The 111978-nt window shown below is 36.7% G+C and overlaps 9 protein-coding genes, 3 long non-coding RNA genes and 4 pseudogenes across 12 annotated transcripts in view; 11 read left to right on the top strand and 5 right to left on the bottom strand.

Annotated features, from left to right (window-relative positions):
• The window catches only part of LOC133862510 (heat shock cognate 70 kDa protein-like), a 4687-nt gene extending 2306 nt beyond the window's left edge, over window positions 1–2381 (top strand). The window contains exon 2 of the mRNA XM_062298344.1: window positions 489–2381. Coding sequence (XP_062154328.1) covers window positions 489–2131 — 1643 coding nt within the window. The 3' untranslated portion in view covers window positions 2132–2381. The remainder of the gene's footprint in view (window positions 1–488) is intronic.
• Window positions 2382–4162: 1781 nt separating this feature from the next.
• LOC133862515 (heat shock 70 kDa protein-like) lies at window positions 4163–4764 on the top strand (annotated as a pseudogene).
• A 1788-nt stretch (window positions 4765–6552) lies between these two features.
• On the top strand, window positions 6553–12501 carry LOC133862511 (heat shock cognate 70 kDa protein-like). Its single transcript, XM_062298346.1, has 2 exons — window positions 6553–6953; window positions 10614–12501. The coding sequence occupies exons 1-2, from the start codon at window positions 6740–6742 to the stop codon at window positions 12254–12256; spliced, it is 1857 nt and encodes a 618-aa protein (XP_062154330.1). The 5' UTR covers window positions 6553–6739; the 3' UTR covers window positions 12257–12501.
• A 5839-nt stretch (window positions 12502–18340) lies between these two features.
• LOC133863406 (heat shock cognate 70 kDa protein-like) lies at window positions 18341–19633 on the top strand (annotated as a pseudogene).
• A 2016-nt stretch (window positions 19634–21649) lies between these two features.
• On the top strand, window positions 21650–25390 carry LOC133862508 (heat shock cognate 70 kDa protein-like). The gene is made up of 2 exons (XM_062298342.1): window positions 21650–21992; window positions 23580–25390. Exons 1-2 carry the CDS (start codon window positions 21779–21781, stop codon window positions 25232–25234), a joined length of 1869 nt encoding a protein of 622 aa, XP_062154326.1. The 5' UTR covers window positions 21650–21778; the 3' UTR covers window positions 25235–25390.
• A 5465-nt stretch (window positions 25391–30855) lies between these two features.
• On the top strand, window positions 30856–37580 carry LOC133862504 (heat shock cognate 70 kDa protein 2-like; annotated as a pseudogene).
• Window positions 37581–55448: 17868 nt separating this feature from the next.
• Window positions 55449–58834, top strand: LOC133862506 (heat shock 70 kDa protein 1-like). Its single transcript, XM_062298341.1, has 2 exons — window positions 55449–55802; window positions 57042–58834. Exons 1-2 carry the CDS (start codon window positions 55589–55591, stop codon window positions 58697–58699), a joined length of 1872 nt encoding a protein of 623 aa, XP_062154325.1. The 5' UTR covers window positions 55449–55588; the 3' UTR covers window positions 58700–58834.
• A 3618-nt stretch (window positions 58835–62452) lies between these two features.
• LOC133862726 (uncharacterized) lies at window positions 62453–63230 on the bottom strand. Its single transcript, XR_009899281.1, has 2 exons — window positions 62932–63230; window positions 62453–62623 (listed from the first exon to the last, which is right to left on the bottom strand). It is a non-coding gene; the product is annotated as an uncharacterized LOC133862726 (long non-coding RNA).
• Window positions 63231–63527: 297 nt separating this feature from the next.
• LOC133862509 (heat shock cognate 70 kDa protein-like) lies at window positions 63528–67284 on the top strand. Its single transcript, XM_062298343.1, has 2 exons — window positions 63528–63823; window positions 65369–67284. The coding sequence occupies exons 1-2, from the start codon at window positions 63610–63612 to the stop codon at window positions 67009–67011; spliced, it is 1857 nt and encodes a 618-aa protein (XP_062154327.1). The 5' UTR covers window positions 63528–63609; the 3' UTR covers window positions 67012–67284.
• A 448-nt stretch (window positions 67285–67732) lies between these two features.
• On the top strand, window positions 67733–72131 carry LOC133863405 (heat shock cognate 70 kDa protein-like; annotated as a pseudogene).
• Window positions 72132–75239: 3108 nt separating this feature from the next.
• On the bottom strand, window positions 75240–76145 carry LOC133862518 (uncharacterized). Its single transcript, XR_009899234.1, has 2 exons — window positions 75789–76145; window positions 75240–75466 (listed from the first exon to the last, which is right to left on the bottom strand). It is a non-coding gene; the product is annotated as an uncharacterized LOC133862518 (long non-coding RNA).
• A 193-nt stretch (window positions 76146–76338) lies between these two features.
• Window positions 76339–79782, top strand: LOC133862513 (heat shock 70 kDa protein 1-like). The gene is made up of 2 exons (XM_062298348.1): window positions 76339–76715; window positions 78039–79782. The coding sequence occupies exons 1-2, from the start codon at window positions 76502–76504 to the stop codon at window positions 79613–79615; spliced, it is 1791 nt and encodes a 596-aa protein (XP_062154332.1). The 5' UTR covers window positions 76339–76501; the 3' UTR covers window positions 79616–79782.
• A 1540-nt stretch (window positions 79783–81322) lies between these two features.
• Window positions 81323–82544, bottom strand: LOC133862519 (uncharacterized). The gene is made up of 2 exons (XR_009899235.1): window positions 82198–82544; window positions 81323–81960 (listed from the first exon to the last, which is right to left on the bottom strand). It is a non-coding gene; the product is annotated as an uncharacterized LOC133862519 (long non-coding RNA).
• An 877-nt stretch (window positions 82545–83421) lies between these two features.
• Window positions 83422–86909, top strand: LOC133862512 (heat shock cognate 70 kDa protein-like). The gene is made up of 2 exons (XM_062298347.1): window positions 83422–83813; window positions 84981–86909. The coding sequence occupies exons 1-2, from the start codon at window positions 83600–83602 to the stop codon at window positions 86621–86623; spliced, it is 1857 nt and encodes a 618-aa protein (XP_062154331.1). The 5' UTR covers window positions 83422–83599; the 3' UTR covers window positions 86624–86909.
• A 2908-nt stretch (window positions 86910–89817) lies between these two features.
• On the bottom strand, window positions 89818–91089 carry LOC133862516 (CASP-like protein 4D1). Its single transcript, XM_062298350.1, has 3 exons — window positions 90873–91089; window positions 90606–90741; window positions 89818–90318 (listed from the first exon to the last, which is right to left on the bottom strand). Exons 1-3 carry the CDS (start codon window positions 91031–91033, stop codon window positions 90115–90117), a joined length of 501 nt encoding a protein of 166 aa, XP_062154334.1. The 5' UTR covers window positions 91034–91089; the 3' UTR covers window positions 89818–90114.
• A 17225-nt stretch (window positions 91090–108314) lies between these two features.
• On the bottom strand, window positions 108315–111505 carry LOC133862733 (CASP-like protein 4D1). The gene is made up of 3 exons (XM_062298582.1): window positions 111105–111505; window positions 110863–110992; window positions 108315–109248 (listed from the first exon to the last, which is right to left on the bottom strand). Exons 1-3 carry the CDS (start codon window positions 111263–111265, stop codon window positions 109030–109032), a joined length of 510 nt encoding a protein of 169 aa, XP_062154566.1. The 5' UTR covers window positions 111266–111505; the 3' UTR covers window positions 108315–109029.
• Between the last annotated feature and the right edge of the window lie 473 nt (window positions 111506–111978).

The raw sequence follows: 111978 nt of genomic DNA, 5'->3' as shown, positions 1-111978 counted from the left end.
GCGATTCGCCGGCCAGTGTGTTGGACTTTTATTTCTGTCTTGTTTTTTTTTATTTTTTGTACTTTTTAGGTTACCTTTGCAGCCTGCCCTGTTAGTATATAGATCAAAACTAGAGTGTAATGGCTATATCTAGCTCAAAATTTGCCCTCTCCTAGGTCTTTATATGTACTCCTGTATAGTGAGAGGCAAATTTTCTATTGTCCATGTTATCATTAGGCAGCTGTGGTCCAAATCAAATCAGACTTTGTATGGTTGGAAGAAACTCCATCTTCTGCCTCTGACTTGGTGTTGTTAGGGAGTCTTTGTACTCCTACTCATCAGACCTTCTGGTCTTTTTATATATAAGAAGAAATCTTTGTTCGAAAAAAAAATAAAAAATCCTCTTTGCTCGATTTATTACTACTAAATTGCATTTTACATCATTGAATAATTATAAAACTTTAGCCTGGTTGAATCATTTTATCCTTTTCCTCTTATTTATTTTGTAGATGCAAAACGGTTGATTGGTAGGAGATTTAGTGATTCCTTAATTCAGAACGATATCAAGCTCTGGCCATTCAAGGTCATTGAAGGTCCTACCGACAAGCCTATGATTGTTGTCACTCATAAGGGCGAAGAGAAGCATTTTGCTGCCGAGGAAATCTCATCAATGGTTCTAAAAAAGATGCGTGAGATTGCTGAGGCCTACTTATGCACAACTGTGAAGAATGCTGTAATCACTGTCCCGGCCTACTTCAATGACTTACAGCGTAAGGCTACAAAGGATGCTGGAAACATTGCAGGACTCAATGTCATGCGAATAATCAATGAACCAACAGCCGCATCCATTGGTTATGGTCTTGACAAAGTAGGCATTGGTAAGAGAAATGTTTTGATTTTTGATTTGGGTGGTGGTACTACAGATATCTCACTACTTACCATCGACGATGGTACTTTTGAAGTGAAGGCCGTTGCTGGAGATACTCACCTTGGAGGTGAGGACTTTGACAACAAAATGGTAAAGCACTTCGTTGAAATATTTAAAAGGCATAAGAAGGAGGACATTAGTGGAAATGCCAGAGCTCTTAGGAGGTTGAGAACTGCTTGTGAGAGAGCAAAGAGGATTCTTTCTTCTGCAATTGAGACTACAATTGAAGTTGATTCTTTATATAATGGTATTGATTTCTCCTCAAGCATTACCCGTGCCAAATTTGCGGAACTCAATATGGAATTGTTCAGGAAGTCTGTTGAGCTTGTGGAGAAGTGTTTGACTGATGCTAAGATGGATAAGGGGGGAGTCCATGATGTCGTTCTTACCGGTGGTTCTTCCAGAATTCCCAAGGTGCAGCAACTTTTGCAAGACTTCTTTGATGGAAAGCAACTTAATAAGAGCATCAACCCAGATGAAGCTGTAGCTTATGGAGCTGCTGTTCAAGCTGCAAACTTGGCTGGTATGGGCAATGAGAAAGTTCAACACATTGTGCTCTTGGATGTCACCCCTCTATCTCTTGGAGTGAGGGTACTTGGAGGTGAGATGTCCGTTGTGATTCCGAGGAATACCACCATTCCCACCAAGATGGAGCATAACTACACTACCGTTTGTGACAACCAAACTTCTATTTTGTTCTCTGTTTATGAGGGTGAGAGAGTAAGAGTTGTAGATAACAACTGGCTAGGAGAATTTGAGCTTTCCCCCATTCCTTCAGCACCCGAGGGTGTCCCTCAGGTTAAAGTATGCTTTGAGATTGATGCTAATGGTATCCTGAATGTTTCTGCTGTAGAGCAGACTACTGGTGTAAGTTGTAAGATCACAATTACAAATTATAAGGCTTCGCTATCCACCGAAGAGATTCATAGGATGGTCTTGGACGCAAAGAAATACGAAGTTGAAGATGATGAGCACAGGAAGAAGGCTAAGGCTAAGGAAGCTTTGGAGAACTATACGTACAAAATGAGGAGCATTGTCAGTGATAAGGAGATTGGTGACAAGTTTGACGCTACTGGTAAGGAGAAGATTGAAGCTGCGATTAAGCACGTGATTCTCTGGTTAGATGGTATCCAGCATGCAAAGGCAGATGAGTTTGAGGACAAGTTGATTGGACTCGAGTTAATCTGCAATCCCATCATTGCAAAGACATCTAGACGACAATAAGCAATTGAGCGGCTCCTCCTATAAAAAAGATGACAATTATTTTGATGACGACAACTAGGACACTAGAGTCCGATATAGCACCTTATCAGTGCAATGGATGAAATTACGAACTATATATTGAGTATCCCAAGTTTATTTGTCGAGACTTAATTTTGTGTGTTTTTGTTTGCCAGTGTGTGTTTTGATGTGGCTTTGTTCGATAGTAGTTGGAAAATTTGAAATATGATGTGTAATTTATGGTTTTGTCATTGTTGATGGGAATGTTAATGTTTCATTGCGTTTTAGAACAACTTTGAGTATATGTCCGCTACGATGATAAGGCTCAATGATGATGCGAAACGTTGATGTTTGTGGTGGAATCGAAATAAAGCCTGACCTGGATTTTGGGATTCTAGATAAATTGGATTGAGGCATGTTCTAAACGTCAACCTAAGCGAGATGTTTTGAAATATTGTGCCCGGCCTAAACCCCAGCCAACAATGATGAAACGTTATTTCATATTGGGGCTATTCCACATAGGTTGTGGAAGGGCTGCGTGGTTAGTTTATAAACGTGAGAAAAAACCTCACCTAATGAACTAGGTTTTGAGGTTGAGAGAGGCTCAATACTACCTAACACTTTATTAATGAATTAAACACAAATAATGAGAGAGCTGAATGTACCTAATCTAATTAACCATGGTCTATGCAATCCTTGCCTGCTATATGAGAAAACATGTCCATCGAGTCAATTACACTATTAATTGCGACTTGTCTCGAAGATCAAACTAATTTTCTTCTAGAAAAAAAACGTAAAATTAGTCTATGCAATTATGATGATTTACGATGAGCTTTATATAATAATGTTTTAAGAGTTTCTTGTGGTATGCTAAAATAACAAATAAGCTCCTACTATATATTAACTTTCGTCCAAAATTTTGACAGATTTTGTTAATGTACCATGTTAAATCAAATTATGTAACGCCACGTGTCGCTCATTATATTTATATATAATTTTTAGAGTTGGAAAAGGTGTGATTTGGCCTCATCCTTTGACCAAATAGGAGGTTGCCAAATACTACATGAGAAATTGAACAAAATGACTAAGAAAACAGTTTAACTTTCCAGGAACTCAGATGTTCCAAGGAAACTTTCTTTATCGAGGCAGAGAGAGCTAGAACATTTGGAGAGAACCTTCATACAACCTTGTTTCTATGAAACCAGAGGAGATTATGCCTCTGGTTTTGGAATACCAAAAACTAATGGCCAGAATGCATGATTACCTCCAAATAATTCTAGCAAAACTACAACGGAAGAAAAGATGATTAAGGGAATCAATATCTGAATTACAGAGAGGACACAACAACTCAGAGGGAGGGATATGGATAACCTCGCTAATCCTGGGATTTGGTTATTAGTTCACTCTAAAAAGTGCTAATTCTATAGTAAAAAAAGACAAAAGAATAAAGATCGAGGCCATTCATTTCTTTAAAGTATCAATTCACATCTTCTTCTTCCCTTAAAAGAATATCAAGTGATCGAATGGGATGCCTTGTCGGCTTGTCTTTTATCCTTGGAGAATTCCGAAAACGATTGCATGCTCTTATCCTGTGCTCTAGATTCGGATGAGTGCTATAGTGATTTCATAGTTACATGTAGTTATTAAAAGGATCTAGAAAGTAGAAATTATATCTTTATCTTACAATTATCTCATGATATTAACATGTCAGTTTCAATTAATTATTGAATTTTGTTTTCAACAATGACTGATCCAAGAGTAATGCTAGAAGGAAGAGTACCTATCTCTTCCTTGTGTCCTCCCAAAATTGATGTAACTTTTAAAATCACCATTGGATTTGTCATTTGTGATAAACCACTATCATTTTATCATTTCTAATCGATTCTTGTTGAATCATTTTATCATTTTTCTCTAATTTATTTTGCAGATGCAAAGCGGTTGATTGGTAGGAGATTTAGTGATTCTTTAGTTCAAAACGACATCAAGCTCTAGCCATTCAAGGTCATTGAAGGTCTTGCCGAAAAGTCTATGATTGTGGCCACTTATAAGGGTGAAGATAAGCATTTTATTGTAGAGAAAATCTCATCTATGGTCCTTAAAAAGATTCATGAGATTGCAAAGGCTTGCCTTGAAACAACTGTGAAAAATGCTGTAGTCACTGTCCCCACCAACTTCAATGACTCATAGCGTAAGGCCACAAAGAATGCTAAAGGCTTTGCAAAACTCAATGTCATGCAAATAATTAATGAGCTAACGGGTGCAACCATTTCTTATGGTCTTGACAAGGTGGTCATTGATAAGAGAAATGTGTTGATATTTGATTTTGGTGGTGGAACTGCAAATGTCTCACTACTTACCATTGATGAGTGTACTTTTAAAGTGAAGGCCGTTGCTAGAGACACTCACCTCATAGGTGAGGACTTTGACAACATATTGTTAAAGGACTTCATTGAAATGTTTAAGAGGCAGCACGAGGAGGAGATTAGTGGAAATGCTAGAGCTCTGAGGAGGTTGAGAACTACTTGTGAGAGAGCAAAGATGATTCTTTCTTATGCATTTGAGACTACTATTGAAATTGATTCTTTAGATAATGGTATTGATTTCTCCTCAAGTATTACTTACCCATGCTAGATTTGCAGAACTCAATATAGACTTGTTTAGCCAAGGAAGATGGGGCTACTCTTTTTGGAGTGTTAACGCATATGTGACTGACACTTTCTCTTTGTCTTTTCTTTTCTTTGTTTCTTATTCTCCAAGTTGTTTGAAATATTAATTAATTGCATTTTTTTTTTAAGTCATAACATCATCTCAAAATTTGAGTTGAGGTAAAGGTTTTTTTTTTTTTTTTTTTTTTTTTTTTTTTTTTTTTTTTTTTTTTTTCTCTTTTCTTGATTTTGATTTAAGTAGGAAACTTTTAGCTAATAGAATGGTATTTAGAGATATGCTACCTAGCATGTTTTGGTCCATTTGCGGTTTATCTCTTTCACAAATCAATTATTGGATTTATTCCATATGTGAGTCACACAAATTTAATGGTTGATTTGTAAAAGAAATTGTATGGAGATAGGCAGCAAATGGACCAAAGATGTTAAAAAAAACATTTCTCAAGTATTTAATTCTCTTTTCCTTCAACTCATTCTCTAAAAGTAAAGGAATTCTCTTAAAGTGATATGTGTCACTTAACATGTAAGAAATACATATTTTTTTTAGAGTAGTGATTCACTACCACCTAAATATACAACTTTTCACCACCTTGTCTATGTGGCAAGGTGGTCCCCCACTTTAATTTATTTTTAAAAAATAAAAAAACTCAAAAAGTAGTGGGGGACCACCTTGCCACATAGGTAAGGTGGTGAAAAGTTGTACATTTAGGTGGCATTGAATCATTATTCTTTTTTTTAAGAGTAATATATGATATTTAGTAGACTTAAATACAACTGACATAAATAAATGGCGTGACGGTAAAAATTAGCCTTTGGGTTAGCACCTGTAAAAAAAAAAAAAAACAAAGTATTAATCTAATGATTGATTTTTACTGCCATGTCATCTAATTGTATCGCAGTTGTACATAAGTCTACAAAATATAATTACTCATTTTTTAATAACATGTGCTTCTCAAATACTATTTTAATAACATTAATAAAAAAAAAAAAACATGTAATTCTTTCTAGCATGTTCAAAAGACAAATGTTACTTTCGGAGACGGCTGAATTGAAAGAATTCCTACAGTCAAATTTAAAAGAAATTTATAGTTTGTTCTTTCTGTCTACTCTTACTTAAGATTTTGTTACATAACAATAGATATGGTAGAATTTTCGAGGAATCTTAGATCTCCTATGAGCAATTAGAGGTGCTCTGAACTCACAAACACAAGGTTTAATAATTTGCTTGATTGATACTTTTATTCAATAATAAAGCAGTATTTAAAAGAACAGAATACAATAAAAAATAAAGTTCCACATGAACTAGAACTTCCATTTGACTCTTAACTCAACAACCTAACCTGCTGTCAATAAGTCTCTTAAAAGATAAAGATAAAAGAGATAAACATAATCCTACCCTAATAACAACATAAAAAGATAAACTTTAAGACATACTTCTACCCATACAACAATAATAAATTAATGAATTGAACAAGTGGTAAAGGAATAAAACACTATTAAACTTAAATAACCAAACATAAAATGCTTCCTAACAGACTCAAAAACTAACAAGAACTACACGCGTAACAGATTTGAGCTCTCACGATTTAAATAAAGCACACCCAGCGTCAAAAAGGAAAACGGATAAAGAAACCTCCGTATTTGCTTTAGAAATTAATGGAAGTCATTTTATGAAAAAGAGGCAACTTTTTCAAATTCTCCAGCCAATATAATTTAGTACGATAAATCTGGAAAGTGTTCTTGACTCTATCTTTAGCTCGGGTAGTCCCCGTTTCTGGTGCTTTAGTCTCCTTGCAAAGGCCCACTCCGGCCGGGAAAAGAACAGGCAAAAGAGCTTTTACAAACAGTGTCTACTTCTTGAGCAAGGAAACAAAATCCTATAAAATGACCATCTTCGACCTGTCATCTACTTCAGTTTCGTGAATCGTGATCGTTCCGGGAGTCGAGAATGGCTGGCGAAGGAGAGGGCCCAGCGATAGGAATCGATTTGGGGACGACGTACTCGTGCGTGGCAGTGTGGCAGCATGATCGAGTAGAGGTCATAGTGAACGATCAGGGCAACAGGACAACGCCGTCTTATGTTGCCTTCACTGAAAAAGAGCGTTTGGTTGGTGAGGCAGCCAAAAACCAGGTGGCCAGGAATCCCACAAACTCCATCTTTGGTAATTTTTAGTCTATAAATAGCCATCTTTATATAGCTCTTTTACGTCCAAATTTATGAATCTCTTATCTGGTAGTATTTAAGTAGTAATAAAAAAGAACCTGGCTGTCTCTACCCACATCTGATTGCATTCTTCTAGTTTCATCCAAAAATGCCGGAAATTGAAGCTTTAAATTTTGATAGGAATCGAATTAACCGAATGTTTTCCTTTTTTATTTTTTATTTTTATTTTAAATGCATTCTTGGTCGGAGGACTTGGAGGTTGTGACAAATAGCTCTACGAGGTTTTAAAAAAAAACACAAATAAATCTTAAGTGTTAAAAAATTGAGGCATGTTTGGTGTTATTTTTTTTTTTACAAATGTACAAGAAAATAAAACTAAAAATTTTTCTAAAATTTTTAACAGAATCCGTTATGTGTTAGGTCAACACTAACTATATTGTGACATAAATAAAAGTGGCGTTCAGTGCCACAAAGGGGGCAACCAGGCATTGGAGAATTTGGAAATAAGTTCCAAGCAACCTCTTATCTTTCCAGATTCTAAGAGCATTCACAATAAATTAGGTAAAACCCATTGTAAATTTACAATACATTAAAAAAAAAAAAAACCCACAAAAAAAGTCCCTTTATCAGCTTCTCTATTCAACGCTAGTTTAGATTGGTTGAATATTTGTACATTTCACAGATATAACGATTTGTATATTCGTTATTTCTCTCCCTCGATTCCTTCCCAATGCCAGGCCTATTTCCCTCCACCATTTATCTACTCTCCTGCCTCCCTCTCTCACTCGCTCATGGAGTTTGCTTGCCTCCAACCAAGGAAGTCGATCGTCTATGCTGTATCCAAATCTTCACTCTAAAGTCAGCGTCACCCAAGAAATCAATGCTTCCAAGAAATCAATTTCTCTGGCATATTAATTACTCTCACATATGCCTCTCCCTTTTCAAATTCTGTCATTGTAGCCTTTCTATTTTCTCTGGGATTTCTTTTCTGGGTTTGTTCTTTGGTTTGGTCAGTGTTAGAGAGTTTTGGGTTCTCATTTGGAAACCCAGTTGGCAGTTGATTTTTAATTGTGGTTCTGGTTAAGGGATTTGAGGTGAAAATTTGCGTTTTTTCTTTTTGGGTTTTTGTGGGATTTTGAAGCACCGTTGGAATTTAGAAGGATGGGTTTTTGTTTTTGTTTTTGTTTTGTTTTGTTTTGTTTTGTTTTTTTTTTGTTTTTTTTTTTTTTGTTTTGTTTTGTTTTTTTTTTTTTTTTTTGTTTTTAATCAAGTTTTTATGGATGAGGTGTGTGGAGCTTGAGGGTTTCAATGGTTATAAGAATTTTGGGGCTCTGATCCGGGACCAATTGGGTTGTTGACTTGTGCGAGCTGGTCCTGGTTGGAAGCTTGAGGATTTGTAATCAGAAGTATGTGCTTTGGCATTTGGTTCAGGATCAACAACTTGGCATTGTTGCGGAGAGAACCCAGTTTTAGTTACCCATTTAATTGATTTTCATTTTTGGTTCATCATCTTTCTTTGACATTGGGTTGATGACGAATTACCGTGGGTTGATTTTGATTTTGATTTTCGGTGGGTTGATTATGGTGTGGTTAATTATGGTGTCTATGTGATACTTCTGCAATTTCTCTGTGTTTGATGTTTTCGGGTTTTGAAGCTTGAGCTGGTGAAGGTCGACTGGGTTGAAAGTGGTTGAAAACTTGAAAGTGCAGGTCGTTGTTTGATGAAATGCCTGTGAGACATGATTTTAGGTTAGCAGAGAAGAATGGATATGGGGTTTTAGCAAAAATAATAAAAAAATTATTAAAAATGATTATTTTAATAAAATAGATAGAAATTTAGATAATAAGTTGGAGGGTAGTTTTAAAAGTGGTTAGTTAAACTAGCAAAAAATAGGTTTTAATTATGTTGTATTTAAACATTCTAGCTCAGTCTCTCAATTACAAACCATGCACCCTAAGACTTCGAGAAACCATTCTTTTCCCAGCTCATCTGATGAATCTTTGATTCTTTCTCCTTTAGCCCTACCATAATTTAAGCATTATCAAATTAACTTTCCTACAAAGTTTTTTTGGTAGTTGAAAGACACTCATCCTGTAAGTTGGAATTGCTTGAACCATTGCTTTAAGAGGACTTTCTTTCCTGCTTGAGAAAGGAATTTGACCTTAATTCCAAGTAATTCTATCGTACTATTCTAAATTTGGTCCTCGATACTTAATTTGAAGGCCTTGATTTGGATTTTTCAATCAATGCTAGTAATCCTAAATAATTCTCATAGCTACACGTTGATTGTATTCCAACAATTGCCAAATTTTGTTCCTTAACATCCTCTTGCCCGATTTATTAGTACTAAATTGCATTTTACATCATTGAATAATTATAAAACTTACTAAACTTATAACCACTCACCTTCGTGACATTGCTAAGTGTTTTATATTTCACATCACCGTTGAATTTCAATCCCAAAAAATGGATGATCTTGACCAACAAAGAAATCAAAAAAAAAATTATTATCTAAAGTGTTTTAATTTTTTTTCAAAAACTACATTTAACCCTCCAAACTAACGCACCTTTTATAAAGATACCTTCAAACTTTTAATAAGGAGTTATTTAGGCTTCCCAAACTACTATTCATTTACAAGTTACACCCTTCATTAGCTTCTGGCGTGAAAATGAAAGGAAAATTGATCACGTTATATGTGTACGTGCTAATTTTTACTTAAAATATTTAAATTACTCCTAAAAAGTTGTATAAAAAATGTAATTTAAAAAAAGAAAAGAAAAGAAAAGGAAGGCTAAGGTCTGATTGATCAACCCTCAGCCTTGAGGGGTGGCTGGGATGCATGGTTCAACCACCCGTGCGACTTCCTCTTTTTTTTTTTTTTTTTTTTAAAATTGTATCTTTAGTTTTCCTTTCTTTTATATATATATATTTTGTGGGTAATTTGGATATTTTAGGGAAAAATTAATACAGTACCACATCTAGTTGGTGGGTCATGCGTACAACGTTCTCCTCGTTATAAAAACAAAAATGTTAAGTTTTCTTTTTTAATCCTTTGTATTTAATTATTAGAGGTTTGGACCTAAAAACTATAAATCTAGATCGATGTCCGTTTTCAATTCAAAACTCAATCAAGAGCTGAAAAAGATTCTTGGGAATCATTTGAAGCGATATCTTAAGAAATGTTCAAATGCACTTTCTTTATGATTGTTTTGTTATAAAAACAATAACAAATAAAATAAACTAACATCCAATCATATGCTGGTATTGGAAACTGTTACATATATTTCACAATTCACATAACCATCGAATTTGATCTTGGCCCAAAAAATAGATGATCTTGACAAAAATAAATCACTTCTTAAGAAAATTGGTCAGATAAATTCTTTTACTTTTACTTACGAGGTTACATTGTGTCTGTCTCTCATTCCAATTCTTAAAAAAAAAAAAAAAGAAAAAAAGAAAAAGGTATATTGAATCTATTAACAACAAAAACTCCTTTTCAAACCCTAAATATTGTCCTATGCCACTATAACAATTTGCTAGTAAAAATAAAAAGGAGTGCCAATTATAAAAACTCGTCAATATTGAGATTCGCTGCTTCTTCTACTTTAGTCTTGTTGAATCATTTGATCATTTTTCTCTTATTTATTTTACAGATGCAAAACGGTTGATTGGTAGGAGATTTAGTGATTCCTTAGTTCAGAACGATATCAAGCTCTGGCCTTTCAAGGTCATTGAAGGTCCTTCCGACAAGCCAATGATTGTGGTCAATTATAAGGGTGAAGAGAAGCATTTTGCTGCAGAGGAAATATCATCCATGGTCTTAAAAAAGATGCGTGAGATTGCAGAGGCCTACCTTAGCACAACTGTAAAAAATGTTGTAGTCACTGTCCCGGCTTACTTCAATGACTTACAGCGTAAGGCCACAAAGGATTCTGGAGGCATTGCAGGACTTAATGTTATGCGAATAATCAATGAACCAACGGCTGCAGCCATTGCTTATGGTCTTGACAAGGTGGCCATTGATAAGAAAAATGTATTGATCTTTGATTTGGGTGGTGGTACTGCAGATGTCTCTTTACTTACCATTGACGATGGTACTTTTGAAGTGAAAGCCGTTGCTGGAGACACTCACCTCGGAGGTGAGGACTTTGACAACAGAATGTTAAAGCACTTCGTTGAAATATTTAAGAGGCAGCATAAGAAGGACATTAGTGGAAATGCCAGAGCTCTAAGGAGGTTGAGAACTGCTTGTGAGAGAGCAAAAAGGATTCTTTCTTCTGCAGCTGAGACTACCATTGAAGTTGATTCTTTAGATAATGGTATTGATTTCTCCTCAAGTATTACTCGTGCCAGATTTGCGGAACTCAATATGGACTTGTTCAAGAAGTCTATTGAGCTTGTGGAGAAGTGTTTGATTGATGCTAAGATGGATAAGGGAGGAGTCCATGATGTCGTTCTTACTGGTGGTTCTTCCAGGATTCCCAAGGTGCAGCAGCTTTTGCAAGACTTCTTTGATGGAAAGCAGCTTAATAAGAGCATCAACCCAGATGAAGCTGTGGCTTATGGAGCTGCTGTTCAAGCTGCAAACTTGGCTGGAATGGGCAATGAGAAAGTCCAAAACATTGTGTTATTGGATGTCACCCCGTTGTCCCTTGGGATTAACGCTAATGGAGGGTGCATGTCTGTTGTAATTCCAAGGAATACTGCCATTCCCACCAAGATTGAACATGACTACACCACCGCCTTTGATAACCAAACTTCTGCTTTGTACCAAGTTTATGAGGGTGAGAGAGCAAGAGTTGTGGATAACAACTGGCTGGGGGAATTTACGCTTTCCCCCATTCCTGCAGCACCCCAGGGAATCGCTCAGATGAAAGTATGCTTTGAGATTGATGCCAATGGTATTTTGAAAGTTTCTGCCATGGAGAAGACCACTGGCGTTAGTTATAGTATCACAATTACAAATTACAAGGCTTCGCTATCCACTGAAGAGATTCATAGGATGGTCCTGGACGCAAAGAAATATGAAGTTGAAGATGATAAGCACAGGAAGAAGGCTAAGGCTAAGGAAGCTTTGGAGAACTATGCGTACAAAATGAAGAGCATTGTCAATGATAAGGAGATTGGTGACGAGCTTGACGCTGCTGGTAAGGAGAAGATTGAAGCTGCTATTAAGCACGTGATTGCCTGGTTAGATGGTATCCAGCATGTGGAGGCAGATGAGTTTGAGGACAAGCTAATTGGACTCGAGTTAATCTGCAATCCCATCATTGCAAAGAAATCTAGACGACAATAAGCAATTGAGCAGCTCCTCTCATAAAAAAGATGACAATTATTTTGATGAGGACAATTAGGACACTAGAGTCTGTAATAGAACTTTTCATTTTGATGAGGACAATAATTGAGTATCCCCGACTTTATTTGTCCAGACTTAATTTTGTGTATTTTTGTTGCCAGAGTGTGTTTAATTTGATGTGGCTTTGTTGGGTAGCAGTTACAAAATTTGAAATAGAATTTGTAATTTATGGTTTTGTCATTGTTGATGCGAATGTTAATATTTCATTGCGATTTAGAACAACAACTTTGAGTTTATTCGAGGTTTTCATCTGGGTAAGTATATATGTCCGCTATAATCAAGTGATGTTTTTGGTGGAATTGAAGTAAAGCCTGACCTGGATTTTGGGATTTCAGGGATTAATTCTAAATAAATTGAATTGATACATGTTCTAAATCTAAATGTCAACCTAAACTTGATGTTTCGAAATATTGTTCCCTAAAACCCCAACCAACAATGATGAAACGTTACTTCAGTAGTGAATTAAACACGAATAATGAGAGAGCTGAATGTGCCTAATCTAACCATATATGGTCTATGCAATCCTTGCCTTCTATATGGGAAAACATGTCCATCGAGTCAATTACTATTAATTGCAACTTGTCTTGAAGATCAAACTAATTATTTCCTTTTGGAAAAAATGTAATATTAGTCTATACGGTTACGCTGATTTGCGTCAAGCTTTAAGTGGTATAATAATGTTTGAAGAGTTTTTTGTGGTATGCTAAAATAATAAATAAGTTCTTATTATTAACTTTCGTCCAAAATCTTGATAGATTTCATTAATGTATCATATTAGATCAAATTATGTAATGACACATGTCGTCCATAATAAAATATATATATATTTTATTTTTAAAGCTAAAAGATGTGTGACTTGGCCTCATCTATTGACCAAATAAAAGGTGACCGAAGCCTTAAGGTGGTTCGGCCACCCATTTCTTGTGGAAACCTCGTCCAAGACTTTTCAATGGGATCGAAGTCCCTTGGCCTAAGCTCCCAGAGAGTATTTGCAAGCGAAAATCAAGTAAATAACCACAAAAATTATTCTAAAGAACCGAAAAAAGACAACAAAACTGGAGGCAACCAAGCTAGGTAGGGTCTATGCCTATAATCCAATAAAACCAAGGGAATAAGGGATAAATGTTAAACTTACTGTGCAAGCTACCCACGTGGCAATCAGCTCTCAATAGGGCAGCATCAACGGCATATGAAGCCACATTGGCAGCTGCTTGTGTAGCTTCATATGCAGTTGAGTTGATGCTTGTAAAAGTTTATGAACTTTACTCATTTTTAAAAGATGCATTGAGAGAGGAGGAGTGTCCATAACTTATAAAGTGTCCAAGTTACATATCTCTTGGAGATGTGAGACACTTTAACACGCCCCTTCACCTGTTATAACTTTTGGTCAAACACGTATTCAATTGAGAGGAAAAAACCTATTATTATCCAAGAAACTTGCTTTGATACTATGTAAAAGTTCATGAGTTTTACTCTCTTTCAAAAGACGCTTCGAGAGAGAGGAAAAGTGTCCATGACTTATAAAGTGCCAAAATTATATATCTCTTGACGATGTACGACACTTTAACAAAAAAAGGTGTAAATGAAACAAGCATGGTGTGCAAATTTTAATACTCGCAAGCGCACGAATCGTTTGCAATATAATGTATGTGCAAGTGCGAGATCGTATCCACAGGGAATTGCGTTGCAAAAATTAATTTCTATTTAAACTAATTCTATTTTAACCTAGTTCCGAATTTGGTGAATAATAGAAAAATAAAATAAAGGGAAAAGAAAAGAGAAATGTACTAAGGTTTTAGAATCCACACCCACCAAATCACAGCAACACATTCTCATGTTCGTTAATACACATCCGAAGTTCTCACCGTAAAAATCTTATGAATGTTCTACTATGCTTCAAAAATTAATTAAATCATTCAATGAATCCGTTCTTTGCACAAATCACAAAAGATATCCGGTTTTTAACCAAATCATCAAATGTATCCGTAGAACGAAACACAATGAATATCCAATATTTTGATAAACGAAAAATCCAAGCAATCAATTAAATGAGACTATTCTCAAATAATCACTTGTATCCGGAAATCACAAGAGATACCCAAGTATTCATCTCAACAATTGAAAAGAAGTAGAATATTGGAAATATTAAATCTAATTAAATCGGATGGTATACACTCACATAAAAATATAATTGCTCTTCAAAGGTGAGGTTTCATCCTCAACCTTAGTTGAGAAATTAGCTACTCATGGATAAAAATAACTACAACTTAAAACATTAAATTAAAAGCATAAAAATCAAAGAGTTACAAAAGGAAAGAAATAAGCTATAAGAAGGAGAGAAGCAAGAAGGAGAGAAGCAGGAAGTTATGTACAGAGAGGTTCACGCCTCTACTATCTCTCTCTTTTACAAGAGAAACAACAAATATATATAGTGCAAGCTCTAGGGCATCAGCCCTCTCTCGATCACGTGTGTTTTGCTGCCGGGTATGGGAAGAAATTGGCGCTCTCTTTGCTGTCAAGTGTGCAAGCTGTCCGGTTGGTTGAGTGGAAAGAGAGATGCTGTCCATTGAGTGGAGTGCTGGTGTTTTTGTGCTTGGAGGTGAACGTGTGCTGCATCTCAATTGGGACAGAAATTCTGGTACTGCGTGATTCCCCTGCAGAGGAGTGCTGTCCATGCTGCCTTCACGTGATGCCCTTGGCGCCTGCTGCAGGTGCTGTGCTGAGTGGTCAGGTGCAGCCCATGCTGCTGGTGTTTGGGAATTCCTGGACGTGCTATCCTTGGCGTGGAGGTGCTGCCTGGCATGGAGGAAGCTGCCCATGATGCTTTGCTGTCCTTAGTGCTGCTGCCCTGACGTGGACTGCTGTCCTAGGAGCTTGGTGCTGCTGCAGGCTTTGGGAAGAGCTGCTGTCCTTGGCGTGCTGCTGAGAATGTGGAGGAAAGAATAGAAGAGTGTGCTGCATTGTTTTGGCCGAGTAAGTGGAAGTGAGGAGAGATGATTATTTTATGTGGTTGAATGGAAGGAAGGAGAGATGAGATGAGTGGTAATGTATTGGCCAAAAGGTGCATGGAAAGAATGTGGGGCGTGATTCTCTGCTGCTGGTTTTTGAGGGAATAAAAATATGAATGTTTGATGGGAGACAAGAGTGGAGAGATTATTGTGTTAATGGATGCGGCCAGCAGGTCTTGGAAGTGGGAGAGAAGTTGTTGCCCATCACTAAGTGCTGCTACAGGTGGCTGCCCATGCTGCTGTTCAAATCACAATTCTCGCCAATTCTGGACAGTTTAACATGCTGAATATCTACTCTCTTATGGGAAGAAACAAAGTGTAGGTGCTGCCAGCTTTAATTGGTTTTTCAATTTGATTGCAATTCCACGTAAAAATCATCATTTTCTCTCGATCACCTGCAAAACACTTAAACACAAAAACTAAACAAAAATATCAGAAAATAACAAAGCTAAAGGTTTAACTAATGTAAATTAAGGGGTCCAAATATACACTTTTTGGCACTCATCAAAGCACTTGATGCCCAGTTGGACATTAAGCATCAAATCCATAGACGGAGGAGTGGGGGGGGCTGGCAGGGGCCATACCCCGCCCCAATTTTTTGAAAAAAAAAATTTAGAAGGATTAACCCATTGGCCCTTCTCAAAAAATTATTGGCTCCTTCTAAAAAATTATGTTAGCCCTTACCCAATTTCTTTTTTTTTTTTTTCCTCAAAGCCGATCTACGATCCATATTTTACAATTCATATTTGCTATAGATATCAAAAGCCATTAAACCTAAAAAAGGCCCTCTGACCAAACTACATTCCACGCGTCCACAAGCAAAAAAAATAAATAAAAAATAAAAATTACCTTACCCAATTAAACCTAGAAAAAAGTGTCTTAAATCTTGCTGTCTCTGATCTTACATGGCCATTGCTTCAACCTTCAGTGCTTCCCTTTCATTTTAACTTTGTAAGTTTTCAAAACACTAATATTTTGTTTTTTTTTTTTTGGTCATATGGTGAAAAACTGAAGAGATAGCTGAAAATGTGACTTACAGCCTTATGGCGAAATTAAACTGAAAACATGAATTGAAGTCTAAAGAAGAAGTGAAGAGAAATAAGGGATTATTGGCTTTTAGAAGAAGCTAGACATAGGTGAAGAAGAGTCTAGAGAAGAGTCTTGAAAACAGGAGAAAAGTCGAGAAGATGAGTACAAAAGAAAAATAGGAAAAACTGAGCAAGTCTACAGAAGAGTCTAGTCGATCAGAAGTGTCCAGTCGTGAGAGTAAAATATACTTAAAAAAATTTTAAAAAAATTTACACTGACCCAACATTGACTAATAAGAAGAAAAAGACAAATTTTGTACAAATTGAACAATGAGAAGTGACGTATGAAGAATAAGTAAAAGTCAAATTTTGTACATTTTTTTTTTAATTTGTGTGACTAATTTGTGTGTCGTAAAAATTATTTGATTTGTTCAATAATTATTGAATGCATTGTTGATAATTTTTTATTATTATTATTTTTTGATTTTTACTTTACAGTATTATAAAATTTTGATTTTGAAAATTGTTGATTTAATCTGATTTTAATGACACAGAACAACAATTAATTCGCACCACAAAAGTGGTGTAAAATCACTAACGCAAGTCACATTTTTTGGGGTTAGTTTTCTAAGCTCAGTTCCTAATATAAGTGGTATTGTAATTTGGATATTATGGTTATTAAATATTGAGAATATTGGTTATTATAGTTTATAAGTCTAAACAATTAATTGAAAAATTTGACATGTGAAAGCTATTATATTCTATTGTTCATTATGTGAGTTCATTTGTTGCTAATTTAGAATTTTTTTTAAAACTTTTTTAAAGACTCCAACATAACCATGTAAATTTATTTTATAGATAATTTTTGGGATTAAAAAAAATGATGGGTTTCATTTTGATAGGTGTTTTGGCTAAATTTGATATATTATGAAACCCTTATTTTGTTTTATTTTTGTTGTCAAAACTAAATTTATGCTAATTTCATTTTTATATATTTATTTTAACTTTAATCTTAATATTTTTTTTTTATTTATGCTTTGCCATCTATTTTTATTTTAATATATTTGTAATTCATGCCTCGACTACTTCACTCCTGTCCAAAATACATTCTCACTCCGTCCTGATCAAATCGTACCTAGTTCTTATGCCCCATGGATATCATCTGCCTCGGCACTCCTTGTCAAGAGTCCAAGTCTACGCCTCAACCCTTGTAGTTTTTTATTTATTTATTTTATTTTATTTTTATTTTTATTTTTTTAAGATCAAACCTTGTAGTAGTTAAAAGCACGGGCAACAAGAGTAATGCACGATCTTAAGTACGATTTTATAAAATTTAGTACATTAATTTGAGTACTTTCTTGTATTTGTAAAACTTCTTTTAAGACTTTTGGTTCTGATAATAAATCTAAACACCAAATAAACATCATATTTGATCAAAACATTAAAAATTAGGACTTTTTTTTTTTTTTTTGACAAATTATCATCGTCTAATTATTTTAATATCTTGAAACTAAATAATTTTCCATCTTTAATTTCTTCCTCTAAAATCTTAATATATATCTTGCACATTAAATTCTTTCTTTTTATTTATTTTTATCATAATTGGGGCCTTCATTAAAAATATCGACTAATCTTTCTTCTTATTTATTTATTTATTTGTTTGTTTTTTTATAATTAATTGAGGGCCGGCCTTAAAAATTGTTGTAAGTATTTATGGGCTTTATTCCATTCCATTAGTGGCCACTGGCCTTAAGCGACCTCCTTTTAATATGTGGTTAATTTGTTGATCTTAACTGGATGGGAGAATTTATCCGGCTTATCTTCAATATCAATATCAATATCCCTCCAAATTTGAATAAAATATAAAATAGGATGGAAAAACAGTGAAAAGAAAATACAAGAGGCCGGTTTGAGGTGGTTCGGTACGTCCACCATTCCAATTTGTGGTAATGGTTACAGTTGAGCATTGCTCTCACGATGGAAAAGTAGGCGAATTTGTTCACTACACTTTACACACGAATTGGGATCCAACCCCTCGCCTTCGGGTGGAGATGTTCGATCCGAAGCTTTTCCCAGCTAAAACTGTCCGACTTGTATTTCACGCCGATCCATTGTATTTAGTCCATTTTGAAGCTTTTTCGCTGCCGTTCACTCAGAGACTTCCTTCATCTTCCAGACATCGAGAATGGCCGGCGAAGGAGAGCGGCCAGCGACAGGGATTGATCTGGGGACCACGTATATAACGAAGACAATGTAAGAGAAGATTTTATTAATTGTCTTGTTTGAGCTTGTCTGCTCAGTTCTATATTTATACATAGGAGTCTAGGAGAGAGACTGTAAAGGAGACACTAGACAAGTGGAGCCTAAATATCAGGAAAAGTGGAGCCTAAATATCAGGAAAAGTTTGGGCTCCATGTTTCCTGTTGGCTGTTTCCTGCTTCATGTTTCCTGCTCCATGTTTCCTGCTGGTTGCTTGAGATTCAATAACGTACTCCTGCGTGGGTGTGTGGCAGCATGATCGAGCGGAGATAATAGTGAATGATCAGGGAAACAGGATGACGCCGTCTTATGTTGCCTTCACTGACAAAGAGCTTTTGGTCGGTGAGGCACCCAACGACTAGGTCGCCAGGATCTCCGCTAACTGTGTTTTTGGTAATCTCGATCTCGCTTAAAAGTGAATAGAAATAAATAAATTTAATCATTTAATTAATATTTTATTATTTACCCTCATATGTTAGGTTAAATTTTATTAAAAAAATTAATAAGTGAGGCCAAACATGTAAAATATTTAATTGAAATGAGAGGTAAATTAAGGAGACATAATTCAAACTTAGGACCTCTGTTCTGATATCATGTTAAATCACAATTTTTCTAAAAGCTTAAATTAATAATACAAAAAGAAGATAATTTTAATTATTTAATCAATAATTTAACACTTATTAACTACAAAAACTCCTTTTTTAAATTCTAAATATTGTCATATGCCACCTTGGCACATTATTAGTTAAAAAAAGAAGCAGAAAAAAACATGCCAATATAAAAAGCTCATAAGTATTGAGATTTTCTGCTTCTAATTTAGTTTTGTTGAATCATCTTATCATTCTTCTTTTATTTATTTTGCAGATGCAAAGCGATTGATTGGCAGGAAATTTAGTGATTCCTTAGTTCAAAATGATATCAAGTCCTGGCCATTTAAGGTCATTGAAGGTCCTGCTGACAAGCCTATGATTGTGGTCACTTATAAAGGGGAAGAGAAACATTTTGCTGTAGAAGAAATCTAATCTATGGTCTTAAAAAGAGATGTGTGAAATTATAAAGGCCTACCTTGGCATATCTGTAAAAAAAATTGGTTTTAAAGAAAAAGTTATCTCTTATTTCAATCTCAATTTTCAAACTGTTTTTCAGTTGTTGAAATAAAATAACATGTCTACTCCTCCATCTCCCATCAATCTCCTATCTATCTCTTTTTCAAATTGGTTTTGAAAAAAAAAAAATATAAATGAAAATGAATTGGAGATGAAAAAATAAAAATTTCTCTTATTTTAATCTCATAAAACTATTCGGTAACTAGCTAGTATTAGAAAAGTCATGAATTGTCTACAAACCCTGGGAAATTGAGAATATCTATTTGAATTTGAATTTGACTTTTATTTTTTCTTATTAGAAAAGTCATCAATTGTTCATGAAAATGTTTTCTTTAAATGACACGTACGTTTTGAGCTGCAACAGCTACTCACATGCACAAAGAGATTGCAAAAGTTGGGGTTCAAATGTTCAATGAATCCACAGCTCAGTGACCCCTCGATTAGGCTTCCTCCCATTCTTGAGAATTGAAAGGGGGGCTCGAAAATACGAAAGGAACTTTTGGCGTCCCTCTTCTTCCGATCCTCTTTTTTCACCCAAAAATCCAACCGTTGGTCTCCCTCTTCTTCCTCATTTTCAGCAATCCTGTGAGCAAATGGACCTGACCCCATCAGGGAGAGTTGCTTTGAATGAAGAGATTAATTTTTTTTTTATTATTAATAAAAAAAAAATAGAGATTAATTTTTTCTCGGTCTTCGAAATCGGAAGAAACGCATTCGTAAATATTAGGGATAAGAATCCTCCTTGTATTTAATCCATTTCGAGCCTTACTGTGCCGTTCACTCAGTCTTCCTTCATCTACTTCATTTTTGCTCAAGGCGAAAAGAAAGAGAGATTTTTTCATGTACCCAAAAGAGAAGAAAAAATAATTGTTTTACGAACATAATTCAAATTTAATTGGCCTCAAAGATTAGAAATAGCTGGTTGATCAGAGGATAGGATGGAACCACAGGTTTGAGTCAAAGTACCCTGCAGTCAAAACTAGCAACCCCGTATCAAAAAACAAAACAAAATGAGGAATAGCTCCTCGATCTCCCCCTGCCATGTCACATGTGCTTTACTTCATTGTACCTTTGCGGTTAAACTGTCACAATTTTATGCAATGTAATACCTTTAATTTACCTTTCAATCTGAGATAATAGTTGAAAGTTTGAGGTAACAGAGTATGAGTTACTCTCCCATCACAATTCTATACAAGTGTTCAAAAATCAACGATCTGAAACAACATATAAGAAATTCAAAAATCAATGGGTTGTTGGAGATCATGGTTGAGTTATCTGCTTCTGTTTGATTTTGAACTTCAGATGAGTCTCCCACGGTTTCCACATTATTATTAATATTATTGTTTTTTTGTTTTTTTATTCCCGTATTTCTCTTGTATGAAATAGTAATTAATTGCAAAAAATACTAAGTCACACCAGCATCTCAAAATTTGAGTTGAGGTCAAATTTCCTTCTTCTTTTTTTTTTTCTGATTTATTGTTTTAAGTGAAATGAAAACCAATCATTCTATGATGCAAATTAAATTTGAAAACATTTACCACATTATTTAAAAAATTTCAATAGAGTTTATGGTTGGTCAATGGTTATGGTGTTTTGTTTATGTTTCCAGCTTTAGCCTTCTGGCTTTAGCTTGTAAGTTTCTGGCTTTAGTCTTTCGGCTATAGCTTGTCTTTTGTTTTGCTAGTACCTATAAAAAAAAAATAATAATAAATTGACAACATAATAAACAAATATACTATTAGAGATTATAAATCTTCTATAAATTATAAAATAATTGCTCTCCATTTATTTAAGATTTAAATAAAGCCACGAGATTGCAAAAATTAGACACGTACACACTGTCAAAAAGAAAAAGAGGTACCTTTTTCAAACCGTTCAACCAATATAAATTTAGTACCATAAAACTTTAATAAGATTCTCTCTGTCTAACTTCGTGAGCAAGGAAACAAATTCTATAAAATGACCATCTTCAACATGTCTTCTACTTTAGTTTCGTGATCGTTGACTCAGCGTCTTCCTTCATCTACTTCATTTCCGTACGTGATCTTCCAGACGTCGAGAATGGCCGGCAAAGGAGAGTGGCCAGCGATAGGGATTGATCTAGGGACGACGTACTCGTGCGTGGCAGTGTGGCAGAATGATCGAGTTGAAATAATAGTGAACGATCAGGGCAACAGGACGACGCCGTCTTATGTTGCCTTCACTGACAAAGAGCGTTTGGTCGGTGATGCAGCCAAAAACCAGGTGGCCAGGAATCCCATTAACTCTGTCTTTGGTAATCTCTCACTCTTTTTTCTTTTCTTTCCTTCTCTTTCCTCTTTCTATGTGACACACAGTAAAACCAAAAAAGAAAAGAAAAAGAAAAACTAGGCTTTATTGTCAATGGCGAGTGCTTGTCAAGGGTGTGCCAATTTATGCTCAGTGGCGTCTACATGTGTTCAAATTGGACGAAAGGAACATATTTAATCTATATATATGAAGGTTTAGGATTTTAATTCATGAAATCAGAAGTCTCAGGGTTTAAGTAAAACAGCGAAAGGCTATATATATATATAAACAGTAATTTTATTTGTTTCCTTTTTTCTTCTTGGCAGTGTTGAGTTGTTGTATTCATGGTGTCTCTGTGCCAGATTTTGATGTTTGTTTGCTCTGTGACTCGGACTGAATTTGTTGTTGATGTGTGGCCTTTTGGCCTTGTTGTTTTACTGCTCCTTTTTATGTTTTGAGGATGCAGTCTGATTGTTGGTTTAGGCCTGTATTTCTGGCCTCTGGTTTTGTTGATTCTGTTTGAGTTTGTGTTTCAGACTGATTTTCTTTCTGGAGTGTACTTTGGGAGTTGATCAACGAAAGCTTTTATTCATCGAAAAAAATAAAATAAAATAAACAGTAATTTAGACTAGATTACAAAGGGTTTTTCAAAACTCAATTAAGATACAGGGTTTTTTTGGGAAAAAAAAAAGGAAAAAGATGAAGAGTTGTTATAAATTGTTATGAAAATAGAATTTTACACGGAGTAGATATTAATATTAGAATATATAATATGGTAGGATATTTTTCTTATGTTAGAATATATGTTATGATTTGATACTTATCTTATATGATAATTATTTTTTAGAGGATTGATTCTAATTGATGGTAATCAAATTTGATTTGATTACCATATTTATTTTATTTTCACCTTTAGAGTTGTAATATTTTCTATTTAAGTATGATGAAATAATGAGAAGAGATGCAGAAAATTAATCTCAAACCTTGTGTTTGAAAATGTTTAGTTTCCTCTAACGAATCTGAAGGGTCTAGGTTCCCTCAAAATATGTTTGTGAAATCATTCACGTAACATAAATCTAGATCTCCATTTTTAATTCAAACTCAATCAACAGGTGAAAAACATTTAAAGCGATCTATTAGGAAATATTGAAATGACTTTCTGATCTTAATTATATGATTGTTTTGTTATAGGTTTAATAAAAAATAAAATAAACTTACAACAAATTGTCTGCTAGACGATCTTGACCCAAAAAGTAGACGATCTTGATAAAAATAAATTACTTCTTGACAAAATTGGCCACATAAATTGTTTTATTTTTTCCAATGAGGTTACATTGATCTTGTGCCACATAACTAGTCTTTCATTCCAATTCTTAATATGCCAATTGTTTTATATATATAGTTTTTAGAGGTATATGGAACCTAATAAATGCACAAATTCATTTTCAAATCCTAAATATGATCCTATGCCACCATAACAATTTATTAGTAAAAAAAAGAAGGTAATGCCTATTTAAATCTCATCAATATTGAGATTTGATACTCCTACTTTAGTCTTCATGAATCATTTTATCATTTCTTTCTTATTTTACAGATGCAAAGCGGTTGATTGGTAGGAGATTTAGTGATTCTATAGTTCAAAATGATATCAAGCTCTGGCCATTCAAGGTCATTGAAGGCCTTGCCGACAAGCCTATGATTGTAGTCACTTATAAGGGTGAAGAGAAGCATTTTGCTGCAGAAGAAATCTCATCTATGGTCATAAAACATATGCGTGAGATTGCGGAGGCCTACCTTGGCACAACTGTGAGGAATGCTGTAGTCACTGTCCCGGCCTACTTTAATGATTCACAGCGTAAGGCCACAAAGGATGCTGGAGGCATTGCAGGTCTCAATGTCATGAGGATAATCAATGAACCTACGGCCGCAGCCATTGGTTACGGTCTTGACAAGGTGGGCATTGGTAAGAGAAATGTGTTGATCTTTGATTTGGGTGGTGGCACTGCAGATGTCTCATTACTTACCATTGACGAGGGTACTTTTGAAGTGAAAGCCGTTGCTGGAGACACTCATCTTGGAGGTGAGGACTTTGATAACAGAATGTTAAAGTATTTCGTTGAAATATTTAAGAGGCATCACAAGGAGGATATAAGTGGAAATGCCAAAGCTCTAAGAAGGTTGAGAACTGCTTGTGAGAGAGCAAAGAGAATTCTTTCTTCTGCAGCTGAGACTACCATTGAAGTTGATTCTTTATATAATGGTATTGATTTCTCTTCAAGTATTACTCGTGCTAGATTTTCGGAACTCAATATAGACTTGTTCAGGAAGTCTATTGAGCTTGTGGAGAAGTGTTTGACTGATGCTAAGATGGAAAAGAGCGGAGTCCACGATGTCGTTCTTACTGGTGGTTCTTCTAGAATTCCCAGGGTGCAAGAACTATTGCAAGACTTGTTTGATGGAAAGCAGCTTAACAAGAGCATCAACCCAGATGAAGCTGTGGCTTACGGAGCTGCTGTTCAAGCTGCAAAGATGGCTGGTGTGGGTAATGAGAAAGTTCAACACATTGTGCTATTGGATGTAACCCCTCTGTCCCTTGGGGTGGAGACTTGTATTATCCGTAAAGGTGACATGTCCGTTGTGATTCCGAGGAATACCGTCATTCCCACTAAGATGGAGAAGAACTACACCACCCTCGAAGACTACCAAAGTTCTGTTTTGTTCCCAGTTTACGAGGGTGAGAGAGCCAGAGTTGTGGATAACAACTGGTTGGGACAATTTGAGCTTTCCCCCATTCCTGTAGCACGCAAGGGTGTAGTTCAGATAAAAGTTTTTTTTGAGATTGATGTCAATGGTATCTTGAATGTTTCTGCTGTGGAGCAGACTACTGGTGTAAGTTGCAAAATCACAATTACAAATTACAAGGCTTCGCTATCCACGCAAGAGATTCATAGGATGGTACAGGACGCTGAGAAATACGAAGTTGAAGATGATGAGCACAAGAAGAAGGTTAGGGCCAAAGAAGCTTTGGAGAACTATGCGTTCAAAATGAGGAACATTGTCAATAATAAAGATATTGGTGAAAAGCTTGATGCTGATGGTAAGGAGAAGATTGAAGCTGCTGTTAAGCAGGTGATTCATTGGTTAGATGGTGTCCAGCATGCGGAGGGAGATGAGTTTAAGGACAAACTGATTGAACTTGAGTTAATATGCAATCCCATCATCGCAAATATTAAAAATGAAGACAATTAGAACACTAGAGGATCCGTTATAGCACCTTATCAGTGCAAATGTATCCAGCCTTGTTTTGGGCATTTTTGTTGCCAGTGTGTTTTGATGACAGTTAATTTTCTTAGTTATCAAATGTGAACGGAATATTAAAAGAAATTTGGTTAGTTACTTATTAAACTCGAACGGAATATTAACCTAGTGAAGAGAACGGGGCATGCAACAAGTTTTTAGTGGTAAGAATATTAATTAAATGATTGATTTTTTTTAATGTTTTTAAGATAACTGGCTAGTAATTTAAAATGGTATCTGAACAAAAGTTTTGAGTACAAACATTATTTCCGTAATTCACCTCTCATTTGAATTGAACATTTTACGTATTAAGTACTTATCCATATCAGTTACTAAAACTCACACATGAGAAAGAGTATCTTTCATTTAAATTGAACATTTCAAGTATTGAGTTTCACTTATTGACTAAGAATTTGTGCCGACACTTGAGGGAGAATATTTGGAATACGAATTAAATGATGGAATATTTTACAATCTCTGATCAACTTAAGCTTTTGAGATAAATAGAGAAAAAAAAAATTATATCTTAGCATGCAAAATAAATATTATGCTAAAACATGTAGTAAAAAAAGATTTAGAATACCTTCATCCATATTTGCTCAAACAAATTAAAGAACCAGCAACAGAAACCTAAAAAATAATTTTGTAGAGAGGTATTTCCAACCTATGCCTAATTGTACCTTAATCTCGTATTGATAGATTATGCATACTCTTTATTTATATGCTCAATTTGAGACCGTCAATTAAATTTTTTTAACTAATTTATTTCTGCCATCAAATAATAAGAAATCAAAATAAAAATAAAAAAATTTGATATTGACTCACCCAATAATTATTTATTTAAAATAAATTACTGAATCGTTGCACGACGTTTGCCTTGGAATGTGTCTCCCAAATCTCATGTCGCGCCTGTGGGATCCGACTTCTGCTGTAGTTTTACACTACAGCATCTATAAATTAATAAACGGTTAAGATTGTTCCAAAATTGTCTTATCTCGAAGTTATCTGAAGTAAAGGTTTCTTTTGTACGTGGTTTCCTACTTGATGTTGTTTAAGGGCAGTGGAAACATGTTTCTCTTCGTCTTGCTTCTCAACATTTGTGCAAGTCAGTTCTCGACACAAACCGGCCAGTAACAGAGGCGAAGATTCTTCTTCTTGCCATATTAGTCTTAAGGTTGGGTTGAGACTTGGTGGGGTCAAGTGAAAGTCAAAATCATTCTCGTTGTTAATTAGTCACGCTTTCTTCCCCACCTGGCATTTCTCCCTCTTCTTAGTTCTCGTCAAAGTACTATGCAAGAAGCTTGGTGTGAGAAAGTTTCGTTTCTAAGGGGAGAACGTTCAGGTTTCTTTCTCTCTCTCTCTTTTCAGCAAATGAAGAGGAAGAAAAATGGGTCTCTCTCTTCCTCTGTTTCCTATGCATTTGTTGAAAAAGAATGAAAAGAAATGGGTTTCTGATTTTGTATTTGATGAATAAAGAGTAACAAAATGGGTTTCTCTCTAGCTCTTCGACCAACACAGGAGGGTGAGTTTTTTTTTTTCTTTGAACAGGAGAGGCCTTATTGTTAATACAGGGGTTAATAAAAGGAAAAGACAAAAATTCACTCCTCCGCAAGCTGCATGAACCATCGGAGGAGATTACTGGAACACCGAGACGGGACTACTGGATTGAAGCAAGATAAATGGAGAGAACTGGATCTTCCGTACACCAGGAATCTGAGCAGTGGGTTTCCAGGCGTGGGTCTTTTAAGCATGGGTATTCCGAACACCAAGTCTTCAAAGCACAGGTCTTCTAAGCGCGAGTCTTTTGCTCGACACCTGAGGCGTCACCTCTATTGTTGGGCTTGCTCCAAAACCAAGTTTGCAGAGATGTGGAGAAGTAAGACACACTACCCTTAAACAGCGTCAAACAGGAAAATCATGAGAACACAACTTCAAAGTTTAAAACGTCGACGTTTGATATATATAAAAGCAGTACAAAGTTATCCGCCACAACAATGGGTCGTCGCTAATAACTCAATATCCGCGATGAAGTTTAAGTCCTTACGCTATTAGCGACAACATCGAAGTCATCGCTGATAATCTTTCTCGATCGATGGAGCTAGCAATTGCGATGACCTACTATCGACGACTTTTGAATTTTTAGCGACAGCGTTTTGTGGTCGCTAAATACCAAAATTCTGGTAGCGAGAGCATATGGATCTTTTATTTGCTTGAATGTTTATAAATGACACTGAAGTAAATTACAAAAACAGATTTGGTAATTACTTTTCCAAGTGTTTCTAGCCGTTCTTTCCAGTTGGATTACTTGCAAATGCAGTTCCCACAAATTAAAATTCTGATAAATTGGATTAGAGGCATTTCTAAATATCAACCTAAACTAGCAAAAATGTATTTCAAACAAACCCAGAAGCAAAAATGTTCAAATGCTGAAACTGGATTTGGCTTCAAAGCTAGGCCACATATCTCATATATTGATCAGTCTGACCTGAATAAAATTTCGGTTCGAACATATTTCGTTCTTTCTCAGGTTGTTTCAGCTTAGTCCCAACAATACTCTCCGCTGGAGGCAACGTCTGCACACAGTAGTAGTAGAAAAAAGACATGTCAAGATCTAACTACGAACATACCCGTAGTGCAGATAACATTTATCATAAACGATTACGGCATTGTCATAACAGGACAGTAGACACATATAGTCTTTCGGACATTTTATCAAACACGTCATGACCACTGACTTCCAATATATCAACTTTTGTATCAGAAATGATGTATTTCAATATATAAACTAACGTCATGAGAGAGAGAGACACAGAGAGAGAGAGAGAGAGAGAGAGAGAGAGAGAGAGAGAGAGAGAGAGAGAGAGAGAGAGAGAGGGTTATATGTGCACAACGGATGCGCCAGCGAGGAGCGAGACGACGACAACCACGCACGACTGCGCCAACGATGGAGTCCCCGTGGGTTGTCTACCCCCTCCAAATTTCTGATTCATAATTCTAATCACCACCCGCGCACAACAAAGGTTGTTTCTGCCCACGCGTCTAGTTTGAATCACAGGTGACTCGCGCGAAAGAATACGAATACAAATAGTTCCTGAATACTATCGAATACGAATTTTACAAATGGCCACGATCAAAACAAAAAAGTAGTATTCAAAACATAAACATGACGAAATTATCACATAATTTTACTTTTCTTGCGTAATCAAAACAATATTCAATAAAAAAAAGAAAACCAACAATGATGAATTCTAAATAAATTGGATTGAGACATGTTCTAAATCTAAATGTCAACCAAAACTAGAAGTTTAGAAATATTGTTCCCTAAACCCGAACCAACAATGATGAAACGTTACTTCATTAGTGAATTAAACACGAATAATGAGAGAGCTAGCTGAATGTGCCTAATCTAACCATATATGCATGGTCTGTGCAATCCTTGCCTTCTATATGAGAAAACATGTCCATCGAGTCAATTACAATTCATTGCGACTTGTCTTGAAGATCAAACTAATTATTTCCTTTTGGAAAAAATGTAAAATTAGTCTATACAGTTACGCTGATTCGTCAAGCTTGAAGTGGTACAATAATGTTTTAAGAGTTTTTTGTGGTATGTTAAAATAATAAATAAGTTCCTGCCGTTAACTTTCGTCCAAAATCTTAAAGAATTCTGTTAATGTATCATGTTAGATCAAATTATGTAATGACACATGTTGTCCATAATAAAAAAAAAAAAAATATATATATATATATATATATATATATATATATATATATATATATATATATATATATATATATATATATATATATATATATATATTTAATGCTAAAAGAGGTGTGACTTGGCCTCATCTTTTGACCAAATAGAAGGTAACCAAGGCCTTGAAGTGGGTCGGCCAACCATTTTCAGTGGAAACCTCGTCCAAAACTTTTCAATGGGATCGAAGTCCCCTGGCCTAAGCTCCCACAGAGTATCTGCAAGCGAAAATCAAGCAAATAACTACAAAAATTATTCAAAAGAACCGAAAAAAGACAACAGAGCTGGATGCAACCAAGCTAGCTAGGTAGGGACTATGCCTATAATCCAATAAAACCAAAGGGAATAAGGGATAAATGTTAAACCTACCGTGGAAGCTGCCCATATGTCAGCACAGTCAGCTCTCAATACGGCAGCATCAACTGCATATGAACTATGAAGCCACATTGACAGTTGGTTGTGTGGCTTCATATGCAGTTGATGCTTGTAAAAATTTATGGACTTTATTCACTTTCAAAAGATGTTTTGAGAGAGGAGGAGTGTCTATGACTTATAAAGTGTCTAAATTATGTATCTCTTGGCAATATGAACACTTTAATACGCCCCCCTCACGTGTGGTAACTTTTGGCCAAACACGTGTTCAACCGAAGGGTAAATGCCCATCATCGTCCAATGAATCTACTCTGAAACTATGTAAAAGTTCATGTACCTTACTCACTCTCAAAAGATACCTTGAGAGAAAATGAATATCTATAACTTATAAAGTGCTTAAATTATATATCTCTTCACAATATAAGGCACTTTATCAATAAAAATGTATAGAGGAAAGAAGCATCTGATGCCCAGTTGGACAATAAGCATCAAATCGTACGTAGTTCTTACGCCCCTTGGATATCACCTGCCCCGGCACTCCTTGTCAAGAGTCCTAGTCTACTTGTCAAACATCCCTTGTCAGCTAGACTCAAAAAGCTTCAAACCTTGTAGATGTTGTTTTTTTTTTTTTTTTTTTTTAAAGATCAAACCTTATAGTAGTTAAAAGCACGGGCAACAAGTGTAATGCACGATCTTAAGTACGATTTTATCAATTTTATTTTAAAAAAACTTCTTTAAAATTATGTTAGTGGTAGGTAGATACATTTGAAAAAGAATCTAGTCTGTTTATAAAATTTAGTACATTAATTTGAGTACTTTCTTATATTTGTAAAACTTCTTTTAAGACTTTTGGTTCTAATAATAAATCCAAACCACCAAATAAACATCATATTTGATCAAAACTTTAAAGATTAGGACCTTTTTTTTTGTGTGGAAATTATCATCGTCTAATTATTTTAATATCTTGAAACTAAATAATTTTCCATCTGTAATTTCTTCCTCTAAAATCTTGATATCTTGTGCATTATATTGAATTCTTTCCATATTTCAATTGATAATGTTTTTTTTTATTATTTTATTTTTATCATAATTGGGGCCTTCATTAAAAATATTGACTAATCGTTTTTTTTTTAATTAATTGAGGGCCGGCCTTTAAAATTGTTGTAAGTATTTATGGGCCTTATTCCATTCCATTAGTGGCCTTAAGCAATCTCCTTTAATATGTGGTTAATTAATTTGTTGATCTTAATTAACTGGATGGGAGAATTTATCCGGCTTATCTTCAATATCAATATACCTCCAAATTTGAATAAAATATAAAATAGAAAGGAAAAACAGTGAAAAGAAAATACAAGAGGCCGGTTTGAGGTAGTTCGGCACGTCCGCCATTCCAATTTGTGGTAATGGTCACAGTTGAGCATCGCACTCAGGATGGAAAAGTAGGCGAATTTGTTCGTTACACTTTACAGACGAATTGGGATCCAACCCCTCGCCTTCGGGTGGAGATGTTCGATCCGAAGCTTTTCCCACCTAAAACTGTCCGACTTGAATTTCACGCCGATCCATTGTATTTAGTCCATTTTGAAGCTTTCACTGCCGTTCACTCAGAGACTTCCTTGATTTCCGTTATCTTCCAGACGTCGAGAATGGCTGGCGAAGGAGAGGGCCCAGCGATAGGAATCGATCTGGGGACGACGTACTCCTGCGTGGGTGTGTGGCAGCATGATCGAGTGGAGATAATAGTGAACGATCAGGGCAACAGGACGACGCCGTCTTGTGTTGCCTTCACTGACAAAGAGCGTTTGGTCGGTGAGGCAGCCAAGAACCAAGTGGCCAGGAATCCCATAAACTCCATCTTTGGTAATTTTTAGTCTATAATTAGCCATATTTATTTAGCTCTTTTACGTCCAAATTTATGAATCTCTTATCCGGTAGCTAGTATTTAAGTAGTAATAAAAAAGAACCTGGCTGTCTCTACCCACATCTGATTGCATTCTTCTAGTTTCATCCAAAAAATGGCGGAAATTGAAGCTTTAAATTTTGATAGGAATCGAATTAACGGAATGTTTGCCTTTTTTCTTTTTATTTTAAATGCATTCTTGGTCGGAGGATTTGGAGGTTGTGAGAAATAGCTCTACGAGGTTTTTTTTTTTAAAAAACAAATAAATCTTTAGTGTTAAAAAATTGAGGAGTGTTTGGTGTTATTGTTTTTATACAAGAGGTGTACAAGAAAATAAAACTAATAATTTTTCTAAAATTTTTAATAGAATCCATTATATGTTATGTCAACACTAATTATATTGTGCCATATGTGACTTATAATAATAATAATAATAAAAAAACAAATTAGTAAAAAAGATGGGGATAATTGTATCATTGGTTATTGGAGTTGGCCTAAATTACAAATCACTCCCTGAACCAATTTTTTGTTTACCAAATTAACAGATTCCATTAGTTTGCAACGTCATACCCAATAAAAAATCGACACGTGTCCATTACAATAAAAAAATATAAATAAATAAAACTTTAAATATATATATTTTTTTATAAAAAAAAAAAAAAATAGAAAATAGCAAAGGGATGGCTACCGGGGGTGGCTTGGCCATGTATGGGGGTGGCGCACGACCTCCCCTAGGCCTGGGGTGGCCACGTGTCGATTTCTTATTATGTATGATGTGGCAAACTAATAGAATATGTTAAGTTGGTAGACAAAAAACGGGTTCAGGAATGATTCGTAATTATGATTTACCACAGGGATCCTTATCAACTTTTTGTATCATAGACTGTGATTTGTAATTTAGGCCAACCCAAAGATGGTGGTGCAATTATCTCAAAAAGATAAAAAAAAAAAATAAAAAAATAAAAAAATAAAAAATAAAAAATAGTGGTGCAATTATCCCAAAAAGATAAAGGAAAACAACTAATTTTTTTCTTTTTTCTTTTTTCTTTTTTTTTTTTTAAAAAAAAAAAAAAAAAACCGTAATAGAGGGGTTCGAACATAGCAGTGGCGTTCAGTGCCGCAAAGGGGGCAACCAGGCGTTGGAGAATTTGGAAACAAGTTCCAGGCAGCCTCTTATCTTTCCTGGTTCTAAGACCATGCACAGTGGGTCGTGTAAAACCCACTGTAAATCTACAATACATAAAAAAAAAAAAAAAAAAAAAAAAAAAAAAAAAAAAAAAAAAAAAAAAAAAAAAAAACCCCACAAAAAGGCTCCTCCATCAGCTTCTCTATCCCAAAGCTAGTCTAGATTTGTTGAAGATTTGTTTATTTGTTATTTCTCTCCTTCGATTCCTTCCCAATGCAACACCTATTTCCCTCCACCATTTATCTACTCTCCCGCCTCCCTCTCTCACTCGCTCATGGAGTTTGCTTGCCTCCAACCAAGGAAGTCGATCGTCTATGCTGTATCCAAATCTTTACTCTAAAGTCGGCGTCACCCAAGAAATCAATTTCTCTGACATATTAATTACTCTCACATGCCTCTCCCTTTTCAAATTCTGTAATTGTAGACGTTCTGTTTTCTCTGGGATTTCTTTTCTGGGTTTGTTCTTTGTTTTGGCTGGTGTTGAGAGTATTGGGTTCTCATTTGGAAACCCATTTGGCAGTTGATTTTTTATTGTGGTTCTGGTTGGGGGATTTTAGGTGGAAATTTGTGTTTTTTCTTTATGGGTTTTTGTGGGATTTTGAACCACCATTGGAATTTGGAAGGATGGGTTTTTTTTTTTTTAATCAAGTTTTTATGGATGAGGTGTGTGGAGCTTGAGGGTTTCAATCGTTATGGGAATTTTGGGGCTCTGATCCGGAACCTATTGGGTTGTTGACTTGTGCAAGCTGGTCCTGGTTGGAAGCTTGAGGATGTGTAATCAGAAGTACGTGCTTTGGCATTTGGTTCAGGATCAACAGCTTGGCATTGTTGCGGAGAGAACCCAGTTTTAGTCACCCATTTAATTGATTTTCATTTCTGGTTCACCATCTTTCTTTGATACTGGGTTGATGACGAATTCACTGTGGGTTGATTTTGATTTTGATTTTCTGGTGAGTTGATTATGGTGTGGTGAATTATGGTGTCTATGTGATAATTCTGCATTTTCTCTGTGTTTGATGTTTTCGGGTTTTGAAGCTTGAGCCGGTGAAGGTCGACTGGGTTGAGAGACATGTTGTTGTTTGATGAAATGCCTGTGAGAGATGATTTTGGGTTTGTGAAGAGGAATGGATATGAGGTTTTAACAAAAATAATAAAAAATAAAAATAAAAATAATTATTTTAATAAAATAGATAGAAATTTAGATAATTGGTTGGAGGGTAGTTTTAAAAGTGGTCAGTTAAACCAGCAAAAAGTGGATTTTAAGTATCTAGAATAGATGGAAATTTAAATCATCCATTTGTGAATGCTCTAACCAATGTCCCATCTTTGATTCTCCATATAATTAAGTCCGGCCACTCGGCCAGCTAGCTTTGAGAAAGATTAATTACAAGGAGATTAAATAGTACTTACCCCAAGCAAAAGCGGGTCTTCTACCCAAGCTTGCTTCCATAATAGTTCCATCTAGATAGTACTTTGCTTTTATAATCATAGCGGCCAAGGTTTCTGTATTAGTAAGGAAGTTTAGCTAGCAAGTAATGTTGTATTTAAACATTCTAGCTCAGTCTCTCAATTACAAACCACCCGAAGACTTCGAAAAACCATTCTTTTCCCCGCCCATCCGATGAATCTTTGATTCTTTCTCCTTTAGCCCCACCAGAATTTAAGCATTATCAAACTAACTTTCCTACAAAGTTTCTTTGGTAGTTGAAAGACATTCATGTTGTAAGTTGGAATTGCTTGAATCACTGCTTTTAAGAGGACTTTATTTCTTGCTTAAGAAAGGTATGTGACCTTAATTCCAAGTAATTCTATCAAACTATTCTAAATTTGGTCCTCGATACTTAATTTGAAGGCCTTGATTTTGGATTTTTCAATCAATGCTAGTAATCCCAAATAATTCTCATAGCTATACGTTGATTGTATCCCAACAATTGCCAAATTTTGTACCTTAACATCCTCTTTGCCCGATTTATTTGTGCTAAATTGCATTTTACATCATTGAATAATTATAAAACTTACTAAACTTATAACCATTCACCTTCGTGACATTGCTAAGTGTTTTATATTTCACATCACCGTTGAATTTCAATCCCAAAAATGGATGATCTTGACTAACAAAGAAATCAAGAAAAGTTGATTATATAAAGTGTTCTAATTTTTTTTTTCGAAAACTACATTTAACCTTCCAAACTAACACACATTTTGTAAAGATACCTTCAAACTTTTAATAAGGTGTTATTTAGGCTTCTCAGACTACCATTCATTTACAAGTTATACCCTTCATTAGCTTCTGGCGTGAAAATGGAAGGAAAATCGATCACGTTACATGTGTACGTGTTAATTTTTACTTAAAATATCCAAATTACTCCTAAAAAATTGTATAAAAAAAATGTAATTTAAAAAAAAAAGGGAAGGCTAAGGGTCTGATTGATCAACCCTCAGCCTTGAGGGGTGGCTGGGATGCATGGTTCAACCACCCGTGCGACTTCCTCTTCTTTTCTTTTTTAAATTGTATCTTTAGTTTTCCTTTCTTTATATATATATATATATATATATATATATATATATATATATTAATTTTAGAGGTAATTTGGATATTTTAGGGAAAAATTATCACAGTACTAGTTGGTGGGTCATGCGTATAACGTTCTCCTCGTTATAAAAAAAAATGTTGAGTTTTCTTTTTTAATCCTTTGTATTTATTAGAGGTTTGGACCTAAAAACTATAAATCTAGATGTCCAATTTCAATTCAAAACTCAATCAAGAGCTGAAAAATGCACTTTCTTTATGATTGTTTTGTTATAAAAATAATAACAAATAAAATAAACTAACAACCAATCATATGCTAGTATTGGAAACTGTTACATATATTTCACAATTCACATCATCATCGAATTTGATCTTGGCCCAAAAAATAGATGATCTTGACAAAAATAAATCACTTCTTAAGAAAATTGGTCATATAAATTGTTTTACTTTTACTTACGAGGCTACATTGATCTTGTGTCTGTCTTTCATTCCAATTCTTAATATGCCGGTTGGTTTTTTTTTTTTTTTTTTAAGGTATATTGAATGTACTAACAACAAAAACTCCTTTTCAAACCCTAAATATTGTCCAATGCCATGATAACAATTTGCTAGTAAAAATAAAAAGGCATGCCAATTATAAAAACTCGTCAATATTGAGATTCGCTGCTTCTTCTACTTTAGTCTTGTTGAATCATTTTATCCTTTTTCTCTTATTTATTTTACAGATGCAAAACGGTTGATTGGTAGAAGATTTAGTGATTCCTTAGTTCAAACGATATCAAGCTTTGGCCTTTCAAGGTCATTGAAGGTCCTACTGACAAGCCAATGATTGTGGTCAATTATAAGGGTGAAGAGAAGCATTTTGCTGCAGAGGAAATATCATCCATGGTCTTAAAAAAGATGCGTGATATTGCAGAGGCCTACCTTGGCACAACTGTAAAAAATGTTGTAGTCACTGTCCCGGCTTACTTCAATGACTTACAGCGTAAGGCCACAAAGGATTCTGGAAGCATTGCCGGACTTAATGTTATGCGAATAATCAATGAACCAACGGCCGTAGCCATTGCTTACGGTCTTGACAAGGTGGCCATTAATAAGAAAAATGTATCGATCTTTGATTTGGGTGGTGGTACTGCAGATGTCTCTTTACTTACCATTGACGATGGTACTTTTGAAGTGAAAGCCGTTGCTGGAGACACTCACCTCGGAGGTGAGGACTTTGACAACAGAATGTTAAAGCACTTCGTTGAAATATTTAAAAGGCAACATAAGAAGGACATTAGTGGAAATGCCAAAGCTCTAAGGAAGTTGAGAACTGCTTGTGAGAGAGCAAAGAGGATTCTTTCTTCTGCATCTGAGACTACCATTGAAGTTGAATCTTTAGATAATGGTATTGATTTCTCCTCAAGTATTACTCGTGCCAGATTTGCGGAACTTAATATGGACTTGTTCAAGAAGTCTGTTGAGCTTGTGAAAAAGTGTTTGACTGATGCTAAGATGGATAAGGGAGGAGTCCATGATGTCGTTCTTACCGGTGGTTCTTCCAGGATTCCCAAGGTGCAGCAGCTTTTGCAAGACTTCTTTGATGGAAAGCAGCTTAATAAGAGCATCAATCCAGATGAAGCTGTGGCTTGTGGAGCCGCTATTCAAGCTGCAAACTTGGCTGGTATGGGTAATGAGAAAGTTAAACACATTGTGCTCTTGGATGTTACCCCTCTGTCCCTTGGAACGCAGATCCTTGAAGGTGAGATGTCTGTTGTGATTCCGCGGAATACCGCCATTCCCACCAAGATGGGGAGGTACTACACTACCGTTAATGACAACCAAACTTCTGTTTTGTTTGATGTTTATGAGGGTGAGAGAGTAAGAGTTGTGGATAACAACTGGCTGGGAGAATTTGAGCTTTCCCCCATTCCTGCAGCACCCAAGGGTGTCGCTAGTATGAAAACATGCTTTGAGATTGATGCCAATGGTATCTTGAATGTTTCTGCCGTGGAGAAGACTAGTGGCGTAAGTTATAATATTACAATTACAAATTACAAGGCTTCGCTATCCACCGAAGAGATTCATAGGATGGTCCTGGACGCAAAGAAATTCGAAGTTGAAGATGATAAGCACAGGAAGAAGGTTAACGCTAAGGAAGCTTTGGAGAACTATGCATACAAAATGAGGAGCATTATATTGTCAATGATAAGGAGATTGGTGACAAGGTTGACGCTGCTGGTAAGGAGAAGATTGAAGCTGCTATTAAGCATGTGATTCGCTGGTTAGGTGGTAGCCAGCATGCGGAGGCAGATGAGTTTGAGGACAAGCTGATTGGACTCGAGTTAATCTGCAATCCCATCATTGCAAAGATATCTAGACGACAATAAGTAATTGACCAGCTCCTCTCATAAAAAAGATGACAATTATTTTGATGATGACAGCTAGGACACTAGAGTCCGTTATAGCACCTTATTAGTGCAATGGATACAAGGAACTTTATATTGAGTATCCCGACTTTATTTGTCGAGACTTAATTTTGTGTATTTTTGTTGCCAGTGTGTGTTTTGATGTGGCTTTGTTCGGTAGCAGTTGGAAAATTTGAAATATGATGTGTAATTTATGGCTTTGCCATTGTTGATGCGAATGTTAATGTTTCATTGCGTTTTAGAACAACAACTTTGAGTATATGTCCGCTCCGATGATAAGGTTCAATGATGATGCGAAACGTTGATGTTTGTGGTGGAATCGAAGTAAATCCTGACCTGGATTTTGGGATTCTAAATAAATTGGATTGAGGCATGTTTTAAACGTCAACCTAAGCGAGATGTTTCGAAATATTGTGCCCGGCCTAAACCCCAGCCAACAATGATGAAACGTTACTTCATTAATGAATTAAACACGAATAATGAGAGAGCTGAATGTGCCTAATTAATCTAACCATGGTCTATGCAATCCTTAATTGCCTGCTATATGAGAAAACATGTCCATCGATGAATTGCTACTTGTCTTGAAGATCAAACTAATTTTCTTTTAGAAATAATGTAAAATTAGTCTATGCAATTATAGTGATTTATGAGGAGCTTTATGTGGTATAATATTGAGTTCCTTGTGGTATGCTAACATAACAAATAAGTTCCTACTATTAACTTAATTTCGTTTAACATCTTGACGAATTTCGTTAATGTTTCATGTTAGATCAAATTATGTAATTAATTCCCTGGCCTAAGCTCGCACAGAGTATTTGCAAGCAAAAATCAAGCAAATAACCACAAAAATTATTCAAAAGAACCGAAAAAAGACAACAAAACTTGGAGGCAACCAAGCTAGCTAGGGTTATCCAATAAAACCAAAGGGAATAAGGGATAAAAAAGTGTAAAGGAAAGAAGCAGCTGATGCCCAGTTGGACATTAAGCATCAAATCGTACGTAGTTCTTATGCCCCTTGGATATCATCTGCTCTGGAACTCTTGTCAAGACTCAAGAGTTCCAGTCAAACATTCCATGTCAGCTAGACTAGCCTAGACTCAAAAAGCTTCAAACCTTGTTTTTGTTTTTTATTTTTTAAGATCAAACCTTGTAGTAGTTAAAAGCACGGGCAAGTGGGCAACAAGAGTAAATGCACGATCTTAAATACGATTTTATCAATTTTATTCTTAAAAAACTTCTTCACACAGAAGCAGTTGTTTATGTAAGTGGTAGGTAGATACATTTGAAAAAGAATCTAGTCTGTTTATAAAATTTAGTACATTAATTTGAGTACTTTCTTATATTTGTAAAACTTCTTTTAAGACTTTCGGTTCTAATAATAAATCCAAACCACCAAATAAACATCATATTTGATAAAACTTTAAAGACTAGGACTTTTTTTTTTTGGCTAATAATAAAAAAAAAAGGACATTTTATTTTTTTTGCAAATTATTCGTCTACTGATTTTAATTTCTTGAAACTAAATAATTTTCCATATTTATTTTCTTTCTCTAAAATCTTAATATCTTGCGCATTGAATTCTTTCCATATTTCAGTTGGCCGGTACTAATTTTAATTTTTATTTTATCATAATTGGGGCTTCAGTAAAAATATTGACTAATCTTTTTTCATAATTGAGGCCTTCAAAATATTTATTTTATATAAGAGGTCTTAATTGTACTGCTAAGTATTTATGGGCCTTATTCCATTCCATTAGTACCTTAAGCAACCTCCTTTAACATGTGGTTAATTTGTTCTTAACTGGATGGGAGAATTTATCCGGCTTATCTTCAATATCAATGTCAACCATCTCCTAGTATCCTACTCATTTCTAATCAAGTTTTAAATTCATCATCGGATTTGTAAGAGATAATGTGGGTCTCACAAATCCAATAATGAGATTGGTAGGAGATGACTTTATATCATTTTTCTATACTTAAAAATTTATCTTTTCATAACAGTCATATTTTCAAAAAATTTTCTTTTCTCAATGGTCATATTTTAAAAAACTCTTTTTTCTTTTTCTTCTTTTATTTTTATTTTATTATTTTATTTTATTATTTTTTTTTTTTCTAATGGCCACATTTTTCAAAATTTGTCTTTTTCTACCTATCATATTTTTAAAAAAAAAAAAATATTTTTTTTAACGTCTATATTTTTCAAAATTTGTATTTTTTTAACAGTTATATTTTTAAAAATTCGTGTGGAGAGAATGTACTTAAGAGGAGAAAAATGAAGAGAGTAGAGAAAATAATAGAATAAAAAATGTTTATATTTTTATTTTCTTAACGTTTGGTGAATGTGCAATGTTCACTAAATTTGGTAATCATTATAACAACTCAACAATTTTTTTTTTTGCTAAAATAACTAGTTGAATATTGGTAATTTTTTACTCAAACCAATCTAACTAGTTGGTAACATAAATTAGCTATAACTAGTTGTAGTTGATCCATACAAACTAATCTAATAAAGTGATATATGTCTTTTAACATGTAAGAATCACATATTTTTTAATAGCATATGATTCTTATAATTTTTTTAATAGAATTAATAAAAAAAAATAAAATGGGAAAGTACTCATATCCCCCCAAACTACCAATTGTGTCAATGTTCCCCTCAAAAAAAAAAAAAAAAAAAAATTGTCAATGTCCCCCTAAGACCAACAAAAAGAGAAAAATGACCCAAATTTTTTTTTTAATAAGACAAAAATATCCTTATAAATTAAAAAAAAAACGAAAAAAAAAATTAAAATTAAAAAAACGAAAAAAAGAAAGATTTTCAAAAAAAAAAAAAAAAAAAAACTGAAAATAATAAAAACAATTTTTTTTTAAAAAAAAAAAAACAAGTTTTTTATTTTTTATTTTTTGTATAAATTTTTGTAATTATATATATATATATATATATATATATATATATATATATATATATATATATTTTAATAATTTTTTAGTTTTTAATTTATTTTAATAATTTTATGAAGAATATTTTTGTCACTAGAATAACATTGAACATTTTTTGATAATTTATGACAGGACATTTATACAATTAATAGTTTAAAAGATATTAACAATAAAATGATAATTTGAGTGTCACATGTACTTTATATATATATATATATATATATATATATATATATATATATATATATATATATATATATATATATATATATATTTCATAGTAAGAATTTAAAATTAATGAATTTAACGATATACATAATGCCAAAAAGATAGAAATAGACTTAGGTATCCGAATTTACTCAACAACCTAAAAAGTAAAAATTGATAGTGTTATTATATATATAGAAAGAAAAAATGAAAAAATAAAAAATAAAATTGATTGATCTGATACAAAATAGAAAGAAGTTTTAAATTTTTTTATAAAAATTATTAAATTTATCTTATAGTGTATAAAAATGAAGTTGACTTTTTAAAGAAAAAATAGAAAAATAATTTGCCAGCCTATACCGGTTAAGCTAACATGATGCTTGGCGTAAGAGTCATAAACTAATCCCTTATTTCAGGCAATCCAAACTTTATATTCGGAGTTATAACCGGCCGCTAATCGGTAATCGGGTAACCGGTTTGGTACCCAATTGGAAATAACCGGTAACCAGCTCTACCGGAGGGGTTACTAGTTTTAGCATTTTTGTATACCGGTTTTAACCGGTGACTTGGTGTATATATATATTCAAAAAAATTTTAAAAAAAAAAAATTAAATTTAAAAAACTAAAATAATAAAATTACTAAATTAGCCTTGGCCCTTAGATTTTACTTTGATTCTCATTCTTTTCCTTTCCACCGAATCCGCCTCACTCAATTCTCACGCATTCTATATCTGTGCCTCAGCCCTCAGCCGTCAAGTGTCAAGACCATAGTCCATTTGAGGTTTGGCTCTGAGGCTCTCTCTTTGACTTACTCATTGCATTCTTCACTTCTTTTTGGTATTTATAACTTTTTCGTCTGAAAACTTTTGTTATTTGTATAATTGTAGTGCATCTGTTTTACCCTCTCCTTGTGTAGATTTGAGTCATTTGAGTGCTCGAAGAGATATAACTGATGCAGGGAGAGAATATGAGGCTTACCAATCTATTGCAAACTCTCAGTGTTTTTGCCTTGGTGTCAAATAGACATTCCGAAACTCTCATATGTTATTTCTATTCTTTAAATTTCCTTATTTTGCAGAATAATTTCTAAGATTTGTGAGCCAAATCATATATTGGAAATGGCAGATGAGGAGTTTGACTAAACCGCTTATTGATATACTGATAATTTGTGCTGACAACAAATCATTTTCTATTTTTCTGATGCCATTTTCTATTTTGTATGTGTATTCTTATGCTTATTAAATTCATTGTTTTAAAATTTCAGTACCTGGTCTTAATAACCGGGTATTAACTAGTAACTGTCAGTTATTATAAACTCGGTTAACTACTCAGTTACCAATTTTAGCAAATAACCGAAATCCAACTTCGAGTTTTTACCCCTACCGTCTATCTAGGTTTCCTTGGTCAACGTTCAGTTCACACCTAAATGTCTATTAAAAAAAGAGTGGAGAGCATTACAGAGGGCCAGACCGGAAAAGTTCACTGTTATATATAGTGGGCCACAATCCTCTCTGATATTGAAGCCCAACTAAAACCCGGGAAATGAATTCCTGTACTATGTCCGCATTCCAATACCAAGCGAAACATTCAAAGAAGAAACTACGAGAGATCATACAAATTCCAAACCAATACACGGAAAGTACACGGAAAGGTGCACAGGCACGGACCAAAATCGGCTTTCTACAGTAGTCTGCAAGTTCCGATTGTATGTTGTATTCTTTTGTCATTCAACAATTACAACATAACAGAGCATTAAACGTCTGCCTTCTAGAGAGATCTGAGAGTCCAGAAAAAAGAGAGAGAGAGAGTCTTCAGTGAATTTTCTGTCTGGCCGGAGGAGGGATGCCTCCATCCTCCCGGTTGTGCTTTTTACTTCTCTCTTAGCCTTTTGAGCTGTAAAGATTTTGTTCCTTCCGGTTTGAACCGGTGGTGACTGATTTTCCTTTAGCTCTTTTGGGCTATGGTGGCTTGTGTTTATTTTTGGTTTTGTTGTTTCTTTCTTCTGGTGTTTTGGTAGTGAGATCCAACTCAAGAAGTCCGGTTTAGGGAGTGGCTGGCTTCCGGTGTCGTCGACAAAGTGTTTTGGCGGGTTTTAAGTTTGTTTTCTCTCGGTTTTCGAAGCCAGATTTACGCACATCAGTCGACTTTTGCTAGACACGCGCCACCCAGCTGTGTTCCCCGTCATCTTTTGCCCCTACTGCCGGGAGCTTCAGCCGCGTGGTCCACCGGAGATCGGTGCATGGTTCTCACGCGCCAGAGAGTTTTTACGCTCTGACTGCGCGTGAAGGCCACGCTCCGTCGTTTTAAGCCGTGCTTGTCGGCGCCTGGAGTCTATGGCGTCGGATTTGCTGCTGGGTGCTTCCGGTGTCGGCGCGTGTTTTACACGCGCCGCTGCTCCGGCAGAGTGTTGGCCATTTCTCCACTGCCGGCTTCCTGCTTTGGGTGTTTCTGCTGTTGTGTTGTGCATTCTTTTGTTTCTCTAGTACAATCTGTCTTTGTATTGCTTAAATTTTACTGAAATTTTTAGTGGCTAAATGCTAGATAGGCCCTCTTTTATTTTGAGAGTGTGCGTTAATATAAAGAGAGGCTTCAATGTAATTCTTGTAAGGTTTGGGTTTCTGCTAAGGCAGCTGTTTTTTAAGTCAGATCCTTCTGACTTAGAGTTGTAGGGGTCTTGTACCTCCTTCTCATGATGTAAGCCTTTGGGCTTTTTCAGCAACATATTGGGTAACACATGCTACTTTGTTCAAAAAAAAAAAAAAAAAGATATTATACAATTAACTTATTTATTACATATATAAAGTAAATATCTATACTAATTATTATTAAAATTTTATTATTTAAGCTAATTAGATAAATTAACTCAAATCATACACACACACACATTACATTACATTATAGATATAGATATATATATATATATATATATATATATATATATATATATATATATACAAAGATAATTCTTTTTTATCTTTTTAAATAATTAAAATGTTATCATTACAAAGTTACGAACTTATACGAGTCAAACTGAGTTTATATGAGTTCGGCTTGAGAGTGGCCTGAGGTGCATTAAAGAAAATTGAAGAGTGTTGAGTAGATCAAGTGCCAGTCTTTTTATTTAGTCTTAAATTCTAATTTAAGATGCTCTATTTTAGGGTTTAAAATCTAGAGTGCTACAGAGGACATTAACAGTAAGGTGATAGTTTGAGGGGGTTATGTTTATTTTTTCCTTTATTTTACCATTTTGACAACATGGTAGTATGGTAGAGTCTTGGGAAGGATGGAGGTTTTTTTTTTTTATTTTATATATATATATATAAATACAGCATTCATTTATTAAGGAGCAGGGTTACAATGAAGATCAAGAGGGGCAAGCTTTCCAACAATAAACCCAATATGAAAATAACAGCACAAGAACATGAAACACCAGTCAAGAAATGGAGAGGCGCGTTTGAGGGTGAAGCTTTCTGAAGTTGACAGATCTTGTTTTGAAAAACAAAAGATCTAAAAACTTCAAGAGGAGGATTGCTAGTTTGGAGAAGGTGGAAAACAAATGGTCAAAGGTGGAGAAGAAGCCGACAGTTTTGATGGAGAGAGTCTCCAACGAGACGGGTAGGACCTCCAATGAGGTTGATTTAGCCTCAAAAGAGGTGGGAAAAGGAAGGAGAAAGTGGAAAAGGGGAGTAGAGGGGAAGGAGGAGGATGACTTCCACCTCCTCGACAGCCAAGAGCTGAAGAGGGGTTGTCTTCAAAACTAGGGACTCTTTCGGGATCCTACTTCAATGCCTAAATTATATTCTTTAAGAAAATAATGCTTTGTACTTAAAATACTGAGTCGTTTCTGTTTATATTTGGGGTATGTGCCTATTTATAGATAAAGAAGTAGAGTGAAACCTGAATTAGGATTCCTGCTCCTTATTGATCTAGAACTGCTGTCAAAGTTTTAATTGGACTTTGATCCTTTATTATAGACTTTTGATCTGATTCTTTATTAGACTTCTGATCTGATCTCTTATTTGATTTCTGATCTGATTGGACCCTGAGTCTTATACCGATTCTACCGGGAATAGGACTACTGATAAAACTATACTTGAACTAAGAGTCCTATGCCAATTCTATCGGGTTAGGACTGCTAATCGGATTATGATTCTTACTTCAATTTAACTTAGAGTAGAGTCCTAATCTAAATTTATTGGGATAACTAATACCTGGTTTCTCAGAAATAGCTGTTAAGTGTCTATCTCCCGAGATTTGACTTCCCAGAAGTCTTGATGTCTCGTCCTTGGACCGAGTTGAGTGGAATTTATTCCCAACAATGTATATTTTCAAAACTAACGGCTTTTCTTTTAACAAGCCAAGGAGAAAACAAACAAGTGATATGTTTGTGGTGGAGTTGAAGAAAAACCTGATCGCTGGACTTTGGGAGTGTATGTTTCCCCATCTACGATACCGCGCGATCGAGTAACCTCTCCTGAAACTCCATTTATAAGAAAATTATTTATTAATTTCATCAACACAATTATTTTTGGATGTTAATATAGCTTCGGATTTCCAATAACATGTACGTGTTCCAAGTTATGTGCAATATACATGCTCGAATGACTTTCTGTAAAATTTTCTATATATTCAATTATTCAAAATCTGTGTAATTATTTAAGTGGAAAAAGTTCACGTACTCCATAAGACTACCAAAAAATTGTTAATATTTTCAATGCCACCAAAAAAAAAAAAAAAAAAAAAATGACTCAACAAACTTTTCAGCAACATGGTAAAAAAATAAAATAAAAAGAAGGATATTTTATTTGCTTGAATGTTTTAGCATGACACTCCCAAGTAAATTACAGAAACAGATTTGGTAATTACTTTTCCAAAATGTTTCTAGCCGTTCGTTCTTTCCAGTTGGGTTTCTTGCAAATGCAGTTTAATCTTCACAAACAGTTTTCATACAAATTGAAATTCTAAGTAAATTGGATTGATGCATGTTACAAATGTCAACCTAAACTACATGTTTCGAAATGGGAGAGCTTAATGTGCCAAATCTAACAATGGTCTATGCAATCCTTGCCTGCTATATGCGAAAACATGTCCACCGAGTCAATTACTATTAATTGCGACTTGTCTTGAAGATAAAACTAATTTTCTTTTGGAACAAATGTAAATTTAGTCTCTACAATTAACTACGCTGATTTGCAATAAGTTTCATATGGTATATGCTATAAAAGTGTTATGATAACTATTTGTGTTATGCTAAAATAGCAAATAAGTTTTTACTATCAACTTCTGTCTAAAATTTTGACGGATTCCGTTAATATGCCACATGTTAAGTCAAATTATGCAATGACACGCATCACCTATATATATATATATATATATATATATATATATATATATATATATATATATATATATATATATAAAACTAAAAATTAAAAATTATTCTTTTTTCTATAAAAAAAAAAAAAAAACAAAAAACAAAAAAAAATAGGGTAGACGAGCCACCCATTGCCAATGAAAGTGGCTTAGCTTTCCTGTTGGCCAAATAGAAGGTGGCCGAGTCCTTGGTTTCTACGCGATAGAACCTCCACAGCTACACTCCTTGTAGGCCATATAGAACATAAGGCCTCCACATTATCCACTATATCACAAGTAATATCCTCAGTCTCAGCTCCTTCCAACTCCCAAATACAAATCTACTGAAAATTCACGTTCCTAGCAACATCAAAATCCACATTTTTCATGTCCGACCTCTACTTAGCAGCCCCTGCCACCTGAAAAATGAAAATCCTTTCCTCTTCCACATAGGCCGGCCGGTCAGAGGGGAGGCCGATCAACCTCTATGGCCTTAGAGTGGTTCGACTATTCCCATTTGGCCAAGTTACACCCTTCTTCAGGCCTTTTTTTTTTTTTTTCTTAAAAGAAGGGTATCTCATATTACACACATGGGTTGATTTCTTTGTTGAGATATTATAAAAAGAACTTATTGGAATTTAGATATTGAATTTTCCATACTATTTGTTCTCAAACAATAAAGAGAAAAAGATTTCAGAGTTCTTGTTTTCAAACAAGAAATATAAAGAGATTGAGTACTTGCAAAAATTAGAGAATAGAATAAAAGAAAAAAAGAGTAATCAAAGAATTAAAGAATATAATACCTTTAATTTACCTTTCAATTTGAGATAACACTACAAAAAACCTTACAATTTGCCGCGTGTCTACAGTACCTGTTACTGTAGACATGCGTCCAATTAGCCACGTGTATACAGTACACGTGGCTAGAAGGGGGCGCATCACAGTTGGCCGCGTGTTTTTTTTACACGCGGCCAGTTGGCCGCGTGTATTTTTTACACGCGTCCGATTGGCCGCGTGTATTTTTTACACGCAGCCAATTGGCCGTGTGTATTTATTACACGCGTCCAAGTAGCCACGTGTATTAAATACACGTGGCTAATTGTTTTTATTAAATATATATATATATATATATATATATATATATATATATATATATATATATATATATATATATATATATATTAATATATGTATATATACATATAATATAATTGGCCGCGTGGCCTAAAGCCACACGGCCAGAATTTTCTGAATATATATATATATATATATATATATATATATATATATATATATATATATATATATATATATATATATATACGTATAATATAATTGGCCGCGTGGCCTAAAGCCACGCGGCCAGAATTTCTGAAGGCAGTGGCGCGCGGGAAATGTCCCGCGCGCCCCTGAACAAGAGTTTCAAAACGGAAAAAAAAAAACCACTACAAATATACACGTTCTCTCTCTCTCTCTCTCTCTCTCTCTATCGCTCTCTCTCTCCTCGATCTGTAGACTGTATCGCTCTCTCTCTCTCTCTCACGGTGTGTTCTCTCTCTCTCTCTCTCTCTCTCTCTCTCTCTCCGCTCTCTCGCTCTCTCTCTCTCTCTCTCTCCTCTGTATCGCTCTCTCTCTCTCTCTGTCTCTCGCTCTCCCTCTCTCTCTCTGTATCTCTCTCTCGCTCTCTATATCTCGCTCTCTCTCTCTCTCTCTCTCTCTCTCTCTCTCTCTCTCTCTCTCTCTGGCTCTCGCTCTCTCTTTCTCTCTCTCCCTGTCTCTCTCTCTCTCTGTATCTCTCTCTCTCTCTCTGTATCTCTCTCTCGCTCTCTGTCTCTCGCTCTCTCTTTCTCGCTCTCTGTCTCTCTCTCTCTCTCTGTATCTCTCTCTCGCTCTCTGTCTCTCGCTCTCTCTCTCTCTCTGTCTCTCTGTCTCTGTATCTAGTTCCATGTCTCTCTCTCTATATCTCTCTGTCTCTCGCTCTCTCTCTCTCTACTGAACTTGTTCGTACGTGTGTTTTCCTCTTCTTCTTTTTTTTTTCCCAGTTATTATATTTTTTTTCCTCTAAAAATAAAGAACTAAATTAAAAATACAATCAATTATTTAAAAAATAATTAAATACAGATTTAAATTAAATAAAATTTTTTTTTTAATTTTTTTTTTTAAAAAAAACATATTGCCACGTGTATAATAATACACGCGGCCAACAGTTGGCCGCGCGTATTTTAATACACGCGGCCAATTGGCCGTGCGTATTAAAATACACGCTGCTAATTGCGTAGTTAGTCTCACCCGGGTCCACCGCGTGTATTTACGTGGCCACTTGCACGCGGCCAACAGTTCGCCACGTGTACAGTGACCGTACACGTGGCGACCTGCAAGTGACGAAAAACAATTTTTTTTGTAGTGTAATAGTTGAAAGTTTGAGGTAACACCGTATGAGTTACTCTCCCATCACAACTCAACGTATACAAGTGTTCAAAAATCGACGATCTGAAACAACAGATAAGAAGTTCAAAAATCAATGGGTTTGTTGAGTTATCTGCTTCTGTTTGATTTTGAACTTCAGATGAGTCTCCCACGGTTTTCACATTATTATTATTATTATTATTATTATTATTATTATTATTGTTTTTTATTTCCGTATTTTTCTTGAATGAAATAGTATTTAATTGCAAAAATACTGAGGCCTCGTTTGGCAATGTTAAAGTGTCCCATATCGTTAAGATTTTCTTTATCTGGGTACTTTATAAGGCATTGTGTCCCCTCCTCTCTCAAGGCATCTTCTGAGAGTGAGTAATGCCCATGAACTTTTACATGGTATCAGAGCCACAGGTTTCTTGCGATGATGTGTCTTTCCCTCTCGTTGTTTTCCACTTGTTTGGCCATTAGTTGCCACACGTGAGTGGGCTAAAGTGTCCTACATCGTTAAGATTTTCTGAATAATGCCCATGGACTTTTACAGGCAACCCCCTTTTTTTTAATGGTAGTAAGCTAGAAATGATTAATGTGATATAAAGTAGAAATAGTTTATATGGAAAGGTGAAAAAAAAAAAAAATTATATTGTAAAGGGTTTTTTTTATTATTATTATTTAAATAGTAACAAAAAATTGTTGATGTGATATAAAAAGTGAAAAGAGTTACAATGTTGAGTGAAATTTTTTTTAAAAAAAAAAAAAAAAAAATTGCTGTGTATTTTTTTTTAATGTTCAGAATTACACAAGTTTTCTAACTAATTTGTATTGAAATATAATAAGTATTAGTGTATCACACCGACAATATAAAAATTTATGCTAACTTTCTATTAATGTTTCGATAATCACAATACAAGTTTTCTTTTTGCTGTTTTTTTTCTTTCTTTATATTTTTCATTTTAAACTGCATTTATGAGAATAAATTTTAGCATGTTTTAATATATAAATATATAGATTAAACTAAATTTTAGCTTATTGATCAAGATTTGAAGTGGTGGAATGGACAATTAATTACGGCTATTTTCGTGAAGGATGAAGTTGATATTATTTTAAAAATTCCTTTAAGTCGATATGATGACTTGATGATATGGAGGGGGACTACGTACTACGGGGAATTTTTCAGTTCGAAATGCTTATCATATGGAAAAAGAAAGGGTCACTACAAAAAAAAAAAGAAGCAAATTTTGAACGGTTTAAAACCGTCTAGGATATAGCGTCGGTAAATGAATTTCTAGACGGTTTGGACAAAACCGTCCGGAATTCCAGACGGTTTGGCCCAAACCGTCCAGACTTCCTCTACTTTTTTTTTTTTTTGGGGGGGGAGGGGGGGGTTCACTTTATATTAATATAATTGATTATATAATTAAAAACTTGCATCAACAACGGATCAGTGGCGTGTTTTATCCGGCAATTTCCCGTCGATCGAACGGCCACGGCGGCTCGAATCCGACGCCTCGGGCTTGCGCTGCTTGGGTTTGAGCGGGACTGCTCTGCCTCTGGCAGGATAGGGCTAGGAGGGACCGTCGCCGTTGGTGACGAACACGCAGAGGTCGAACGGCCTTGGAGGGGCGTGGGAGTTGGGGAGCGTGGAGATGCGGCGGACGGCTGGGAAGAGTGGGCCAGGGAAGTGCGGCATGGACCCCAGGGTCGGTAGATCCGGATAGAGGGACAGAGTCGTCATCGTCGATCTCTCCCTCAACGCGCAGTCAGATCGATCTCCTCCCTCCCTATGACTCCTTCCCTCTTCTCCCGATTTGATGCCGTCACCACTCTCGCCCCGATCGCAGATCTGCAATGGCCGGTTGTGATGTTTCAGGCCAGATCGTTTTTTCTTTATACATATGTTTTTTTGGCTGTAAAGGAAATGGGCAGTTGTGATTGTGGCTGTGAGAAAAATTGGATGGATGGGGTTAAATTTGGGGACATCATACAGATCGATGAAATGGCAAGGAAAAAAAAAAATTCCTACGGTTTTAAATGAAACCGTCTGGAAATGAAATTTTATGGACGGTTTTCACCAAACCGTCCATAAAATTCTCTAAGAATAACATTTATAGATGGTTTTGGATGAAACCGTCTATAAATTTCTAGACGGTTTCATCCAAAACCGTCTAGAAATGTTAAATTCTAGACGGTTTAGTTAAAACTGTCTGCAATTTTATGGACGGTTTAATAAAACCGTCAATAATAAATTTTTTACAGACGGTTTTGAAAAAACCGTCTACAATTATTTTTTTCTAGACGGTTTTAGAAACTGTCTAGAAAAAAAACCGTCCAGAAATGCCTTTATTTTTGTAGTGGGTTGAAGCTACTCATGGTAATTGTTCGTACCAATCTGACCTTTATCTTATCTGAAGAGGATATGGGGAATGAAAGTACCTAATTCTCTTAAAAACCTTTTATGGAGGGCCGGCCTGCCATGATATTCTTCCTACAAGGGATAATCTAAAGCGTAGAGGTATTGATCTAGACCCTTCGTGTATTTTTTGTTCTTCTGAACGAGAAATTGTGATGCATATTCTTTGGTCGTGTCCTTCAGCCTCAGACGTTTGGAGGAATTGTGGTAAAAAAATCCAAAAGTGTTCAAACACAAGTAATTCATTTTTGGAGGTTTTGGAGTTTATGTTTGACAATTTCCTTCCTGAGGAAGTCGAGTTTTTTGCCGAGATTGCTCGTAGACTCTGGTTTCATCGAAATGATGTTGTGCATGGTGGTATGTTTTCTCATCCGAAAGACATGGTATGCATGGCAAGAGGGATGACAGTTGAATATTGAAGAGCTAGCCCAAGAACCAGTTCACGTGGAGAGGGATCTAGAGCATCTTGATGTGGCTAGTGCTATAAAGTGGTGTCCTCCTTTTGAGGGTTCGGTGAAAGCAAATTGGGACGTGGCAGTAGATATTAAAAATGGAAAGCAGGGTTTTGGAGCCGGGTAATACTTGAGTGTGGCAAAATTTCCGGAATTCATCAGGAAATTTTGCTACTCAGTAGCAGTGCTCTTTGGAGCCGCAGTTCGGGACTATTGTGGAAATGTGAAAGCGGCTTTTTGTCATTCGGTAAATATTGTGGCCAATCCAGTTGTTGGGGAAGCTCTTGCGGCTTTATTTATGGTGGAGTTTTGTAGGTACAAGGGGTTTTCATCAATATATTTGGAGGTAGATTCTTTACTTGCGGTACATATTAAACACATATTACATCTCTGATTTTATAAACAATTTGAAATATAAAAATCAATTTTTATTTTTATGTCACGTAATAATATTTTTTTTACATTAAAAACAAAAAATACCCTTCAAAACACGTTATTGGGTACTTTAATTGATGATGGGCCTTTTTTTTTTTTTTTTTTTTTTTTTTTTGTGTGTGTGGATAGGTAAGAATTTAATCAACAACTTTCTTCACCTTAAAAGAAAAAGATTTTTAATGGATGCAATGAATTTTGGATGGGGATTGCATGTGTTCAGTACTGAGGAATCTAGTGACTGGTCCTCACAAGGTTTAATTGTCACCACCAAAAAAGGATTTACCTACCACGTTACCATTGTAATGTAAGTGAACCAAATATACTAGAAGTTGGCTTAGTTTGATGGTATGTAACCATCCAATTTGCTTTGTTATTTTCCTTTTATTTTTATTTTCTAAATGAATTTTATTGGACTTCAAATTTCAATAACAGTAACTCATCACCTAAAGCCAATCTTGTATTTAATGATTTTTTATTTTTATTTTTATTTTTATTCTCTAAAAATGTTTTAGAGATTCCATCTCTGATTTTATAGAGTTGTTTAGGCTCTGGTTGAATCACATTTTTTAATGAGATCAGTTAGTTTTCTTCAAAAAAAAAAAAAAAAACTAAAATTAAGGGAGTTATCGTAGTCAAATTTTCTGCAATTTATATACATTCATTCAATGTTGTGTGTGTGATTGTGTCAATATGCTATGCTAATTAATACTTGATTATTTTGGGAAAATACATATTCAATCTCAAATTTCAAACTGTTTTTCAATTGTTGAAGTAAAATAATATGTCTCCTCTTCCATCTCCCATCAATCTCCTATCTATCTTTTTTTCAAATTGGATTTGAAAAAAAAAATAATATAAATGAAAATGAATTGGAGATGAAAAAAATAAACATTTCTCTTATTTCAAATCTCAATTTTCAATCTGTTTTTCAGTTGTTGAAATAAAATAACATGTCTACTCCTCCATCTCCCATCAATCTCCTATCTATCTCTTTTTCAAATATATAAAAATGAAAATGAATTGGAGATGAAAAAATAATCATTTCTCTTATTTTAATCTCATAAAACTATTCGGTAACTAGCTAGTATTAGAAAAGTCATGAATTGTCTACAAACCCTGGGAAATTGAGAATATCTATTTGAATTTGAATTTGACTTTTATTTTTTCTTTTTAGAAAAGTCATCAATTGTTCATGAAAATGTTATCTTTAAATGACACGTACGTTTTGAGCTGCAACAGCTACTCAGACAAAGAGATTGCAAAAGTTGGGGTTCAAATGTTCAATGAATCCACAGCTCAGTGACCCCTCCATTAGGCTTCCTCCAATTCTTGAGGTCGTAAGGGGGGGCTCGAAAATACGAAACGAACTTTTGGCCTCCCTCTTCTTCCTCATTTTCAGCAATCCTGTGAGCAAATGGACCTGACCCCATCAGGGAGAGTTGCTTTGAATGAAGAGATTAGTTTTTTTTTATTATTATTAATCAAAAAAAAAAAATAGAGATTAATTTTTTCTCGGTCTTCGAAATCGGAGGAAAAGCATTCGTAAATATTAGGGATAAGAATCCTCCTTGTATTGAATCCATTTCAAACCTTACTGTGCCGTTCACTCGGTCTTCCTTCACCTACTTCATTTTTGCTCAAGGCGATAAGAAAGAGAGATTTTTTCATGTACCCAAAAGAGAAGAAAAAATAATTGTTTTACGAACATAATTCAAGTTTAATTGGCCTCAAAGATTAGAAATAGCTCGGTTGATCAGAGGATAGGATGGAACTACAGGTTGAGTCAATGTACCCTGCAGTAAAAAAAAAATGAGGAATAGCTCCTCGGTCTCCCCCTGCCATGTCACATGTGCTTTTACTTCATTGTACCTTTGCAGTCAAACTGTCAGAATTTTATGCAATGTAATACCTTTAATTTACCTGTCAATCTGAGATAATAGTCGAAAGTTTGAGGTAACAGAGTATGAGTTACAATCCCATCACAATTCTACACAAGTGTTCCAAAATCAACGATCTGAAACAACATATAAGAAATTCAAAAATCAATGGGTTGTTGGAGATCATGGTTGACTTATCTGCTTCTGTTTGATTTTGAACTTCAGATGAGTCTCCCACGGTTTAGAAATGTTAGAGGTACTAAATCTTTTATTAAAAGATTGGTACTAAGATGATGTGGACCTTATTCATTGGTATCCGTAACATTTATTTTTATTAATTGTTTTAATTATCTCTAATGAATAAGTTTCACATTATCTTGGTACATATCTCTTAGTAAAAGATTTAGTATCCCTAGTATTTCTCTTTGGAAAAAGGTCACACCAGCATCTCAAAATTTGAGTTGAGGTCAAGTAATTTTTTTTATTCTGTTATTTTTTTTTTTTTTTAAGTGAAATGAAAACCAATCATTTTATCATCCAAAATAAATTTGAAAACATTTTCCTCATTATATAAAAATTTTCAATAATTTGACAACATAATAAACATATACACTATTAGTTTTTTAGCTATTTTGGTGAGCCAATTTGATGAAAACTCTTAAACATCACTCCCAGCAGCCTCACCATTTTAACCAAAAAAATTTGATGACTGAAATTACTAGTCAAATTAGACCAGGTTGTTTCACTCAACAACTCTATTTCTATTTTCTCTCTCCCACGATCGCAATTCACTTTTTCATCTTTCTTCTTTCATTTTTCTCCCACCTTCACCCACAGGATACCTGAGCTCATCACCACAAGCCTGTCGTCCCCCTAGCGTCGCAGTCCAACGAGCCCACGCCAGATCCTTCCCGTCCGTCCAGTCCCACACCGGCCATCTCTCCATCAAGCCTCCTTCCTCTATTTGGATTCCTCTCCGCCCCATCTCAGCGAGCTCTCTCTCTCTCTCTCTCTCTCTCTCTCTCTCTCAATGTTCATATTTCTTTGCAAATCTAACCTCTGAGCACGGAGCGTCTGGGCTTACTGGGGTTAACCCAGGTGGACTTTGGCTTGGACAAGAGCTGGGTTTGGTCCTTGGAGGGTTTAGAGAGGGTGGTTGTGGATAGACGCTTGAGTTGCTCAGATAAAGATGGGTTTTTCTGGTTTTGTTCTGTCAAATTTGGAGACACCTTTGGGGGAGATTTGGAAGAGCTGCACAAAATGGTAAATCTCCTTACTCTGTGTTGTCTGTGTGGAGAGTTGAAGATAATGGGTCTCTTAGTGTCTGAGAGATGCCCTGTAAAATGGACATCTAGAGCCGTAGACAAAGCAGTAGCCATGGCAGAGAGAGAGAGAGAGAGAGAGAGAGAGAGAGAGTTGGTTTAAGACAAATCTTCCAGTATAGATGTTTTTCAGGATATTTTTGTAAACCTTATCTGAATCCAACTAATGACCCTAAAAACTGAGAATGTTCAGAAGAAAAAAGAAAGAAAGATTAAGTTGATAGAAAAAAAATTGGGTTATAGATCCACCCCGAAGGGTGGGTTTTAAATAGATAAATAATAAAAAAAAATTGAAAAATTATTATTTAAATGGAAATTCCATTTGACTAGTAAAATTTGGTGAGGCTGCTGGGAGAATTTTAATAAAGTGGCTCACCAGAATAGAAAAAAGTGATTTTTAGCTATTTTGGTGAGTAAAATTTGGTGAGGCTACTAGGAATGCTTATAAGTTATAAAATAATTTCTCTCCATTTATTTATGATTTAAATATAGCCAGCCACGAGACTGCAAAAATTAGACACGTACACACCGTCGAAAAGTAATGAAAAAGAGGCAACTTTTTCAAACCCTTTAGCACGATAAACCATTAATAAGATTCTTTGTCTACTTCGTGAGCAAGGAAACAAATTCTATAAAATGACCATCTTCAACCTATCATCTACTTCACTTTCGTGATCGTTGATTCAGAGTCTTCCTTCATCTACTTCATTTCCGTGATCTAGCTTCCAGACGTTGAGAATGGCCGGAGAAGGAGTGTGGCCAGCGATAGGGATTGACCTGGGGACCACGTACTCGTGCGTGGCAGTGTGGCAGAATGATCGAGTTGAGATAATAGTGAACGATCAGGGCAACAGGACGACGCCGTCTTATGTTGCTTTCACTGACAAAGAGCGTTTGGTCGGTAGTGCTGCCAAGAACCAAGTCGCCAGGAATCCCACTAACTCTGTCTTTGGTAATTAATCTCTCTCTCTTTTTTTTCTTTTCTTTCATTCTCTTTCTTTTTCAGATGTGATTGGCAGATTATGATCTCTTATAATTTTTTTTTTTGATTATATATTCTCAAATCGTGTAAATTTAAGTCGTTTATACATAAAATGGATTAAAAATGAGAATTAAGGATATTTTTATCAGGTTTTTACATTTTACGTCGTATAAAATATTTATGCAGAAAATTGTCTTTTAGTTTAGTAAAGAAGAATTAACTCTTCAAAAGTGAAGAAAAAATTATATATAATTTTTTTTTTTTTTTTTGGGGGCCTTGTTAAACTTTCATATATTTAATATGTAGTATTTTTCACGTCTTTCAATTTAAAAAACAGTCTGAATTCATATAATTTAAAATTTTAAAATTTCTTTAAAATTATAGAGCATTCTAATCTATGACACTACTGTAAATAGAGCATTTTACTGTCAATGGCGCCAATGTTCCGCGTGCTTATCAAGGGAGTGCCCATTTTATGGTCAGTGGCGTCTACATGTTCAAATTGGACGAAAGGAACATATGAATGCAATATATTAGGATTTTAATTCATGAAATCAGAAGTCTCAGGGTTCAAGTAAAACAGTGAAAGGCAATATATATATAATAAAACAAACTGTAATTTAGAATAGATCACAAAGGGTTTTTCAAAACTCAATTAAGATACAGGGCTTTTTTTTAAAAAAAAAAAAAAGAGGAAAAAGATGAAGAGTTGAAAGGTACGGTGATTGGTTATAAATCTAGATGTCCATTTTTAATTCAAACTCAATCAACAGGTGAAAAACATTTAAAGCGATCTCTTAGGAAATATTGAAATGACTTTCTTTTATATGATTGTTTTGTTATAGAAATAATAATAATAATAATAAACTCACAACCAATTATCTACTAGTATTGGTAACTTTACCATGTACTTCACAACACCATCGAATTTGATCTTGACCCAAAACGTAGAAGATCTTGACAAAAATAAATTACTTCTTGAGAAAATTGGCCACATAAATTGTTTTATATTTTCCAATGAGGTTACATTGATCTTGTGCCACATAGCTAGTCTTCCATTCCAATTCTTAATATGCCGATTGTTTTATAGTAAAAACAAAAAAGAAAAGAAAAAGGTAATGCCTATTTAGATCTCATCAATATTGAGATATGTTACTTCTTCAACTTTAGTCTTCTTGAATCATTTTTTCATTTTTCTCTTATTTGCAGATGCAAAGCGGTTGATTGGTAGGAGATTTAGTGATTCCTTAGTTCAAAATGATCTCAAGCTCTGGCCATTCAAGGTTATTGAAGGTCCTGCCGACAAGCCTATGATTGTGGTCACTTATAAGGGTGAAGAGAAGCAGTTTGCTGCAGAAGAGATCTCATCTATGGTCATAAAATATATGCGTGAGATTGCAGAGACCTACCTTGGCACAACTGTGAGGAATGCCGTAATTACTGTCCCTGCCTATTTCAATGATTCACAGCGTAAGGCCACAAAGGATGCTGGAGGCATTGCAGGTCTCAATGTCATGAAGATAATCAACGAACCAACGGCCGCAGCCATTGGTTACGGTCTTGACAAGGTGGACATTGGTAAGAGAAATGTGTTGATCTTTGATTTGGGTGGTGGCACTACAGATGTCTCACTACTTACCATTGACGAGGGTACTTTTGAAGTGAAGGCCGTTGCGGGAGATACTCACCTCGGAGGTGAGGACTTTGATAACAGAATGTTAAAGCACTTTGTTGAAATATTTAATAGGCATCACAAGGAGGATATCAGTGGAAATGCTAGAGCTTTAAGGAGGTTGAGAACTGCTTGTGAGAGAGCAAAAAGAATTCTTTCTTCTACAGCCGAGACTACCATTGAAGTCGATTCTTTATATAATGGTATTGATTTCTCCTCAAGTATTACTCGTGCTAGATTTGCAGAACTCAATATGGACTTGTTCAGGAAGTCTATTGAGCTTGTGGAGAAATGTTTGACTGATGCTAAGATGGACAAGAGCGGAGTCCACGATGTCGTTCTTACTGGTGGTTCTTCCAGAATTCCCAAGGTGCAAGAACTGTTGCAAGACTTGTTTGATGGAAAGCAGCTTAGCAAGAGCATCAACCCAGATGAAGCTGTGGCTTACGGAGCCGCTGTTCAAGCTGCAAAGATGGCCGGTATGGGTAATGAGAAAGTTCAACACATTGTGCTATTGGATGTCACCCCTTTGTCCCTTGGGGTGAGCTTTGGTTATGAAGGGCACATGTCCGTTGTGATTCCGAGGAATACTGCCATTCCTACCAAGATGGAGCAGAACTACACCACCATTTATGACAACCAAACTTCAGCTTTGTTCCCAATTTATGAGGGTGAGAGAGCCAGAGTTGTGGATAACAACTGGTTGGGAGAATTTACGCTTTCCCCCATTCCTGCAGCACCCAAGGGTGTCGCTAATATGAAAGCATGCTTTGAGATTGATGCCAATGGTATCTTGAATGTTTCTGCCGTGGAGCAGACCACTGGTGTAAGTTACAAAATCACAATTACAAATTACAAGGGTTCACTATCCACACAAGAGATTCATAGGATAGTACAGGACGCAGAGAAATACGAAGTTGAAGATAATGAGCACAAGAAGAAGGTTAGGGCTAAGGAAGCTTTGGAGAAGTATGCGTTCAAAATGAGGAACATTCTCAATGATAAGGAGATTGGTGAAAAGCTTGACGCTGATGGTAAGGAGAAGATTGAAGCTGCTGTTAAGCAGGTGATTCATTGGTTAGATGGTGTCCAGCTGCTCCAGCATGCGGAGGGAGATGAGTTCAGGGACAAACTGATTGAACTTGAGTTAATATGCAATCCCATCATCGCAAATATTAAAAATGAAGACAATTAGAACACTAGAGGATCCGTTATAGCACCTTATCAGTGCAAATGTATCCCGACTTGTTTTGGGCATTTTTGTTGCCAGTGTGTTTTGATGACAGTTAATTTTCTTAGTTATCAAACGTGAACGGAATATTAAAAGAAATTTGGTTAGTTACTTATTAAACTCGAACGGAATATTAACCTAGTGAAGAGAACGGGGAATATTAATTAAATGTTTGATTTTGTTTTTTTAATGTTTTTAAGATAACTAGCTAGTAATTTAAAATGGTATCTGAACAAAAGTTTTGAGTATTAACATTATTTCCGTAATTCACCTTTCATTTGAATTGAACATTTTACGTGTTAAGTACGTATCCATATCAGTTACTAACTCACACATGAGAAAGAGTATCTTTTATTTAAATTGAACATTTCAAGTATTGAGTCTCACTTGTTGACTAAGAGTTTGTGCCGACACTTAAGGGAGAATATTTGGAATACGAATTAAATGATGAAATTCACAAATTCTTATCAACTTAAGCTTTTGAGATAAATAGAGAAAAAAAAATTATATCTTAGCATACAAAATAAATATTATGCTGAAACATGTAGTGAAAAAAGATTTAGAATCCCTTCATCCATTTTTGCTCAAACAAATTAAAGAACCAGCAACAGAAACTTGAAAAATAATTTAGTAGAGAGGTATTTCCAACCTATACCTAATTGTACCTTAAGCTCGTACTGATAGATCGATTATACATTTCTTTTATTTATATGCTCGATTTGAGACCCTCAATTAATTTTTTTTAACTAATTTATTTCTCCCATCAAATAATAAGAAATCAAAATAAAAATAAAAAAATTATGATTTCGACTCACCGAATAATTATTTATTTAAAATAAATTATCGAACCGTCGCAAGACGTTTGCCTTGGAATGTGTCTCCCAAATCTCATGTCGCGCCTGTGGAATCCAGCTTATCTGTTGTAGTTTTACACTACAACATCTGTAAATCAATGAACAGTTAAGATTGTTCCAAAATTGTCTTATCTCGAAGTTATCTGAAGCAAACGTTTCATTTGTACATGGTTTCCTGCTTGATGTCGTTTAAGGGCAGTGGGAACATGTTCCACTTTTTCTTTTCTTTTTGAAGGAAAGATAAATCTTTCATTGATCAAAAGAAAGGTATAGACCAAACCACCATATAGGTGTACACAAGACATCCCCAAATAAGGGAATATCTCACCTGAGCCAAAAGACTCAGACCAATACAGGCAGCACTGCTACAAATAAAAACCTAGCCAAACAAAATGATGCCTCTACGGTGACAAACACAGAGCAAACTGCCAAAAGAACACACCAACAACCAAAACCACCGGATCAACACCAAGGGGATAAACAACTCCACCATTAGCTCAAAAGGCTAAGGGGAAACAACAAGACAAACAAAAAATAAAAACAACTACAAATGCAAAGGCCGGACCATTTCTCCCACTTCCCACAACTACAAAACAGTTTGATGCACGTTCTGCGATTCCAAGAAAATCACCCCCAATGATTCCTGAGTAGTTCCAAGAAAATCGTCCCTAGTCCGCACCCAAAAAAATTGCCCACAATCAAGCAAAGTCGGTTCGGAATTTGTGTCGCACGTCGCCCCAGTTGCAAAAAAATCGGTGAAAACAAAAACGCTGAAACCGCCGATCCCCTTTCCTCTAAACCGCCCTTCCAGTGCAAAATCCCTAAGCCGTCACTGCTACAAAACAACCATGAATAGCATCTGAGCGATGTCGTCTCTGGTATGGACAACCGAACTAGCATCGGCGGATCAAAAAGGCCAAAAAATCCTTGGAAGAAAAAACCAAACTAGGACTTGTACGATTTCGTCACGCGATTTCGTCTCCAACGTAACCAACCAAACCAGCGGCAAATCACAAAATCTTGGTAGAAATCAGACATCGGGCGCCGCAAATCAGGAGAAATCGTCTGCCGATTACACCCTACCAAGTGAAAGAAAAACCTTCTCCAGCCCGTAACCGCTTCAGATGCATACGACACCCAAAGAGAGAATGAGACTTATTCACAAAACAAAACCTACCACATCCTACGGGAGGAGGGAAGCCAAAGGATCCCCTCCTCCCTTGTCACGCCCAAAAAAGACCTTTGCTCACAGAGGAAAAACGATAGATTTTTTTACCACATATCGCCTTAGTGGCAACGAAGTTGGAACATGTTCCACTTCGTCTTGCTTCTCGACATTTGTGCATGCTGGTTCTCGACACAAGCCGGCCGGTAACATAGCCGAAGATTCTTCTTCTTGCCATATTTAGTCTCAGGGTTGGGTTGAGACTTGTTGGGGTCAAGTGAAAGTCAAAATCATTCTCGTTGTTGATTTGAGTAACGCTTTCTCCACCACATGGCATTTCTCTCTCTTCTTAGTTCTCGTCAAAGTACTATGCAAGAAGCTTGGTGCGAGAAAGTTTCGTTTCTAAGGGGAGAACGTTCAGGTTTCTTTCTCTCTCTCTTTTCGGCAAATGAAAAGTAAGAAAAATGGGTCTCTCACTTCCTCTGTTTCCTTTGCATTTGTTGAAAAAGAATGAAAAGAAATGGGTTTCTGAATTTGTATTTGATGAATAAAGAGTAACAAAATGGGTCTCTCTCTAGCTCTTCGACCAACAAAGGAGGGTGGGTTTTTTTTTCTTTGAACAGGAGAGGCCTTCTTGTCAATACAGGGGTTAATAAAAGGAAAAGACAAAAATCCACTCCTTCTCCACACAATAGTTGCTTTCTTCCTCGCCAACCCAGCCAACTTTACCAAGAGTGCTTCAACACCCAATTAAAGGGCAAAAACATACAAAGGCAACCATCTTACCTTCCAGCTGAGAGATCGGTCAAATTGCCTATCAAGCAAATCCAGATTCATTGACTTGCAGAGAACAAAAGTTTTGAAGTAGAAAACTCCAAAACCGCAAGCTGCATGAACCACCAGACGAGATTACTGGTACACCGAGACGTGACTACCAGACTGAAGCAAGATAAATGGGGAGGAAAACTGAACTGGATCTTCCGTTCACCGGGAATTCCGAGCAGTGGGTTTCTGAGCGTGGGTTTTTTAAGCAAGGGTATTTCGAACACCGGGGTCTTCAAAGCACAGGTCTCCTAAGCGTGAGTCTTTCGCTCGACCCTTGAAGCGTCACCTCTATTGTTGGGCTTGCTCCAAGAACCAAGTTTTGCAGACATGTGGAGAAGCAAGACACACTACCCTTAAATAACGTCAAACAGGAAACCACGATAAGACAACTTTGTGTTTAAAACGACGACGTTTTGATATATATAAAAGCAATACAAAGCTATCAGCCACGACCATGGGTTGTCGCTAATAACTCAATATCCGCAATGAAGTTTAAGTCCTTACGCTATTAGTGACGACATCGAGGTCGTCGCTGTAACCTTTCTCGATGGAGCTAGCAATTGTTATGACCTATTATCGGCGACTTTTGAATTTTTAGCATCATCGTTTTGTCGTCGCTAAATACCAAAATTCTTGTAGTGAGAGGATATGAATCTTTTATTTGCTTGAATGTTTAAATGATACTGAAGTAAATTACAAAAACAGATTTGGTAATTACTTTTCCAAGTGTTTCTAGCCGTTCTTTCCAGTTGGATTGCTTGCAAATGCAGTTTCCACAAATTAAAATTCTGATAATTAAATTGGATTAGAGGCATTTCTAAATATCAACCTAAACTAGCAAAAATGTATTCCAAACAAACCCAGAAGCAAAAATGTTCAAATGCTGAAACTGGATTTGAATTTAAAGCTAGGCCACATATAGCATATATTGATCAGTCTGACCTGAATAAAAAAATTTCTGTTCGAACATATTTATTTCATTCTCTCTCAGGTTGTTTCAGCTTAGTCCCATCAATACTCTCCGCTGGAGCCTGGTAGCAACGTCTGCACACAGTAGTAGTAGAAAAAAGACATGTCAAGATCTAACTATGAACATAGTCTTTCGGATATTTTATGAAACACTTCATGATCACTGACTTCCAATTTATCAACTTTTGTATAAGAAATGATATAATATATAAACTAACGTCATGAGAGAAAAAGATTTACATTTGCAAAACTTGTTGTTTAAGTAAGAGACAATATTTATCTAAAAGATAGATTTAGATTCACCTTTTTGTCCAATATTTTTTTTTTTCTTATTTCTTCAACTTTATGTAGTTTCACATCTTTATATTTCCAACATAGTTTACCGGTGCATATATCCTCTGGCTCTCTCTACTAAGAGGTAAAGGTACTGCCCACTCTCTTCTGCCCGTACAGCTTTTGATATGCTGTCTGAGAAGAATTTGATTTCTTAACAATACGGTTGTTGATGGTTATGCCAAAAATCTGAATCCTGAAGAAGCCTTTCAACTTTTTCATGAGTCCGCTGTAGAGAGCCGAGGAACGTGGAAGAAATGGAAACGGTGGAAGAAATGACAAAAAAGGACAGGAGACAGGCTGGATGGGATTAATTTAGAGTTTTTCTTTTTTCTTGAGTACGTGGCCGGTCGATTTAATGAACTAAAGAGGATCTGGATCCTAAACATATACACTATTAGGGATTATAAATAGTATATAAATTATAAAATAATTTCTCTCCATTTATTTATGATTTAAATAAATCCACGAGACTTGCAAAAAGAAAAGAGAAAGAGATAAAGTAACCTCCGTATTTGCTTTAGAAACGAATGAAAGTCATTTCATGTTAAAGAGGCAACTTTTTTCAACCCTTTAGCACGATAAGATTCTCTGTCTACTTCGTGAGCAAGGAAACAAATTCTATAAAATGACCATCTTCAACCTGTCATCTACTTCACTTTCGTGATCGTTGACTCAGAGTCTGCCTTCATCTACTTCATTTCCGTACGTGATTCCAGACTTCGAGAATGGCCGGCGAAGGAGAGTGGCCTGCGATAGGGATTGATCTGGGGACCACGTACTCGTGCGTGGCAGTGTGGCAGAATGATCGAATTGAGATAATAGTGAACGATCAGGGCAACAGGACGACGCCGTCTCATGTTGCCTTCACTGACAAAGAGCGTTTGGTCGGTGATGCAGCCAAGAACCAGGTGGACAAGAATCCCACTAACTCTGTCTTTGGTAATCTCTCACTAACATTTCCCTTTTTCTTTTCTTTCCTTCTCTTTCCACTTTCTATGTGACACACAGTAAACCAAGGACAAAAATTTCCTCCAAACCAGTTTGTAAGAAATTTTCTACAACCCACATATAAAAAAAAGTGACACGCGTTCTTTTCACATATTTTTTTTAATAACATGTGCTTCTTACATGCATTTTTAATAGCATTAATAAAAAATATGTGATTCTCACATACTTAAAGGACATATGTCACTTTTATATGTAGGTTGTAGGAAATTTCCTACAAATCAGTTTATAAAAATTTTTTATCCATAAACCAAAAACAGAAAAGAAAAAGAAAAACTAAGCTTTATTGTCAATGGCGCGTGCTTATCAAGGGTGTGCCAATTTATGCTCAGTGGCGTCTACATGTGTTCAAATTGGACGAAAGGAACATATTTAAATAATATATGAAGGTTTAGGATTTTAATTCATGAAATCAGAAGTCTCAGGTTTAAGTTAAACAGTGAAAGGCTATATATATATATATAATAAAATAAACAGTGATATAGACTAGATTATATACATGGTTTTTCTGGGGAAAAAAAAAAGGAAAAAGAGGAAGAGTTGAAAGGTGATTGGTTATAAATTGATATGAAAATGGAATTTTAAGCGGAGTAGGTATGAATATTAAAATATATAATATATATGGTAGGATATTTTTCTTATTTTAGAGTATATGTTATGATTTGATACTTTCTTTATACGATAATTACTCTTTAAAGGATTGATTGTAATTGACGGTAATCAAATCAAATCAAATTTGTTTATTATTATTATTATTATTTTCACCTCTAGGGTTGTAATATTTTCTATTTAAGCATGATGAAATAATGAGGTATGTAGAAAATTAATCTCAAACATTGTGTTCAAAAATATTTAAGTTCTCTTTCACGAATTTAAAGGGTCTAGATTCTTTCAAAACCTAACAAATTATCCCGTTATATGTCTATAAAATCATTCACATAACATAAATCTAGATGTCCATTTTTAATTCAAACTCAATCAACAGGTGAAAAACATTTCAAGCGACCTCTTAGGAAATATTGAAATGACTTTCTGATCTTATATGATTGTTTTGTTATAGATTTAATAAAAAATAAAATAAACTTACAACAAATTGTCCGCTAGACGATCTTGACCCAAAAAGTAGATGATCTTGATAAAAATAAATTACTTCTTGAGAAAATTGGCCAAATAAATTGTTTTGTTTTTTCCAATGAGGTTACACGCATTGATCTTGTGCCACATAGCTCTCTTTCATTCCAATTCTTAATATGCCGACTGTTTTAAATATATAGTTTTTAGAGGTATATGGAACCTACTAACTGCACAAATTCATTTTCAAATCCTAAATATGATCCTACGCCACCATAACAATTTATTAGTAAAAAACAAAAAAGAAAGAAAGAAGGTAATGCCTATTTAAATCTCATAAATATTGAGATTTGATACTCTTACTTTAGTCCTCTTGAATCATTTTATCAATTTTCTTTTATTTTACAGATGCAAAGCGGTTGATTGGTAGGAGATTTAGTGATTCCTCAGTTCAAAACGATATCAAGCTCTGGCCATTCAAGGTCATTGAAGGTCCTATCGACAAGCCTATGATTGTTGTCACTTATAAGGGTGAAGAGAAGCATTTTGCTGCCGAGGAAATCTCATCAATGGTCCTCAAAAAGATGCGTGAGATTGCTGAGGCATACCTCGGCACAACTGTGAAGAATGCTGTAGTCACTGTCCCGGCCTACTTCAATGATTCACAGCGTAAGGCCACAAAAGATGCTGGAGGCATTGCAGGTCTCAATGTCATGAGGATAATTAGCGAACCAACGGCTGCAGCCATTGGTTACGGTCTTGACAAGGTGGGCAGTGGTAAGAGAAATGTGTTAATCTTTGATTTGGGAGGTGGCACGACTGATGTCTCACTACTTACTATTGACAATGGTACTTTTGAAGTAAAGGCTGTTGCTGGAGACACTCATCTTGGAGGTGAGGACTTTGACAACAAAATGTTAAAGCATTGCGTTAAAATATTTAAGAGGCATCACAATGAGAACATCAATGGAAATGCTAGAGCTGTAAGGAGGTTGAGAACTGCTTGTGAGAGAGCAAAGAGAATTCTTTCTTCTGCAGTCGAGACTAACATTGACGTCGATTCTTTATATAATGGTATTGATTTCTCCTTAAGTATAACTCGTGCTAGATTTGCGGAACTCAATATGGACTTGTTCAGGAAGTCTATTGAGCTTGTGGAGAAGTGTTTGACTGATGCTAAGATGGACAAGAGCGAAGTCCACGATGTCGTTCTTACTGGTGGTTCTTCCAGAATTCCCAGGGTGCAAGAACTGTTGCAAGACTTGTTTGATGGAAAGCAGCTTAACAAGAGCATCAACCCAGATGAAGCTGTGGCTTACGGAGCCGCTGTTCAAGCTGCAAAGATGGCCGGTATGGGTAATGAGAAAATTCAAAACATTGTTCTCTTGGATGTCACCCCTCTGTCCCTTGGGGTGAAGGTCCGTCTTGATGAGATGTCCGTTGTGATTCCCAGGAATACCGCCATTCCTACAAAGATGGATCATGATTACACCACTTTTTTTGACAACCAAACTTCTGTTTTGGTCTCAGTTTATGAGGGTGAGAGAGCAAGAACTGTGGATAACAACTGGTTGGGAGAATTTGAGCTTACCCGCATTCCTGCAGCACCCAAGTGTGTCCCTCAGATTAAAGTATGCTTTGAGATTGATGCCAATGGTATCATGAAAGTTTCTGCCGTGGAGAAGACCACTGGCATTAGTTATGGTATCACAATTACAAATTACAAGGCTTCGCTATCCACTGAAGAGATTCATAGGATGGTTCTGGACGCAAAGAAATACGAAGTTGAAGATGATGAGCACATGAAGAAGGCTAAGGCTAAGGAAGCTTTGGAGAACTATGCGTACAAAATGAGGAGCACTGTGACTGATAAGGAGATTGGTGACAAGGTTGACGCTGCTGGTAAGGAGAAGATTGAAGCTGCTATTAAGCACGTGATTCGCTGGTTAAATGGTATCCAGCATGTGGAGGCAGATGAGTTTGAGGAAAAGCTAATTGGACTCGAGTTAATCTGCAATCCCATCATTGCAAAGATATCTAGACGACAATAAGCGATTGAGCAGCTCCTCTCATAAAAAAGATGACAATTATTTTGATGACGACAACTAGGACACTAGAGTCCGATATAGCACCTTATCAGTGCAATGGATGAAATTAGGAACTATATATTGAGTATCCCGACTTTATTTTTCCAGACTTAATTTTGTGTATTTTTGTTGCCGGTGTGTGTTTTGATGTGGCTTTGTTCGGTAGTAGTGGGAAAATTTGAAATTTGATGTGTAATTGATGGTTTTGTCATTGTTGATGCGAATGTTATTGTTTCATTGCGTTTTAGAACAACAACTTTGAGTATATGTCCGCTACGATGATAAGGCTCAATGATGATGTGAAACGTTGATGTTTGTGGTGGAATCGAAGTAAAGCCTGACCTGGATTTTGGGATTCTAAATAAATTGGATTGAGGCATCTTGCTTTATCTAGGTTCTAAACGTCAACCTAAGCGAGATGTTTCGAAATATTGTGCCCGGCCTAAACCCCACCCAACAATGATGAAACGTTACTTCATTAATTAATTAAACACGAATAATGAGAGAGATGAATGTGCCTAATTAATCTAACCATGGTCTATGCAATCCTTAATTGCCTGCTATATATATAAGAAAACATGTCCATCGAGTCAATTACCATTAATTGCCACTTGTCTTGAAGATCAAACTAATTTTCTTTTATAAAAAAATGTAAAATTAGTCTATGCAATTATATTGATGTACGATGAGCTTTATGTGGTATAATATTGATTTTCTTGTAATATGCTAAAATAACAAATAATAAGTTCCTATTGTTAACTTAATTTCGTTCAACATCTTGACGAATTCCGTTAATGTTTCATGTTAGATCAAATTATGTAATTAATGACATGTGTCGTCCATAATTTTTATTTTTAAAGCTAAGCTAAAAAAAAAGTGTTACTTGGCCTCATCTTTTGACCAAATAGAAGGTGACCGAAGCCTTGAGATGGTTCGGCCACCTATTTCCGGTGAAAATCTCATCCAAAACTTTTCAATGGGATCAAAATCCCCTGGCCTAAGCTCCCACCGAGTATTTGCAAGCGAAAATCAAAGCAAATAACCACAAAAATTATTCAAAAGAACCGAAAAGAAGAAGAAAAAAAAAAAACTGGAGGCAACCAAGCTGCTGGCTAGGGTCTATGCCTATATCATCTGCCCCGGCACTCCTTGTCAAGAGTCCTAATCTACTAGTCAAACATTCCATGTCAGCTAGACTCAAAAAGCCTTTCAAAAAAAAAAAAAAAAAAACTAGACTCAAAAAGCTTTAAACCTTATAGTAGTTAAAAGCACGGGCAGCAAGACTAATGCACGATCTTAAATATATACGATTTTATCAATTTTATTTTTAAAAAACTTCTTTATGCATAAGCAATTATATATAACAAATATTGTCAATAAAATTATGCAAGTGACACATACTTTAAAGATTAGGACATTTTTTTTTTTTTTTTTGCTTCTTCTAATTTAGTCTTGTTGAATCATCTTCTCATTTTTCTCTTATTTATTTTGCAAATGCAAAGCGGTTGATTGGTAGGAGATTTAGTGATTCCTTAGTTCAAAATCATATCAAGCTCTGGTCATTCAAGGTCATTGAAGATCCTGACGAAGAGAAGCATTTTGCTGTAGAAGAAATATCATTTATGGTCTTAAAAAAGATGGGTGAAATTGCAGAGGCCTACCTTGACAGAATTGTGAAGAATGCTGTAGTCATTGTTCTGACCTACTTCAATGATTCACAGCATAAGGCTACAAAGGATGCTGGAGGTATTGAAAGACTCAATGTCATGAGAATAATCAATGAACCGATAGCCGCAGCTGTTGGTTACGGTCTTGACAAAGTATGCATCAAAAAGAGAAATGTTTTGATATTTGATTTGGGTTGTGGTACTACAGATGTCTCAATACTTACCATTGATGAAGGTACTTTTGAAGTGAATGCTGTTACTGGAGACACTCACCTTGGAGGTGAAGACTTTGACAACCAAATGTTAAAACACTTTGTTAAAATATTTAAGAAGCAGTACAAGGAAGACATTAGTGGAAATGCCAGATCGTTAAGGAGGTTGAGAACTGCTTATGAGAGAGCAAAGAAGATTCATGCTTTTGCAACTGAGACTATGATTGAGGTTGATTCTTTGTATAATGGTATTGATTTCTCCTCAAGTATTACTCGTGCCAGATTTGCGGAACTCAATATGAGCTTGTTCAAGAAGTTTACTGAGCTTGTGGAGAAGTGTTTGACATTTACTGATGCTAAGATGGATAAGGGAGGAGTCCACGATGTCGTTTTTACTGGTGGTTCTTCCAGAATCCCCACAGTGTAACAGCTGTTACAAGACTAGTTTGATGGAAAGCAGCTTAACAAAAGCATCAACCCAGATGAAGTTGTGGCTTACGAAGCCGTTGTTCAAGCTGCAAAGATGGATGGTATGGGCTAGGGATGTAATCGAGTCGAGCCGAGCCGAGTCGAGTTTGAAGATTTCAAGACTGGCTCGTTTATGAGTCGAGCCTAAATAGTCGAGCTCGAATTCGAGCCGAGCTATAAATTACATGTTCAAGCTCGGCTCGTTTAAAACTCGGGTGAGCTCGAGCTCAAGCTCGAGTTCGTTGAAAATGACATTTTAGTCGAGCCGGGTTACTGGACAAGCTCGGCTCAACTAGAGCTCGATGTAAACTATTAAATTTTTCAATGAGTGATCAAAGCAGAATTCAAGCCCAAATTTATGAAAAACCTCTATGCATTTATTAATAACATAAATATATAATATGTAAGTATATAAGGCATATTATAAAATATATTACATAACTATAGTTTATAAGTAACAAATTAATAATATGTTATTATATATAACTACAGAGTATAAACAATGGTATATGTATAATGTGAACAAATAGTAAGTCTAATATATTCTATATAACTAAGTAACTATAATATAAGTATAATATATAACTATTGTTAACCATGTGTGATGTGATATATGTGTTTATATATATATGCTAACTATTTAATATTGTTATATTGTTATATACTAACTATTAATAAATTAATATGTTAATTTAACATACTAAATATTGTTATCAAAGTATTATAATTAATATGTAATACTATATATATTATACTATGTTTACTATTTACTAATATATATGTAAGATATGAACGAGCTAACGAGTCGAACTAACTTGTTGGGCGAGCGATCCGGTCGAGCTTTAAACTAGTTGAGCTCGCGAGCCCCTATCGAGTTTCGTCGAGCGAGTCGGGTATGTATCACTTACTAATTGAGCGGGTTTCAACAGTAACGATCGAGTTTCTACAGTATCGCGCGAGCTCGAGTTCGGATCGGGCTAAACCGAGCGGGTATCGAGCGGGCTGTCGAACGGACTGGCTTATTTACATCCCTAGTATGGGCAATGAGAAAGTTTAAGACATTGTGCTCTTGGATGTCACCCATATGCCCCTAGGGGTGGAGGTACGTGAAGGTGAGATGTCTGTTGTGATTCCGAGGAATACCACCATTCCCACCAAGATGGAGAAGAACTACGGTACCACCGCGCGGCTGTGACAGCCTAACTTCTATTTTGTTCTCTCTTTATGAGGGTGAGAGAGCAAGAGTTTTTTTTTTTTTTTTTTTTTTTTTTTTTTGAACAAATAGCATGTGCTATTTAGGATCTAAAATGCCCAAGGGCTACATTATGAGCAATGAGGGACATACCCCCCACACACTCTTAAGCCAGAAGGATCTGACTTAAAAAACAATTACATATGTGGAAACTCAAATTTCACTAAAATTACAATAAGCCCCCTAACAAAGAAAAATTCTAGTAAAACCTGAGCCATACATAGGCAATTGTACTTAGTAACAAGAGAATGCACAAACACATCTAAGCAACAAATTCAACTCAACACGTCGGAGGAATAACACTGTCCTCACCGGAGACCGGCGCGTGTACAACACGCGCCACCCCCGTAACCGCCAACCATCAGATCAGTCCACCAGTGCCCGGCCACCACCTTTGCCCGGCGAAAAAACGCCGGAACGAGACCTCCACGCTCTCGACGAAGAGAAAACTTCACTGGCGCGTGACGATCACGCGCCGGTCACCAATGATCCCGACGACCGGAACAAACAGCAGCGGGACAAGACGACGCCGGCGAACCCGTTTGAGCGGCGCGTGTCTCTAGAAAGCCGATGGCTAAGCGTAGATCTAGCATCCAAAGAATAGACAGATTAGGCACTAATGCCCTCCACCAGCGAGACAAAAACGAAGACAAAGCACCCCGCCGGACGCCTTGGGAAGAACCTCCTGCCAGAGAAGACGAAAAGAAAGAAAAACCAAACATAAATAAACACAAAGCTCCAGAGCCCGGATGACTCGGAGGACACAAACTCCACAGCCTAAACGGCTGGGAGAACAAAACCCATCACCATGGAAGACACCATGGGGGAAACAAAAAACACCACCAGGGAAGGGAGGCGAACAAGCCCCCCTTCCCGGCGAACAGCAGATTTCAAGCTTGTAACCAGAAACAGGCGCACGCGAGAGAGTCTCTCTCCTCAATGCTAAGAAGGTTTTTGAGAGAGCAAGAGTTATGGATAACAACTGGTTGGGAGGATTTAGGCGTTCCCCTATTCCTACTACACTCAAGGGTGTCACTCATACTAAAGTACGCTTTGAGATTGATGCCAATGGTATCTTGAATGTTTTTGCCGTGGAGCAGACCTCTGGCTTAAGTTACAATATCACGATTACAAATTACAAGGATTCACTATCCACAGAAGAGATTCATAGGATGGTCCTGGACGTAGAGAAATACAAAGTTGAAGATGATGAGCACAGGAAGAAGGTTAGGGCTAAGGAAGCTTTGGAGAACTATGCCTACAAAATGAGGAACATTGTCAATGATAAGGAGATTGGTAATAAGCTTGACGCTGCTGGTAAGAAGAAGATTAAAGCTTGCTATTAAGCACATGATTGAGTGGTTAGATGGTATCCAGCATGCGGAGGCAGATGCGTTTGAGGACAAGCTGATTGGACTTGAGTTAATCTGCAATCCCATCATTGCAAAGACATATGGACATCATTATTTTGATGATGACAATTAGAGTCCCCCATTCCTGCAGCACCCAAGGGTGTTGCTAAGATAAAAGTATGCTTTGAGATAGATGCCAATGGTATCTTGAATGTTTCTGCTGTGGAGCAAACTACTGGTGTAAATTGCAAAATCACAATTGCAAATTACAAAGCTTCACTATCCACGCAAGAGATTCATAGGATGGTACAGGACGCAGAGAAATACGAAGTTGAAGATGATGAGCACAAAAAGAAGGTTAGGGCCAAGGAAGCTTCGGAGAACTATGCTTACAAAATGAGGAACATTCTCAATGGTAAGGAGATTGGTGAAAAGCTTGGCGCTGCTGTTAAGCAAGTGATCATTGATTTGTTAGATGGTGTCCAGCATGCGAAGGGAGATGACAATTAGGACACTAGAGTCCGTTATAGCACCATAATTATCAGTGCAAATGCATCCAGACTTATTTTGAGCATTTTTATTGCCAGTGTGTTTTGATGACAGTTAATTATGTGTAGTGTTCAAATTTTCTTACTCTGTTATCAAATGTGATCGGAATATTAAAAGAAACTTGGTTAGTTAGTTATCAAACTCTATACCCTTTTGTATTTATCTTTATTAAATATTTGAACGGAATATTAACCTAGTGAAGAGAACGGGGAAACAAGTTGCTAGCGGTAAGAATATTAATTAAATTATTGATTTTTTTTTATATTATTATTTTAAGTTTTTAAGATAACTAGTAATTTAAAATGGTATTTAAACAAAAGTCTTAAGTACAAACATTATTTTCATAATTCACCTTATTTGAATTGAACATTTTACGTGTTAACCATCAGTATTAATTACTAAAGAAAAGTTTAAATTCACACATGAAGAAGAGTATCTCTCATTTAAATTGAACATTTCACGTGTTGAGTCTCACTTGTTGACAAAGAGTTTGTGCCGACACTTGAGGAAGAATTTTAGAATGCGAATTAAATAATGAAATTCACCATCTCTTATCAACTTAAACATTTGAGATAAATAGAGAATAAAATTACGTGTTAGCATACAAAATAAATATTATGCTAAAATATGTAGTGGAAAAAGATTCAAAATAACCTTTATCCATATTTGTTGAAGCGAATTAAAGAATCAGAAACAAAAACCTGAAAAATAATTTAGTAGAGAGGCACTATCTCCAACCTATACCTAATTGTACCATTACGTTGATTTTGATAGAATATACATGCTCTTTATTTATATGCTAGATTTGAGACCCTCAATTAAAACTTTTTACCTGATTATTTCTCCCATCAAATAACTAGAAATCAAAATAAAAATCAATTTTTTTTTGTAAGTAAAAATAAAAATAAAAATCAATTTTGATTTCAACTCTCCCAATAATTCTTTATTTAATATAAATTACCAAATCATTGCAAGACGTTTGCCTTGGAATGTATCCCCCAAATCTTGTGTCTCGCATGTGGGATTCGGCTTTTGTGCTGTAGTTTTAAACTACAACGCAGATGTTGTAAATTAATGAACAGGTAAGATTGTTCCAAAATTCTCTTAACTCAAACGCAATCGTTTTTAACTCAAAGTTATCTGAAGCAAACATTTTTCTTTTGTGGTTTCCTGCTTGATGCTGTTTAATGGCAGTGGGAATGTGTTCCTCTTCTTCTTGCTTCTCCACATCTGTGCAAGCTGGTTCTTGACGCAAGCTCAGCAACAGAGACGAAGATTCTTCTTCTTGCCCATATTAGTCTGAGGTTGGGTTGAGTCTTGGTGGAGTCAAGTGAAAGTCAAAATATCATTCTCGTTGTTGATCTGGGTCACGCTTTCTTCACCACCTGGCATTTCTTTCTCTTCTTAGTGCTCGTCAAATTACTACACAAGAAGCTTGGTCTGAGAAAGTTTTGTTTCTAAGAGGAGAACGTTCAGGTTTCTTTCTCTCTCTATTTTCGGCAAATGAAGAGGAAGAAAAATGGATCTCGCTTCCTCTATTTCCTTTGTATTTGTTGATAAAGAACGGAAAGAAATTGCATTTTGATTTTGTATTTGATGAATAAAGAGTAACAAATTGGGTCTCTCTCTAGCTCTTCGACCAACAAAGGAGGGTGGGTTTTTTTTCTTTGAATAGGAGAGGTCTTCTTGTCAATACAGGGGTTAATAAAAGGAAAAGACAAAAATCGATCCACTCCTCTACACAATAGTTTCTCTCTCCCTCGCCAACTCAGCCAACTTTACCAAGAGCCTTCAACACCCAATTAAAGGGCAAAAACATACAAAGACAACCATCTCACCTTCCGGCTGAGAGATCGGTCAAATTGCCTATCAGCATCTGAAGCGAATCCAGATTCATTGTCTTGCAGAGAACAAAAGGTTTAGAGTAGAAAACTCCAAAAATGCAAGCTGCATGAACCACAAGACGAGATTACTGGAACACCAAGACGGGACTACCGGACTGAAGCAAGATAAATAGGGAGGAAAACTGAACTGGATCTTCCATACACCGGGAATTCCGAGCAGTGGGTTTCCGAGCGTGAGTCTTTTAAGCATGGGTATTCCGAACACCGGGTCTTCAAAGCACAGGTCTTCTAAGCATGAGTCTTTCGCTCGACCCCTGAGGCGTCACCTCTATTGTTGGGCTTGCTCCAAGAACCAAGTTTGCAGAGATGTGGAGAAGCAAGACACTACCCTTAAATAGTGTCAAACAGGAAACCACGAGAAGACAACTTTGTGTTTAAAACGACGACGTTTTGATATATATAAAAGCAGTACAAAGTTATCCGCCCCGACCATGGGTCATTGCTGATAACTCAATATCCACGATGAAGTTTAAGTCCTTACGCTATTAGTGGCGACATCGAGGTCGTTGCTGTAACCTTTCTAGATGGAGCTAGCAATTGTTATGACCTATTATCGGCGACTTTTGAATTTTTAGCATCATCGTTTTGTCGTCGCTAAATACCAAAATTCTTGTAGTGAGAGGATATGAATCTTTTATTTGCTTGAATGTTATGATACTGAAGTAAATTACAAAAACAGATTTGGTAATTACTTTTCCAAGTGTTTCTAGCCGTTCTTTCCAGTTGGATTGCTTGCAAATGCAGTTTCCACAAATTAAAATTCTGATAATTAAATTGGATTAGAGGCATTTCTAAATATCAACCTAAACTAGCAAAAATGTATTCCAAACAAACCCAGAAGCAAAAATGTTCAAATGCTGAAACTGGATTTGAATTTAAAGCTAGGCCACATATAGCATATATTGATCAGTCTGACCTGAATAAAATTTCTGTTCGAACATATTTATTTCATTCTCTCTCAGGTTGTTTCAGCTTAGTCCCATCAATACTCTCCGCTGGAGCCTGGTAGCAACGTCTGCACACAGTAGTAGTAGAAAAAAGACATGTCAAGATCTAACTATGAACATAGTCTTTCGGATATTTTATCAAACACTTCATGATCACTGACTTCCAATTTATCAACTTTTGTATAAGAAATGATATAATATATAAACTAACGTCATGAGAGAAAAAGATTTACATTCGCAAAACTTGTTGATTAAGTAAGAGACAATATTTATCTAAAAGATAGATTTAGATTCACCTTTTTGTCCAATATTTTTTTTATACAGTATTTATTTTTCTTATTTCTTCAACTTTATGTAGTTTCACATCTTTATATTTCCAACATAGTTTACCGGTGCATATATCCTCTGGCTCTCTCTACTAAGAGGTCAAGGTACTGCCCACTCTCTTCTGCCCGTAAAGCTTTTGATATGCTGTTTGAGAAGAATTTGATTTCTTAACAATACGGTTGTTGATGGTTATGCCAAAAATCTGAATCCTGAAGAAGCAGAAGCCTTTCAACTTTTTCATGAGTCCGCTGGAGAGAGCCGAGGAACGTGGGAGAAATGGGAGCGGTGGAAGAAATGAAAGAAAGGACAGAAGATAGGCTGGATGGGATTAATTTAGAGTTTTTCTTTTTTCTTGAGTACGTGGCCGGTTGATAGCCTTGATCTTCAAAGAGATCCTAGCCATCAACCGGCTCTAATGAACTAAAGTGGATCTGGATACTAAACATATACACTATTAGAGATTATAAAATAATTTCTCTCCATTTATTTATGATTTAAATAAAGCTACGAGATTAGACACCTACACACTGTCAAAGAGAAAGAGATAAAGTAGCTTTCGTATTTGCTTTAGAAACGAATGAAAGTCATTTCATGTTAAAGAGGCAACTTTTTTCAAACCCTTTAGCACGATAAGATACTCTGTCTGCTTCGTGAGCAAGGAAACAAATTCTATAAAATGACCATCTTCAACCTGTCATCTACTTCACTTTCGTGATCGTTGACTCAGAGTCTTCCTTCATCTACATCATTTACGTACGTGATTCCAGACGTCGAGAATGGCCAGCGAAGGAGAGTGGCCAGCGATTGGGATTGATCTGGGGACCACGTACTCGTGCGTGGCAGTGTGGCAGAATGATCGAGTTGAGATAATAGTGAACGATCAGGGCAACAGGACGACGCCGTCTTATGTTGCCTTCAATGACAAAGAGCGTTTGGTCGGTGATGCTGCCAAGAATCAGGTGGCCAGGAATCCCACTAACTCTATCTTTGGTAATCTCTCACTTTTTTTTTTTCTTTTCTTTCCTTCTCTTTCCTCTTCCTATGTGACACACAGTAAACCAAAAAAGAAAACAAAAAGAAACACTAGGCTTTATTGTCAATGGCGCGTGCTTGTCAAGGGTGTGCCAATTTGTGCTCATTGGCGTCTAAATGTGTTCAAATTGGACGAAAGGAACATATTTAATCTATATATGAAGGTTTAGGATTTTAATTCGTGAAATCAGAAGTCTCAGGGTTTAAGTAAAACAGTGAAAGGCTATATATATATATATATAAAATAAAATAAACAGTAATTTAGACTAGATTATATACAGGGTTTTTCTGGGGAAAAAAAAAAAAAAGTAAAAAGAGGAAGAGGTGAAAGGTGATTAGTTATAAATTGATATGAAAATGGAATTTTAGGCGGAGTAGATATGAATATTAAAATATATAATATATATGGTAGGATATTTTTCTTATTTTAGAGTACATGTTATGAATTTATACTTACCTTATACAATAATTACTTTTTAGAGTATTGATTGTAATTGATGGCAAATTTGATTACCATATATATTTTTATTTATTTATTTTCACCTCTAGGGTTGTAATATTTTCTATTTAAGCATAATGAGAAGGTATGTAGAAAATTAATTTCAAACCTTGTGTTTGAAAATATTTAAGTTCTCTTTAACGAATTTAAATAGTCTAGATTCCTTTAAAACCTCACAAATTATCCCATTCTATGTCTATGAAATCATTCACATAACATAAATCTAGATGTCCATTTTTAATTCAAACTCAATCAACAGGTGAAAAACATTTCAAGCGATCTCTTAGGAAATATTGAAATGACTTTCTGATCTTATATGATTGTTTTGTTATAGATTTAATAAAAAATAAAATAAACTTACAACAGATTGTCTGCTAGACGATCTTGACCCAAAAAGTCGATGATCTTGATAAAAATAAATTACTTCTTGATAAAATTGGACAAATAAATTTTTTTATTTTTTCCAATGAGGTTACGCATTGATCTTGTGCCACATAGCTACTCTTTCATTCCAATTCTTAATATGCCGATTGTTTTATATATATAGTTTTTACTTTTTAGAGGCATATGGAACCTACTAACTGCACAAGTTCATTTTCAAATCCTAAATATGATCCTGTGCCACCATAACAATTTATTAGTTAAAAAAGAAAAAAGAAAAAGAAAAAGAAAAAAAGAAAAGAAAAGAAGGTAATGCCTATTTAAATCTCATAAATATTGAGATTTGATACTCCTACTTTAGGCCTCTTGAATCATTTTATCATTTTTCTCTTATTTTACAGATGCAAAGCGGTTGATTGGTATGAGATTTAGTGATTCCTTAGTTCAAAATGATATCAAGCGCTGGCCATTTAAGGTCATTGAAGGTCCTATCGACAAACCTATGATTGTTGTCACTTATAAGGGTGAAGAGAAGCATTTTGCTGCAGAAGAAATCTCATCTATGGTCATAAAATATATGCGTGAGATTGCAGAGGCTTATCTTGGCACAACCGTGAGCAATGCTGTAGTCACTGTCCCTGCCTATTTCAATGACTCACAGCGTAAGGCCACAAAGGATGCTGGAGGCATTGCAGGTCTCAATGTCATGAGGATAATCAACGAACCAACGGCCGCAGCCATTTGTTACGGTTTTGACAAGGTAGACATTGGTAAGAGAAATGTGTTGATCTTTGATTTGGGTGGTGGCACTACAGATGTCTCACTTCTTACCATTGACGATTGTAATTTTGAAGTAAAGGCTGTTGCTGGAAACACTCGTCTCGGAGGTGAGGACTTTGATAACAGAATGTTAAAGCATTTCGTTAAAATATTTAAGAGGGATCACAAGGTGGATATCAGTGGAAATGCCAAAGCTTTAAGAAGGTTGAGAACTGCTTGTGAAAGAGCGAAGAGAATTCTTTCTTCTACAGCCGAGACTACCATTGAAGTCGATTCTTTATATAATGGTATTGATTTCTCCTCAATTATTACTCGTGCTAAATTTGCGGAACTCAATATGGGCTTGTTTAGGAAGTCTATTGAGCTTGTGGAGAAGTGTTTGACTGATGCTAAGATGGACAAGAGCGAAATCCACGATGTCGTTCTTTCTGGTGGTTCTTCCAGAATTCCTAGGGTGCAAGAACTGTTGCAAGACTTGTTTGATGGAAAGCAACTTAACAAGAGCATCAACCCAGATGAAGCTGTGGCTTACGGAGCCGCTGTTCATGCTGCAAAGATGGCCGGTATGGGTAATGAGAAAGTTCAAAACATTGTTCTCTTGGATGTCATCCCTCTGTCCCTTGGGGTGGAAGTTCTTATAGGTGACATGTCCGTTGTGATTCCGAGGAATACCGTCATTCCCACCAAGATGGAGGAGAACTACACCACCACCTATGACTACCAAACTTCTGTTTTGTTCTCAGTTTATGAGGGTGAGAGAGCAAGAGTTATTGATAACAACTGGTTGGGAGAATTTAACCTTTCCCCCATTCCTGCAGCGCCCAAGGGTTTCGCTAAAATTAAAGTATGCTTTGAGATTGATGCCAATGGTATCTTGAATGTTTCTGCTGTGGAGCAGACTACTGGTGTAAATTGCAAAATCACAATTACAAATTACAAGGCTTCACTATCCACGCAAGAGATTCATAGGATGGTACAGGACGCAGAGAAATACAAAGTTGAAGATGATGAGCACAAGAAGAACGTTAGGGCCAAGGAAGCTCTGGAGAACTATGCGTACAAAATGAGGAACATTCTCAATGGTAAGGAGATTGGTGAAAAGCTTGACACTGATGGTAAGGAGAAGATTGAAGCTGCTGTTAAGCAGGTGATTCATTTGTTAGAAGGTGTCCAGCATGCGGAGGGAGATGACAATTAGGAAACTAGAGTCCGTTATAGCACCTTAATTATTAGTGCAAATGTATCCAGAATTATTTTGAGCATTTTTGTTGCCAGTGTGTTTTGATGATAGTTAATTATGTAGTGTGTTCAAATTTTCTTACTTTGTTATCAAATGTGAACGGAATATTAAAAGAAATTTGGTTAGTTAGTTTTCAAATTGGAACAGAATATTAACCTAGTGAAGAGAACGGGGCAACAAGTTCATAGCGATAAGAATATTAATTAAATTATTGAATTTTTTATTTTTTATTTTTTTTTAGTAGTTTAAGTTTTTAAGATAACTAGTAATTTAAAATGGTATTTGAAAAAAATTCTTGAGTACAAACATTATCTTCACCTCTCATTGGAATTAAACATTTTATGTATTAAGCATTCGAATCAGTTACTAAAGAAAAGTTTGAACCCACATATAAAGGGGAGTATCTCTCATTTAAATTGAACATTTTATATGTTGAGTCTCACTTGTTGACTAATAGTTTGTACCAACACTTGAGGGAGAATATTAGAATAGAAATTAAATGATGAAATTCACAATCTCTTATCAACTTAAGCTTTTAAGATAAATAAATAAATAAATATATATATATATATATATATATATTATGTGTTAGCATACAAAATAAATATTATGCTAAAATATGTAGTGGAAAAAGATTCAGAATAAAATTCATCCATATTTGCTCAAGTGAATTAAAGAACCAGCAACAAAAACTTGAAAAATTAATTAGTAGAGAAGTATCTTTAACCTATTCCTAATTGTACCTTCAGGCTCATATTGATAGAATATACATACTCTTTATTTATATGCTAGATTCGAGACCCTCAATTAAAACTTTTTACCTAATTTATTTCTCCCATCAAATAATAAGAAATCAAAATAAAAATCAATTTTGAATCGTTACACGACCCCAAATCTCGTGTCACGCCTGCGGAATACGACTTCTGTGCTATAGTTTTAAACTATAGCACAGATGTTGTAAATTAATGGACGGCTAAGATTGTTCCAAAATTCCTTTAACTCAAACGCAATGTTTTTAACTCAAAGTTATATGAAGCAAAGTTTCTTTTGTGGTTTCCTGCATGATATCATTTAAGGGCAGTGGGAACGTGTTCCTCTTCTTCTTGCTTCTCCACATTTGTGCAAGCTGGTTCTTGACGCAAGCCCAGCAACAGAGGCGAAGATTCTTTTTCTTGCCTATATTAGTCTAAAGTTGGGTTGAGTCTTGGTGGGGTCAAGTGAAAGTCAAAATCATTCTCGTTGTTGATCTGAGTCACGCTTTCTTCACCACTTGGCATTTCTTTCTCTTCTTAGTGCTCGTCAAAGTACTACGCAAGAAGCTTGGTGTGAGAAAGTTTCGTTTCTAAGGGGAGAACGTTAAGGTTTCTTTCTCTATATGTTTTCGGCTAATGAAGAGGAAGAAAAATGGGTCTCTCTTCCTCTGTTTCCTTTGCATTTGTTGAAAAAGAATGAAAAGAAATGGGTCTCTGATTTTGTATTTGATGAATAAAGAGCAACAAAATGGGTCTCTCTCTCTCTCTCTTCGACCAAAAAAGGAGGGTGGGTTTTTTTTTTTCTTTCAACAGGAGAGGCCTTCTTGTCAATACAAGGGTTAATAAAAGGAAAAGACAAAAATCCACTCATCCGCACAATATAGTTGCTTTCTTCCTCGCCAACTCTGCCAACTTTACCAAGAGAGCTTCAACACCCAATTAATTAAGGGGCAAAAACATACAAAGGCAACCATCTCACCTTCCAGCTGAGAGATCGGTCAAATTGCCTATCAACATCTGAAGCAAATCCAGATTCATTGGCTTGCAGAGAACAAAAGGTTTAAAGTAGAAAACTCCGAAACCGCAAGCTACATGAACCACCAGTCCAACAGACAAGATTACTGGAACACCGAGACAGGACTACCGGACTGAAGCAAGATAAATGGAGCGGAAAACTTAACTGGATCTTCCGTACACTAGGAATCTGAGCAGTGGGTTTCCGAGCGTGGGTCTTTTAAACATGGGTATTCCGAACACCAAGTCTTCAAAGCACAGGTCTTCTAAGCGTGGGTCTTTCGCTCGAACCCTTAGGCATCACCTCTATTGTTGGGCTTGCTCCATGAACCAAGTTTGCAAAGATGTGGAGAAGCAAAAATGTTCAAATGCTGAAACTGGATTTGGCTTCAAAGCTAGGCCACATATCTCATATATTGATCAGTCTGACCTGAATAAAATTTCGGTTCGAACATATTTCATTCTTTCTCAGATTGTTTCAGCTTAGTCCCATCAATACTCTCCGCTGGAGCCTGGAGGCAACGTCTGCACACAGTACTAGTAGAAAAAAGACATGTCAAGATCTAACTACGAACATAGCCGTAGTGCAGATAACATTTATCATAAACGATTACGGCATTGTCATAACAGGACAGTAGACACATAATCTTTCGGACATTTTATCAAACACGTCATGACCACTTACTTCCAATATATCAACTTTTGTACCAGAAATGATATGTCTTTCAATATATAAACTAACGTCATGAGAGAGAGAGAGAGAGAGAGGGTTACGATTTCAGGGTTATATGTGTTGTGCACAACGGATGCGCCAGCAAGGAGCGAGACGACGACAACCAAGCACGACCGCGCAAACGATGGAGTCCCCGTGGGTTGTCTACCCCCTCCAAAATTCTGATTCATAATTATAATCACCACCCGCGCACAACAAAGGTCGTTTCTGCCCACTGATTTTTGAAACCTCCCTCCCCACGCGTCTAGTCTGAATCACAGGTGACTCGCGCGAAAGAATACGAATACGAATAGTTCCTGAATACTATTGAACACGAATTTTACAAATGGCCACGATCAAAACAAAAAAAGTAGCATTATAAACATAAACATAACCAAATTATCACATAATTTTACTTTTCTTGCGTAATCATAACAATATTCAATAAAAAAAGAAAACCAAATAATAGCATAAAGGTAACCATATTTTCACACATCTTATAAGGGGGAATAATGTGTCATGTGAAGCGTTTGCGGTCCAAATTAATTGAAAATTAAGTATAAAACAAAAAAACATTTATACTCACGGAGAGTAAAAGAGCTAAGATGAAAGATAAATAATTGTTATACAACTGTAGGTACAACTCTCGAGATGAAAAAGTACCCATTGGATAGCTTGTAATGATCAAAACATGCATGACCCATTTTTAGTATGAACTTAGGTAAATGGTGAATGTAATGTAATATAAATTAGTCAATGAGCTTCTATATTTGGTAGTAGGTATATTGATTCATTCTTTGTATATTTTTAAATCGTCACTTATCTTAAAAAATGAAGTTGATTGGAGAAAGTAAATCAATATTTTAACACTTTTCTTCACAAGTGGGTCAAACTCTATTTGTTAGTGGAGGCATTGCAAGACTCAATATCATGCGAATAATCAATGAACAAACATTATTTTTCTGAGATTTTTCATTTTAAATGAAATGAAAACCGTAAACGAATCATTTTATAGTCCAAAACAAATTTTATAACATTTACAACATTATTTTAAAATTTTAGAATTTTTTACAACGTAATAAATTCATACACCATTAGAGATTATAATCTTACATGATTTTTTTTTTAAAAAAAATAATAATAATAATAAATCTTATATGAATTATAAAATAATTTCTCTCATTTTTTTTTATGATTTAAATAAAGCCACGACACTGCAATAATTAGACACACACCGTCAAAAAGGAGAAGGGGTAAAGCAACCTCCTAATTTGCTTTAGAAAAGAATGAAAGTCATTTCATGAAAAAGAAAGAGTCGACTTTTTCAAATGCTTCAAGCCTTCAAGTTTCAACCTTAATAAGATTCTCTGTCTTGTTCGTGAGCAAGGAACCAAATTCTATGAAATTACCATCTTAAACCTGTCATCTGTTTCAGTTTCGTGATCGTTCCGGGAGTCGAGATCAATGGCTGGTGAAGGAGAGGGCCCAGCAATAGGGATCGATCTGGGGACGACGTACTCGTGCGTGGCAGTGTGGCAGAATGATCGGGTAGAGATCATAGTGAATGATCAGGGCAACAGGACGATGCCGTCTTATGTTGCCTTCACTGACAAAGAGCGTTTGGTCGGTGATGCAGCTAAGAACCAGGTCGCCAAGAACCCCGCTAACTCTGTCTTTGGTAATCTCACCTTCTTCTTTTTCTTTTTTTCCTTTTCTTTCCTTTTTCTTATATGTAAAACTAGAGTTAAAAAGAAACAAGAAAAAATAAAAACCAGGCTTTATTGTCAATGGCGCCAATGTAATCATCTGCTCGTCAAGGGTTGGTGCCCATTTATATATGCTCGGGTTCAAGCTAGTTGGAAGAAAGGAACATATTGCAGTAGTTATGAAGGTTTAGGATTTTAAATGATGAAATCAAAAGTCTCAGGTTTAAGCAAAACAGTGAAAGGCAATATGTTTATAATAAAACAAACAGATCGAAATTTAGACTTGATTACAGAGGGTTTTTGAAAAATCAATTAAGATACAGGGTTTTTCTTGAAAAAAAGAAAAAAGATGAAGAGTTGAAAGGTGGATTGCTTATAAATCTAGATGTCCATTTTTAATTAAAAACTCAATCAAGAGCTGAAAAACATTTATGAAAATCATTTGAAGCGATCTCTCAACTTGTCTCAATAAATATTAAAATGACTTTCTCTTTTTATTTTATGATTATTTGTTATAAAAATATAACAAATAAAATAAACTTACAACCAATCATCTGCTAGTAATATTGGTAACTTTTCCATGTATTTCACATCACCATCCAATTTGATCTTGACCCAAAAAGTAGATCATATATCTTGACAAAAATAAATCACTTCTTCCGAAAATCTGTAATATAAATTGTTTTAGTTTTTTCTTTTGAGGTTACATTGACCTTGTGCCAAATTTTATATATGTTAGAGGTAAATTAGACCCGCTAACTGCAAAAACTTAATTCCAAACCCTAAATATTGTCCTATGCCACTACAACAAGGAAATTGATTTTTAGGGGATGAAAAACTGTCCCCTAACAGTCTCTTTTTAAATAAAAAATGAAATATAATAAAAAAAAAGTGTCATCTGATGTTATATCAGATGACACTTTTTTATTATATTTCATTTTTTTTGTTAAAAAGGGACCGCAAGGGAACGGATTTACCGTCCTCTATGTATCACCTCTCCTATAACAAAGTATTAATAAAAAGATAAGAAGGAAGGCATGCCAATATAAAAGCTCATCAATTAATATTGAGATTAGTTTCTGGTTCTAACTTAGTCTTATTGAATCATTTAATTATTTTTCTCTTATTTATTTTTACAGATGCAAAGCGGTTGATTGGTAGGAGATTTAGTGATTCCTTAGTTCAGAACGATATCAAGCTTTGGCCATTCAAGGTTATTGAAGGTCATGCTGACAAGCCAATGATTGTGGTCACTTATAAGGGTGAAGAAAAACATTTTGTTGCAGAAGAAATCTCATCCATGGTCCTCAAAAAGATGCGTGAAATTGCAGAGGCCTACCTTGACAGACCGGTGAAGAATGCTGTAGTCACTGTCCCGGCCTATTTCAATGACTCACAGCGTAAGGCCACAAAGGATGCTGGGGGCATTGCAGGACTCAATGTCATGCAGATAATCAATGAACCAACAGCCGCAGCCCTTGCATACGGTTTTGACAAGGTGACCGTTGATAAGAGAAATGTGTTGATATTTGATTTGGGTGGTGGTACTGCAGATGTCTCACTACTTATCATTGCCAATAGTACTTTTAAAGTAAAGGCCGTTGTTGGAGACACTCACCTCGGAGGTGAGGACTTTGACAACAGAATGGTAAAGTACTTCATTGAAATATTTAAGAGGCGTCACAAGAAAGATATTAGTGGAAATGCCAAAGCTTTGAGAAGGTTGAGAACTGCTGCTGAGAGAGCAAAAAAGATTCTTTCTTCCGCATCTGAGACTACCATTGAGGTTGATTATTTATATGATGGTATTGATTTCTCCACATGTATTACCCGTGCTAGATTTGCGGAACTCAATATGGACTTGTTCAAGAAGTCTATTGAGCTTGTGGAGAAGTGTTTGGCTGATGCTAAGATGGACAAGAGAGGAGTCCACGATGTTGTTCTTACTGGTGGCTCTTCCAGAATTCCTAAGGTGCAGGAGCTGTTGCAAGACTTCTTTGATGGAAAGCAACTTAACAAGAGCATCAACCCAGATGAAGCTGTGGCTTATGGAGCCGCTGTTCAAGCTGCAAAGATCGCTGGTATGGGTAATAAGAAAGTTCAAGACATTGTGCTCTTGGATGTCACCCCACTGTCCCTTGGTGTGGATGCTGAAAGAGGTTTGATGACCGTTGTGATTCCGAGGAATACCACCCTTCCCACCAAGATGAAGCGGAAGTACTGTACCATCAAGGACAACCAAACTTCTGTTTTCTTCCGGGTTTACGAGGGGGAGAGAGCAAGAGCTGTGGATAACAACTGGTTGGGAGAATTTACGCTTTCCCCAGTTCCTGCAGCACCCAAGGGTGTCATTGAGATTATAGTATGTTTTGAGATTGATGCCAATGGTATCTTGAATGTTTCTGCCGTGGAGAGGACCACTGGCATGAGTTGTAAGATAACAATTACAAATTACAGGACTTCATTATCCACTACAGAGATTAATAGGATGATCCAGGACGCGAAGGAATACGAAGTTGAAGATGATGAGCATAGGAAGAAGGTTAGGGCTAAGGAAGCTTTAGAGAACTATGCCTACAAAATGAGGAACATTGTCAATGATAAGGAGATTGATGAGAAGCTTGACGCTGAGGGTAAGGAGAAGATTGAAGCTGCTATTAAAGAGGTGATTCATTGGTTAGATGGCATACAGCATGTCGAGGCAGATGAGTTTGAGGAAAAGCTGGTTGGGCTTGTGTTAACCTGCAATCCAATCATTGGAAAGATCTCTGGACAACAATAAGCATTTTGAGCAGCTCCTCTCATAGAAAATATGACAATTTGCTTATTAATTAGTACAACGGATGCGGAAGGACTCAGACCATGCTTTTTTTTCTTTCTTTCTTTTTTTTTAAAAATCCCAACGTACTTTTTTTTTTTGTGTCCAAAGCTATAATTCTAGTATTTTTGTTGCCGGTGTATTTTGACATGGCTTTGTTGGGTTTTTGAGTACACTTGTATGGTGTCTCATATTGTTAAGATATAAGAAGTAAAGTGAGCGGTTTGTATAGTATATATAATTGAACTCAAACTCATACGGTTAAGCTTTTAGATTATGTGGTGTCTTGACATGTTATACAATAGGCTTACTAAAAGAACTTTCTAAAGTGACTATCCCCCAACAATCAAGAGCCTTGGAGACATATGTATTATATTTTAATAATAATTCAAATCATCAGTATCAGAAAAACCATAAGTTAACTTATATCAACAAAAGAAATAAAATTTGACTTGAAGTGCAAAATCCTGTGTCTGTTCTTTTCTTTGTTTTTTATAGCTGGATGCATGTAATATTAACTAATTGGGAGAAAATATCTATAAAAATAAAAAATAAAACAAAAAACTTTATTCAAGTCACATCATCGTCTCTTTTCTTTCACTTTAAATATTTAATTTAATCATATTTTTGAAGCTAACTCAAGCCATGCTTCTAATATTTTGTTCAAGCTGTTTCTTTATTTGAATTAACCTTTGCTTTTGTTCCCCACCCATTGTTGCTCGAAAAAAAAAAAAAACCGTTTGTTTTGGTTCTTTCTTGTCTACTTTTCTTCTTAATTAGATTTGAGCTCTCACGATTTAAATAAAGCCACGAAATACATGCACAACTATGCGTACAAAATGAGAAAAATTCTCAATGGTAAAGAGATTGGCGACAAGCTTGCTGACACTGCTAGTAAGAAGAAGATTGAAGCTGCTATCTGCTATTAAGCATGTGATTCGTTGGTTAGATGGTATCCAGCATGCGGAGGCAGATGAGTTTGAGGACTAGCTGATTGGACTTGAGTTAATCAGCAATTAATCCCATCATTGCAAAGAGAAAAAAAGGACGACAATTAGGACACAAGAGTCCGTTATCAGCGCAAATGTATCCAGGCTTATTTTGTTGCCGGTGTGTTTTGATGAAAATTAATTATGCAGTGTGTTTAAATTTCCCTACGTAGTTATCAAATTTGAACGGAATATTCACTACAAAAAACTTGGTATTTAGGCACATGCAATTGGCCACGTGTACGAGGCTCATCCACGTTGCTAACTGCTAGACACGTGGATCCCGCGTAGTTAATTCGGTTGTTGCTAAATGTCACTTAGCAACGTATATTTTTATACATGTAGTTACTTAGCCACATGGTTTTTAGCCCTCGCCCGGAAACCTCTTCTTTTTTTTTTTTTTTTTAAAATGTAGTTACGTGTATTCTTCTTCTTCTTCTTCTTCTTTTTTCACCAGTATTTTCTTCCTAGCCCTCGCCGGAAACTTCTTCTTTTTTTCCCCTCGTCGGAAACTTCTGCAAGGCCGGCGAAATCTTCACCTTCCTTCCGCCATGAAATACAATCCAAAAAATCCCCCAAAAATCTTCCGTCGACTGCATTATCTAAAAATCACCAACAAAACACCAAAAAATACCAACAATCACCAAAAATCAACAACAAAAACCAAAAGTACCATGTCGTCATTCCTGTTTTACCGGTGAAGATGCATGTTTACCGGAGACGTAGTGAAATGAAACTCCCAAAAAAAAAAAAAAAAAAAAAAAAAAAAAAAAAAAAAAAAAGGGGGGGAGGGGTGGGGGGGTGGGGGTGGGGAGAAGAAGGAAAGGCATAGATATGTGGGAAAAAGGGGAAGAAGAAAGAAAAAAGAAGAGGGGCGGGGGAAATGAAAAAAAATATAGGAGGAAATGAAAAGTTAAAGGGGGGGGGGGGGGGGGGGGGGGAATTGAAAAGTTAAAGAGGGTGGGGGAAATTAGAAATGAATTGGAATGAAGTAATTTTAACCACGTGGCTAATTGGCGACGTGAAAATTATACACGTGGCTAATTGGTGACGTGACAAAAATACACGTGGTTAAAATTTCAAACCTCAAAAAAATTCAAAAAAATAATAATAATAATAATAATAATAAAAATTGAATATTTTAGCCACATGGCTTATTTGTCACGTGGCTAATTGGCGACGTGACAATTATACACGTAGATAATTGGCGATGCAAAGCATTTCACTACGTGGTGGATTACCCACATGGCAAAATCATCATGTGGATAATTACCACGTCGCGAAATAGCCATGTGGCTACAGTACCTGGTACTGTAGCCGCGTGGCTAAAAACCAAGTTTTTTGTAGTGATTTAATTGAAAATTGGGTAAAATGACGGAGTCAAGAATTGAATTCAAGACATTTGATTTTGATACTATATTAGATCACCGTTTGTCCCGAAAGCTTAAGCTAATAAAGAAAGATAAATTTAATTATTTAATTAATACTCTAACAATAATTAGTAATTTAATATGTTATCAGAATAGAAGTCTTGAGTACGAAGATTGTTTAAATTTTCATAATTTACCTCTTATTTTATTGTTTTACGAGTTAAAAATCACTTACCAAAAAGGAGTTTGAGCCCACATATGAAAGAAAGTATCTCTCATTTGAATTGAATATTACATATGTTTAGTCTCACTTGTTGATTAGGAGTTTATGCTCATACGTGAGAGAGACTATTAGAATATATATTAATTAATTAAATGATTAAATTCTATATTGGTAGTTGCCAAATTGGATAGAGATATTCACCAATTTTTCTTTCGATTGAATTGCTAAATGATTTTGTTGCTGAAATTGTAAGTGATTCAAACATAAATATGAGAGTTTTTATGAAGTCCGCCTATCAGAGGTCCTAAGCCGCCTGTCCACATATTTGGACAAGTAGCCTTATAAGAAATTTTTCATATTTTCTGTCTAATTGTTAGTAATATGTAGAATTAATTGTTGAGATCTGAATCCTCGAAAATCATTGGAAAAAAGAAAAATAAAAAAATAAAAAACTTAAACGTAGTTGACGGCGGACCTACGGAGGATTAGATTAGTCGATTAATTCCCGTAAAACAAAACTTCCAACTTGCATGACAACATGTCAACATGTCAACATACAAATTAAGTTAATCGACAGAGATAAGAATTGGAAATTTCACATCTAAGAGAGAAATACACATTTCAAGTCCATAGCCGGCCGCGCTAATTTATTAGCTGTGAGTGGGGAGTTTGCTCTAGTGGAGAGGACAGACCCTTCAACTACATCGATGCCCACTGAAGGAGAATATTATAAATATGCATGCTTTTTCAACACTATTGAGAGAGAGAGAGAGAGAGAGAGAGAGAGAGAGAGAGAGAGAGAGAGAGAGAGAGAGAGAGAGGATAATGAAACAACCACGGCCAGGTGTAGATTTTCCTTCCCGGCCAGAAAAATCAAACTTTCTTCGGAAGTGCATAGGAATAGAGAACCGACAAGATAGCAGAGCAGACGAAGGCGAGAAAAAGGAGGCTAGCTGATGCATATGCCATTTCGTAAAACTTGCCAAAATACAACCCATTTGCTTCAAAGTAATCCTTCATATCTTTTGTAACTCCAAATCCTGCAGCAGCACCTGTAGCTAATAGGTACGATATAACCTATATAAAGACAAAGTTTCAGGTCAGCCTCTCATGCTCAGATCTTTTAATTGATTTTGGTTTATAAATTTTAAGTCATGATTTGTTTAATTGACCGATTGAAGCCATGCAATATTGCCATTAAAACGGACTAGATCTTCATGACACTAAGTAAAGTGCTCTCTCTACACAAGTCGGATCGTAGCCCTAAAAAATTGTTTGTAATAAAAAAAAAAAGTCAAACCCAATATTCTAATGCTTCATGAGATACCGACGCAAAAGAGATAGTATATTTTATAATTATTTACCTTTTCACCGTAGAAGTCAAGCAGAATGCCTCCATTCCCACTTATTAAGTGATTTCCCGATATAAGATGACAAGTTGAGAATGCAAGTTGCAAGAGGCTGTATGCGAATCCAATGACAATCGCAGCAAGCATATACCTGCAGCAATTATAAAGGTCGATCAGTTTCATATTGTGAAATAACTTGAGAGAGAAAGAGAGAGAAAAGGGTCTTTGTCATCAAACTCTCCTGCTAGCTATAGGAATTTTCGAAAATGTATATATTCTGACCTGTAGGCACTAATATCATTGAAGTGTATTCTGACCGCTTCAGTGCCAACATCTGCTGTTGTTGCATTGGTGGTAAGGACAATGAGAGATATCAATAGGAGAATGAAAACAAGGACTCTCAATATGAAAATGGCAACTCGAGAAGCTGTTGATGATGCCATATATCCTCCGTCAAAACACACTCAAAACTAGTGCCCTGTGCTGTGTGATTCGCTCAATTGCTGCTCTCAATTTATAACCAAGTGGGAGCCTCAGCCACCATTGACTTGATCGCCCTCATTACCAGGCAGCCTCACGGGGTCAAACACTCCGGCCACGTGCTTCCACTGTTCTACATGGAGGGTTTACTTTGTTATGGCAGCTAGCTTAACGTAACGTGTTCGTGCCGAGGCCATTGACTAAAAAACCATTGACCCAAATGTTAAAGCCACTCAACTAACGTGTTAATAAAGTTTTTTGGGGAATAATAGTTCCGGGTCACAGTTTATTATGGGATCAAGATTATTTATGGTCTATACATATTGTACTTTATATAATATAACATTATATATATAGTTAGATGTAATTAAACAAAATTTAAACTATAAAATAAACCATTTCATTTCTGCTAGCTTGCCTATACATCTAAATTCCCAATTCAAGCCATAAAATAATTAGAACTATAAAATAATTATTATGAGTGCAACTTGACAAAAAAGAAATTCCACTAATTTCATTGAAAGATATATAAATAGAACTAAAAAATAATTTAAGCCATTCTTGCCTAGGGGGCAAAGCGTGGTGATATGCACGTCTAAATGATAATTATTATGAGAGCAACTTGACAAAAAAGAAATTCCACTAATTTCATTGAAAGTTGAAATATTAATATATAACACCATGCTTTAAAAAAATTATAAAAAGAAAAAAAAAAAAAAAAAAGACAAACACTATTTTAGTTCTTGAAAAGTACATGAAATTAATTTAGTGATTTTTGTCTCTGACGTTAGAGAGTTTTTAAAAGTTCGTAGTACTAGCTAGAGTCATTTTTTTATCAATTTGACTAATGGGAAAATGATGATGTGTAATTCTAATGACATAGTTGATATGGCAAATGAAATTTGATTTAAAATACTTGTATTTATATCCAACCAAAGAATGACATATCATGCTAGATTCAAATAAATAAATAAAAAATTGTTGTAATCATTAATGACTGGAGTACCAGGTTACCGAAGAATGCCCCTTTGTGTCCGGTCAGCGACGGCCTTTCGAAGTTCAATTTCCACCTTAATTTGTACTCAAGTTAATTTCTCACATGTTTCAAGCCAATTAACATTCATTTGATTAAGCTTATATAGTGTATAAATGTTCCTCTGCAATGGCGAGTTTCCTGCATTCATTTCCACCCAAAATCTTTTTTTTTTTTTTTTTTTTTTTTTTTGTGTGTGTGTGTGTGTGTGGCGTGCTTTTTAAATTGCTGGCTGTATGATCAGAGTGTTTGGTTGTTTATTGGGACTTTTTCTTTTCTTAGATGTTGCAGAACGTAGTTTCGAAGGTGAAGGATGTTAGCTGAGAGGAGATTTGATGCTAGTTGCAAGTTTTTTTATTTGCTAGATTTGGATAGATTTTTGGTGGAGGTAGGTTTTTAATTAAAATGAATAAAAAAAAATTTAAAATAATTGTTTTAATCAAATATTAGAAAAAAAGTTTAGATAAGCTAATGGATGCCGGTCTTGAAAAGTAATTAGGTAAACTAGCAAAAGTGAGTTTTGGTTAGTTATTCTGCCTAAAAATTTACATAAATTAACTATTGTAAGTTCTCTTAAATGGTTAGATGATTTAACTTTCTACTCTATTACTATTTGTATTTATTTATTTACGTAAGTTCAAATCTTCCACGCAAAAAAATTTTGGTTCAACGTCACTTACAGCGTTGTTTATAACATTTCTCATTATTATTTTTTTACCAACAGCTCCTCGTACTTAAATAGAAAATATAGTTTTCTCTACCGGCATGCACATTTATCCATTGCGTGTAAAAGTTGATGATAGATTTGATGTTTTTTCCATAGAAAGTTCATAATATTGTTAAAACTTTTAGGCATTATATTCTTTAAGAAGAGCCTAATTAACAGCTAATTAAACCTTCTTTGGAAGTGCATAGGAAGACATAATTGACAATATTGCAGTGCACAAGAATGCGAGGAAGAGAAGAAGAGCCGATGCATATCACATATGTGATATTTTCTTTCTATGTGTTTTTTCAAATCTAGGGAAGCCCCAAATCCTGCAGCTGACCCTGTCGCTAAAAGGTATATATAATACAACCTGCAAAAGCGATTACAATGTCAAATTCTACAATTAACATGCAACAACATAGTTAGGACAAACTTCAATTATAATTCTTTATTTTTCATTATTTTTAAAATAAGGTACCCTAACTTTAAAAAGTGTCAATTTAGGGTATCCATCTTTCATTTTTTTTTTTTAATTTCAACCATCCGTTAGAAATTTTCGTTAAATCCTATCAAAATTATCACAAAATACCTCTGTGTGTTTTTTTTTTTTTTTTTTAAAAAAAATATTAAGAATTTTTAAAGATTCAAGCATGAGTATTTTTTTAAATTCCGTTAAATTCTGACAAATACCTAAATCCTTGCAATTTTTTTTCTAAAAAATATGGATATTTTCAAAATTTTAACAGTATTTAACAGAAAATTCTAACGAATGGTTGAAATTGAAAAAAAAAAATTGAAAGATGAATACCCTAAATTGAAATATTTTAAAATTTGGGTAGCTTATTTAAGTAATAAAAAATTATAAATTATAGGTAAATTTCTTCCGAATAGTTATTTCGAGACATAATAGTTATGATCACAATGACAATATGCAAATTGCAAGCCTTATTTAGTTTGAGATTCACGCAGCTAAGCCAGTCGGCCTGCTCATATCGATCTACTTACGTCTTTTTTTTCTTTTTCTTTTTTTATGAAGAAAATTAAAAGCCTTAATTAATGTTATGCATATCAAGTGAAAAATTACTTAAGAGGACCATTGAAACAAATTCCAGTAATTTCATTATACTGTACGTGAGTCATGCATTCAATTGCTTTTAGTTGCAAATGTGAAAATTGAAATGTGAAATGCCTTCTTTAAAAGAAAAAAAAAAATACAGACACCTTGAATATATATGAATTTCAATTTGGTCTCTGAAATGTAAAAGATTACAATCAAATTTAAAAATAATTTAAAAAATTGTAGTTAAGATCGATCTCTCCATTAGCTTGACTGAAGAAAATTGGATAATTGCCTAATATTATCACTTGGATATATAATTGCTTATGTGGAATATGCAATATCTATGATCAAAGTTGTTTTAGTATTTTTTTTTTCCATCACATTTAATTGACAAAAGTATCTAAATGCTACTTTCTAAATGTTGAATATTTGATACAACTTTGGACTAAATTAGAACTTCATGCATTTTTTAGAGACTAAAATAAGTGTTAATCAATTTGGTTGAAAATATAATTAGCTATTACACAAAATGAACTCCAAAGTATTGAATCTAGGTAAAATTAATTAGTGGCAGGATAATTAAGGGATGATTTTAACAAAACAAAGTAATTATGGGATGGTACGTTGTACCTTGTCACCATAAAATTCAATTAGGCGGTATACGTCGCTATCGTTCTCCATCAAGATCCGGCCGGTCGATTGTAAATGAAATTATTTGCAAGAGGTTATATCCAATGCCAATTACACCAGTACCAACCATGTATGTGCATACAGTTTATACAAGTTTAAAGTGAATTAAAATAGTAAAATTAACAAAGAGAAATAATAGAAAGATAAAGATTTATTAGGGTTACCAATATTACAATTTACAAGGGTCGAATCTCCCTCGATGAAGAGAAAGTTATGCATGAAATGTGTAAAATATTCTCATTCAAAAATAAATGGGATAACTTCACTTAATATATACCATGATCTTTCATCACTTTTACAATTATATTCATAATTTTTTTTTTTTTTTTAAATGTTTATCATGTATTCATCTTTCAAATTTTTTCAATTTCACCACTCGGTTAGAATTTCAGTTAAATCCTAACAGAGAGGTGTCAAAATTCTTAAAATACCATTATTTTTTCTTTTTGGAAAAAAAAAATGCAATGATTCAGGCCCAGTCTCGAGGAACCCTTTGGTTCTCTGGCAATAGTAACTGCTCCGGCTTTTCCCACTGGCCAGAAACCCGAAACGTTTGCTCCTTCCACTCTTTGTTGTTTGAATACCTCCAAGCGAGATGGATGATAGACGACTTCTTGCGAACGGTGATACCGTCTCGTTGGAAACCAGCTCGGTAAATTGTGAAGAATTCGTCTATAGTCATCCTCTTCTGGAGCTTAGTCATCCAGAGAACAAAGGAGCCAAACAAGTACCTCCATCCATTCGGCTTTACTTGGGAGGGAGCCACCCCGAGCCGTACTAATAATTCCCGAGCTATCTCGGGAAGAGGAAACCGAAATCCGGCCATCAGCATTTGCTCTGTGATGGTTACATCGCCGCCTGCGATGGACAGTTGATCGGGGTGCTGGAAATGAAGGATTACTGAAGACGGAATATTATAACTCCGACGGAGGCGTCTCTCCTCAGAAGCCAGAATCAAAGACCTAAATCTGTTCTCATGAGGAACGAGAGTGGGGTCGCCCCCAACTTGAGCACCGTCAGACTCAGAATCAGAAGCCATAGCGTGATTCAGGTGTTTGAAGAAAGACAGTAAAATGTTTGAAGTAAGTCGGTAAAATGTTTGAAGCAAGTCGGTAAAATGTTTAAAGCAAGTCGGTAAAATGTTTGAAGCAAGTCAGTAAAATGTTTGAAGTAAGTCGGTAAAATGTTTGAAGCAAGTCGGAAAGCAGTCTGGAGATAATCGGGGAATAGAAAATTTTGTCGGAAAAAAAGGGGTTCTCGCCAGAAAACTCAGGGATGTTTTACAGAATAGTAAATGGTAAAAAGTGAGAATGAGGGGTGGAGGTATATATACTCCTTCTTGGAGTAGCTGAAAAGACGCTAATTAAATGCGCCGGGTTGAAAGATTTTATAACCGTCGGGTTTACAGCTGGCCTCGGAAGTCAAGCCAACGCTCGTCTTAGCGCGTGAAACAGCTTTCACAGCGAAAAAGCCAGCAAGTGTCACCACACGCGGCGTAACAACCCGAATCAACCTAGTCATAGCCATGCGGTACAAGAATATGAACCGACTTGACAGCAGGTTTCGAATCTCATGATGACTAAGTCCATTATTTCGGATGGTTCCAATTTCCAAAAAAAAAAAAAAAAAATCTCTCTTTTTCAAATTTCAAATTTCCCGGTGTTCTAACGGTTTCCAGCTTACTTCAATTTCAAACTAGGAAGAAACGTACAGAGAAATTCCTTTTACCGAAACTACGTCGTGCAAAAGGAATTGGGGGGTAACTGTTGGGAAATAATCCCGACCCTGCCCAATGGTCCAGAATCACAGCCCATCAAAATTATTCTCGGCTAATTTCCGAGTTGCGTACTTAAAGTCGGTAATTTACCGGTGCCACGTAAAGGTCAAGGACGGTAAATTACCGACCTCGTACCAACCAGGGAAGAAAGCCCATTACCTACACGATCGCTACCACTTAGGAAGGCGTCCCCACAATCTAAGAGCAGTTGAGGACCGACTTGGCCACGATCGTGAGGGCGGTTGAGAACCGATTCCAGAAGCGATCGTGAAGCACTACTCTCCACGATCTCAAGACGGTTGAAGACCAACCTGGCCACGATCGTGAAGCGTGTGCCTTAATCCCACAATTTGAGCGGTCGACAAGTGCTCCAAACTTGACACGTGGTCCAATGAAAGAACCAGATCGCTCGCAACATGACATGTATAAATACCTCACGACTGAACAGGTAATTGAGATTGCTCATTGTGATACAAGGATGATATACACTTAAGATAAAAACAAACAAAGGCATCGGAGTGGGATTGTCGGATTCCCCCCGATGTAGTTTGTTTTATTTGCAGGGTACCGAAGATAGGCTCTTCTGGTTCGTCAACTACCATATCAGAAACTGTTCTAACAGTTTGACGCCATCTGTGGGAAACAACTAGCACGCGTGCGTCGTTTACTACGCAAAAACAAAAATTATCTGAAATGGTACGAACAAGAGCCACGACCTCAAGAGCAAACAACCCTCGCCACGAGACAGGAGGTGGGTCTCACCAGAATGCAACTGAGATGGAGGCACGGATAGCCCAGATGTCTAGGGACATGGAGGTCCTAACTCAACAGAACCTTCGTCTGTTAAGGCGATTAGCGGACGAACGAATTCCTGAAGTGGTCGAGGAAAATGAAGAAGGAGAAAGCAATACCCATAATGAAAGGGACAGGGAGAGCAGAAGGATCACAGAAAGAACTCAACAAGAAAACTGACCCCGGCAAGCTGAAGGAATCGCAAACCCCCCTCCTGGTGAAGGTATGGTGAATCCTCAATATGAAGAAAAAAGACTTAACGAAGCCATCGCCACACTCGATGAGAAATATGAAGATAAATATAACCAGCTGCAACTCGAAATCCAGCAAAACAACAAAGGGAAAACTTCTCGAGTGGATAGCCTGTTGAACAGGTCTTCCCCATTCACCGAGCGTGTCATGGCAATTCAGCTCCCCGAGAAATTTAAAATTCCAGCCATTCAAGCTTATACTGGGATTGAAGATCCCACTGAGCATCTCGACAACTATAAGATGCATATGGATCTGCAGGGGACCCCTCAGGAGATGGCGTACCGAGCTTTTCCACTTACCCTATCTGGTTCAGCTCGGGATTGGTTCCGAAAACTCCCTCCGAATTCCATCACATGTTGTGATGATCTCGGGCGGAAATTCGTAACTCAATTCCTGGCTGGGTGCAAGAGGAAGAAGCCCTCTGGGCAACTGATGGCGATGCGCCAAAAAGAAGGCGAATCTCTGAAAGACTATGTGGCCCGATTCAATCAAGCGAAGCTCACAGTTGACAATCCAACTGAAGAAATGGTCTATGCCACCCTATACCAGGGCTTACGGGTGGAAGGGCCCTTGATGTCGGAAATTGCTCTCAATCATCCTGAGAATTTGACCGCCCTCACGGACGTAATTAAGAAGTATGTAAACCAAGAGGAAACCCTCACAGCTCTGAGGGAATCCCAGAAGCAGAAGGTTGCGGAGTCGAACAACTCCGGAAAGAAGGAAAAAAAAAAGATAAGAAAGAAGAAAAGCGGACAGAAACCAAACCAACAAAGTATTACCAGTTCTCCATAGAGGAATGGACTCCCTTGAATTCTCCCATTAACGAGGTATTGATGGAAATCAAGAAAGATCCGCAATACGAGAGGCCTTATCCCCTTCACAATAAGCAGGTAAGGGAAGAAAATAGAAACAAGTTCTGCGCGTACCATGATGCTCGGGGTCATGTTACCGAGGAATACAGAAATCTCATAATCCTGATCGAGAAGTTTATCAAAAACGAAAAATTACTCCGTTTTATAGCAGACAACCAGGGCCTGCCTCGGGAGAATCAAAGGCCTCAAGAGCGTAGAGACCGAGAGCATCGAGACTGAGAGCAAGGACATAGAAAGCGTTCTCATCAGAGACATAATGAGGATCACCGAGGCAGAAGGGAGGAGCCTCAGCGGGACAGAAGCAGAGGCGTACGAGGTCATGAACCACGGAATGGGCCGGTCATCACAGACATCCGAACTATATTCGGAGGTTTTGACGGAGGAGGAGAAACAAGTGCGGATAGGAAGGCATACGCTCGGTATCAGAAACATCAGGAGGTGATGGCTATAGAGAGACCCCACAAATCCCACCGGAGGGAATCTGTGGTGGTGGGGTTTTCAGATGAAGATTACACGGGAGTTTCACTTCCGCATACCGACGCGATCGTGGTCACGCTGCAGGTGGCTAACCACCGAATCCATCGAATGTTCATCGATAATGGGAGCTCGACTGATATCCTATATTGGTCGGCCTTTGGAAACATGGAGATTAGTCCGAAAAAGGTGATCCCGGCTACCTGCCCTTTGGTAGGATTTGCCGGGGAACAGGTCTTGCCGGTCGGGTCCATTGAACTCCCTGTGACTGCTGGGGATTATCCGACCACAAAAACTATTATGGTTAAGTTTTTGTTGATCGATAGACCCTCGGCCTACAACGCAATCATTGGAAGAACAGCACTTAATGATCTGAAGGCGATCACTTCCACTTCACATTTGAAGATCAAATTCCCAACCGAGAGAGGTGTTGGAGAAGTAAGGGGAGAACAGGGAGTGGCACGTCAGTGTTACAACATAACGCTGAAAGGGACCCCTTCACAAAAGAATTGCAGGGAGAAAGGCGAGCAATAGCAATCACAACAGGGGGAACCAACCAAGGAGATGAAAGAATTTGAAGTGGGAGGTAATGGGAAAAAAGTCAGGTAGGATCCCTGTTATCTCCGGAAGTCGAAGAATCCTTGGTAGCTTTCCTCCAAAAAAATACTGACGTGTTCGCCTGGTGCCATGACGATATGCCAGGAATTGATCCTTCGGTAATTTCGCATAGGCTAAATGTCGACCCAAATCACCGACTCGTTAAGCAAAAAAAAAAGATTCTTTGCTCCAGAAAGAAACCAAGCCATACATGAAGAAGTGGAAAGGCTATTAAAAGCCGGTTTTATCCGAGAAGTATACTACCCTCAGTGGCTGGCCAACGTTGTCTTGGTGAGAAAGTCAAGCTGAAAATGGAGAATGTGCGTGGACTTCACCGATCTCAACAAGGCATGCCCAAAAGATAGTTTCCTTCTCCCCCGGATGGATGTCCTGATCGACTCCACCTCGGGGCATAAGCTCCTAAGCTTTATGGATGCCTTCTCGGGGTATAACCAGATACACATGAGCAAACTCAATAAAGAGAAAACCTCTTTCATCACTGACCGAGGGCTGTATTGCTACAATATGATGCCATTCGGCTTGAAGAATGCCAGTGCAACCTATCAGCGGCTAGTCAACAGAATGTTCTGTGACCAGATCGGAAGGAATGTAGAAGTATATGTGGATGACATGTTGGTGAAAAGTCGAAAAGCGACCAACCATCTGACCGATCTCGAAGAAACCTTTGACACATTAAGGAGATATCAAATGAAGTTAAACCCAGCGAAATGTGCTTTCGGTGTCTCATCCGGGAAGTTTCTGGGATTCATGGTCTCGAGTAGAGGAATCAAGACAAACCCCGAAAAAGTCCGAGCTGTACTGGAGATGCAAGCTCCCCGTACAACAAAGCAACTGCAGCAATTGACCGGGAGGATTGCAGCCCTAAACTGGTTCATCTCTCGATTAACAGATAAATGCTTGCCCTTCTTCAAGATACTCTGGAAGACGTTTGTTTGGAACGACGAGTGCGAAGTGGCTTTCGGTCATTTGAAAGAATACCTAGCCAGCCCACCGCTCCTAAGCTCGCCAGAAGAAGGCGAAATTCTCTACCTATACTTAGCAGTGTCACCATCCGCTGTTAGCTCGGTCTTGATTCGGGAGGAGTCCGGACTGCAAAAGCCAATATACTTCACCAGCAGGGCGTTACACGGGGCCGAAGAAAGGTATCCCCAGATTGAGAAGTTAGCTTTTGCCCTTATTACTTCAGCCCGAAGGTTGCGACCATACTTCCAGGCACATGCTATAAGGGTACTCACAGAGTATCCTTTGAAGAAAGTATTGCAAAAGCCCGATCTCTCAGGAAGGTTAGTAAGTTGGGCCGTGGAACTCGGAGAATTTGACCTGGAGTTTTATCCGAGAACCACCATCAAAGCCCAAGTTATGGCAGACTTTATAGCAGAATTCAGCAACCTCCCCGAAAGCCATGAAACTCCTGCAAAAGAAGCCTGGATAGCTTATGTGGATGGATCATCCACGAAGTCCCGAAGTGGAGCTGGGGTGGCCTTGATAACACCGGATAAGGAGGAAATCGCAGTGGCATTGAAGTTAGACTTTCCAACCACAAACAACGAGGCGGAGTACGAAGCAGTAATAGTAGGCCTTAGCCTGGCAGAACATCTGGGAGCAAAAAACCTCAAAGTACGGAGCGACTCACAGGTTGTTGTCAACCACATCCAAGGAGGATCCGAGGCCAAAGGTGAAAAAATGATAAAGTATCTTGCCAAGGTGTTAGGTTTTTGGGATCGCTTCGAGCAAGTGGTGGTTACACAGATCCCGAGGGCCGAAAACGGACGAGTCGACGCACTAGCTTGGCTGGGATCGGCAACGGACGAAATGATTTCAGCTTCAAAACACCGGGTTATCATTCTAGACAAACCTTCCGTGGAGGATGTCGAATCGGTAATGCAGATCGATGACGCCTACATAATTCCTGAATGGGCAAGGTACGTGATTGAATATCTCAAAAACGGACAACTGCCGAATGACAAAAAGGAAGCTCGGAAAATCCGGATGCAGTCAGCGCGATACACTCTTATCAGCGACATTCTATATCGTCGAGGCTATTCACTCCCATTATTAAAGTGCCTCTCGACGACTGAAGCCAAGTACGTGTTAAAGGAAATTCATGAGGGAGTCTGCGACAGTCAATCGGGGGGTAGAATGCTGGCGCACAAGGCTGTGAGAGCGGGCTACTATTGGCCAACGATGAATCAAGAATCAATGGAAATGGTCCGAAGGTGTGACAAGTGCCAAAGGTTCGCCAAGTTACAAACCAAACCACCAGCAGAACTTAGCTCGGTTTCTTCACCATGGCCGTTTGCCCAATGGGGGGTTGACATTGTAGGGCCCATGCCCACAGGAAAGGGGAATTGCAGATTCCTAGTGGTCGCAGTGGATTACTTCACCAAATGGGCAGAAGCGGGGCCTTTAATGACTATCACGACCGGGGCAATCAAAAATTTCCTCTGGATGGCAATCATATGTAGATTTGGGATACCTTACGCCCTAATAACTGACAATGGAACACAATTCAACTGCAAGCCATTCCAGGAGTGGTGCGATGAGCTCAAGATTCGACATTTTTTCTCGTCGGTATATCATCCACAGTCAAATGGGCAGGTCGAAGCGACAAACAAAACTCTGGTGAAAATATTGAAGAAGAAACTCCCGAAGCGCAAGAGAGGATGGGTAGAGTACCTACCGGAAGTTATGTGGTCATACCGAACGACAGTCAGCTCGGCAACTTCCGAAACTCCTTACTCACTAGCATTCGGAGTCGAAGCTGTGATACCAGTTGAAATTGGTTCCCTAAGCTTCCGCATTCAGCACTATAACCCCGGGTTCAACAATACAGGATTAAAGCTACACCTAGATCTTCTGGAAGAAAAACGAGCAGATGCGAGAGTCAGAACTTCTGCTTATCAAGAAAAGGCAGCTCGGTATTATAACAAAAGGGTAAAGCCCCGATCGTTCAATACTGGCGATTAGGTGCTTCGGAGGATAACAACGGCAGCTAAAGACCCCACGGAAGGGAAGCTGGGGCCGATCTGGGAAGGACCATTCCGAGTTATTAAAAGCAACCCAAAAGGAGCGTACCAGCTTGAAGATACAAACGGAAAAAAGCTGCAAAGACCATCTCCGGAAATATTATATGTAATTCCAGTTATATTATATGTAATCTGTTAATTTTTAAACTGTTTATCAATGAAATGCAAATTCAGACAGCATATTAGATCCAAGTACAACATTCGCAACACCGAGACTTGAATCACGTTGAGGGGATTCAAGTCGGTCAAATTCTGAGTTTTGAGTCGCGTTGAGGGGATTCAAACCGGACAAATTCCGAGACTTGAATCACGTTGAGGGGGTTCAAGTCGGCCAAGTTTTGAGTTTTGAATCACGTTGAGGGGATTCAAACCGGACAAATTCCGAGACTTAAATCACGTTGAGGGGATTCAAGTCGGTCAAATTCCGAGTTTTGAGTCACGTTGAGGGGATTCAAGTCGGTCAAATTCCGAGTTTTGAATCACGTTGAGGGGATTCAAACCGGACAAATTCTGAGACTTGAATCACGTTGAGGGGGTTCAAGTTGGCCAAGTTTGGAGTTTCGAATCACGTTGAGGGGATTCAAAGCGGACAAACTCCGAGGCTTGAATCACGTTGAGGGGATTCAAGTCGGTCAAATTCCGAGTTTTGAATCACGTTGAGGGGATTCAAACCGGACAAATTCCGAGACTTGAATCACGTTGAGGGGGTTCAAGTCGGCCAAATTCCGAGTTTTGAATCACGTTGAGGGGATTCAAACCGGACAAATTCCGAGACTTGAATCATGTTGAGGGGGTTCAAGTCGGCCAAGTTTGGAGTTTCGAATCACGTTGAGGGGATTCAAAGCGGACAAACTTTGAGGCTTGAATCATGTTGAGGGGATTCAAGTCGGACAAATTCCGAGTTTTGAATCACGTTGAGGGGATTCAATTCGGACAAACTTCGAGACTTAGGCTCAAAATCATAAATTTACACTTAGCCAAATTTTGGCTAAGTGTAAAACCTAAAACAGTATGAGTAAGCAGAAAATAGAGTAAAATATATACAACACCAATATAGGTTTTTTTCCGAATGTTATTAACATGGAAAAGCAAAGGACAACAAAAACACCGAAACAAAAGGCGTGCTAAATTCTATCTGCACTCGGTTCTTCAGGAACTTGGCTATCAGGAGCCTCAATTTCAGCGGCCTTAGTCGAAGCACCTAAGTCTGCCGGCTCAGTCACCTCATCAGCTGTTACGACACCTTCACCAACCCAGTCCGGGACATCAAGAATCAAGTCTCGGCCAATTTCCCGTAGTTCCAAGATAGCCTGCTCTGGAACATCCATAAAGTCGGTATAGTTCAACCCGGCAAAGTTTGGGGAAGGCGTCGAAGGGTTAAGCACGAATTATTTGAGGGAATTAAAACCCCAACTAAATCCATTAACCCAGGTTCGATCCCGAACCCGAGTGAAAGCAAGAATTTGATTGTGGAACCGATCGGCCTTGGATTTATAATGAGCAGCCTTTGATTTGTAATGCTTGGACTTTTTTCGCAGCTCGCAAGACTTCAGTTTAGCTTTTTCTAAATCGGCCTGAGTAGACTGTAAGCCCAATTCAACTTCCTTCAACTTTTCCTCAAACGCCTTCAACTTTTCCTCAGCGGTACTCTGAGCTTCTTCTGCTTCCCGCCGAGCATCTTCGGCGATTCTCCTCTGCGCCTTCGCAGCAATCAGATCGGCTCGCAGCACAGTATTGCTGCATGATGTGGCCGAGTATCTCGCCTCGACAATGTCAGTGTGAGCCTTAAGCGCAAACAGTTCACGAGTCCGCGCATCCAGCTGGGCAGATAGACCTTGATTGGCTTCCTCGGCCACATTTCGCCTAAGCTCGGCATCAGCAATTAGTGCATCATGACTAGCCAACTCTGATTCCCGCTCAGGGAGAAGCTTACTCAACCGGGCCACTTCGGATTCCAGGGATAGTCTCTGGGCTAACTCAAGCTCAAGCTCAGAAATCCGTTGTCGAAGTCCGGCCATAACCGGGACCTGATTTCGGTGGAAATCCCTATGCTGGTCATAAAGAGCAAGGGTATCCACCAATTGCTGCCGAGCAAAGAAGAAACTTAGAAAATAAAACATCAAAAGCCAAACACAAAAAAGAAAAGAGAAAGCAATTTACCATGGTTTGCAATCGGACTAATGAGGCGATCATGTCCTCGGTCGGTATGCAACCAACGGTACTTAGCCCTAAATAGTCGGCGGGCGTCAAAGCCCGAACCGCATCCATGATTGGCCCGGCTAAACACTCTTCCAAAGAGGCCTCGTCAAATTCATACTCCCGAGCTGGCCTAAAAAACCCAACAGAATCACAAGTAGGTTCCCCCGCTGGCCCGTCTTCTCCAGTTCGAAGCTCGACGAAAGGCGTGCTAGAACTAGATTCTGCCCTTTCTGCCACAGAATGAACTATAGGTCCAACGCTTGGCCCTGCGGCTGCATTTTCGGCCTCTATTTGAGCAGATCCCGTGTCGTCACCGACCTTAGAGTCCCTTCTTGGTTGTGATATTTGACAAGGCTCGGTCTTGGCTTCTACCCGTGCGTTCAGCAACTCGAGTAAAGCCAAATCTGTTTCAGAAAGGACGGTCTGGAACACCTCTTTCCCAACCATAGACGGAAGGGTCACGTCTTGGCCCACAGGTTCCGTGCTGACTACGTCCTCGTTGTGAAGGGCCGATACTTCCCCTAATGTTGAGTGTTGAGGCACAGCCTCCTCCTCAGTACTCTGGGGCAAGCACTCAGAGGCAATCATTGCCACCGCGGGGTCCGAGTCGGGAATGTCCTCATCACGGAGTACTGATACTTCTCCTAGAGATGGGTACTGAGGCACTCCCTCCTTCTCGGTACTCTGAGGTAAGCACTCGGAAGCAGTCATTGCCAAAGGTTCGGCGCGAATAGAAATACCCTTAACCGCCGAGCCAATCGACTTGAGGTACGACCTGGCCTCCTCGATCCTTGGTCTTTTCCTAACAGGTTCCCCTTCCGTCTCTTTATCTGATTGAGGCCTTTCTTGAAAAGCCTTTGATTTTTTAGCCGGTTTCTCAACGATCTTCGACTCAGCTGCCTTCTTCTTTTCGGCCGCCTTTTTGGCTTTAGCTTCCTGGTCAGCCCCTATCCGTTGGGCATCGGCAAGGAGCTTCTTCACAGTTTTTAGAACCTCTTTTGGCTCCTTTAACTTCTTCGGTCCGTCGGAGACCTTTTCTTTATCCTTAAGAATGGTAGGCGTAGGATCTTCTCTCGGTTTCTGAGACTTACCTTTCCTTTCCTTCAAAAAAGGAAGATCGGAAATCGGAATCTCGTAACCGAGAATGTTTCGCATATTTTTGTTCGTGACAAGGTGGTAGAAATCCAACACCACCTTAGCATCCTCGGCTGATGTAGCCTTCACAAAGGCAAGTATGGCGTTGACATTGTCGGCTTGCTCATCATTCAGGTCGGGGGCTTCCGACGCCCCGACTCTCATGCGGGCCCAGTCTCGAGGAACCCTTTGGTTCTCTGGCAATAGTAACTGCTCCGGCTTTTCCCACTGGCCAGAAACCCGAAACGTTTGCTCCTTCCACTCTTTGTTGTTTGAATACCTCCAAGCGAGATGGATGATAGACGACTTCTTGCGAACGGTGAATTCTACCGTACCGTCTCGTCGGAAACCAGCTCGGTAAATTGTGAAGAATTCGTCTATAGTCATCCTCTTCTAGAGCTTAGTCATCCAGAGAACAAAGGAGCCAAACAAGTACCTCCATTCGTTCGGCTTTACTTGGGAGGGAGCCACCCCCGAGCCGTACATAATTCCCGAGCTATCTCGGGAAGAGGAAACCGAAATCTGGCCACCAGCATTCGCTCTGTGATGGTTACATCGCCGCCTGCGATGGACAGTTGATCGGGGTGCTGGAAATGAAGGATTACTGAAGACGGAATATTATAACTCCGGCGGAGGCATCTCTCCTCAGAAGCCAGAATCAAAGACCTAAATCTGTTCTCATGAGGAACGAGAGTGGGGTTGCCCCCAACTTGAGCACCGTCAGACTCAGAATCAGAAGCCATAGCGTGATTCAGGTGTTTGAAGAAAGACAGTAAAATGTTTGAAGTAAGTCGGTAAAATGTTTGAAGCAAGTCGGTAAAATGTTCAAAGCAAGTCAGTAAAATGTTTGAAGCAAGTCGGTAAAATGTTTGAAGTAAGTCAGTAAAATGTTTGAAGCAAGTCGGAAAGCAGTCTGGAGATAATCGGGGAATAGAAAATTTTGCCTAAAAAAAGGGGTTCTCGCCGGAAAACTTAGGGATGTTTTACAGAATAGTAAATGGTAAAAAGTGAGAATGAGGGGTGGAGGTATATATACTCCTTCTTGGAGTAGCTGAAAAGACGCTAATTAAATGCGCCGGGTTGAAAGATTTTATAACCGTCGGGTTTACAGCTGGCCTCGGAAGTCAAGCCAACGCGCGTCTTAGCGCGTGAAACAGCTTTCACAGCGAAAAAGCCAGCAAGTGTCATCACACGCGGCGTAACAACCCGAATCAACCTAGTCATAGCCATGCGGTACAAGAATATGAACCGACTTGACAGCAGGTTTCGAATCTCATGATGACTAAGTCCATTATTTCGGATGGTTCCAATTTCCAAAAAAAAAAAAAAAATCTCTCTTTTTCAAATTTCAAATTTCCTGGTGTTCTAACGGTTTCCAGCTTACTTCAATTTCAAACTAGGAAGAAACGTACAGAGAAATTCCTTTTACCGAAACTACGTCGTGCAAAAGGAATTGGGGGGTAACTGTTGGGAAATAATCCCGACCTTGCCCAATGGGCCAGAATCACAGCCCATCAGAATTATTCTCGGCTAACTTCCGAGTTGCGTACTTAAAGTCGGTAATTTACCGGTGCCACGTAAAGGTCAAGGACGGTAAATTACCGACCTCGTACCAACCAGGGAAGAAAGCCCACTACCTACACGATCGCTACCACTTAGGAAGGCGTCCCCACAATCTAAGAGCAGTTGAGGACCGACTTGGCCACGATCGTGATGGCGGTTGAGAACCGATTCCAGAAGCGATCGTGAAGCACTACTCTCCACGATCTCAAGACGGTTGAAGACCAACCTGGCCACGATCGTGAAGCGTGTGCCTTAATCCCACAATTTGAGCGGTCGACAAGTGCTCCAAACCTGACACGTGGTCCAATGAAAGAACCAGGTCACTCGCAACATGACATGTATAAATACCTCACGACTGAACAGGTAATTGAGATTGCTCATTGTGATACAAGGGTGATATACACTTAAGATAAAAACTGACAAAGGCATCGGAGTGGAATTGTCGGATTCCCCCCGACGTAATTTGTTTTATTTGCAGGGTACCGAAGATAGGCTCTTCTGGTTCGTCAACTACCATATCAGAAACTGTTCTAACAATATATATATATAAAGGTTTGTTGAGACTATCATATCAACTTTGTGGGATAAAAATATAATTTCTCACACTTCTCATTATTTTTTTACCAACAGATTCTCGTATTTAAAGAGAAAATATAATTATCTCTACACAATATTTATCCATATATTGCGTGTAAAAGTTCAAAATAGAGTAGATGTTTTTTATTTTATTTTTCCTCTTTCCAGTTTTTGTAAGAATTGGAAGAGTACGCATCAAATATTAAAAAAGAAGCATTTGTAGGTCCTTCAAACTTTTAGGCATTCTTTAAGAAGAGCCTAATTAACGGCTAAACTTTCTTTTCTTTTTTCTTTTTATTTTTTTTATTTTTTTTATTTTTTAATTTTTTAACAGATAACATAAGTCATCATATATTATTGAAGAACGCCCGAAGGCAATTACAGAGACTAGAGGTACAAGACCCCATACACCCTAAGCCAGAAAAATCTGACTTAAAACAACTATCTAAACAACACACAAACATTACATGAACAACGTTTGAGCCACTCTTTACATTTAAGCACAATCTAAACAAAGAAAAAAATGGCTAATCTAGCTACTATGCCAACAAATATATAGTCGAGTAACAATTGAGCTTTATAAAGGCAGACTGTGAACAGAAAAATAAATTAATAAAAAATCCAAACAGAAATCAAACGAAATCGGCGTTGGGAAAAAGCTGTCACCGGAACCAGTGCGTGTAAACACGCGCCTTCACCGGGAATCTCTATGGTGGAGATCAATCGTTGGAGATCGGTGGTTGATCTCCACCATAGAGAGGCGCATGTCATGAAAGACCCAGTTGAATAATACCGATCTGGCTCTAAAAAAGACATCAAAAAAGCACAGCCAGAAAAACTCGCCGGAGACACCAGAAAGGCCGCTCCCCAACACAGACGTCTCGTATAGCCTTCTGCCAGGAAAACCAATAGAAAAAAGCACAAGCAAAAACTAAAAAAACAACCTCCATAGCCCTGAAAGGACTAGGAGAACATCAACCACCACCGGATTTAGTCCTGGGAAACAGAACTCCCTAAAAGGGATAGGAGGTAAACCAAAGCAAAGAAAACAGGAAAAAACATAAAGGAAATGAGAGAAGAGAGGAGGGAAGAGAAGAGATCCTTCCCTCCTCCCACACCGGTTGCACGAAGAAGAAGGATACCAAGAGAGAGAAGAGAGGTTTTGAGAGGGGTGGCGGCTAGAGCTAAACTTTCTTTGGAAGCGCATAGGAAGACAATATTGACATTATTGCAGTGCACAAGAATGCGAGGAAGAGGAGGGTAGCTGATGCATATATCATATTGAAAAAACCGTCCAGATTAATAACTTTGTCCTGATTAACTGTTGTCCATTTTTCTTTCTTCAACTCTTTGGTAGCGCCAAATCCTGCAGCTGACCCTGTGGCTAAAAGGAATGATACAGCCTGCGAATTGAAAAAGCGACTATAATGTAAAAATATATATGCAATTAACATGACATAATAGTTTTGATCACAATGGCAATATGCAAAGGATAGAAATTAGCTATAAACTGGTTTGTAATTAATTCTTACAAACTAATCTAATAAAGTAACATGTACATGTTTCGTATCTTTAATTAGCATGTGAGAAACACATGTCTCTCTTATCTCAAAATGATGGCTTCAAGTTTCTTTGAAAATCATGCATAAGGATGCTTATATAGGCCATGATCGAGAAAACTCGAGGTTTAGGTGAAAGTCGGTTTCTAAAAAGACAACGATGTTTAAATGGGCCGGATAGTAGCACTTTCGAACACGTGTTAGGTTTCACAGTTTTCTTGCTAATGACGTTCTAATGTTGTATGACCGTGGTTGTGACCAAACGTCTTTGGCCTAACCCAATAAAGATCTTGTTCAAATCTTCTTCCATCGGGCTTGCAATCTTCCTTCTCTGTGGCTCGTGTGAAGCACTCCGTTCGACAAATTAAGTTAGAACGGTCTTGCAATCGAGGCTCTTGCAATTGGCAAGGCTTAGTAAACTACTTCTTCCTCATTTGAACTAGCTTATTCACCACTATTATGACTGACCTTCTCGAGAACTTGAATTTTTAAATTATGAAGACCTCTGTTTGAGCGTTCTATGATCGGGACTGCGGCCTTAACTCTCAGATCTTAGTTCTTTTAAACACTTTAAGATCATATTTGATATAACGTACAGCTATCAGGCTAGCGAATGGTAACTTCTGTTCTTTAACTTTAATCACCAAATGAAGTCCCAACTTAACAAGTAAACCTAGACTTGCAACCACTAAGTTTTGAAAACCTAACATTATACATATCAAGCGAAAAAATTACTTAATTAGAGGACCATTAATTGAAACAAATTCCGGTAATTTCATTAAACTGTCAGTCATGCGCGCAATTGCTTTTTTTCTTTTTTGTTGCAAAAGTGAAAGTTAAAATGCGTAATGCCTTCTTCAAAAAAAAAAAAAAAAAAAACAAATACCTTGAAAAATATATATTTCAATGTGCTCTCTAAAACATAAAAAATTACAATCAAATTTTGAAAAATTTGTAGTTAAGTCTCTCCATTAGCTTGGCTGACGAAAAGTGACACTGCGTAATGTTAGTTTTTCATGCGATGACTAATGTGGCTAACAAAATTCACTTAAGAATTTTTTTGTATACATAACCAAAGAAAATAGATTATATGAAAATAGATTATGTGTGTGTGTGTGTGGGGGGGGGGGGGGGGGGGGGGCATATGCCATATCAATATATCAAAATTGTTTTAGTATTTTTTTTTTCCATCACATTTAATTGACAAAACGGTCTAAATTAACGCTACTTTTTAAATGTAGAATATTTGACACTACCTTGGAGTAAATTAGAAGAACTTCATGCATTTTTTAGAGACTAGAATAAGTATTAATTTGGTTGAGAATATAATTAATTAACTATTAAGCACAAAATGAGCTCCAAAGTATATTGAATCTAGATAAAATTAATTAGTGGCAGGATAATTAAGGGATGATTTAAACAAAACAAAGTAATTATGGGATGGTTGTATATATATACCTTGTCACCATAAAATTCAATTAGGCAGTATACGTCGCTATCCTTCTTCATCAAGATCCGGAAGATTGCAAATGAAATTATTTGCAAGAGGTTATATCCCATGCCAATTACAGCAGCACCAAGCATGTATCTGCATACAGTTTATACAAGTTTAACGTTAATTAATTAAAATAGTAAAACAAAGAGAAATAACAGTAAAAGTTTTCGGATCGGAGCTTAATTAATTAATTAATTATAATTACTTGTAGCTAGAGAAATCCTTGTAGCCGAGGAAGCGGACGCCGTTATATTCAGGGACCGAGTTGTCACTGATAAAAAGGAGTGTGATCGATGCAAGTAGGAAAACCATTGAAAGGCCCCTCAGTGAAAGAGTGACCTTAGCAGGCGAAGCCGATAACGCCATCTTCAACACGTTTATAAAGCCTGAAACATCTATGCCGTATAGTTGCGACAATCCATCTGTATTTATATTCCAGCCAAAGATCGATTATGCCGTAAGGTTGGGAGTCTTGGGACAATCAAACTGGACAGGCCTCCCTAAAAAGACAAGTTTTCATACATAAAGCCTACCCTCGATACACATTTACGTTAAAAATAATTCTGTCTTTCCAAGGTCATGATTTGGAAACAACCTTGCTTTGCGATCGGAATTCTTCTTTGTATCTCAATTAACTTCAGTCAAAGGTTTCGTGGTCTACAATGCTCTTTGTGCATGGCCGGCCGGCTCCATGCAGTTTTTATTTTTTATTTTTTTTTAAGGCATAAGAGGATAAGTTTAAATATTAATTAAATATATTTAATTTTAAATTTATATTTAAAAATCATTGTTACCGTTTTTTGGGATGTAAAATTTTTAAATAAGTGTTTATATTCAAGGCTTTACATATGTCTTTTTCTTTTACAGTATTCAATTCGGATTTACGTTGAAGCACGTTGGAGACATACTTTCCATGTTCTACTGACAATTTAATTTTTGAAAATGACAATATTGTTACCTTGGAGAAAGTTTATGTAAGTCAAAAAAATTATGGATAATTGCACCGTTGTTCCCTGTGGTATGCCATAATTATTTTTCACTTCTTATGGTTTAAAAAGTGCATGAGAGGTCCCTGTGAT

The sequence above is a fragment of the Alnus glutinosa genome, chromosome 3, assembly GCF_958979055.1.
Source record: "Alnus glutinosa chromosome 3, dhAlnGlut1.1, whole genome shotgun sequence".
Classification (NCBI taxonomy): domain Eukaryota; kingdom Viridiplantae; phylum Streptophyta; class Magnoliopsida; order Fagales; family Betulaceae; genus Alnus; species Alnus glutinosa.
This window is presented reverse-complemented; position numbering and strand designations above follow the sequence as displayed.

Coding starts and splice junctions, on each gene's coding strand:
- LOC133862512 (XM_062298347.1), top strand. CDS start 83,600: ATGGCTGGTGAAGGAGAGGGCCCAGCAATAGGGATCGATCTGGGGACG. Junction 83,814..84,980: donor CCCCGCTAACTCTGTCTTTG/GTAATCTCACCT, acceptor TTATTTTTACAG/ATGCAAAGCGGTTGATTGGT.
- LOC133862733 (XM_062298582.1), bottom strand. CDS start 111,265: ATGGCGTTATCGGCTTCGCCTGCTAAGGTCACTCTTTCACTGAGGGGC. Junction 110,993..111,104: donor AAGGATTTCTCTAGCTACAA/GTAATTATAATT, acceptor AACTGTATGCAG/ATACATGCTTGGTGCTGCTG. Junction 109,249..110,862: donor TTGAATTTTATGGTGACAAG/GTATATATATAC, acceptor TTCAATTCGCAG/GCTGTATCATTCCTTTTAGC.
- LOC133862506 (XM_062298341.1), top strand. CDS start 55,589: ATGGCCGGAGAAGGAGTGTGGCCAGCGATAGGGATTGACCTGGGGACC. Junction 55,803..57,041: donor TCCCACTAACTCTGTCTTTG/GTAATTAATCTC, acceptor TCTTATTTGCAG/ATGCAAAGCGGTTGATTGGT.
- LOC133862516 (XM_062298350.1), bottom strand. CDS start 91,033: ATGGCATCATCAACAGCTTCTCGAGTTGCCATTTTCATATTGAGAGTC. Junction 90,742..90,872: donor AATGATATTAGTGCCTACAG/GTCAGAATATAT, acceptor TAATTGCTGCAG/GTATATGCTTGCTGCGATTG. Junction 90,319..90,605: donor TTGACTTCTACGGTGAAAAG/GTAAATAATTAT, acceptor GTCTTTATATAG/GTTATATCGTACCTATTAGC.
- LOC133862513 (XM_062298348.1), top strand. CDS start 76,502: ATGGCCAGCGAAGGAGAGTGGCCAGCGATTGGGATTGATCTGGGGACC. Junction 76,716..78,038: donor TCCCACTAACTCTATCTTTG/GTAATCTCTCAC, acceptor CTTATTTTACAG/ATGCAAAGCGGTTGATTGGT.
- LOC133862511 (XM_062298346.1), top strand. CDS start 6,740: ATGGCTGGCGAAGGAGAGGGCCCAGCGATAGGAATCGATTTGGGGACG. Junction 6,954..10,613: donor TCCCACAAACTCCATCTTTG/GTAATTTTTAGT, acceptor TTTATTTTACAG/ATGCAAAACGGTTGATTGGT.
- LOC133862508 (XM_062298342.1), top strand. CDS start 21,779: ATGGCCGGCAAAGGAGAGTGGCCAGCGATAGGGATTGATCTAGGGACG. Junction 21,993..23,579: donor TCCCATTAACTCTGTCTTTG/GTAATCTCTCAC, acceptor CTTATTTTACAG/ATGCAAAGCGGTTGATTGGT.
- LOC133862509 (XM_062298343.1), top strand. CDS start 63,610: ATGGCCGGCGAAGGAGAGTGGCCTGCGATAGGGATTGATCTGGGGACC. Junction 63,824..65,368: donor TCCCACTAACTCTGTCTTTG/GTAATCTCTCAC, acceptor TTTATTTTACAG/ATGCAAAGCGGTTGATTGGT.